This window comes from Chelonia mydas, chromosome 25 (assembly GCF_015237465.2).
Source record: "Chelonia mydas isolate rCheMyd1 chromosome 25, rCheMyd1.pri.v2, whole genome shotgun sequence".
Lineage (NCBI taxonomy): Eukaryota > Metazoa > Chordata > Testudines > Cheloniidae > Chelonia > Chelonia mydas.
Window position 1 is genome coordinate 14,951,203 of NC_057858.1, and position 121,260 is coordinate 15,072,462.

The following is a 121,260-nucleotide window of genomic DNA, read 5'->3' on the forward strand; positions in this document are numbered from 1 at the left end:
CACACAGCTTCCACCTTCCTGGGTCTGACCTCGGAGCATTCAGCATCCTCTGTCCCTCCGTGCGCTTTCCACAGCAAGTCCGCCCAGGCGGGGTCCTGGGGAAGCCAGAGGGTCCTGCCCCCAACTCCGCAGTCAGACGTGACTCTCAGCCAGCCAGTAAAACAGAGGTTTATTAGACGACAGGAACATGGTCTAAACCAGAGCTTGCAGGTGCAGAGAACGGGACCCCTCAGCTCGGTCCATTTTGGGGGGCAGCGAGCCAGACAACCACGTCTGCATTTCACTCCATGTCCCCAACCAGCCCCAAACTGAAACTCCCTCCAGCCCCTCCTCCTTTGGGCTTTGTCCCTTTCCGGGGCCAAGAGGTACCTGATTCCTTTGTTCTCCAACCCTTTAGCTCTCACCTTGCAGGGGGGAAGGGCCCAGGCCATCAGTTGCCAGGAAACAGGGTGTCGGCCATTCTCTGAGTCCAGACCCCTGCACATACCTGCCCTCTAGGGCTCTGCAATGATCATACACCCTTACCCCACCACCTAGATACTTAAGAACTGCATAGGGGAAACTGAGGCACTCCCACACTATTCAGAGGAAACATTAAGAACAGTCCTACTTCGTCACACTGGGGTTCCCAGGAGCTGCCTCGCGCTGTTCTCATGGCCCGGGATAATTGCAAATCTACTGCAGATGCCTCAGGCGGGGGAGCCCTGGGAACTGCCCCACCCCCAGATCCAGCGATGGGGCAAGGGGGGGTTCCCTGACACGGGCTGAGGGTCACTTTCCAAGCCCAGTTCCTGGGCATAGTGCTGGTCTCTGGCCCCTGATCTGAGCCCCTGGCCCAGGGCAAAACAGGCACCTGGTGGCATCTATCCAGGCAGGATTCCACTGGGGTTGGACAGGACACACAGGCTGAGAGACAGCCCCAAGGCTGCGGGGCCCAGCAAGTTCGTAGCTGGGATTGACGACAGCTTCAGGGGGCAGAAAGGAGGGGCAGCTGCCCCCTTTGTGCAGGCCATGCTGGCCAGAGAGCGCCGAGGCCTTCGGGTCTGGGTCGAGCCCAGCGTGTTGTGCTGGGAGTGCAGCTGGGCAGGAGACTTTTGCATCAGGCTCCCTCCCAGAGACTCCCGGCTCGGCATTTCCCTCCAGCTGGGGCCCGGGCTCTGCCCCTGCCCCTTGTTTCTGGACCAGTGTCCCAGGGCGGCTGGCCAGGCAGCCATGGGCCTCCTGAATAGCAGAGGGTGAGAACTAGGAATTAGCGCTGAGAACGAAGCCTCTGGCTCCAGACCTGTTTCCTTGTCTAATGCGTCAGCTGGCTGGGGCTCCATCTTCGTCCCAGGCGCCAGGACCCCGAGCCCCCATCGGTGGGTACAGGAGGCTCGGGGGGCCTCACAAGGCCCAGCAGTGGTGCACTGCAGCTGTGGCCATGTCCTCAGGCGTGTGACCCCCCACGGCAGCATGGCTGTTCCCAGCCCTCGGCTCCGAGGCTGGGAACTGCAGGGGAGGAGGGGGGCTGGAGCCCAGCCCAGCCTGGGGGCAGTGGGCTGTTTTAATGAAGTGCGGTGACCAGGGCAGGAACATGCCTGGCTGTTCACAGCTGGATTTGGGCAGTAAATCAAACCAGGAGAAAATTAAATTTCCCCCAAGAAAATAGTTTGTGCTGGAACTTGGCTTTCATCTGGCCACGCACGTGGGGGAGCCCGGAGCAGAGGCAGCTAGGAGGACAGCCAATTTCCTGGACCAGGGTCAGGCAGGGCTCTGCGGCCTTATCTCTGGTTGACATCGAGCTGGGAATAGTGTGGCAGGAGCCCAGCTGCCCCCACGCCCACCCCTCCCCCTGGCATGGGCAGGGTGCTGCACAGAGGGGCACAGAGACCTGCCTGAGGATGGTCACAATCCGTCTGCTCACTGCTGGTTAACAACTGCGTAACCCTCTCCTGTTCCCGGTGCCTCGGCTTTACTGCCCCTGGTCCTTGCTGCTGCTGGGCTGGGCACAGTGCCGTGTTACCGCCGGGCTGCCACAGTGGCCTGGTCCTACAGGAATCTCTCCGCCGGGGATTTTCGTTCCTCTGGCTCGTGGGGCAGTGCTGGCTCCCGGCATTTCACTGCGGCGCTGAACTCCACGTCTCCGTGAACAATGGCTCCAGGGAGCAGTGCTGGGGCCCAGTAGGGGGCGCTCTCCCTGCTTAGCTGTCACAAGTCCACACCCCAGCTCTGGGGGGCTCTGGGGTTTTGCGCAGCTCGAGGCGCCAGTTCCCAGCCCGTAATGCAGGTGTGTCACGCCGCAGGGCACCTAAAAGGCTGCCCTTTGTTTCTGGCTACTCCAAAGCAGCCGTCAGCCCCTGCTGGGGCCTGGGATGGGTCAGCCCCTCTGACCAACAGGAGCAAGGCTGGGTGAGCACTTTATGCTTGTGCATTGCTGGGAGGGGGCTGTCACCCAGGGCAGTTTCTGCCCCATGCCCAGATGCACTTCCTGCCCTGGGCGGTGTTGTTGGGTGCTGTTAAACAGCTGCCAAATCCCAGCCCAGAGGGGCTGCATGTCACTACTGGGGGAGGTGGGCCCTGGCTGTAGGAAAGCCCTTCAGGGATTTAAAGGTGCTGTGGAAAGGGAGGGAGCGAATGTCCCAGTGCTTTGACAGGGGCTTCTGAGCTGGGTGCTCCCATCCCCCTTGTGGGGTTAAAACCCTTGGGCCTGGTACCCTGCAGCCCTGGCCCCAGCTGCACTGCTGTATTCCCGAGTGACACAAAGCAGCCGGGGCAGCAGAGCTGTGCTTCACCTCACATGCCCTGAGAAAGCATCGCTGGTGGTCAGCTTCAGCCAGCCCCATGTGACGTTCCAGCTGCTGAGCAGGGTCCTGGCTGTGTCACACCAGCGGGGAGTGCTGGGGAGCGGAGAGACGCTCACGCAGAGCACCCAGGTGTCTCCAGCACCCTGTGTCGTGCTGCAATTGCAAAGTGCTCCTGGCCAGGTGCCTGCTGGTTATTTATCTCAAACGAGCCACCCTGGGGAAGGTGACACAGAGTCACGCTGCGCTGAGCTGGGCGGCTCTGCTCACTTGTGTGTGATACCGGTGCGAATCCCACGCTCACTGGTGTAATGAGTCTTCAGGGCGACATTTCCTCCCGTGCAGACGCTCCCTTCCCTGGGCGAGGCCTCTGCCAGGACCAGCAGTTCCCTCCTCCTGCAGGGACACCGCCTCGTTCTGCTCCAGCCCCTGGGCCCGCGGGATGTTAGCGCCAGGTGAGAGCGAGTGCCGCAGCTCTCCAGCCAGCTGGCATGGCTGCCTTGGTGCCAGGCCTGGGAGGGGTGGCTCTGGGAACGTACCAACCTGCGTATGGATTGTGCTTTGGCCTGGTTCCCACCAAGTATTTATTTCCCCATTTGCAAGTTAACTGCCCTGGAGGGCTGAAGGTCCTCAGTCTGGTGACTCTTGTTTCGGGCTGCAGGCTCCCAGCCAATAGGGAGCCAGCCCCTCCCAAGGGGCCAGGTAGCTTCCCCCCCGCTGGAAAATCCCCAAGGAAACCACGTTGAGGTTGAGCTGCTTGGAGTCAATGGGCTTTGTTAGTTCCAACCAGCCGTGGTAAAATAAACCCCAAGAGCTAAGGCCCGTGCGGGACCACAGCGGCCTGGGCATGACACCGGCTGCACGGAGCCTGGTGGCTTGCCCGGGACAGGGGCTGTTGTGCAGCGTGTGGCCACAAGCAGGCCCTTGCTCCAGTCTGGCTGGATGGCAGCGCCCACTCCTAGTGAACTCGAGGGGTAAGGCCAGGTGTCAGCTGGTTTCAGTCCAGCCCAAGGTGCAGCGTGATGGGGTGCGTAAAGACTTGTGTGAGGATCCCTAGACACTAGCCTTGTCCGCACACACCCTGCACTGCATGATCCGAACATGGTTTCGAACCAGTTTAGTCAAAGCAGCCATGTGGACGCCCTTGCTGGCCTGAGCTATTCCGTCCAGTGGGAGGTGGCTGCACACAAGCTGCACCGGTTTAACTGAGCCAGGCTCAGACCCGCCGTTAGTGGATGCAGGTCAGGCCTGGGTGCAACACCCCTGATGTGATGCCAGCTCATCCCTGGAGTGGAGTCTGCCCCCGTGCCCTCCCCCTCGTGTCTCTGCTGAGCTCGGCACATGGCCGTGCAGGCGACCCCTCTCGCCAGGTCAGTGCTGCGGACGGGCGGGAGGGCTCCGACCACGCTCTGGGGGAGCCGGCAGAGCTCGGTTCTCTGGCCAGTGAGGCTCCAGAGGAGACCCCGGGGGCAGCGGGAGGGGAAGCTGCCGGGCGCCTGCTCCATGGGGGTGAGACGCCCCAATCCAGGGACAGCTTAAAGGCAAAGGACGTGTTGCTGGGGCTGCTCTGTGCTGGCCCTGGGTGAGGGGCCATGGGGGCTCCGGCAGCCGGGCTTTCGCAGAGATGGTGGCTGCAGGGAACCGCTCTCTGCACAAGGGGCAGCTGGCCTGGCAAGTCTCGGTGTAAAAAGCGACTCCAGGGGCCAAAGGCTGAGCAGGGGCGTTGGGTTTCACTCGCTCAGCCCCCTGCAGTCACTCCTCCCGAACGGGTGCCCCTGGGGCGATGTGCACTCATCCCTTGGCTTTGCAGTATAACCAGTAGAGCGCCTGGCCCCTCCCTGGGCAGAGGAAACTTTGCCAGGTCTCTCGGGACACACGTAAATCAAAGTGGGTAGCAAACATGCAAACGCACAGAAAGCAAATGCCTTCCTCCGGCTGCCGGAGGGCGGACTGGCACACGTGAGGGTCTGTGTTACCGCAGCTCTGGGCCGTCTGCAGGGTCTCTGCTCTGAGTGGGAAGCATTGTCATCTAGGCAGCGAAGAGTTAAGGGACCGCAGAAAAGTGCAGAGAAAGCTGCATGTTAATATTGCTTGCTCCAGACCGTGCAATTGCCCGCTGGATCACATGCAGACGGTTTGCTAAATACTTCCCCTCGGCTTGCTCCGGCGGCCCACGGACAGACTCGGCGTCCCTGCCCTGCTGGCAGCCACTCAGCGTAAGTCTCTGCGGGCGTGGGGCTAGCGCAGGCAGGTGGGAACGTGGCTTTTGTTCAAAACTCAAATAACAGCGGGCAAAGCTTGTGCGTCGTAGAGTCTTGGGGGCAGGGATCCCTGAGATTCTGCTAGCAGTGAGTGGCGGGGCACGCAGCCAGGCCTTGTGCGAGGGACCCTGGCTGGTTCGAGGTGTACTTGGTGGCAGTGGGTTTGCGTGTTAAGTGCCCGGGGTGTGGAGTAGTGCCCGGGGCAGTCGTTTGCAGCTCTGACTTGCCTGGAATTTCTGGGCTCCCTCGCTCCTCTGCGACCTTGGCTGGCAGCGTTGCCGGCATGTGCCATGCAGCTGGGCTGCGGCGCATGGGGTGTGTGGACAGGAGGGCGGCTGCCCCTCTGGTGGGTGTTCTGGATTAGCGCCAGGCTCTCAGGTCGTGCTACCAGCCAGGGCAGGGGCCTGTCAGGAGGCTGCAGGTCAAACCTTCTCGCCCCTGCCAAGGCCAGAAGGTCCCACTGTGATCAGGGGACTGCCCCCCTGGTGATTCCCAGAGCCCAGCCCTCCGGTGGGATCCAACGTCCCTGGAGAGCTGGGCAGAGGCGGGTCTGTGCTCTGAGGCAGAGCAGCTGGAGCTCCCAGGCCACAAGCAGAGATCCCTCTGTCACCTTCTGTCACGGGGTCCCCGGGCGATGCTCTGGAGCTGCTCCCCATGAAGCCAGGCAGGACTCTGGGGGAGTCTCCTCTCTGGGAGCAGCCTGTCTTCAGGACACACAGCTCACCCGGCTTCCATGTTCCTGGGTCTGAGCTCGGAGCATTCAGCCTCCTCTGCCCCTCAGTGCGCTTCCCACAGCGAGTCCGCCCAGGCGGGGTCCTGGGGAAGCCAGAGGGTCCTGCCCCCCAACTCCGCAGACAGACATGACTCTCAGCCAGCCAGTAAAACAGAAGGTTTATTAGACGACAGGAACATGGTCTAAACCAGAGCGTGTAGGTGCAGAGAACAGGACCCCTCAGCCGGGTCCATTTTGGGGGGCAGTGAGCCAGACAATCACATCTGCACTTCACTCCATGTCCCCAACCAGACCCAAACTGCAACTCCCTCCAGCCCCTCCTCCTCTGGGCTTTGTCCCTTTCCCAGGCCAGGAGGGCACCTGATCTCTTTGTCTTCAACCCTTTAGCTCTCACCTTGCAGGGGGGAAGGGCCAGGCCATCAGTTGCCAGGAAACAGGGTGTTGGCCATTCTCTGTGTCCAGACCCCTGCACACACCTGCCCTCTAGGGCTCTGCAACGATCATACACCCTTATCCCACCCCTAGATACTTAAGAACTGCATAGGGGAAACTGAGGCACCCCCACACTATTCAGAGGAAACATTAAGAACAGTCCCACTTTGTCACACCTTCCCGTCTAGCTGGCTTCTTCGCTCTGGGGGCTGCAGGGCCAGGTGGGCGTCTGCCACTCCTGGCCTATGGGCTCGGGATGGAGGGGCTGCAGGCAGGAAGTCTGGCGGGGCTTTCCCTGCCCACCCTATTGGGACGGGGTCCCACAGCGCAGAGGGTGCCTCTGTCACCCCCATAGGGGAGGCAGGACTGGAATAATGGGGGGCTGCCGTTGGAGTTGAGGGGCATCAGCAGAGCTGTGAGGCGGGCAGTCTGCACCATTCCTGGCTCCAGACCCCACTGGTTTAGACCGGAGAGAACAAGCTTTTCCCCTAAGGCCCCCCGCTGCAGGCCAGCTCCCCCACCCAGCCCTGGCTAAAGGCCGTCAGGCTCTGCTACAGCCTGAAGCTGCACCTCAAAGACAGCCCGATGCCGGGAGGAGCAGCCGCAGACGTGCCCCAGTCTGACAGCAGCTCCTGTAGGGACTTGCAGGGCCAGCCCCTGGGAGCTGGTTCTCAGCAGCCATAGAGGTGGCAGCCCGTGCCCTGCTGCCTTGCGCTGAGCCTGGGGGTTCCCTGGGATCCCCCCTCGCCCCTGCTAGCAGCAGCAGTTGGGAGTCACATGCGGCTCCCAGCCTGTCAGGCCCCTCCCAGCCCTGCGTGTCCCCAATATTCCCCAGCCAGGGTTCAATGGTCTGAAGTCGTCGGGGCGTTCACAGCAAGGGTCCTCCTGGGGGGCCTGGGCTGAGCTGTGAACACCTGCAGGGTGCAGTGACCTGGCCCTCCGTACCCCCCCGGTGCCGTCCCGCCTGCCTGACTCTGCCGCAGGGAAGCTCTGGGATCTCTCCCCGGAGAGCCCGATGCACCCCTCCCCACTCCCCGTTTGGCACCTCGCAGTCTGCTTCTGGGCTGGGCAGGACTGTCCTTCACCCCTGGCAAGGCCAGGGATGCCCTGGAGCCCAGAGCTCGTGGGCCATGTGCTCCTGGGGCCGGTTGTTCCTGCTTCTCTAGACCAGCTGGCCGGTGTGGGCTGCGCCCTGGGCTGGGTTGTATGCTGCAGCACAGGCCCGGGGAGCAGGTCGCCTTGAGTGGCTGCCTCCCAGATGCCGCAGGAAGCTGGACTCACTCTCCCCTCTCCCCTGGCCACTGGGGCTGTGCTGGGGGAGGGGGACCCAGCGCTGCCTGGTAGAGTTCCCACCTGAGCACCTCCTCCAGTGGGGCACTGCTGGCCCCAGCCTGGCTGGACGCCTCTAGGCTCCGTGGCCGACCTGCAGGGAGCTGGCCCTGAGATGCACAGAGCTGGGCGTGGGGAAGGGGCTTCCACTGCTTTGCAAATGCTTAAGTGGGGCTTAGCCAGGTGCACATTCCTGGGGGAGGAACACTGCCTCCTTCCACCGCTGGAGCCCCAGGGAGCTGGAAGAACCTCCCCCCTGCCAGGGCCCCGTAGGAGGAGGGCGCAGTAGAAGGAAGCTGGTGCCATTCCCTCTCCCGCCAGGTCAAGGTTGGTTATCAATGCCCCAGAGAGGGAATGAAATAGCAGCCAAGTTCTGGGCCGGATGGCTTGGCCTGCTGCCAAGTGCGGCCCGTTCCCGGGGCAGGCTGGGGCCCAGAGCTGGCTGAGGATTGCTCGGCATCGCGGCCCTTTGCCCTCATTCTCCCAGGCCCGGAATTTAATCATCCCCTGGTGTGGGGGGGAGATTTATACAGCCCTGGGGCCGTGAGAGAGACTCCGGCTCAGCCTTCGCTGTGCTGCAGGGGAGCGTTTGACTGGTGAAGGACAGATGCCCCCTCCAAGCTGCTGGGGGCCGGGGCTGACCAGGCTGGGGGATGATGCCAGCTGCCACAGGGCCCTCAGCTGCAATCGACACTCTCACAGGAGCGAGTCTTTATCGGCTTGTTCAGGGGTGGGCAAACTGTTTGGCCCGAGGGCCACATCGGGGTTGCAAAACAGTATGGAGGGCCGGGTAGGGAAGGCTGTGCCTCCCCAAACAGCCTGGCCCCCGCCCCCATCCGCCTCCTCCCACTTCCCATCCCCTGACTGCCCCCCTCAGAATGCCCCACCCATCCAACCCCCCTGCTCCTTGTCCCCTGACCGCCCCCTCCCCAGACCCCCTGCCCTAACTGCACCCCCAAGGACCCCACCCCCGATCTAATCCCCCCTGCTCCCTGTCCCCCCCTTCCAGGACCCCCTGACTCCTGGGACCCCCCCCCATCCAACCCCCCCTCCTCCCTGTCCCCCCCCCTTCCAGGACCTCCTGACTCCCAGGACCCCACCCCCTATCCAACCGCCCCTGCTCCCTGTCTCCCCCCCTTCCAGGACCCCCTGACTCCCAGGACCCCACCCCCTATCCAACCCCCCCTGCTCCCTGTCTCCTGACCACCTCTGCCCCATCGCCCCCTGTCTCCTTACTGCCCCCTGGGATCTCCTGCCCCTTATCCAATCCCCCACCCCACCCCCACCCCTCTGCCCTGTCCACTCTGCTGTGCCAGGCGTCCAGACCCTGCGGTGCTGGGGACAAGGCCCCAGCCTCCAATGGGGCAAGGATGAGCTGGCGCCGTCCCGCCAGACGCAGCCTCCCCCCGCCCACTCTTTCTGTTTGATCCCCACAAATGAACATACAAGAAATGTCTCCAAAAGAGCAGGAGGTGACACCTCCCCCCTTGGCACTGCCTGACCCCAGGCATGTGGGGCTCACCGGGGCTCCATCCCCTCCTGCTCCAGGTCTCTGACGATCAGAGTTTTGCAGGTGGACGTGAGCAAAACCTTGCCCTCCGCCCCGGGCACAGGCTGAAGCCAAAGGCCCAGGGTTGGTGTAGCTGGGGCAGCCGTGACTCTGGCCGCGTTGGGAGGTCTCCTTTCAGCAGCTCCCAGGTCCCAGAGAGGCCCACCGAGCCCTGGGTGATGGTTTGCCACCTGGGTGGCGCTGGCCCTGAGTGGGGCGGTCACCTGGTTTCGCTGTGCTGAGAGGCCGGGAGCTGCCCTGACTGGAGGCGCTTTGCCCCCACCCCGGGGTGCTGGCTGGGAGGGCTCTATCGATGAGGAGGGTTCAAATTAGGGGGCCAGTGGCTGGAGTCTTGCTATCAGCTCAGTTGGGGCCCGACAGGGCAGGTATCCTGCAGCGGGGGGTGATCTACCCCCTCCCCCTCAGCACCCTTCAGAGCCGCCCCATCGCTCCGGGCTCGAGCACCTGCAGGTCTGGCTTCCACTTCTCAGCCGTCCCCTGCCAGCCGCCCCAGATCCAGTGCGGGGCGGGCGAGACCCTGCGCTAGAGCTGAGGGCAGGACCCGCCGAAGGCAGAAGCCGCGAGAAGCCCTGACCCTCTCCTCCTCCTTTGGTTGCAGGGAAGGACCGGGGCCAGCTGGAGCAGGGGCCAGGATGAGGCGGAGTCGGACAGCCCTGTCCTTCCTGAGCATGGAGGTGAGCGCGGCTGGAGGCCGGCGGGGGTAGGGCACGCCACTGGGAACCCAGCTGGCCAAGCGGAGTGGATCCCGGTCACGCTGTGCCTCCCAGGCGGCATCTGGGGCTGGGGCCGGCAGCGCTGCTTGGGACTATAGCCCGGATGCTGCAGGAACCAGCCAGACCGGACCCCAGTGCGGGGAGGGGAAAAGGGTCAATGCTGCTAACAAAAGGAGCGGGGGGTGGGGGGGCTGACGTTGGGGAGGGGACAAGCAGCACAGACCCCGGGTGGGAGACGGTTGTGGGGCCTGTAATCTCTAACCAGGGGGCGAGGGGGCTGGTGCAAGTGTCAGCGTCGTACCCACCCCAGGCTGGGGGGAAGTGGCCTCTGGTTCATTTGGCTGCTGTGTCCCTGTGGTGCACCTCGCATGTTGCTGGCCCAGCTGAGACCGGGGCTGGTCCCCCTCCCCAGCCCAGCTCCCCTGGTCTGGATGAGCTTTTCTGCGTGTGCTGGGGCGGAGAGCGAGGCTGAGAGCCTCCTTGGAGCAGCTGTGCCCCCAGCTGTGCCTAGTCTCTGCCTCAGGAAGGAAGGAAGGAAACTTTCCCCATCTCACGGCCTTTGCTAGCGAGCCACCAAGCAAGCGTTCGTCCCCAGCCCTGAGCGCCCATCCCAGCGTTAGAAATCCTGAGGTTAAAAAAGGTTAAAAACCCTGGGTGTGTCCAGTCTGGAGAAAAGCAGTCCGAGGCAGGACCTGGTACCCGTCTGCAAATCCGTGAAGGGCTGATTGTGGCTGATTGTTTTGTGAGGCAGCCAAAGGTAGGATGTGGAGTAACAGGCTCAGTCTGCAGCCCTGGAGATGTAGCTTAGAAATGAGGAAACACTTTCTAACGGAGGGAGATGAGCCCTGAAACAGGCTCCCCAGAGAGGTGGTGGAATCCCCGTCTTCGGAGGGGTTTAAGACCAGGCTGGACAAGCCCCTGTCAGGGCTGGTCTGGGTTTACTTGGTCTCAGCTCAGCGACCTCTCGAGTCCCTCCCAGCCCGACACTTCTGTGATTCTGTGTGATGAGCAAATCCTGGGGCCCAGGAACTGGGGCGTGGAGAGTGCCACGGTGGTGTCTGTGGCTTGGGGTAACAGCTTCCTCCCCGCCCTGCTAATGGGCCTCTGCCCTCACGCCCCATGCACTAGTGACCTATGGGCGTCTGAGCATGTCCTGGGGGCTGGCTCTGGCCGGCATGTGGCATCTGGCTTGCTCTGCAGTCCCATGCTGCTAGCTAGGGGTTGAGGTTCCTGCGCTACGCAGAGCCTGGCAGGGGCCAGCCCAGCGCTGCGGTTGGGTTTGGCCAGGGTGGGGTGAGGTTCCCGAGTGCCTGCTCTCACACGGCTGCACTCAGCTCGGCTTAGCGCCTGCTGGGGGCTCCACCAGCTACAACTGACCACAGGTGCCCGCCTGGTTACAGATTTAGCGCCAGCTCCTGCTGCTTCATTAACCTGAGAGGCCTCCTAATGCGAGAGCTGCCGACCCGCAGCCCCGTGCTGCAGCAAACAAGCCCCAGCATGCTCCGGCTGCGCCTCCGTCTCCGCTCCAGCGGCTTTCGGCTGGGGGCATTAGAGCACCTGGACTAAAAGCCACTTTGCTTGTTTGGATCCGGCGGTTCCCTGGTTACGGCTCAAGGAGCCAACACACAGCAGGTGGGCGCCGCTAGCCAGCTCCCTGCCCACTCGCAGTCTGTCAAGTGGCAGGAAATTTCCCCTGCCTTGGTGTGAGCCCAGCCCTGCAGCACCCCCGGGCCCCTCGCACACCACTCCCTGCTGGGACCCTGGGTTCTCCCCTCTCCCTCGCCAGGCGTGCGAGGGGGCGCTGGAGGAAAGGCAGCAGCATCCCCGGCACTGGGAGTCGGCTATCGAGCTCCCTTGAAGTGAACATGACCGTGAGCATGAGAGGCACATTCTCCCCACCTTCCCAAGCCGGCCCACCTGCTGCCGCTCCAGGGCACTAATAACCGAGATTAGAGCACTTGGTGGGAGTTAATTATGCCCCTAATGGGCAGTTAATTATTATTATTCCTGGGATAATTGTACATTCGGCCCCTAGAGGATTTTCCACTGCGCTGGCCACCTCCGAGGCTGGTGCCTTGTGACCCCTGACCCAGCTCTCACCAAACGGCCACTGCTTTGCACCTGGCATGGGGGGCAGGCTGGGGGGTGAGGAGAGGCTCTCTGAGGCCTGCCAGTGGATCAGCCCTGGTAGTGTGTGGGATGCACCATGCTGGCCCCAAAACATTCAATTTAAAATCTAAAAAACTTCAACCCCTCAGCCTCCCCCAAGCCGAGATTTTACCCTGAAAAGGGAGATGTGCCAGGGCCTCCCTAGAGTCCACAGACTGCGCTATTCCCATTGATTTTCTATGGAAGGTGCCCAGATACCCTGGTGATGGGTGACGGGATAAACCTCTTAGCTGGAGTGAGAGAGCCCAACCCACTTGCTTCGGGAACGAGACACCCTCCCACTGCAAATGCAGCTTCACCATGGGGGGCTCCCCTCCCAACCCGCACAGCAGCTGTGTGCCCCACTGCACCCAGGGCCTGCGCGCGCCAGTCTGCTCCCCAGCTCCCCCTGCTCCGGCCCTGCCTGACTCCAGGAAGCTCTTTCCTTAGGTGCCAGGGCGCTGCCCCCCTTTATTCCTCCCTGTGCCCAGACCGGGCTCCTTACTCACCATAGCTCAGCGCGGCTCTGCCGGGAGCCAGCCGCACCCTGCCCTAACCCTAACCCGAGCCCCCTCTGGCCATTAACCTCCTTGGTGCAGCGGCTCCTGGCCAGAGCTCGTGGCACAGGGAAAGGACCACTCCTGCCACAGCCCGTCTCCTCGGAGCTAAAGGGAGGGGCACGATCCAGTGAGCTGTTGCTGAGTGAGACCGCCCTGGGCCCGGGAAAGCAGCCCCTGCACGCAGGCTGTGGCCCCAGGACGGGGGCGGGCAGGGGACGCGTCGCTACCCACCCCGGTGAGCAGCCGGCTGTGGCCATGCTGCAGCATGTAGCTACAGGGCTCAGTGGAAGGCGGCAGTGAAAGGCGGGGAGGCCATGGGGCGAGTGGGCGAGCCGGGGGGTTCAGCTTGGCCGAGCGGAGAGCCCGGTAGGGTCAGTACTCGGGTATGTGTCTTTACTCCCCGTCTCCACTGCTATTTCTAGCTTGCTGGGGGGGTCGCAGGTTTGGACCCTGCCCGCCTTAAACAGCGTGCAGACATAGCTTAGAGGTGCACGCTTAGAGCGTCAGGTGCACGCTCACCATTGCCCTCTGCTGCCTGGTCTCAATCCTCCCTCTTCGTGGCTCAGACACTCCCCTGCGCTGAGGAGCTGCTCCTAGGGCCCCGAGCGGAGGGCCTGGGCTTTGGGCCAAAGCCAGCTGATTCTGTAGCCCCGTCTATGCACAGCGGGCTGCGGGGGCTCTGCCCCCAGCTGACCTCTCTCTCTCTCTGGAGCTGCCCCTCCCTTTGCTAGCGGGGCCTTCGCTTGCTCCCTGGTTATGTCGCTGGTTCCCATTACACTGACCCCTGCCTTGTTCCCTGGGTGCCCCCCAGTGTGGGGAGGTGGGAGGCTGCGGGCTGGTTCGGCCCTTTGCACACGCAGCACCCTCAGGAAATGAGCCTTTCCTTATCGTTCACATTCTTCAGCCAAAAAAGGGAAGAGGCTGAAATGTCCTGTCTGCTGGCATTTCACGGTGGGGTTAACAGCAGGGCCCTTCTCCAGGGCCAGAACAGAGCGTCTCACCCGGCAGCAATGAGTCGCTAACGGGGCAAACCCAGCAGCGCTAGGCCCCACTGGCCCAGCCCCTGCCTCTCTCATGAATTATGGCCTTCCATTGCCACTGGAACAATGGAGCAGATGTGACCTGTGCCGGCACCTCCCTGCAGCCCCCAGCTCTGTGCTGTCTGACAGGGGCTCGTTCCCCCAAAGCTCCTACGAATTCCTATCTCAGGGGCAACGACAGGCCGCAGCCCAGACAGGGGCCCCACTGTGCTCAGCACTGCACCATCTTTGCTGGAAGGGCTGCTAACCAGCCAGGGGAACAGCACAGAGAAGGGACCCGCAAGGTTACTGAGAGAACTAGGAACCGAACCCAGGTCTCCTGGCTCCCCACCAGCCCCTAGACCAGGCCCTGGGCTCTTGGGGCAGCCCTGGAGCACCCTGTCACATACCCAGCGCTCCAGACTGAGCCCCTGGCTTAGCCCCGGCACAGGAGGATGAAAGGTTTGACCCTCTGAGTGCTGGAGGGGTTTCCTGGCCGGGGAAGGACAGTCTGAGGTGAGACAGTCACTGGAGCTCCCAGGCCTGCCCCCGCGCTGGGGAGACGCAGCCTGACCTCAGCTGCCTGCACTGAGCTCTGTGTCAGGCCGCCAGCTGCCGTGCCTGTCTCCAGCCCTGCTCCTGCAGCGAGGAAGGAGCCTGAGCGCTGGCCCAGGAGAGTCCTAGGAGCTGGCGAGCTGGCTGGCCGCGGCTGAGGAGAGCCCTGCCGAGCGGCGAAGTAACAGGCTAAGTGTTCTGAGGCCCCCCGACAGTGCAGCGCCGAGGCCCTCGATTAGCAGCGGGTGCTGGGCAGCCCCTCGGCTCTGACAGGCCCTGGCACATCAGGTAATTCAGATCTTCAGCACCAGGCCATGAATGCAGCTGAGAGCGTCATTAGTGCCGAGTGGCTGCAGCTGCTCCCAGGGGGCCAGGAGCTGTGACTTCTGAGCCGGGGGCCTCATCAGGACAGCTTGCGCTTGCCAGATCCTGCAGTCCACGTGGGCCCCCCTCCCTCTGCAGTGCGGGGCAAGGGGGTTGGGCTGCTCTCTGCGCCGAGCCCCTGCCTGCAGACACCTTCTAGTGCGATCTGCGGGCCCGGCTGCTTGTTTCAGGCACTGGGCACCGGCACAATAGACAGCTGTGCCTGGCACTCTTGGAATTTCTGAGCTGCTTGGGTGTGGGGCATGCACAGGCCAGTCTCCCTGGAGAGTCTCTGGCTCACCAGCCCCCTGGGTCCCTGGCCAAGCCACGGGTGAGCTCCCCGCAGCCCCTGGCAGACAGAGTTTTGTGTGGACTCTTCAGTCCATTTGCTGCCGAGGACTGAACGGGCTGGGGCTGCTCTGAAAGAGACAGTGCTTATGACCCCACCGCAGCCCCTCCCCCCCCGCTGTGTGTGCGCACGGCAACCAGGGAGGGAGATCTGTGCACTGGTCCCAGCCCTGAGCACAAGCAGGGCATGTGGTGTGATGAAGCGGGACTGTTCTTAATGTTTCCTCTGAATAGTGTGGGGGTGCCTCAGTTTCCCCTAGGCAGTTCTTAAGTATCTAGGTGGTGGGGTAAGGGTGTATGATCATTGCAGAGCCCTAGAGGGCAGGTGTGTGCAGGGGTCTGGACACAGAGAATGGCCAACACCCAGTTTCCTGGCAACTGATGGCCTGGCCCTTCCCCCCTGCAAGATGAGAGCTAAAGGGTTGGAGAACAAAGGAATCCAGTGACCTCCTGGCCCCGGAAAGGAACAAAGCCCAGGGGAGGAGGGGCAGGAGAGAGTTTCAGTTTGGGGCTGGCTGGGACATGGAGTGAAGGGCAGACGTGGCTGTCTGGCTCACTGCCCCCCAGAATGGACCCAGATGAGGGGTCCTGTTCTCTGCACCTACAAGCTCTGTGTTAGACCATGTTCCTGTCGTCTAATAAACCTTCTGTTTTACTGGCTGGCTGAGAGTCCCATCTGACTGCGGAGTTGAGGGGCAGGACCCTCTGGCTTCCCCAAGACCCCGCCTGGGCTGACTGGCTGTGGGAAGCGCACGGAGGGGCAGAGGAGGCTGAATGCTCAGAGGTCAGACCCAGGAAGGTGGAAGCTGTGTGAGCTGTGTGTCCTGCAGACAGGCTGCTCACAGAAAGGAGACTTCCCCAGAGTCCTGACTGGCTTTGTAGGGAGCAGTTCCAGAGCATCGCCCGGGGACTCCGTGACATGTGGCTACTAGGCGTGGGGATGAGGGAGCAGCCTGACTCCTTGCCCCTCTGCTAGTGTGTGTGGGGGCTTCATTCTGGGCCCAGCGAAACAGTCAGTCCTGCCCTTCCCTTTGTGGGAGCCCTGCTCTGCGCAGGGGCTAGGATCTGGGAAGCGGGACCCTGGCAGCAGCGGTCAGTCAGGCTGGGCGCTCATGCCATGATGGGAGAAGCAAGAACAGTGGTTTGGAGCCCAAGTTTCCTCTGGCCTGGATGTAAATGGAACCAGCTCTGGGGTGAGTTAACCCATCCCCAGGTGGACCACCAGGGCGAATGGCTGGTGTCTGTTTGGAGCCTGGGTGTGTTTGACTGAAAGGAAATGCAGGAATATTTTAAAAACTTGCTTTTAATCAAGAGAGAAACAGGGAAGTTTTACACGAAGGCACAGAATTGCTCTAAAGCTGCTGCATGAAACGCCTGCCTGATCATTTGCAAACGATTTCGTTGTTGCTGCTTTCATGACACCTGACAGACAGCTGGAGAAATAGCAGGAATTGCACCCGGGCTCTGGGCTCCAGCTCCATGCTCCAGCTGCTGGAGGGGAGACAAAGCAGCCGTGAAGGCAGCGTCTCTTGTCACCCAGGAGCACACACCCTGTCACTCATCTGCTTCTCTGTCCCTGCCTGTCAGGCTGGATTAGGGAGCCCGGGGGGTGCTGATGGGACAGGCGAGGCAGGGACGCTGGCTCGGCACCCTGGGACTGAGTTGCGGGTAGCGACTCTGGGCAGAGTTGCGGGTAGCGGTGCCCCTGGCCGCCGTGGCTAGGCCTGGGTTTCCACACCCCGGTGCTGTAGACCTCGGCCGCGCGTGGGGCTGTTTGCCCCGCACTGACTCCGCAGATCCTGGAATCCTGCGACGGGTTCCAGGAGTGTGAGCCGCTGGGAGCCGAGCTGGTGTGGGGGCTGGGAGCAGGGCTGATGGTGGGGGGTTGCTGTGGGGAGTTCGGGGGCAGAGCTGATGTGGGGCTGGGGGGACGACAATGAATCGCTGAGGTGGGGGATGAGCACAGTGGGGTTCCTGTGACCCTTTCCGGCTCCGTCTTGTGGCGGGTGCGAGGCCCTGCCCCGGGGCTGTTTTTCTTGCTGAGGCAGGCTGGGATCATGGACTAGATGTGAGCACCATTGCCTCTCTACCCCAGCCCCCCCCATACCCCCCCGCTCTGGTTTTCCGTGCCTGCTTCGCTTTTCGTGCTCCGGTGGCGGCCTGGGGCGTGTCAGGGCAGGTGCCGCGAGCTCTAGCCGGAGGCCGGGACCTGGGGAAAGGGCCACGGTGCTGCTCCGGTACCACAGCGGGGCACTGGAGCCGGGCGCGGCAGGGCGAACTTGTCCCTCGGGAAGCGGCTGGTACAGGCTCTGCCCAGTGCAGCCCCCGTCACGGCGGCTGGGACCCGCTGCAGCCCCCCCACTTGCCTGTCGCTCGCCGGAGCGCAGGGAAGGAGCCGGCTGGCCGCCATCGCGCCGCAGGGCTCGTGCTGGCGGTGGCAGCTTCTCAGGCCTGCAGGATGAAAACCATCTGCTCAGGGCTGGGGCCGAGCAGGGAGCGGGAGGGGGGCTGTTCGCCTTTTTAGCCAGCACACAACATAAATAAACCATCGGCCTCCTCGCACGCTCACCCCCAACCCCTTCCCTCCCACACACTCCTCACAGTCACACCCCCTCCCACCCCCAACCCTTCCCTCGCACCCCTCTCCCTGCACCCCACTCACCTGCACCCCTCGCATCCCCACCCCTCCCTCACACACACCTCACCCTTGCCTCGCACACACCCCTCACAACCACATCCCCTCACCCTTCCCTCACACACACCCCTCACACACACCCCACCCTTGCCTCGCACACACCCCTCACAACCACATCCCTTCACCCCTCCCTCACACACACCCCACCCTTGCCTCGCACACACCCCTCACAACAACATCCCTTCACCCCTCCCTCACACACACCCCACCCTTGCCTCGCACACACCCTCACAACCACATCCCCTCACCCTTCCCTCACACACACACCTCCCCCCTTCCCTCGCACCCCTCTCCCTGCACCCTGCTCACCTTCATCTCTTGCACACACGCCCTCACATCTCACCCCCCCACACACACACACCTACCCTTCCCTCGCACCTCACACAAGCTGTGGGGGGCGGCTGCTGCCCACCCCTCCTCCTCCCGCCATTGCCTTCCTCTCTCAGTGGGGCTGTTCAGACCAGCACTAGGTCTGTTCCTCTGCTAGGGCTGGAACGAGTCTTCCTGGGCAATCGACCAGAGACCGAGCTGCTCACCCAGCTTTTGCAAAGGGCCTTTTCCCTCCAGCAGCCGCTGCTCTGGCTGGGTCTGGGAAGCGTCATTTTCCTGGGGCTCTGCTGAATCGAAACACCTCCATTTTTTGCTGCCTGGTTGGGTGCTTGGAGGCTGGTTACTCAGTGGCAGTGCTGGTTGGTTGGACGGCCGCCTGGCTGAGCAGGGCCGCAGGGCAGGTGACAGCCCTGGGTGGGCTGGGAGCAAAGGGTTTCCTTCAGCAGCTGGTCCTGGGCCATCCGTCCCCCTAGGGAGACTAGCTCCATCAGGGCGGGTGCTCTCCGGCCAGAGGGCCTTGCTGCGTCAGTTGGGGATTGCGAATTAATGGCTTTATTTCTCCTAATTATGTTTAAAGGCTTCCCAAGCCCACTAATCATGGTAGGGCAGGGTGAGGCCTGCAGCTGGGAACCCTGTCTCTGCTTTTCAGGCTGTCACTCTAATTGCAGCTGTCCAGAACAAACGCTTCCAGGATTTGCCCAGCCCTGTGAATGCGAGGGTGAGGGCAGGTCGTGTTCCAGCCTGTTATTTATAGCCAGGGCCGGGCCAGGCCGGGCCGTGGGGTAGCACAGTGGGAGCAGGAGCTGGGACTGGCTGGAGAGCGGGGGCAGTCCCGATGCTGGTGTGCAGCACAGAAAGGGGAATGATACAGAATGGCCAGTCTGAGCCAGCCCTTGCCCCAGCGCAGGGCTGGGCACCCTCCGCTTCTGCCAGCTTCCCTGGCTGCGCAGGACAGTCTGCACCCTGCAGGATTAGGCCCGAGATCGGTACCAGAATCGCAGGCACCTCTGGGCTGTGGTGTGGGGAGGACACGGGCACAGCCCCTGCGCATGAGACAAAGGCATTGCAGGCCTTAACACCGCCCTGCCAGGCATCCGGCCAAGGGTCGGCCTGGGCGTGACTCCCCTACGCACTGGGGGCCGCAGCGGGAAGGGAATTTGGACCCTGGCTTTTCATGGCCTTGCCTTAACGACTCGCCCACGGTCACCGGACGTAGCCAGGGCTGGGCTGCCCCTGCTGGGGTGGCAGTGAGTGGCTCAAGCCTGCTGCTTGGCCTCCCATGCAGATTAGCATGCGCTGCCCTTGCTGCCAGGGGCTGCCTGGGGTCAGGGCTGGAAAGACCGCGTGGCACATGCCCAAACGTTGGTGATGGGATTGCTGGAACCATCGGCCTGAGGGTCGAAGTGGGCTAGTGAGCCTGGAAGCGGCCCGTGGCCCAGGGAGGGGAGGTGCTGCTGCGCCTTGCTCCAGCGGCCCGTGGCATGTCCGGTAGCGTCAAGGCCTGAGCAGAGCCGCAGCTACGCAGCCAGCCGCACCCGTCCACTGGCACTGCAACTGCAAATGAAATGTGAACCCAGCTCTCCCCGTGGAGCAGCGCCCGTGCAGTGTCCGCTCGGTGCGGGACGCCCCAAGAGCAACTCGGTGCACAGGCCCTGAGCCCGCCATGGGAGAGCCGCAGGCGGGGCTGTCCTCCGGGGCACAGGGCAGGGCCACCTTGCGGCTTTGTCTGGGTATTCCCCACGCGCGGGAGGGGCTGACCTGCCTTTGCCCAGCTCCTCCTCTGTCCATTTGGCCCAGGGCAAAGTGACTGTCAAACGCCTCCTGAGCAAAGTGCCACCCCAGACCCACCCGTCAAGCAGGGACCATATCGCTGGGCTCTCCCTGGGGCAAGGGTCCATGCAGGCAGAGATAAGGGGGTGCAGCTGTGCCGCATGGGAAGTGTCCCCAGAACTCCCATGGGGGAGGGAAGGCCCCACGGCTCTAAAACCCAGGCCTGTAGAGCCACCCAGCAGCAGTTGTAACCACCTGGCGCCCCACTTCCCAGGATCCGCTGTGGATGCAGACAGGGAAGTTCCGCCTCCAGGGTTTGACAGGCAGCAGCCCCAGGGGCCTGATTGGCTCCCTGCCCTATATAAGCCCAAGGTGCCTTCTAGGAAGCATCTAGGTAATAGTGTGGATCTTCTGTAGCTGCCATGACTGTTCCATCCCCTTGAATTCCTGGCTTGATTTGAACTCACTCCCCGACTCCATCTCCCACCCTTGGCGTTGCCCCTGACCAGGACCTGACTATGAACTCGTCAGCTTCAGCCAGCCTCAGGTTTACCCCTGCTCTGACCCGTGACCCTGACGGTCTTGGGTGGGATCCTGGCAGTGGAAGGGCAGGAGGAGCCCAGGGCAGCGCTAAAAGCCTGCAGCCTGAATGCCACACGAAGGAAGGTTTGCGTGTGGTTTGCCCCTGGTGTCGGCGAAGGGCCGTGGAAGGGGCTCCCTCTGTTCTCTGCTCAGGGCTGGCTGCCCTGCTTGGCTGGCAGCTGCTCAAGGCCTGAGTGGCCTTGGTTCCCTGGCTCAAGAGCAGAGAAGCAGCCTCTGAACTTCATGCTCTAGAAACTGCTCCCTTCCAGCCATCAGCCTGTCTGTGCCCCGCACCTGCTCGCGGCCCTGCAGGAAGCTGTCTCCTGCCGTGGTGCGTGCTTTCTGCCTTGCTGCATCTATCAGTGCCAGGCTGCCTGCAGCTTAATTAGCCACTGAGTTTGTTCTTATACTTCTTTTTGTAGTTAAAGGAATAGTCCCCCAGACATCCATCCACCTGGCAGCAGATGCAGCTTGCTGCAGGTTTGTTAAACAGAGTGATTTACTGGCACCAGCACAGTGTCATTGCAATTAGCATTGTAAATAAGAGCTAATTAATGTCAACCTCTTACAAGAGTCCTTTGCAACCGGCAATGTGTGCAAGGCTAGTCCTCCTTCCCAGTGACCATCCATCGCAGCTGGGACCCATGCACAAGATGAGATATTCCTCCCTCCCTCCTCCTCAGCCCTGTGCCCAGCAGGACAGGAGGACTTTGCTCTAGCCTTTCTCCCAAGTACTGGGGAGCTCCCAGCAGTCCTCGCTACCGCCAGCCTGGGGACTCTTCACCCACCGGGGACTGCACTCGAAGGAGCATTCTGTGTTCAGCCTCATCGGGACAGACAAATTGGAACTGATCACAGAACTTGGCATTAATAGCAACTTAGGACAAGTGATCATGGCTGGATCACATCTATGATACGCAAACACAATAAAGACCAGACCAGTGATACTCAGACTTGGTGATTTAAAAAGGCCAATTTCACAAAGCTGAAAGCAACTATGAGCCAGGTCAGCTGGGAGGAAGAATTTAACCGGAAGAATGTGAATGATAATTGGGACTTGTTTGAGATACAATACTACAATTGGGAAATAAGACATACTGGTTAAAAAAACAACCTGGTTTAGAGGGGAAACAAAGTCAGTTAAGGGGAAATTGATAGTAATGAATATAAATCAAAAGCTAGGAAGTGAAGAAAATTGATAAGGGAAGCAAAGGGACATAAGGAGATAACTCTGCTGGCCATAGACAAGGACAATAAGAAGGAGCTTAAGTTTATTAGGAAAAAAAACTCTTGATGATGGTACTGGTCCATTACTAAGTGGAAATGGTAGAATTACCAATAATAATGCACAAAAGGCAAGAAGTGTTTGTCACGGCGTCCCTGGGCGATGCTCTGGAATTGCTCCCTACAAAGCCAGTCAGGACTCGGGTGAAGTCTCTCTGTGAGCAGCCTGTCTGCCGGGCAAACAGCTCACACGGCTTCCACCTTCCTGGGTCTGACCTCGGAGCGTTCAGCATCCTCTGCCCCTCCATGCGCTTCCCACAGCGAGTCCGCCCAGGTGGGGTCCTGGGGAAGCCAGAGGGTCCTGCCCCCCAACTCCGCAGCCAGACATGACTCTCAGCCAGTCAGTAAAACAGAAGGTTTATTAGATAACAGGAACATGGTCTAAACCAGAGCTTGTAGGTACAGAGAACAGGACCCCTCAGCCAGGTTCATTTTGGGGGGCAGTAAGCCAGACAACCCCGTCTGCACTTCACTCCATGTCCCCAGCCAGTCCCAAACTGAAACTCTCTCCAGCCCCTCCTCCCCTGGGCTTTGTCCCTTTCCCGGGCCAGGAGGTCACCTGATCTCTTTGTCTTCAACCCTTTAGCTCTCTCCTTGCAGGGAGGAAGGGCCAGGCCATCAGTTGCCAGGAAACAGGGTGTTGGCCATTCTCTGTATCCAGACCCCTGCATACACCTGCCCTCTAGGGCTCTGCAATGATCATACACCCTTACCCCACCCCCTAGACATTTAAGAACTGCATAGGGGAAACTGAGGCACCCTCACAATATTCAGAGGAAACATTAAGAACAGTCCCACTTCGTCACCGTGTTCAATAAATATTTCTGTATTTGGAAGAAAAACCAGCTGATGTAGTCATATCCTATGATAACACGCTTTCCATTCCACTAGCATTTCAGGAGGATGTTAAACAGCAGCTACCAGACTTTTTAAAATCAGCAGGTCCAGGTGACTTCCATTCATGAGTTTTAAAAGAGCTGGCTGAGGAGTTCTCTGGACCGTTAATAGTGATTTTCAATCAGTCTTGGTACACTGGGGACGTTCCCGAAGACTGAAAGAAAGCTAATGTTTTGCCAATATTTTAAAAGGGTGACCAGGATGACCAAGGTAATTATAGGCCTGTCAGTCTGACATCGATCCTGGGCAAGATAATGGAGCAGCTGATATGGGACTCAGTAAAGAATTAGAGAAGAAGTAATCTAATTAATGCAAATCCACATGGGTATATGTCAAATGGGTCTGTCACGGAGTATGGGGTAGTCTGGGCCCTGCACCCCTCTTCCTGGGAATCACCGTGACTCTCAGCCAGCCAGTAAAACAGAAGGTTTATTGGACAACAGGAACACAGTTCAGTTGTGGGTACAACAAGGACCCCTCAGTCAAGTCCTTCTGGGGGAGCAGGAGCTTAGACCCCAGCCCTGGGGTTCACTGCGTTCCACCACCCAGCCCAAAACTGAAACCAACCCCCCCCCAGCAGGATCCCTCCTGCAGCCTTTGTCCAGTTTCCCGGGCAGAGGTGTTACCTCCCTCCCCCCCCCAGCTCAGGGTACAGGCTCTCAGGTCTCCCATCCCCAATGAAACTCCCCTGCCACATCCCCAGGTCAACACTCCCCCCCCTCCCTACTGTGTCACAGGGTCCTGTCAAGCTAACTTGCTATCCTTTTGTTTTTTTATGAGATTACAAGTTTGGTTGATAAAGATAAGAGTGTTGTGATAGACTTCTGGAAGGTGTTTGACTTGGTATCACAGGACATTTTGATTTAAAAAACTGGGATGATATAAAATTACCATGGCACATGTTAAATGGATTTAAAACTGGCAAACTACTAGGTCTCAAAAAGAAAAGGCGTACTTGTGGCACCTTAGCGACTAACAAATTTATTTGAGCATAAGCTTTTGTGAGTTACAGCTTATGCTCAAATAAATTTGTTAGTCTCTAAAGTGCCATAAGTCCTCCTTTTCTTTTGCGAATACAGACTAACACGGCTGCTACTCTGGTACTAGGTCTCAAAATGTAATTGTAAATAAGCAATCATTGTCCATCAGGTGTGTCCATGGGAATTGGTTCTTGGCCCTGTGCTGTTTGATACTTTTATTCATGACCTGGAAGAAAACATAAAATAATCACTGATAAGTTTAGCAGATGGCCCAAAAATTGGAGACGCGGGTGACTGATTCAGAGTGATCTGGATCACTTGGTAAAGTGGATGCAAACAAACAATGTGCATTTTAATATGGCTAAATGGAAATGTGTACATCTAGGAACAACGAGTGTCAGCCATACCTACAGGACAGGAGCCTCTATCCTGGAAAGCAGTGAGCGGGGTGACAGATTTGGGGGCTGTTGTAGAAAGACATCTGACTATGAGCTCCCCATGTGACACTTTGGCCCGAAGGGTTAATGCGACCCTGGGAGGCACAAACAGACTCTCGAGTAGGAGCAGAGAGTCTGTACTTGGTACTGCTGTGACTGCTGCTGGAATCTGCCCACAGTTCACAACGGATGCTGGTACATTGGAGAGGCTCAGAGAAGAGCCACGAGAAGGATTAAAGGGTTAGAAAACCTGCCTTAGAGTGATGGACTCAGAGAGCTCAAGCTACTTAGCTTAACAGAGAGAAGGTTATGGGGCGACTGGATCCGAATCTATCAGTCTCACCCAGGGAATGACTGTTTAGTGCTGGGCTCTCCACACTAGCGGAGCCAGGCCTAACACGAACCACTGGCTGCAAGTGGAAGCGACACCAGTTCAGAGTGGAAATAAGGGGTGAATTGTTACCAGTGCAGTAATTAAGCACCGGAACAATGTACCGCACTTGACAGCGGATTCTCACTCCAGCACTGACAGTCACGCTGGGCTGTTTCTCCCAGACCTGCCCTAGGAATCGCTGGGGCCCGTCTCTGGCCTGGGAATCTGAACCTGCATCAGGAACCCAGGGCACCCTGCAGAGGTGGAGGCCCAGGGGACCCGCAAGCTGGCAGAGAACCACTGTGGCCAGCAGGTGTCACCAGTGCCCTGCACTGCCCGCACCCAGGGCCTCAGCTCGGGCACTAGGGTGTGGGTGCGATTCCGAGTCTGGCTGAGTCGAAGCTGGGGTGGGGGGAGGTTAAACTCCACCCCATACCCAGGAGAGGGCTCCCCCTGCTGCTGCTCCCTCAGGCTGGGGGGTTAAGCCAGCAGAACCCCCCCCCCCATGGCCCTTTCCTGCTCCCTGGGGCCCGCTCTCCCACTCCAAAGGCAGCACTGAGCATACCCCCCACCCCGAGAGCTCCACGTGGGGCAGCAGCTGCCTGGCCGTGTGTCGCTTTCCCCAGCACCTGCTGCTCAGGGAGAGCAATGCCACGCCCGGGGCAAGCAGCTCTGCTGCCAGGCTGGAAAACGCTGCTTGCCCCCTCCCCAGCATGCCCCCCCCACGTATGGCTGAGCCCTGGCTGCCAGGCCAGCCGGGCCCCCTTCTCCTGAAATGCCTTCACTGCCCCTTGGTTTGATCTGGGGCCATGTGCATCGGCCCAGGAGTGAGAACAGGCTCTGGTGAGAGCCACCCCCACTTTCCCCGCCCCCGTCTCTGCCCCACTCCCCTCCATGGGCTCACGCCAGAGCTAACCCGTGCACCCTAGATCCAGTCGCTGGGCCCCGCTGGTGTGGGCTGACAGCCTGCGATCAATCCACGGAGCCTTGTCTGCATTCATTGGAAATGCAATTTATTCTGAGAGGGCTTTTTAATTAGTCGAAGTGATGGGAGAATCTCAAAGAAAGATAATTAATTATCAGCTGTCCAGACCAATCAGCCGGCATCAATTCGCCTGCGGAGAAGCTGCATCAAGTGCATCTGAGCAGCTGCTTCTCCCCTGCGAGCCAGTGAGCCCCCCTCTCGTGGGGCTGGAAGCAGGCCAGCTCCAGCACCGCATCGGCCCATGGAGCCAAAGGTGCTGCTCTGAGCTGCGTGCGCTGAGCTTCGCTGGGGCACGTCCCCTGCTGCCCCCGGAGACCGCGCAGCCAGGCCACGGGGGGACCCCCGGCGAGCACCTGCCCAGCGCTGGGTCTCTCTTGCACCCGCTCGTGTGCAAAGGGCCGGTTGCCTGCCAGGGCCAGTGCTGTTGTGGTACCATGGAGAGCTCCTAGCTGCCAATGCCCTGCCCACGGGCATGAGACTGGTGGCACTAGCCCGAGGCCTCTGGGCTCCCTGGCAGCAGTAGCAGCCTGCCCTTGAAGCCAAGGTCTTGGGGCTGAGACCCTCCTCCTGGGCGCAAGGGGACACCCCATCGCAGCTCGCCCCTGTGCTGGGGCACGTCGGAGGTGGGGACCTGGGGGGAGAACGTTTCCAGGACTGAATCCCAGCCAGGCTCCTGCTGCTGCCCCCGGCGTGTGCCGTGTGCTGGGGAGGATCCTCAGACAAGAGCCAGGCTGTGGTCGCCCTGCCGGGGAAGGGGGTTGGGGCAGGAAGACACAGTCTCTGCTTCCCAGCTCCAGCAGGCTGGGCTCAGGCTACGTGCGACGTTCCTCCCGCAGGCTCTCCCCAGTCTGCCACTCCAGCCCTTCCCCCTGCAGCGAAGCCCCAGGCTGAATGTTGTCAACCCCCCATCCCCGGCCCGGTCTGTCTGTAGCACCCACCGCTGTGCGGTGCACGGGCTGGATTGCACAGACCCATCTCAGTTCAGTCTAGGCCCGGCCTGTCCCCAGCATGCAGCTCTCTAGGTCTGGGCAGCTGGCCAAGCAAGCCCCCTGCGCGGGCCCGTTAGCCCTGGGCAGGAAGGCTGGGGGCTGGCACACTGCACCTCTTGGCTGGCTGGAGGTGCCCGGATTTCACTCCTGCGCTTGCCCCCTTTCCTCCCAAGGCTCGCAGGGTGTCAGCTGTGGGGTGGGTTGGCGGGGGGCGGGGGAAGAGCCTCTTGGGCTGTCCCAGGGCTCCGGAGTTTCTCGCCCCATGCCCAAAGCGGTGACATGCAGAACGCTGCTGGCTGTGGGTGTCACTCGTGCTCATCTGACTCCAGCAAAGTGGCTGTCATGGGGCGGCATTATCCTGCCCCGCTGAGGTGTGTGTTTGCCGCTCTTCTTTGGGCTGAGCTGCTCCATGCTGGAACGCAGGAATAACCCGCAGCCTGGGGCTCTGGCCAGGCAAAGGGGCCCTAGTGCAAAGAGGAGCCGGGAGCCCTTTCCGGAGTTATTCCAGGGAGCGGCGGGCCTGGAGGGAGGGGCTCGCTGGGTTGCCTGGAATCCACCCGATGGCCCGTGCACCCTGGGCCCCACGGCTCCTGGGCATGGTTATGCTCCAGGGCACTGCAGGGGTGGGGGAGGGGAAGCACAGAAGTACAAAGGGGGGGCCGCGCAGTGAACTCCCCAGGCCCCCAGCACCGCAGTCCAGCTTTGGGTGCCCCCAGCAGGCTACACAGCCCGTAGTGTCCGTCACTCCAATCCTTGGAGAGACCAGCCAGAGCCGGGGTGAATTCCCCAAGCTTGGCAGCCAGCTGAGGGAGAGAGGGGTCCTCAGGCAGGGGCAGGGACTGCTCTGAGTTGCCCTGGGGCTCTGGTAAAGGCGATGCTGGGTTATTCCTTATATTGCTCCTCTGTGCAGGTGCTGCAGCCCGGGCTCCGGGCCTGTGGCTGTCTGGCTCCGAGCCCGCTGTCAGCAGGGTGCCGGGGCCTCATTGCCAAGAGTGACCAAGTCTGGGTGCCCAGCGTGGCCCTTGAGGGGCTCCTCAGCCCTTGCTGAAATCCAGCCCCTTCGAAGTCCTGTGCAGGGCTTGGGGCGAGCATGGGAATCCAGCCCAGCAGCGGGTTGGGGAATCCGGCCTGGGAGCTGAGGTGCCTTGTGCCATCGGGGCTTGGTCCTGAGGCCGGGGCGCAGACCGGGAGCTCCCGTCACTCCCTGCAAAGCTGATGAGTCTCATTCTCCCCACAGCGATCCAGAGACTCCCCGGACCTCGGCAACTGCAGCACAGCGCCCCATGTGAATGCCATCAAGCGGCGTTTCTCGGGGACCCCACTGCTGCCACCGCTGGCTTGTCGCCATGTGGCGCTCAGCGAGGCCAGCAGGCCCCCAGAGCCAGAGGGCCCCAGGGTCGTGTTCACCATTGAGGAGAGCAGGCCGAGCAGCAGCCAGGAGCCTGGCTTCCTACGGTAAGGCGGGCGGTTGGTGGGCCCCGCGCTCCCTGAGGTCTCCGGGCCGGGCTGGGGAGAGCCTGGCCTCCCCTCCTGATGGGAGGAGCCGGGGAGCTCTCTGCACTGACTGGGGGGGCTCCCACACTGCCGGCCTTACCTGCTGAAAGGCCCAGAGAGGTGGAGAGAGGCCCATCAGGGCTCCGGCTCCCCCATTGCCGTCTGCTTCGTGGGGGGCTTGGGGAGCCCTATGCGGGGGCCAGAGAGCCAGCAGGATTTAGGCCTGGACCCCCCAGTTCCCAGCACGGTTAGTGACGCTGCTTCAGGGAACAGGTGAATATACCTGGAGCTCTGCAGACCCACGAGATGGACGGTGCCTGGCGGAGGGGTGGTGGAGCAGGGGGGTGTCAGCTTATGGGGAGGCCGGGGGTGTGCGGCGCGGGGGTGTGTGTGCGGCAGGGACCATTATTGACGGGTTTCTGTTGGAGAGAGGCACAGGGAGGGGAAATGGCTGCAAAGCGGAGGGACCTCGATGCCTCCTGCAGTTTGTGTGGGCATCTCCAGCGGGCTGGGCTGGTTCCCATGGCTCGCGTTCAGTCCCATTGCTCAGGAAACAGGGCTCTGGTGGCCCAGCTGCTTCGCTCTGTCTCAGGAACGCAGAGCTCCTGACAGCACCTGAAGTGAGCCCAGAGCCGCCGTGTGGATTTTACAGCACGTTAAACCAGAAATCTTGGTCTTGAGGCAAAACTTCCCCAAGGCGCCCCTGCAGGACGCTAGGAACTCACCCGCTGGACGCACTCTGCAAACTGCCAGGCCAGAGCTGCCACTCCCAGAGCAGCTCGGGGTGATGCTTGCAGCCTGCCCCCTGGCCGCCCACTTACGGTGACACCACCAAGCCTGGGGGCCCTTTTGCTTCAACAGAGGCCTGCTCCTTCCCTCGGGCCAGCGGCCCCTCCATCTTCTGCTGCTCACTAGCAGCCTGGCACCCATCCCAGGCAGTGCTCCCGGCTCCAGTGACTGGCTAACCTACTTGATATTCATCCCCCACAGATGCGTTCCCGAACATCTATTGCCTTGCTTTGAGTCCGCTCTCGCAGAGAGCCCGGCACATATTTCATGCTCAGTTTTCAAACTTGGCCGGGAGAGGGAGCAGATGCCCCGGAGGGGGGGCGGGGAAGGGGTACTGCTTTTGGAGCACTCTTCCCCTCCTGCCTGTGGCCCCACTGGCCCAGCCCCCCGCCCCACACCGCCTTCCCCCAGCTCCACATTCTTAACTTCCTCGCCGGCAACATCGATTGTGACGGTTCCGCAGCAGCAGATTGTCTCTGGCTGCTTCTCTGCGCTGGAGCCCGGCACCTCCCTGCCTCACGCACGTTTCGGGGCGGGGGGGGGGTAATTTCTTCTTGTGGCAAGAAAAACAAGCGGCAGCAGCCCCGCATCGCCTCCCTGCCCCGCAGCGCGGCCTTGGTGCCGAGATTGGATCCGTGCGGCTTTTCACTGGGCCAATGGGAAATGACCGGCCCCCCAGGGATGCTTTTCACAGAGCCGAGCTGGGGGCATGTTACGCTACTGGTGACCTGCTCTCCCCAGACGGGGACCCGGCTAGAAAAAAGGGTGTTTGGGGAGGTTCTGCCCTCTCGGTTGAGGCTGCTTTGTTTGTGGTTTTTGGCTTCACTTCCCCATTTTGCACCAAGGCGTGATGGCACCATCCCCTGCCCCTCTGCTGGCAAGCCGCGAGTCCCACTTGGCAGGGCCAGAGAGACAAGTGTGGGATGAAATCCTGGCTCCACTGAAGTTGGTGACAAACCCCCCATCAACTTGAGGGAGGCCGGGCTCCCACCCCGGCAGTGGGAGTGAGGTTTCAGTTCCCACCCTCGCTGCATAAAGCAAATGCTCTCAATGCCCATGCGGCCGCTGCCGGAGGACCAGGTGTCTGCTTTGTTTCAGACAGAGCAGGTGCCTGTCCTGCCCACGTATGCCTTCCCCATGCGTGATCTAGTCCCTCTTGGCAGGGGGCTTCACCTCCTGGTCCAGACAGCGGTTGCTGTCATATGAAAGTCCAATGTGAGGGGAGGTGGATTCTTGGCACTGCGCGTTCCTCCCTCTGTTCTCTGCATGGCCCCGCTGTGCTATGCCCCTCTGCCAGGCCTGCTCGGGGGCATAGGACAGACAATGAGCAATAACCACAGCCCCTGCACATTTGTCTCGGAGAGCCTGGTGCTGACTGTAGGACCAGACGCCTCTGCCTTTGCTGGCTGGCAGCGAACTGGGTCTGGCCATGTTGCTTGTGTTTTAATCAGAGCCCAGAGCTCTAGGCTGTGTCCAGCGTCTCCGCGTTTGGCCTTGCAGCAGCCCATGCATGGCTCCCAACAGGGCCAGCGACAAGCTGCTTTGGGGGAACATGCAAGAATCTGGTGGTGGCCCGTCAGACACATGTGGCTCTTCAGGTGCGGTGCGGGAATTCCTGTAGGGCCCAGTTCCGAAGTCTGCCCATTGGCCACACTGGGCTTTGGCTCGGGGTCCTGCCCTTCTTCCACATGCTCCTCCGGTAGAGAGGAGCAGAGAAATCCCAGAGCCCAGCATGGGCTCAGCCTGCTCCTCGGGGAGCACAGCGCCGCACCTTGGTCGGGGTGGAACAATGGTCAAGACCCAGTGTGACGAAGTGGGACTGTTCTTAATGTTTCCTCTGAATAGTGTGGGGGTGCCTCAGTTTCCCCTATGCAGTTCTTCAGTATCTAGGGGGTGGGATAAGGGTGTATGATCATTGCAGAGCCCTAGAGGGCAGGTGTGTGCAGGGGTCTGGACACAGAAAATGGCCGACACCCTGTTTCCTGGCCACTGATGGCCTGGGCCCTTCCCCCCTGCAAGGTGAGAGCTAAAGGGCTGGAAAACAAAGGAATCAGGTGACCTCCTGGCCTGGGAAAGGGACAAAGCCCAGAGGAGGAGGGGCTGGGGAGAGTTTCAGTTTGGGGCTGGCTGGGACATGGAGTGAAGTGCAGACGGGGTTGTCTGGCTCACTGCCCCCCAAAATGGACCCGGCTGAGGGGTCCTGTTCTCTGCACCTACAAGCTCTGTTTTAGACCATGTTCCTGTCATCTAATAAACGTTCTGTGTTACTGGCTGCCTGAGAGTCACGTCTGACTGCGGAGTTGGGGGGCAGGACCCTCTGGCTTCCCCAGGAGCCCGCCTGGGCGGACTCGCTGTGGGAAGCGCACGGAGGGGCAGAGGAGGCTGAATGCTCCAAGGTCAGACCCAGGAAGGTGGAAGCCGGGTGAGCTGTGTGTCCTGCAGACAGGCTGCTCCCAGAGAGGAGACTTCCCCAGAGTCCTGCCTGGCTTCGCAGGGAGCAGCTCCAGAGCATTGCCTGGGGATGCCGTGACATGGGCCCCGATGGGGAAAGGTTTGCACCCGCTCGTCTTCTGACCCAGACTTCACAGAAGTTTCACATTACCGGACCTGGCATCTGCCAGTCTGCGGGACACTTGCAGAGTTGGTGGGTGTTGTGGAGGCCGGAGCAGCAGGGCCCGGGCGCTGGCCGAGGGACAGCTAAGGGCTGGCGTTGCCTGAGCCTGGCTCTCCAGGGAATGTCCCAACCCTTCGCAGGGGCCGAGGGTCTCCTGAATTGAAGCCAGGCCCAGCATGGCTGACAGAGCAGGGGCAGGAGCAGGGCAGCCTGGCCCTGCCCGGGGGGCCCAACTGGGCATGGGTTACAGCAGCATGATCTACTCCTGAGGCCCCTCTGCCCCACCCTGACCTCTCGCCATGGAAGTTACAGACCCCAGTGCACTCTGACCCACCAGCCCCCCGATGCAGTGGGTGTGAGAGCAACTGGGCTGCTGCCCCCACCCCAGCCTGCTGGGCCCTGCATCTCCCCTCCCCCATACCAGCCAGTGGGCCCCACATCTCTCCTTCCCCCCCATCCCTGCTGGGCCCCGCATCTCCCCCACTCCCCCATCCCTGCTAGAGCACCGACCAGCAGTGTCTGTCCAGCTCCTGGCAGTGCCCCGGCTACCAGGCCCAGTGCTGGGGTCTCTGGCAGAGGGGTCCCAGCTGGGGGGGGGGGGGGTTGGCCCACTGAAAAGTGTCACTGTCCCTTCATGGCGGGCGGTGCCTGGCAGAGATGGTGGGGGCCCAGCCTGACCCGGGAGCAGCCCCCGCCCCTTCCCCACAGGCCCCTCCAGGGTGGCCGGCGGGGCCCCCGGGCCATGGCCCATGGGAAAGCAGCAGCCCCTGACCCGGCCGCCCGGCGCTGGTGGGTGGAGGCAGGACCAGCGGCTCCTGCCCCACGGAGCTCCCAGTCCGGCCCGCCAAGGCGCTGCCGGCCCGAGGCCCCGGGGATGGCCGCGCCCGGCTGTGGGCGGGGCGGGGTTAGCGCTTCCCCCCAGCGCACCTGCGCCGAGCTCCGCTATATAACCGGCCTCTCGGAGCGCGCTGCAGCCGCTGCGGAGCCCGGCGGCGGGGGAGCCGGGCGGAGGGGCCGGGGTCGGGGCTGGCCGGCGGGGCGCAGCCGGGAAAGTTTCCGGCCGGGGCCGCGCGTCCTCCCGCAGCTGCCAGGAACTTGCCGGTTCCGTGGGCGGCTCCCGGCGCGCTCGGAGCCGCTTCAGCACCCGGGGGGCGAACAGCGCCCCGGGGCCGCAGCCATGGAGCTGAGCCGGGACGGGGCCGGCACCGCCAAGCCCCCCAAGCACCTGTGGCGCCAGCCCCGCACCCACATCCGCATCCAGCAGCGCTTCCACTCCGATACCGAGCGGTACCTGCACCCCCGCGCCCCGGACGGCGCGCCCCGGCCCGGCCTCCGGCAGCCCAGGATGTCCTGGCCCTGCTCCCTGCAGCGCCGGTAAGAGCCGCGCCCCGGGCTGGGGGGGTCAGGCGCCCCGGTTACTAAGGGGTTAAGAGTCTCTGTGTCCCGGAGTCCGCCTCGCCGGGTTCGGCCGCCTTCCCCGCTCTGGTACCGAGCCCAGGGACTGAGGGGCGGGGGCAGCCGGCCCGGTCTAAGGCGCGTGTAGCGCCCGAGCCGGGCTGGGGTCTCGGCTCTCGCTGGCTGCTGGGCGTTACGGGGCAGCTGGGCGTGAGCCAAGCCCCATCTAGCCCGCGCGAGGGGCTCTGAGTGGGGCTACGCCCGGACAAAGATCTGAATAAGTGGGGGTGGAAGGAATTGTACCCGGAGCCTGGGAGGGCCGGCCCCGGAGAGCCCCTGCCCAGATCAGAGACCCAAAGCCCTGGGCGGAAATCAAGCCCAAGAAAAACCAGAGCCAGCCGCTCTTTTCTTTCCCCCGCTGCGGGCGGCCCGGGACAATGTGTCACCCCGCAGCCGGGAACTGCCCGTGACAGTCCAGAGCCAGCTGCGAGGTCCGGGTCATTAGGAATTGTCTCCCCGTTCCCACTGGGGTGAGTCAGGACAGAGCGAGCTCGAGGGAACCTGTGTCCGACTGAGCAAACGAGGGCCCCTGTAGAAATTAATTCCTCGGCGGCCGCGTTAGAATATTTCGTTTGTTTCTGCTGCGTGAGGAAGATTGATGGTGGCTCAGCTGGGCTGGAGTCAAACCCTTCAACTCCGGGGCTGCAAGGCTGGTAAAATCCTAATTGCGCCCCAAGCTCCTGCGTGGAAAGCTGGCGCTGGAGCCGGCCCTGTAAACAGCAGCCGCCGGTTTGGGTTTGTTTGTTCTGTTTTACAATCTGTGTATCCAGCAACACAAACACGGAGTCTTGTGGTAAATCAGCTAATCAGGCTGATCAGTCTCCTGGGAAGGAGCAAAGGGTGTCATTATTTTTGTCTGTTAGCAACCTTCCCCCCCACGCCCTCCATCTGCACATTGCACGGGCATCTGCCAGGAAATCCTCTTCCAAAGAGGCTGGTTTCAGGCTGCTGGAGGCTTGGCTAAAGTTCTCTCTTCCTTAGCTGCCATGCCGGTCCTGGGCCGAGTCTGTGTCTGTTCGGCAGGTCGGTGGGCTGCATGGGTGAGGTCCTGGCCACGCTGCGGTCAATGAGAGTTTTGCTGTGATGGCTGCGTAGCTAGGCATCACCCAGCATGCATACGCTTGGCATTGCTAGCTAGGCATTTGCCGTGTTTATACCCTCTTTTCTGAGAACCAGCTTCAGGGGGCTGGATTTCACCCACACGTCGCTCCAGAAAAGTGGCAGGGCTTCAGCGTGGGGATTAAATTGGCCGCAGACATGCAGACTGGATGCTGGGGCATTTCCTGGTCTGAGATCTGAGCCTGGCACCTCGGTGCACGGGGACCTTTCTCCCTCAGGCCAGGGGTGTGATGGCCTTGCCCCTGCTCCGCAGGGGGGCTCCATGTTTACAAAGGAGGGACAGTCCTAGAGGAAGCAGCCCAGGGTGAGCAGAGGCCCTTCTCCTGTGCTCCACTGGGTGCCGAGCCCAGCAGATGGCTGGAGAAGCACAGCCCTGCTCGACAGAGCTGGAAGGACAAGCAGCGCCAGGATAGAGCTGACTGAGCAGGGCTTTTTCTGGAACAGCCACAGTCCTGCCGTCTGACCCAGCCATCCTGGGCGATCCCTGCTTGGATCTGGCCAGCGCAGAGGGGGGTGGTTCTCCAGGGACCGGGGGTTGTGGGGGGAAGCAGTGGCCACGGTGAAGCATGAGCTGGGGTTTAGCACAGGCCTGGGAGTTTTGTTTTCCAGCTGCACTCGAACCAGAGGTTGGCTTCCATTTCCTGGGGATTGATTGGCCAGTCTTGGGATAGACAGGCCAAGGAACTTTGCCCCCGGGGGATTGTGAGATAGTGTTGGTGGACTCAGGGCACGAGTCTGGGGACCTGGCCTGAGCTGCATCCACCCTGCAAAATGATGAAGTTTGGACCCAAGTCCCCATGGGACTCTGGCTTGGACCCACCCCCTCTGCCAGGTCCTGAGGGGTTCCTAGCCCACATCAGACAGCCTGGTGTGTGGATGGAAGAGAGGCTGGGGCTCAAGACGGAGTCTGAGCATGGGCTCACATTGCAGCGTAGACGCACAGGCCGTGAGGTGAAATGGGGTGGAAGTGACTAGCCCGGAAGAGCTCCAGGCTGTGGGATGGTCTCCAAAGCCAGGGCAGCTCTGTCACTTGGGACTTTACAATGTAACTGGATCAAGCAGGATCTAGCCTGAGCTGGCTGTGTGTTGGCAGGGTGGGAGTGAGGCGCGTGATCCTCTCACTCTCCTTTCTGGGCCAGGGGTTTCTGGTTTTATTGGTCTCTGCAAGCCCAGCTGATCTTTCCTGGCCTGCTGGCAACCTCTGCGCACAATCTGCCCCAACGTTCCTTTGCCTTTTGACAGGGATTCACTCGGCCTGCGCTTCTGGCCGGTCGCACGCACATGGGAGTGGAGCAGGTGTCATGGCAGGAATGGTGACTCTAAAGTGGCCACTGAAAAATAAGTGGGATTTGTGTTTGCCCTCTTGAGAGTTGCCCTGGAAGTTAGATTCTCCAAGTGCTGCTTGGACAGTCAGGAAGGAGCGGGATGAAGCCACTGAGGGTCCAATCACACCTGGTCCCAGCTCAGACCCCAGACACGCAGTAACTGCACCCAGCTGCTCAGATACCCAGAACTAGCTGAATAGATTGTTCTCCGCTGAATTTCAAATAACAAGTCTGTGAAAAATGTCACCTGTCAGCCTTTGATCCTTCGCTGCAGCTGCTCAGCATGTGCTGCCTTGAGATCACAGCGGGTTCCCTATTCTGGCGAACGGCCTTGGTTCCCAGAGGCCTGGAGCCCACGGCGTGGGGGGAGCTGGTGCTCTGGGGGTTCATGTTCAAACTTGGATTCAGCCTCAATTTTTTAAAACTGAAATGTCATTTCCCATGTGGGGTGATGGCGACCAGCGCTCCTCTGTCTCCCTGGGCTCTGCTAGTGGCATGGGGAGGCCAGACTGGGTCAGAGCAAAGGTCCATCTAGCCCAGTGTCCTGTCTGCCGACAGTGGCCAATGCCAGGTGCCCCCGAGGGAATGAACAGACCAGGGAATCATCCAGTGATCCATCCCCAGCTTCTGTCAGAGGCTAGGGACACCATCCCTGCCCAGCCTGGCTAATAGCCATTGATGGACCTAGCCTCCATGAACTTATCTAGTTCTTTTTTGAACCCCGGTATAGTCTTGGCCTTCACACCGTCCTCTGGCAAAGAGTTCCACAGGGTGACCGCACGTTGGGTGAAGACATACTTCCTTGTGTTTGTTTTAACCCTGCTGCCTGGTCATTTCATTGGGTGACCCCTGGTTCCTGTGTTACGAGGAGTAAATAGCTCTTCCTTACATAGGCGCCGAGTTTCTAATCTGCCAGGGGTGCTCCCCCCTGCTCCGCCCAGGCCCCACCCCCACTCCACCTCTTCCCCCAAGGCCCCGCTCCTGCCCTGCCTCTTCCCCGCCCAGATCTGCCCCTCCCCCAAGCACGCTGAGCCCTCGCTCCTCCCCCACCCAGCACCTCCTGACGACAGGAAACAGCTGATCCGCGGGGGCAGTAGGCGCTGGGAGGGAGGAGCAGGCGCTGATCTGTGGGGTCCCGCGGCAGGCAGGAGGCACTGAGGGGAGGTTCTGCCAGGGGGTTTTCCCCCATGGGTGCTCCCCCAGCCCCGTAGCACCCATGGAGTTGGTGCCTATGCATCCTTATTTACTTCCTCCTCACCAGTCATCATTTTCTAGACCTCTAGCATATCCCCCATTCGTCGTCTCTTCCAAGCTGAAGAGTTCTTCTCTTATTAATCTCTCCTTACGTGGAACCTGATCCATCCCCTCGTCATTTCTGTTGTCCTTTTCTGGACCTTTTCCAATTCCAGTATAGATTTGCAACAGCTAAACTTCCTGTCTGGGGCTGTCCCAGAGGGATTCTTCCTTCCAGAGCAAAACCTGCTAAATCGCGGGGGGCTGATGACAAAGGGGAAGAGTCCTTTGGGGACCCTGCTTGAGAGCTTGGCATCTTTTTAGTCATTACAAGAATATGGGTTTTCCTCGGAGCTAGTTTCCCATATTTGGCTGGCTGTGACTCAGACAGGTAACTCCTCTGACAGACACAGCTCAGTGACTCAGCTGCGAGGGGAAGAGGTTTGGCTCATGTAGAAACGGCCTTGAGTTAAAATTGCTCAGAAGTTAACGGGGCCGCGTTTCTTTTCCAGCTCCCTGACTCACTGGTGTGTAAACGCAAAGTTCGCTGTATTTAAATAGCTTCTGTGTGTTGCATGGAAAGGGGGAGGGGAGAGTTCTTCTTTCGTGTTCTCTTCTGTTCCATAAACAACGGAAGTGAAAAGCCTTGAGGTGGCCCGGGCACACGCTCAGACTGCACCTGCAACCTTAGCTCTGCCCCATGTGTCTCTGCAGCATTCCCGCCCAGTCCAGCTCCATGTGCCCGGGAATATCGGGAGCCTACGGGGTAGCAGCAATCTCCCATGGCTTTGGGGGCTCAGCGGTGAGTGCCCGACAGAACCTGAGAAGGGGACCCTGGCTCCCACGGCTCCGCTTTGCACTGACTGAGCCAGGGCTCCCACCCCCTCGCGCCTTGTCCAGAGGGCAGGCTGGCGCCGCAGCAGGGCTCCCATACGGGTGTGCACAGTGCAGCCTCCTCCCCAAAGGTCCTGCACAGCCCCAGGCTCAGCTATGTGGGGAGGGACCTGCCCAGTCTCCCGGTGCAGCCCCGGTTAGCACTGGGGCTCTCAGTGAAGGCTGCCCTCCTGCTAATGTGCCCCCATCCCAGGAGCTGCACGATCAGGGGCACCCCCAGCAACGTATTATCTCCAGGGGTTCTCTGAAGGGCTGGATGGGGGGCTCCCCCTCCCCCAGATGTGCAAAGCACAGTCCAAGGGCTTAGGGGGTACCATGTAGATGGCTGGGGGCTCCGTCATGCGCCAGTGTGGGGGTCTGCTGGCAGAGAGTCCCCTGCCCTGCATAGATATGCGTGGATGCAGGCCAGGGAGAGGGACTTCCATTCCCCCAGCCCCTGGTGCACCAGGCAGTGTTTTGCAGCTGTTATTCATAGCCTGGGCATATTGGCGTGCGCAGATGGTGGGTGTGAATCACAGCCCGAGACCTGCCAGGGCGGGGGCAGACTGTAGAGTGGACAGGACCCAGTAGTCCGTGCACGAGCGATACCGACAGCCGGTGATTGCAGGCACTGAGTAGGACACTGGACCGGCTGCAGGGAGGTGGTTCGCTATAAATATGACTGATCCCCCCCCCCCCCCCCGCCACACACACACACAGACTGTGACCCCCTCCCTCCCCTTCCCCCCAGCCTCTACTTCCCGCAGCGGGGGGGAATGTGTTCCAGTATCCCAGGGTGACGAACCTTCCTTCCCATGGGATGCCCCCCAAGGGCAATTTCCCTTCCGCACCAGGTTACTGGGTACAGGTTTCCTTTCCGTGCTGCTCACTGAGCAACAAGCCAGAGTCTCTGGTGCAGAGAGCAGGTGCGAGCGCCTCTTTCCTGGACACGGCAGCAAGACCAAAGCCCGTGGCTCCGTGCCAGGTGGAGCTTCCAAGTTCCTGCCGTGGTGGGCGGTTAATGCAGTGCCGCTGGCTCAAACAGCTCCCCTCCCACCGGCCGAGGCCTCCGCTGGCCGGCCGTGAAATCATGGACGCTAGAGGCGGGCAAAGCCGCTTAGACCACTCCGTCTGTTTCCTGGCGGTGCCGACCACCCACCGTGTGTGTGTTCGCGGGAGCGCTCAGCGTCCCAAGCCCCGGGGCTCCCACCCCTTCTGGGGCGAGGGATCATTCCCAGCGCCCTGCGTCTCTTGGGAGGCTTTCCTCATGTTCTACTTGATTCCTCCCCTCTCAATTTGATCCCGTTCCCCAACTGCCCCCTCAGTCCTTCCTGGAGGTTCAAGCCCTTCCCCTGTTTCTAAACTGTCCGGGTCGCCCTTCCTTCGCCTTGGCGTAGCCCCTTCTAACTAGCCCTGTCTGCCCCAGCCTTGAGAGCCCTGGGTCGGGCTGGCCGCTCTTCTCGCAACCGCCTCCAATTCCTCCGCTGTGGCACTGAGGTGCTGGGGGGGTGCACTGGGGGGGCTGGCCCCTCCCTGCGCCGTGGCCTGGTGCCATGCGTGCTGCTCCTGCAGGGGCATTGCAGGAGCTAAAGGGAGCGTCCCTGCCCCAGAGAACTACCTGGGATTGGGTGTCTCTTCCCGAAAGCCGCACTCTTGCTTAGACAGAAGTTCGGGCTGGCGACGGCTCGTTGGGGGATTCTCTGGCCTGTGTGATACAGGGGTGCAGCCTGGAGGCCCCTTCTGTGGAGCCGTTACTCTAACTGAGGAGTGGGGTGGGGGAGCCGGGGTATGGACAGGCGTCCCACGGGAGGGAGTGAGCACGCCAGTGGTTCCAAGGCTCACACTTGTTTAATGCCATTGGTTTATTTACTCATTAAGTTGATTAAAACAAGGGCAGGCACTGATTTCAGCGTTGCTGGCACTAGCAAAGCCGCTCCCGGGAGCTATTTCGACACTCTCTTCTGCGCGCTGTTTAATCAGCATCACATTTCCTTGTGAAAACGCACAGACCCAAACCGAGGGGAACCTGCACAAGCAGCGTCTGTTCCCAGGCCTTCGCCCTCAGCCAGCCAGGCTCTGCAGCACCAGCCCCTGCTTTCCTGCCTCCGCCACAGAGATGGCGGACAGAAGCCCAGGGTGTGCGTGTGCGTGTGCGCGTGCAGGGCGGGGGGCTCTAGTGCAATGGATATGGCTCCTGTAGCTCCATTTAGATGCGTGAAGTTTGCACTAATGCCCTGCTCCATGATGAGTAATCAAAGACTTTATAGAAACGCCCACAGAATCCCCTGCTGGAGTGGGACGCTGCCTGGCTTCACAATCTCTCAACCGGTCTCTGCACCATCTGATGCAAATGCCACCAGCGCTCGGCATTGTCAGCACGTTCCGGTTGAAAGCCGGGAATCTGGGCTCAGCCGTGGCCCAGGGCAGGTACAATCTAGCACCCACCCATGCAGCGGCCAGGGCATCCTAGGAAGCACTGGGGTGAGCGTCCCTGAGCCAGTCGCTGGGACAGCCAAGTTGTTTCTCAACAGAAAATGAATTTTGTGCAGTAAGAGTTTCTCTGCCTGAGTCTGGAAGAAAATGATCCTTAAGCACCTGTCTTAGGAGGGGATAAATTATGGTGAAATTAGAGACACTTCCTGGGAAGGGCTGTTGTGCGTGAACCCGTCAGGCTGTTATTCAATAGCAGGGGACGCAGAGAACCTAGGAAGGCTGTCATCCCCCCGCCCCCCATGTTTTGTTTAAATCGAGGGAGTGGCTGGTGCAGATGCAGCTGCATGGAAATTGCTCTTTAAATGAAAAGACACAATCCCAGCCCCTTTCCCCTGCCAAGTCCTCTTAATTCCCACTTGTGAGGCTCTGACGCGGGCTCGCTGGGCCTTGGTGATTACAGCCCCCAGAGGAGGATGCGGAACGAGACCTTTGCCCCCAGCTCCGCGTAGGAGCCGCTTGTGGAAAAAGCCATAATGGTGCCTCCCGCAGGGCCCCGGGGAAATGGCCGGCGGGGCACCGTGCTGAGTGCTGGCTCCCAGATGGTCTGCCAAGAATGATCCATGCTGCCCCCCCAGCAGGACAGAGCTGATGCCTGGAAGGGATCTTGTGTCACCTGTGGGTTAGAAAATAAAAGGGTTGCTAACTGCAGCTCCTGGTGCAGGCCCGGAGAGCCACGGGGGAATGGGTCTTGAGCCTGATCTCTGCAAGGCGTCTGCTCCCATTCCCAGCCGCGCCCTTGGTACCAGCCGGGTTTCAAGCACTGCAGCAGCGGTTTTGTCGGTCTGCAGGAGGGGCAAAGCTCTGCCTTGGGGTTCAGGGGCTGACCAGCAGCCTCCTGTGGGTGCCTGAGCAGGGGGACAGATGGCCGAGCCTGGCTTCCAAGGGGGGCCTCTGGGGAGCCCAAGTCTTCAGCTGCCCCTGGTTCCACACCTGTCCCCAGCCCTGCAGCAGGGACACAGCCAGGAGGTAACAGAGGTTGCCCTTTGGACTGTGGCGGCTCTGGCCTGAATCCTCTCCCAGCACCGTTCCTCTAGGGATCGTGGAGGGCCCGCAGCCCTCCCGTCACCAGGATTAACCCCACAAAAGGACATGGGTGGCTGAGCAGTGATAGAACCCAGGAGTCCTGAACTGCAGCCCCTCCCCCAACCGCTGGGTGAGACCATCGCCCTGCTCTGCCCTGCAAGTTGGAGGCCTGAAAGAAAACTAACCCAGAGCGACTCCATGTTCCGGCTGGGGCACCGAGAGCACAGGGGCCTCTGCGGAATGGGAACCAGCCTCTGGCCCACAAGGCGATGGACCCCTCTCCCTCCCAGGGCCGGGGGAGGGCTTCTCGGGGCTCCTGCAGCCAGTGCAGCTCCTCAGACCTCAGCCCGCCAGAGCGTCGCTGTCCCATGGCTGGGGAGCTGCAGTCTGAGGCCTGGCTGCCCCCCACCACTCTGCTCTCGCCAGCAGAGCCCGTGCCCTGTGTAACTGAATGATTGATGGGGGCCGGTCCCATGCCATGCTGCAGGAGCACAGAAGGAGACACTGCCCTGGCCCAGGAGCCTCTGCGCGTCGGGCAGGGTGAGCAGCATGAGAAGCCCAGGGATGGACGAGCCATTTCCTGGTGAAATAGACACAGAGGGGTCGGTCTGGTCCACAGTCCAGTGCCTTGGCTTTGGTGCCCATCTCTGGGGCTGCAGGGTGCCCTGAAAAGGCTTCTCGCCAGGAGGTCTGCGTGGAGCAGGCTGGCTTGCCCTGCTCCCAGCTGTCACAGACACTCACGGGCCACACGCTGAGCTGCTGCTTCCGTTCGGTTCCCCACGATCCAGTGGGCGAGGGAGACACCCCAGTGTGGCTGCAGGCCACGTGATGCCGGTCGGAACCTGCCTGGCCAGAGCGTGCTCTGGGGGGAAGAGCTGTCGGGCCTGGGGAAGCCCCCGGGGCTGGTGTGTTCAGTAATTAGGAGGAAGCAGGACATGGGTGGGAGCCTTGACAGGGTGTTAATGCTGGGGGCCGAGCTGGCCGGAGGCGGGCGCGGAGCCAGGCCACAGAGCTGCAGCTGTTTTTTAAAAAAGGTGGGAAAACGAAATGTGGCCCAAACCGCAGAGAGGCCTGGAAGGTGACCTGGAGCTCTCGCACGAAGGCCCTGCTCCATCTGGGCAACCAGACTTGCTGGACCTCCTCCACCCCGCTCTGCTGGGGCCCCCAGGCTGCGGAGAAAGGGGAGAAGAGGCCAGGAGCCCTCTGTGTCAGAGGGGACTCGCCCCCATGCTGCCCAGCCCCGCTCTGTAAGTGCATGCTGCTGCCGGGGGGAAGGGAGGGGGCACGTGTCTGGCCGTGGCTCCATGGCTGGGGTTCGGCGGTTTGGGATCTGACCCAGGGTCTCCCAGGCTCCCATCCCAAGTGAGGGAAATGATAGGGGACAACACAGCAGCTAAACAGTTTCTGCCTCCTTGTCCTGGCGTCCCCGCGCCATGCTCTGGAGCTGCTCCCTACGAAGCCGGGCTCTGGGGAAGTCTCCTCTCTGGGAGCAGCCTGTCTGCAGGACACACAGCTCATCCGGCTTCCACCTTCCTGGGTCTGACCTCGTAGCCTTCAGCATCCTCTGCCCCTCCGTGCGCTTCCCACAGCGAGTCCGCCCAGGCGGGGTCCTGGGGAAGCCAGAGGGTCCTGCCCCCCAACTCCACAGTCAGATGTGACTCTCAGCCAGCCAGTAAAACGGAAGGTTTATTAGCCGACAGGAACATGGTCTAAAACAGAGCTTGTAGGTGCAAACAACAGGACCCCTCAGCTGGGTCCATTTTGGGGGGCAGTGAGCAAGACAACCACGTCTGCACTTCACTCCAGGTCCCCAGCCAGCCCCAGACTGAAACTCCCTCCAGCCCCTCCCCCTCTGGGCTTTGTTCCTTTCCCCCGCCAGGAGGTCACCTAATCTTTTTTGTCTTCAACCTTTTAGCTCTCACCTTCCGGGGGGGAAGGGCCCAGGCCATCAGGTGCCAGGAAACAGGGTGTCGGCCATTCTCAGTGTCCAGACTCCTGCACATACCTGCCCTCTAGGGCTCTGCAACGATCATACACCCTTATCCCACCACCTAGAAACTTAAGAACTGCATAGGGGAAACTGAGGCACCCCCACAATATTCAGAGAAAACATTAAGAACAGTCCCGCTTCGTCACGCTCCAGTCACTGGAGGAAGCTAGGCCTTTCTCAGAATGGCCAGCAGCCAAAGAAGGGCCCCACAAAGCAGCCAGCAATTGGGGGGTGCTAACGAGCGGCACTAGGAGAGCTGGCAGCTAACTGCTGCACCTGGCATAGCGACTTGGCTCTGCTCTGCCCGTCCTGGCCCCGCCGTTCCCCAGAGACCAGGCCGGCAGCCACCTCCTGGGAACGAGCCGAGGGAGTTCAGTGCTAGTGGAACATGCCTGACGCAAAGCCCAGGGCTCGGGGGATGCTCAGAGCAGGTGCAGAGCGTCCCCTGCACTCCCCTCTGCTCTGCAGGACTCCAGGACGAGAGAGCTCAGTCCCGTGGTGTGTCCCGGCCCGCTGCTTGTTCCGAACAGACCGTCCATTCCTCTGCCAGTGCCAGCCCCATGAAATAGCTCTGAGTCCCGGCCCGCTGCCCCGGGCTGCTGCACCAAGCCCCTGACAGCAGCTAGCCCTGAGGGGTGGGGCGGGGCAGCCGGGTGATTTCCCCCTCCCCGCCTGCTCGCTTTGCCCCCACCCCTGCAGGCCGAGCATTTAGTCACGATGTCACTGCCCGCGAGTGCCCCATGAGATGACAGGTGCCATCCAGTGGGCCCCTTTCCAGCTGCCCTGTCTTCTCAGGCGTGTGGCACAGGGGCCTGACCCCCCAGGCCATGCCAGAGGCACTGATGGCTCCGCACCCCAGCACAGGCCTAGGGGCCTGAGTCCCCCGACTCTGCTCAGCACCCCGGCACGGTGGATCCTGGGAGCCCATCGCTCCACGGTGCCAAATACAGACCCCTCCCCCACAAACGCAGGTCCTTCTTTCCGTGCCCACCCCGTTGGGACCCTCTGACACCCATGGCTGTGACTTGTCCCGGGATTGCAAGCCCTGGGCAGGGACCTTCTTGTAGCTGGCGGCAAAGCGCCAAGTGCCCTGGTGGCCCCTTCCAGGCAAAAATCCTGAGCCAGCCCCAGCCTCTCCGGGAGCAGGGCCCAGTGTCCGGGCATGGAGTGGGGGGCTGGGGAGGCTGGATGGGGGAGGCCTCTCCTTGTGTGTTGTGATTTGCTGCAGTTGGACCCAGCTGGGTCTGGCCCCGCAGGCAGGGCTGGGCCCAGCTCCCCTCTCCCAGGAAGGGAGCCGTTCCCTGGCCTTAGGGAAAGTCATAAATCGCTGGGCTCCCTGGGCAGAGCTCACACTGTGACCCAGGAGACCTCGAACCCAGAGGCTTGAGTCTAGGCTGTGGTCGGGCTGTGGGGCCTACCCTGAAGGAAAAGTGGGACCCCCTTGGGGGTCTGGCACACCGAAGGGGTTCCTCCAAGAGACTGCTCCAGAGCTGGCTGTAGCTCAGATCCTGCGGGGCCGTGACAGAGTCCGTGTGGAGTAGCATGGCCGGGGTGTGCAGTAGATGGGTCTGGACTCCTGGCGTTCTCCCTGCCCATATCGCTTGCCTTCGAGGGTGACTCCCCGGAGCAGCCTGGGGCAGGGACCTTCCTCCAGAAATCCACGTCCTTTTCTGCTCTTTCCCACTGATCCTGCAGCAGTTTCAGGGCGGGAGATGCACAGACTTAGCTTGGACGCTGGCCCGGCAGCTGTGACCCGCATGTGTTCTGGGGAGATAGACCTGAGCTCAGGCCTGGGGCTTCTGCCTCAGACAGAAGAGGACACTGTGCCCTCTAGCACCAGGCTGGGAATCGCTGCTGAGCCTTTGGCTGGCTCGCGCAGCTGAGGCTCAATTGCCCTGCTCTTGCGCCCAAGCGGGGCCATGGCAGCTGGCTCTCTGGCGGCTCTCCCAGGGCTCCATGTGCTCTTAGCCTCCTGATCTTGTTTTCGTGCCTTCCCAGCCAGGCTGAGCAGCCAGAAATAACTCCGTGACTCAGGCCAAGTAAACACAGTCTCCGAGCAGGTGTTTTCCCAAGGGGCTGCTCTCTCCGTGCGGGAAAGTGACCTGCCCTGTCCGCTGGCCCAGGCTCTCGGCCTCGCTCCCTCCAGGCACCCTTCTGGGGAGAGAACCCAGCACAGAACCATCCATTCAAGGGGAACGGGAAGCCCCTTTCTCACAGCAGAACTCAAGGCCCTTCTGAAAGCCTTGCAGGGAGCGGTGTGATCCCACCCGCTGGCCGGCAGGGGTTACCGGCCCAAACCTCCCACAGCAAGGGGGCGAGGCCTGGCAGTCCCACAAACATCCTCGCTGTGCTGCGGGGTGACTGCGACCCTGTGCCAGGCCCTGCTCCCCCCACACACCCACATCCACAGCTTCTTATGGGCTCTCTGGGGCAGGGGCTGGCTCTCGCTGGGTCTGGGCCGGGCCTGGCACCATCATGTCCCGAGCTGGGTGGGTCCTGCTTGGGGAGGTTCTGCTCCCCATGGCCCTGTGCAGGAGGGAGGTGATGACCCCCCTCCAGGCAGGGACGGGGGCCCGGAGAGGAGAGGGCGCTTGCCCAGGCTCAGAGAGCTGGGATTAGAGCCGGCGGTAGAACCCAGATCCCCTGAGCTGTGGAGAACGGGCTCCCCTCGCCCCAGGAATGGGGGTGAATCCTGCGCTGTCACTGCTGTTGTGTTCTGGGGTTCGGGCTCCGGGGCTGCCGTCGCTGCGCCCGGCTGCTGTGACAATGGGACAGTGAGAACAGCTCCGCTGTGCTCGGGCCATTGGGACCCCCATTGCACTGGGGCCGTGCCCGGCAGTTCAGACCCCAGCGCTCTGCTTGGTAGGGCCCCCGGATGCCAGTGCCAGACGCGGCAGAGTGAGGGTCTCAGAGCCCCTGCCCAAGGGGAGTGTAACGCCCAGAGAAGGGGATGGGCAACACCGTGCTCAGCTGGTGCTGCAGATTGTGTTGGGGGGGGGACCGTGCTCTCTGCTCTGAGTTAATCCCAGGGGGATGGTGCCTGCCCCCTGCCCACCCCTTCTCGCTGCCCTCTCACGCTGTGGCTGTTGGGATTCTTTGTGGTCCCTGGCTCCAGCCCACCCCATGCCCTGCCCTGCCCCAAACTCTCCTGGCTGCCGCATCGTCCAAGGCTCGGCTGATCAGGGAGAGTTTCGATGCCAGGGCTGCAGGAAATGAGCTGAACTGAGCCCAGGCCCCCGGGCCGTGCTCCGTTCCATCACTGGACCATGACGCTGACCCAGGGTAATGCCCAGCCTCCCACGCTCCGCCCATTCTAGCGCAGTTCTGAACACGTTCTGGGGGCTGGCTCCTGTTGCAGCGCTGGGCCAAGGCATGCACTGGGGGGAGGGATGACGTTTCACATGGAAATTTACCAGCCTCCCACAGTCCTTGGTGCTGCAAATATCCCAGACGTGGGGTTTTGTGCCAGCAAAGGGACAGGCTGCTGCAGCTCCCCTTACTGGGGGCTCCTGGTCTCCCTGCCATAAGGCTCATCCCTCACTGGCCCTGTGTGGGAGGCTGGAGAGAGGGGTCCCAGCCTGATCTTGGACCAGAAGGCAACTCTAACATAGCAGACCCTGCTGCCAGTAGGTTGGCTAATAAACTCGCCCCCTTGACCAGGCGTTCGCCTGCCCTGCGGTGTGTTCTCCAGCGAGGAAAGCAATAGCTGCGTGCAGGGCTGGAGGATGCAGACAGCCTTGCAGTCTGCTCTAGGGCTGAGGCTGGGCAGAGAGGGATGTGCGCCTGTAAACGCTCACTGTAATTGCACCTAGAGATTGATGAGAGGCCCCCCCGCCATAAACCGAACAGAAATGAAGTCTGGAGACTAACTTGCTGAGGAGCGATAGCTGCTCGCGTGGGCGTCTGGTGCTTTCTCTGCCTTAAGAGCTTTTCGGGGGCGAGAACACGTCTGTGACTCTCCTAGCCACGCACAGGCACGTGCAACCAGGCGACTCTCAGGCAAAATGGTCGGTGTTTCCATCTGGGTCCCGAGCAGGCAGAGGTGCTGGGGGGAGACTCCCCAGTGGATGGGTCAATACAGGGGACTGACACACCAGCTGGGGGTCTGCTGGGTAAATGGAAGCCTTGTAACCTCTGCTCTGCAGGGCATTGTGGGGGAGCAATAGCAGCATGGAGTAAGGACATACAAATGGCCACTTTGGGTCAGCCCCATGGTCCATCTAGCCCCATGCCTGTCGCTGACAGTGGCCAGTGTCAGGTGTGTCAGACGGAGTGAACAGAGCAGGGCAGTTATCGAGAGATGCCTCTCCTGTTGTCCAGTCCCAGAGTCTGGCAGTCAGAGGTTCAGGGACACCCGGAGCATGGGGTTGCGTCCCTGACCGTCTAGGCTAACAGCCATTGAGGGCCCTGTCCTCCAGGAATGTATCTAGTTCTTCTTTGAACTCAAAGCTCATGCTCAAATAAATTGGTTAGTCTCTAAGGTGCCACAAGTACTCCTTTTCTTCTTTGAACTGTTACACTTTTGGCCTTCACAACATCCCCGACCAATGAGTTCCCCAGGGTAACAGTGCGTTGTGTGAAGAAGTACTTCCCTTCATTTGTTTTAAACCTGCTGCCTGCTCATTTCATTGGGTGACCCTGGTGTCACGGAGTCCCCGGGTGATGCTCTGGAGCTGCTCCCCATGAAGCCAGGCAGGACTCTGGGGAAGTCTCCTCTCTGGGAGCAGCCTGTCTGCAGGACACACAGCTCACCCGGCTTCCACTTTCCTGGGTCTGACCTCGGAGCATTCAGCCTCCTCTGCCCCTCCGTGCGCTTCCCACAGCGAGTCCGCTCAGGTGGGGTCTTGGGGAAGCCAGAGGGTCCTGCCCCCCAACTCCGCAGTCAGACGTGACTCTCAGCCAGCCAGTAAAACAGAGGTTTATTAGACGACAGGAACATGGTGTAAAACAGAGCCTGCAGGCGCAGAGAACAGGACCCCTCAGCTGGGTCCATTCTGGGGGGCAGTGAGCCAGACAGCCACGTCTGCACTTCACTCCATGTCCCCAGCCAGCCCCAAACTGAAACTCTCCCCAGCCCCTCCTTCTCTGGGCTTTGTCCCTTTCCCGGGCCAGGAGAGCACCTGATTCCTTTGTTCTCCAACCCTTTAGCTCTCACCTTGCAGGGGGGAAGGGCCCAGGCCATCAGTTGCCAGGAAACAGGGTGTCGGCCATTCTCTGTGTCCAGACCCCTGCACACACCTGCCCTCTAGGGCTCTGCAATGATCATACACCCTTATCCCACCACCTAGATACTTAAGAACTGCATAGGGGAAACTGAGGCACCCCCACACTATTCAAAGGAAACATTAAGAACAGTCCCACTTCATTACATCTCTCCCCCCTTCAAGATCGAACTGAGTGGGGTCACTTTAGCCAGTGACCTGGGGAAGTTCGAAGCCACCAACGTTCCCATGGATGCCCCAGCATCTCTCCCATTCCTTGGTAGGAGTTACACCAGGCCCTTCCAGTTTCACACCCTCCCTTAGGTCGGGGGTGGTCGATAGCACTCGCAGGCCGCATGTGGGAAGGTTTATGCTGCCCGTGCCCTTTGGCCACCCCAAAACCCCAGGGTGTCAAACTGGGATTGGGTCTTCTCCCCAACAAGCTGGCCAAACACAGCCACTTGGTTATAGGACTGTTTAACTTTCTTAACAGCTTTCACTTCATCTGAGACCTTCTCAAAGCTCTCCACACTGGATCTTTCAACAGGAAAGTCAATGGATCCATTCACAACAGAAAATTTCTGGCTGTTAGGAACTGAAACTTTCTTGATTAAATCACTTTCACACCTTTCAGTTGCAGTAAACTGCTTGCAAAGACTCCTTTCCCTAGGGCTTTTCTATACAACAATTCACCCCTCACAGAAATTCTGCTCTTACCCTCTTTACCTAGGCCTTGCTCTAGAGGAACACTTTCCTGAGCAACAACAGACTCTTTCTGGGTCTCCCTTACATCCAGAATTACCTCTGACCCATCCGGCGGATTCCTACACCCTAACCCTTTCAGGCAAACTGACAGACTTCCTAGATAAAAGGTCAGAAGCATTCTCCTTCCCTTTGCCACACACAAGTTCAGGAATCTTTTCCTTCTTGCTACAGGTTTCCACACCCTCAGCAGGTAACACGATCACATCACCTTCCTGCTCTCCTTGTGCCCTGGCTAGGATCTCATCCTGATCAGGCAGAGTTGCTCCACCCTTTCCCAACAACACACTAGCAACAGGCAAAATACAAACACCAGAATTGTCTGGTCTCTGGGATTTTACATAGACACTAACTGGATGCGACCTGGTTACAGGGCCATTCTCCCGAGCAGACACAAACTTAGGACCCTTCCCTTCCTGGGCTTTAGCTGAATCCAGAACCAACTCTGAGACAACTGCACTACCCTCAACCATCACACGCTGAAAGGCCCCTTCTGTCTGCTCCACAGACAAAGAAGAGCCGGACACACTTTCTCCTTCCCCAGACACACAGTTTGGGATCTCATTCCCCTGGTCCCAGCACACAAGGCTGGTCACAGACAACTGCTTGGAGATCAGGGTAGCTCCCTCCACAGGCAAGTCAATACCCCTGACAGACACAGGCACGTTTCCTTCACTGTCACAATTCTCCACCCAGCTAACAGGTAAGGTCCAGGGACACTCATCTTCCACTCTCCTCGCCTTCCCACCCTGCTGACTAGACACAGCCATCGGCTCACAAGGTTGCCTAGGCTCATCCAGACTTTCCTTACCAAGCACCTTTTCCCCAACAAATCATGGTCATCTGTGTGTCTGATCATTCTGTTCTTTACTATAGTTTCAAAAAATCAGCCAGGTACTGAAGTTAACCTTATCGCCTCTGGAGCCTTTTTTAAAATAGACTTTGCATGAGCTTCCCTCCAGTCAGCTGGTCCAGAGACTGGTTTAAACAATATTTTACAGACCATAGTTACTAGTTCTGAAATATCTGAGCTTCTTCAGAACTCTTGGGTGAATGCCATCTGGTCCTGGTGACTTATTGTTTAATTTATCAGTTTGTTCCCCACTCCCCTCTATTGACACCTCAATCTGGGACAGTTCCTAAGATTTGTCACCTAAAAAGAATGGCTCGGGTGTGAGAATCTCCCTCACGTCCTGTGCAGTGAAGACAGATGCAAAGAATTCATTTAGCTTCTACACAATGGCTTTGTCTTCATTGAGTGCTCCTTTAGCACCTTGATCCTCCAGTGACCTCCATGATTGTTAGGCAGGTTTCCTGCTTGATGTACTTTAAAAAAATTGGCCTTCCTAGTTATGCAGTCATGGTTGGCTTGCCAGAGTTTATGCTCCTTTCTATTTTCCTCAGTAGGATTTGACTTCCAATTTTTAAAGGCTGCCTGTTTGCCTCTTGTCACCTCTCTTACTCTGCTGTTTAGCCATGGTGGCATTTTTTCAGATGTCTTACTGTGGTTTTTTTTTTTTTTTTTTTTTTAATTTTGGGGTATATGTTTAGTTTTGAGCCTCTATTATGGTGTTTTTTAAAAGTTTCCATGCAGTTTACAGGCATTTCACTCTTGTGACTCTTACTTTTAACTTCCATTTAACTAGCTTCCTCATTTTGTGTAGTTCCCCTTTTTGAAGTTAAATACTGCCATGGTGGGTTTCTTTGGTATTTCCTGACTACAAGGATGTTAAATTTAATTACATTATGGTCACTGTTAGCAAGTGGTTTAGCTACATCCACCTCTTTGACTAGATCCGATGTAATACTTCATACTAAATCAAGAATTGTCTCTCCCCTTGCAGGTCCCTGGACTAGCTGCTCCAAGAAGCAGTCATTAGTGGTTTTTATTTTACCTCTGCATCCTCCCTGAGGTGACATGTTCCCAGTAAATATGGGGATAGCTGAAATCCCCCATTATTATCGGGTTTTCTGGTTTTTTAGCCTTTCTAATCCTCTGACTGGAGGGAAGCTCATGCAAAGTCTATTTTAAAAAAGGCTCCAGAGGTGATAAGGTTAACTTCAGTACCTGGCTGATTTTTTGAAACTATAGTAAAGAACAGAACGATCAGACACACAGATGACCATGATTTGTTAGGGAAAAGTCAACCCAGTTTTTGTAAAGGGAAATCCTGCCTCACCAATCTACTCGAATTCTTCGAGGGTGTCAACAAACCTGTGGACAAGGGTGATCCAGTGGGTGTAGTGTATGGACTTTCAAAAAACCTTTGACCAGGTCCCTCACCAAAGGCTCTTAAGCAAAGAAAGCTGTCATGGGGTAAGAGGGAAGGTCCTCTCATGGATCAGTAACTGGTTAAAAGATAGGAAACAAAGCATAGAAATAGTCTGTTTTCACAATGCAAATTGCGGCGTCCCGGTATTGGCACTGGTGTTGTTCAACATATTCATAAATAATCTGGAAACGGGAGTGAACAGTGAGAATTTCACACTCATGGTCACCATCCTGGTCAGGGGGTTGTGGCATATTCCTACTGCTATCCTCTTATTAGTCAAGCCTGGAATTTCTATCCAGAGAGATTCTACGATACGGTTGGAATCATTTAAGATTTTTACCATATTCATTTACATGTAGTGCACCTCTCCCTCCCCCCACGCCCCCAGCGTGACCGACTGTCATTCCTATATATATTCCGGACCCTGGTGTTACCATGTCCCATTGATTGTCAACGCTCCCCAAGTGTCGTTGGTGCCTATTAGATCAATATCCCCATTTAATGCCAGGCACTCACATTCACCCAGCTTATTATTTAGACTTCTAGCATCTGTACTAAGCAAAACAGCTAATTGGTGCACACGTTTACATGCACGTACACACGCACATACCCCTCCATGCCTGTGCTGTGACACAGACCCACTGTCACACCCTGCAGACCCGAAGCACCCCACATCACTGTCCACTGACACAGGTTACAGGGGCTGGCCGTTCCCCCTGGGGCTGCCCAGTAGGGTCCTGCGTCCCTAGAACAGCAGAGGGTGTCTCTCTCTCCAGGGCACACCGTGCATTGGGCAGAGTCCATCTCGGGCAGCCCCGGGGTCCAGTACCAGCAGCAAAGCTGCAGCCAGAGAGGTAGCGGGCAGGTGGGGCAGGGGACAGCAGCACTCGCGGACTGGCCTGAAAGACCCTGACCGTGGACTGAGGAGAGTTCAATGTTAAACCCTTTCCGTGTGCGTTCGGGGCTATCCCACTGAAAGGGGGGGCAGGGCAGAGCCAGTTCTTGAAGAACCCAGGAGCTCGGGCTCCCAGCTTCCTCCTGTCACCTCTAGAAACCACTTCTGCCCCCCCAGAGCTGCTCACCGTTCCACCCAGGCCTTGCCCATAGCTCAGCAGGTGGCTGGCCGGTGGGGCTAAGAAGGGGCCAGGCTGTGGGCCATTCTGCTCTGCATGTGCCCCATGTGCCCCCCTCCCGCTCAGGGAACGGGCCGGGGCAGCCACCTGAAGAGCCAGGAGGCGTTTCCTGTGTAGCTTGCAGCGCGTGGCACCTCGAGGCCCAGGTGGCTGCCCAGAGTGCCCGGGGGCAGCAGGGGGCTCGGCGGGTTATTGCTCATCCATCAGGAGCGAATGAAGAGACATGAGGCCAGGGCTTTTACTGGCAAGCGGCCCCGGGGGGTCCCGCAGCCAGAGGATAATTTGGTTGCACTCTCCCACTGCCCCTGCAATGGCTGAGCTGCCAGCCAGGGACAGCGCCCATATATAACCAGCCCTTAGGAAGGGGCCGCGGTGCTTGCTGCTCCCTGCAAAATGGCCTCACTCAGGCTGGCGTGCAAATTAAACAAATCTGTCACTGTCCCCGCACCTCCCCCACTACCTGGCGCAGCCCCTGCTCACACCCCCAGGGCAGGGGGCTCCCACAGCTGCCAGCCTCCCAGCATCCATTAGCCTCCCTTTGTCGCTGTCCTGTCCCCCCCATGTCAGAGAGCCTGATGCCAGCCTGTGCCAGCTCTCTCCCTGCTGCATGGCGCAGCCTTTCCTGCCCGCTGCAAGCTGGAGAGACGGGACTCAGGCAGGCTGAAACCCTGGCCCGCTTCTGTCCTTCTCTCTGCACAGTTTCCGCAGTGTCACAGACCCAGGACTGGGATATCCCTGGGCCAGCACGCCTGCCCTTCATCCACAGCCCCCAGCCCTGGCCACTGGTGTTGCCCACATTATGGCCAGAGCTGTGGTGCCAAGTGTGACGAAGCAGGACTGTTCTTAATGTTTCCTCTGAATAGTGTGGGGGTGCCTCAGTTTCCCCTATGCAGTTCTTAAGTATCTAGGGGTGGGGTAAGGGTGTATGATCATTGCAGAGCCCTAGAGGGCAGGTGTGTGCAGGGGTCTGGACACAGAGAATGGCTGACACCCTCTTTCCTGGCAACTAATGGCCTGGCCCTTCCCCCCTGCAAGGTGAGAGCTAAAGGGTTGGAGAACAAAGGAATCAGGTGACCTCCTGGCCCGGGAAAGGGACAAAGCGGGGGGCGGGGGGGCTGGAGAGAGTTTCAGTTTGGGGCTGGCTGGGGATGGGGAGTGAAGTGCTGATGTGGTTGTCTGGCTCACTGCCCCCCAAAATGGACCCAGCTGAGGGGTCCTGTTCTCTGCACCTACAAGCTCTGTGTTAGACCATGTTCATGTTGTCTAATAAACCTCTGTTTTCCTGGCTGGCTGAGAGTCACGTCTGACTGCGAAGTTGGGGTGCAGGACCCTCTGGCTTCCCCAGGAGCCTGCCTGGGCGGACTCACTGTGGGAAGCTGTGACGAAGTGGGACTGTTCTTAATGTTTCCTCTGAATATTGTGGGGGTGCCTCAGTTTCCCCTATGCAGTTCTTAAGTATCTAGGTGGTGGGGTAAGGGTGTATAATCATTGCAGAGTCCTAGAGGGCAGGTGTGTGCAGGGGTCTGGACACAGACAATGGCCGACACCCTGTTTCCAGGCAACTGATGGCCTGGGCCCTTCCCCCCTGCAAGGTGAGAGCTAAAGGGTTGGAGAACAAAGGAATCCGGTGACCTCCTGGCCCGGGAAAGGAACAAAGCCCAGAGGAGGAGGGGCTGGAGGGGGTTTCAGTTTGGGGCTGGGCTGGGGATGAGGAGTGAAGGGCAGACGTGGTTGTCTGGCTCACTGTCCCCCAAAATGGACCCAGCTGAGGGGTCCTGTTCTCTGCACCTACAAGCTCTGTGTTAGACCATGTTCCTGTCGTCTAATAAACCTCTGTTTTCCTGGCTGGCTGAGAGTCCCGTCTGACTGCGGAGTTGGGGGGCAGGACCCTCTGGCTTCCCCAGGACCCCGCCTGGGCGGACTCGCTGTGGGAAGCGCACGGAGGGGCAGAGGATGCTGAATGCTCCGAGGTCAGACCCAGGAAGGTGGAAGCCGGGGGAGCTGTGTGTCCTGAAGACAGGCTGCTCCCAGAGAGGAGACTTCCCCAGAGTCCTGCCTGGCTTCATGGGGAGCAGTTCCAGAGCATTGTCCGGGGACTCCGTGACAACTGGTGGCAGCAGTGGGATGTACTGCACCCCATGGATGGCACTTCCTGCAGTAAGTGACGGGCGAGCAGTAAAACGAAGGGGGATTGACGAGGACCAGGCGTGCTGAAGGCTCAGAGAGGAGCGGTTTCGGGGGGCAGTTAACCCCCTGGGAGTGTGTGACCAGCAAGAAGGACTGTGCAGTAATGGGGTCCCCTTGGGGACTGCGGTGAGCAGTCTCAGGGGCAGAGGATCCTGTGGCTTGGCCCTGGGAGAGAGAAGGACTTTTGCATTAACAGGGTTCCCCTGGGGATTGCAGCGAGCAGTCCAAGGAGCGGAGGAGTCTGCCGCTCGACCCTGGCAAAGAGGTGGTGACCTCAAGAAAGGCTGGCACACTAGGGGTTCTTCCTGGAAACCATGGGGAGCTGAGAGCACACAGGCCTGTGAGTTCACAACAACTTGGGAAGAGCGGAGTGATGTCCTGTCACCATCTCCTTAAGGAGGACATTGTAACCCTGTGCAGAAAGAGAGGGTTGAGCATTGGGAAGTTCACCGAAGCACAGTTAATCGTGCAGCTGGAGGAGGATGACTAACAGATTCCTGACCACAAATGGGGCTATAGCAGGATCTGGGAGCAGCTGGAGTGGTAGCCAGGCATCCCCAAGACTCCTGTCCCCGACCAGATGAGGGTCTTCACGATCGGGTTCCCCACTGGGGGATCAGAGACGGACGGGATTGGAGCTGAGTCCGAGAGAGCAAGAGGACTGTGAGAGACAGCGAGAGCCCGAGAAAGAGCTGCAGAAGCAGCAGCAGCATGAACTGGCGGTGGGGGAGCGGAGAGGCCTAGGGGACCTCCCCAGGGTGAGTGGGGATAGACCCCGGAGTGCCAGTTCCACAGGGAACCTCGAGATTAAATTGCTGCCCCTGGTGAAGGAGGGGGGGATGTGGATGCCCACCACACTGCCTTTGAGCAGGCTGGCGATTTGAACCAGGGGGACCCTGCAGAAAAGCCCCGGTGTCTAGCTCCCTTGCTGGGTCCCAAGACCATAGACTCCGTCAGCCAGATGGGTGGGGAGGTGGACAGGCTCCCACTCCTGGTCCCAACCTATATGTCTGTGTGGAGTTTCTTGGGGTGAAGTCCCTCCCCAGAGGGAGTGGAAGGTGATGGTCAATGGGGAGACATTCCTGGGGTGGCGAGATCCTGGGACAGAGAGATGCTCCCCGCCCCCCTGCACACCGGAGAGAGAGCTCACGCTGGCTCTGATGCAGTGAGGAAAGCAGCGAGCTCGCTGCCTACCCCCACTGGGACAGCAAGGGCAGCGCTGAGCAAGGAGGGAGCTGAGACCCCAGCTGAGTGGGGGGAGACACAGGCAGGGCAGGGGATCTGTTGGGAGTGGCAAGGTGCTTGGTAAGGAAAGTCTGGAGGAGCCTAGGCAGCCTTGTGAGCTGATGGCTGTGTCTAGTCAGCAGGGTGGGAAGGCGAGGAGAGTGGAAGATGAGTGTCCCTGGACCTTACCTGTTAGCTGGGTGGAGAATTGTGACAGTGAAGGAAACGTGCCTGTGTCTGTCAGGGGTATTGACTTGCCTGTGGAGGGAGCTACCCTGATCTCCAAGCAGTTGTCTGTGACCAGCCTTGTGTGCTGGGACAAGGGGAATGAGATCCCAAACTGTGTGTCTGGGGAAGGAGAAAGTGTGTCCGGCTCTTCTTTGTCTGTGGAGCAGACAGAAGGGGCCTTTCAGCGTGTGATGGTTGAGGGTAGTGCAGTTGTCTCAGAGTTGGTTCTGGATTCAGCTAAAGCCCAGGAAGGGAAGGGTCCTAAGTTTGTGTCTGCTCGGGAGAATGGCCCTGTAACCAGGTCGCATCCAGTTAGTGTCTATGTAAAATCCCAGAGACCAGACAATTCTGGTGTTTGTATTTTGCCTGTTGCTAGTGTGTTGTTGGGAAAGGGTGGAGCAACTCTGTCTAATCAGGGTGAGATCCTAGCCAGGGCACAAGGAGAGCATGAAGGTGATGTGGTTGTGTTACCTGCTGAGGGTGTGGAAACCTGTAGCAAGAAGGAAAAGATTCCTGAACTTGTGTGTGGCAAAGGGAAGGAGAATGCTTCTGACCTTTTGTCTAGGAAGTCTGTCAGTTTGCCTGAAAGGGTTAGGGTGTAGGAATCCGCCTGATGGGTCAGAGGTAATTCTGGATGTAAGTGAGACCCAGAAAGAGTCTGTTGTTGCTCAGGAAAGTGTTCCTCTAGAGCAAGGCCTAGGTAAAGAGGGTAAGAGCAGAATTTCTGTGAGGGGTGAATTGTTGTATAGAAAAGCCCTAGGGAAAGGAATCCTCATGGAGACTTTGCAAGCAGTTTACTGCAACTGAAGGGTGTGAAAGTGATTTAATCAAGAAAGTTTCAAAGTTCCTAACAGCCAGAAATTTTCTGTTGTGAATGGATCCACTGACTTTCCTGTTGAAGGATCCAGTGTGGATAGCTTTGAGAAGTTTCAGAGTAGCAGCCGTGTTAGTCTGTATTCGCAAAAAGAAAAGGAGGACTTGTGGCACCTTAGAGACTAACCAATTTATTTGAGCATAAGCTTTCGTGAACTACAGCTCACTTCATCGGATGCATTCAGTGGAAAATACAGTGGGGAGATTTATATACACAGAGAACATGAAAAAATGGGTGTTACCATACACACTGTAAGGAGAGTGATCACTTAAGATGAGCTATTACCAGCAGAAGGGGAGGAGGCGGGGGGGGACACCTTTTGTAGTGTTAATCAAGGTGGGCCATTTCCAGCAGTTAACAGGAATGTTGTCCGATGAGCAATGGGGGGGGGGGGGGAATAAACATGGGGAAATAGTTTTACTTTGTGTAATGACTCATCCACTCCCAGTCTGAGAAGGTCTCAGATGGAGTGAAAGCTGTTAAGAAAGTTAAACAGTCCTATAACCAAGTGGCTGTTTGGCCAGCTTGTTGGGGAGACAAGGTTGCCGAGAAAGGCATGTCTCCATGCCAGTTCTGTAAGTGAACAGTATGTGGCCCAGGTCAAGTTGGGGGCTGTTAACCAAGAGAGCCCGAATTGCAGGCCTCCAGACTGGAGCGCTGGGAGAAGACCCGATCCCAGTTTGACCCCCTGGGGTTTTGGGGTGGCAAAAGGGCACGGGCAGCATAAACCTTCCCACATGCAGCCTGCGAGTGCTATCGACCACCCCCGACCTAAGGGAGGGTGTGAAACTGGAAGGGCCTGGTGTAACTCCCACCAAGGAATGGGAGAGATGCTGGGTCATCCATGGGAACGTTGGTGGCTTCGAACTTCCCCAGGTCACCGGCTAAAGTGACCCCGCTCAGTTCGATCTCGAAGGGGGGAGAGATGTAATGAAGTGGGACTGTTCTTAATGTTTCTGCCGAATAGTGTGGGGATGCCTCAGTTTCCCCTATGCAGTTCTTAAGTATCTAGGTGGTGGGATAAGGGTGTATGATCGTTGCAGAGCCCTAGAGGGCAGGTGTGTGCAGGGGTCTGGACACAGAGAATGGCCAACACCCTGTTTCCTGGCAACTGATGGGCCCTTCCCCCCTGCAAGGTGAGAGCTAAAGGGTTGGAGAACAAAGGAATCCGGTGACCTCCTGGCCCGGGAAAGGGACAAAGCCCAGAGGAGGAGGGGCTGGAGGGAGTTTCAGTTTGGGGCTGGCTGGGGACATGGAGTGAAGGGCAGACGTGGTTGTCTGGCTCACTGCCCCCCAAAATGGACCCAGCTGAGGGGTCCTGTTCTCTGCACCTACAAGCTCTGTGTTAGACCATGTTCCTGTCGTCTAATAAACCTTCTGTTTCACTGGCTGGCTGAGAGTCCCGTCTGACTGCGGAGTTGGGGGGCAGGACCCTCTGGCTTCCCCAAGACCCCACCTGGGCGGACTCGCTGTGGGAAGCGCACGGAGGGACAGAGGATGCTGAATGCTCCGAGGTCAGACCCAGGAAGGTGAAGCCGGGTGAGCTGTGTGTCCTGCAGACAGGCTGCTCCCAGAGAGGAGACTTCCCCAGAGTCCTGGCTGGCTTCATAGGGAGCAGCTCCAGAACATCGCCTGGGGACTCGGTGATACCAAGAACACAGGATTTCTGCTCCAGTCACTGGGCAAATGGCCTGTGCAGCGAGGGGAAGCTTCAGCCAGCGTGGTTCCGCCCCGAGGAAGCAGGAACGTTCTGGGTTCCCTGCCCGGCTCTGCCAGTCCCTCCTGCCCTGGCTGACCCGCTGTGTTGACATTTGGTCTGCCTTAATCCATGCTTGGCTGCTCCGGGGTGCGGAGAGTCCAGCCTCGGGGAGGGGCCGCTCCCAGCGCGCTCTGCTCCCTGGGCATTGAGATTGGTGCAGAATTATGCCCCCGATTTCGTCAGTGCCGCCAGGGAGCCATGCGCCTGCACAGCGTGGGCTGCTCTGCACTGCGGGGCCCAGCTCGCTGGCCCCTCGCGCCCCCAGTGCCGGGGGGTGGGCGAGGCTGCCAGGCGTGGCTGGCTGCCTGAGATGCTGAGCAGGGAGAGCCGGCACTGCTGTAGGTGTCAGACCCTGGTGGATGGGGCAGGGGGGGAATTCGGGGGCAGGGGCAGCAGGCGGGAGTGGGGTCCCGTGACATGGAGGCTGCTGCCACGGAGGGGCCGGCGCGTCAGCCCAGCAACCCCTGCCACCTGTGCGCAGGGCGGTGAGTTTGAGTCCCGGCGCCCTGGAGCTGGAACCAGGGTCGGGGCAGCAGGGGGAAGCGAGTTAGCTCTGTGCTGCCATCTAGTGGCATTCACTGGTGCATCAAAACCCTCAGCTCTTTCCATGGGCCACCCCTTGTTTATGGTTCGCTTTGGGTTAGGGCCTCCTAGGGCCCCAGTCACGGGCCCGGGTCCCTGGCGCTAGGCGCTGGGCAGACCCAGACACACAGCCGGTCCCTGGCTGCAGAGCTGGCAGTCGGAGTGGCTTTAGCGAATACAAACCCTTTGTGGCTGTTCTGCCTGGGGACCGTGGCAGGGGCCTACTGGGGACGAGGACGTGGAGGTAGAAATGACCATGTCCGAGGCAGATGTCAAACTCAAACAGCTTCATGGGAGCGAATCGGGGGGCTCAGAAAATCTCCCTCCAAGAATATTAACGGAATTGCAAGGCCAATAGCCAGGATTCCTAATGAATCGCTAAACTTGGGCTTGTGCCCTATGACTGAAGAATTGATTGAAGTTAAGGGCCGATGGTGGCACACAAACAAATGGATATAAACCGGCCGGGACACCAGACAAACGTTTCTGTCACATTGGAGGAGTGAAGCTCTGGAGCCGTGGGAGGAAAAACTGAACTGGCTTCGAGACTTAGCTTGATGAGTTTATGGAGAGGATTGTCTGAAGAGCGAGGCAACCATCCTCCAGGATCTTAGCTGCCCCCCAGGGCCTTGCCTGAGATGAGGGGGGAACGTGTCTGAGGCACAAGGGGTGGAGCAGGGGGTTACCAGACACGCTGGAGACCCCCTGGAGTCGGTCAGTGTCCTGGGGCTCTCATCGGTGTGAATCTCACCAGCCAAACCTCAGAGACTTTGCTTCCTGTGGCCTGGGCAAAGATCCCCACCTCCCCCTGCCTGGGGGGAGGGGCCCTGATGGGATCCCAGGGAGGAAGTGAGAGTGGAGGAGCTCAGCAGAGTTGGGCTGTCTCCGGCTGGGTGCATGTACAAAGCAGTGTGCAAGGGTGAGTCCCATGAGGGCACCAAGGTCCAGCTCCGAGCTCTGCTAGTGCAGGCAGCAGGGTTTGCAAACTCCTCAGGGCAGAGGCCGCCTGCAGTTCTTGCTCCCGCATGGCACGAGAGCAGTGCGTTGGGATGGTGATAGTGTCCCAGCGTCCCCGGGCGATGCTCTGGAGCTGCTCCCTACGAAGCCAGCCAGGACTCTGGGGGAGTCTCCTCTCTGGGAGCAGCCTGTCTGCAGGACACACAGCTCACCCGGCTCCACCTTCCTGGGTCTGACCTCGGAGCATTCAGCATCCTCTGCCCCTCCATGCGCTTCCCACAGTGAGTCCACCCAGGCGGGGTCCTGGGGGGGCCAGAGGGTCCTGCCCCCCAACTCCGCAGTCAGACGTGACTCTCAGCCAGCCAGTGAAACAGAGGTTTATTAGACGACAGGAACATGGTCTAAAACAGAGCTTGTAGGTGCAGAGAACAGGACCCCTCAGCCGGGTCCATTTTGGGGGGGCAGTGAGCCAGAGCCCCATCTGGCCCCCCCTCCATTTCCCCATGGGGGCAGTGAGCCAGAGCCCCATCTGGCCCTCCTTCCATTTCCCCAGCCAGCTCTCAACTCCAACTCTCTCCAGCCGTCTCTGGCAGCCTCCCCCCGGCTCCTCCTCCAGCCTTTGTCTCCCCGCCGCTCCCCCGCAGCTCACCCTCTGGCAGGGGGTGCTAGAGACCCACGTGGGACGCAGGGCCGCCCCGTCAGTACAGCAGCTGGCTGAGCTCTCCCTGGGTGGCAGGCGCCCCCTCGAGCACTTGCATCCAGCGCTGGGACTGCATCCCCTGCCGCTGCATCTGCCAGGCCTGGCCCGAGTCCCAGTAAATCATGCCAACCAGGTCTCCTCTACCAGCTGTTCAAAGAACCGTAGGAGGCTGGTGCAGCCCAGCTGCCCGGGGCCGGTGAGAGCCTGCCGTGCCGCCGTCCCCGGCTCAGCAAGGCAGCTCCTCTGCAAGCCAAGGCGCAGGGTGACGCAGCCCTCGCCCCCGGGGACGGCGTGAGCTGGATGTTACTATGACTCATGTTAGACATGGCGATCGCGTGCTTCTGATCGGCGGGGAGCTCAGTCCCCATGGCCCAGTCTGGCCCAGTCTCCCAGGGAGCCACATGGTGCCAGGTGTGAGGGCAGGTTCCAGTTCCCATTACACACTGGAGGACCCTCCTGTGATGGGTCTGCAGGGCGGGGGGGGGGGGGGGTGACAGCCAGCTGGGCCTTCTCCGCTTTCAGGGAGCTGGCAAGGGGTTAAGAATGTGTCATCTGAGCTGCAGTGAGACCTTCAGTGGAGACAGACAGGGCTTCCGAACATGCTTCCTGAAACTGGGGCCCCACGGCGCTGGATTGTGCTGGGGCCTGGGAAGGGCCATGAGGTGGGAACCCCCGTCCAGTTCCAAGGCTGAATGCCTGCAATGCTTCCCCCTGCCCCTTTCCCTGCAGGGCAGCCCGGCTCAGACGCTGGGGCGCTCTGTGTGTGTGTGTGTGTCGCTGGGGTGCTCTCTGTGTGTTGTGTTTGTGTGTGTGTGTGTGTGTGTGTCGCTGGGCGCTCTGTGTGTGTGTGTGTGTGTCGCTGGGGCGCTCTGTGTGTGTGTGTGTCGCTGGGGCGCTGTGTGTGTGTGTGTGTGACTGGGGAGCTCTGTGTGTGTGTGTGTGTGTGTGTCGCTGGGGCGCTGTGTGTGTGTGTGTGTGTGTGTCGCTGGGGCGCTGTGTGTGTGTGTGTGTGTGTGTGTGTGTGTGTGTGTCCGTCCCTTGGCACTGGGAGCAGCGGAGGCCCCGGTGTCTGTGCCAGGCAGCGGCTGTGCCGGCTTGGGGGCTTGGAGATCGCTCAGCCCAGCTCCTGGCTGTGCCACGGCGACTCTTCCCGCAGCCACATCGCGCAGCTCCCTGCGTGGGAGCGACACTGACCCACTGCTGCCTGCTCCCTCCCCAGGGACTCTCCACCCCGGAAACCCTGTCGCCTGGCCCCACTGCTCGGGGCTCCTCTCGCTGCCCTGGGGCCTGGAAGCCTCCAGTCCCTTTCCCGGGGCTGCACTGATGGTGGAGGCTGGAGCGGGGGGAACCCAGAGCTCCTGAAAGGGGCCTGGGACAGCAGCCTGGCCTGGAGGCTGTTGTGGGCCGGCTGCTCTGCTGGGGGAAAGGCTGGTGCCATGTGGGGAGGTTCGGAGCAGGGCTGGGGACTGTCCTGGGCTGTGGGGATCCCAGGAGCGACCCTGACACTCTGCTTAGTGGGGCTGCAGCTGGCAGGGCTGTTGGAGATGTCCCTTTTCTGGCGGGGCTGTGGGGGATGTTTAAGCCGTACGCGAAGCTTGCACGACCAGCAGCGTAGCGCTCCCAGCTGGGCTGTCCGTTGGCCGTGCTCCAGGGAGGGGCTCTGCCCCACTGCTCTCCTTCCCAGGCCTCTCTGGGGAACGGGAGGAGCCAAAGGGGAACCCGTCTGGGTCCCACGTGTGCTGGGTTTGTCACGCTCTCGGTTGGGAGAATGAGGGCGAGCAGGACAGGACACAGCAAGATAGCTCTCGGCTGAGCCCCCCCGGGCCGAGGAGGGTGCAAGCTGGTGCCGGGGGCGTTTCTCCCGCACTGGTGCTGCGCTGCACGGAAGCCAGTGAGCCAGCTCCCCGGAGGGCGTAAGCTGGCGTAGCTGCACTGAAGTCTTTGGAGTCAGCAGAACTACGCTGATTTACACCAGCTGAGGATCCAGCCCCTGTGGTTTACGATCCTGAGCAGGGAACGTCTCGCCGGTCCTGCCCCAGATTCCAGTGCAGTTTAACGTCTCTGCGCAATTGAGGCAGCCGGTGCTGTTGCTGGCAGGGAAAGGGCTGAGTGCCACGTGGGGGAGCAGCAAGGCTGGGGGGTGCTGCGCTGCTTCTCCCTTCCACGTAGAGCCCCAGCAAGCCCTGGCTCGTCCATGCAGCGGGCGAGGGAGCGAGCGTCCCTGTGCCAGACTGGCCTGGCCCAGCCCGAGCAACGAGGGGGGCTTGCTTCGTATTTCAGTCAGTATCTGCTGAGCCAGACAGTTGTTTAATTTCCCAGGCAGGGACGGGAGGGGAATGGAAAGTTTCCCTGGGAGCGAGAGTGCTGTGTTTGCAATGCGCTTCCTGCTTTGTACCAAACGGACAGTTTGTCTTCTCTGAATGGGACCCGGGGAGACGGACCTGCGAGACCCTCGGGAAACGGAGCCTCGTAGCAACGCCCCGCCGGCCCCCCGGGCACGCTCGTTCACCTTCAGCCAGAGCACAGCGTGGAGCCGGAGCGAGAGGGGGCAGGCAGCCTCCATGGAGCTTCTGCGCACAATCAAACTGATGGCCTGAAAGTGACTGCAGAGGACCCCGCGCCCCCTCTCTGCCAGCCTGGACCCCGCTGCGTGAACGGGACCCATCCCCTGCAGGTCCCCACTGTGGGCAGGGGAGCCCTCGAAGTGATTTTCCTGGGGGAGATTTTTGAACAGGGGGGGTGAAGGCCCAGCTGAGCCTCTTGTGCACGTGGGCTCCCCCCGACTAATTTGTGGCTCCAAAATGCTGAACCCGAAGCATGGCTCCCCGGGGGCCTCCCCCTGCAGCTCCCCCTGCAACTCGCCCATCCTCTTCAGGAAGCTCATGATGAATCAGAGCATCCGCATGCAGCGGCGTTTTACCGTGGCTCACCCCCTCTGGTAAGGGCTGGGGCTGCCCGCCGCTGGGCAGGGCAGGGCAGAGCCAGGCTGGGCAGGTAGGGGGGCTGCCCACCGCCAGACAGGGCAGGGCAGGATGGAGCCGGGCTGGGCAGGGCAGGACGGAGCTGGGCTGGGCAGGGCAGAGCTGGGCAGGGCAGGACAGAGCCGGGCAGGGCAGGACAGAGCCGGGCAGGGCAGAGGCTACCGCTGGCGGGCCGGTTCCAGGGTTGGCAGCTCACAGGGTGCTGAGACCTGAACTCACTGGGAGACTTTGAGAGGTGCCTGAAGATGAGCTGGGCAGTTAGGCCTGTCTGTGTGGCCTGGGGCACTTCCCTTCCCCACCTGGCTGGCCCCAGCCCAGCTCTGCAGGTTATGTGGGTGACACAAGGTACCAGCCATGGGTGGGCACTGACAAGCGCAGGGTGATGCCAGGAGCTGGTTCCCCAACCAAGCACTGTCTTTGGCGGGTGCTCGGTAGGTGCCTTCCAGCCAGGTGTGGTGTGGGGGTGCTCCCCTCTGCTGGTCCGTCTCCCTGGCCGCACCATGGGAGGCTCATGCAGAGCTGGCCCACGGGGTGTCCCTAGTGCCAGGAGCCATCAACCCTGCCTGGACCCTGCAGCCCTGAGCAAAGCAGCTCTGAGGCCAGCAACCCCAGCACCTCTTGCCTGGCGAAGGCCCTGGGGTGCTGCAGGGTTCCCCCTGCCCAGCCCCCAGCATGCAGCAGGCCAGGTGCATAGGGGATGTGGGGCTGGGCCGTGGAGCCGAGTGGGGAAAGCAGTCTCAGGCCAGGTCGGGCAGCTCCAGCTCTGGGGGATCGAGCCCTCCATCCGCTTCTGCAAACGGGTGAAGGTCCCAGTCCAGCCTCCCGCTGGCTGAAGGGCCTTTGTTTGCCTGGCCTGGCCAATTACTTCCTACCTCTTCCATACTCCACCTGGCAGAGGCCTGGGGCCAGGGCAGCCCCTCTCTGGCCAGTGGGCTGCCGGGCTATGAGGACGGAGGGTGCTGGGGATCCGGGAGGAGCCGGGCTGTCTGGGAGCTGGGCTGCAGCTGCACAACAGATGTGGGAATGTAAATAGAAAGGGCGTTTGTTATGACAGAGAGAGGAAAACAAGCAGCAGACTCATCCTGTGCCCCCCTTCCCCCCCGCCCCCCCAGCTGGGCAGGCCAGGTGGGCCACAGGGGTCGTGATGCTGGGTCCGGCGTGCCAGCTCGGCTGTGCTGCCAGCAGGAGCCAACCACGCACCTCCTCACGCACCTGCGGGGAGCCCTGGGTCTCTCCCCATTTCCCCGTCAACTCCCCTGCCCCCAGCACGCCCAGCCCCACCCCTGCTAACACACGCAGGAGCCAGCAGCCCTGGATGCAGCAAGGCTGGGGGCTCATTGATGCCCCAGCTCTGCGTCCCCTCAGCTCCCACCTGCACCTGCCAAGAGCCCCAGGCCGGAGCAGAGCTGTCCCACTCGGGCTGGAGGGAGCGAGCTGCAAATGCCCCAGCTTTGCACACTGGCCTTGGCACTGGGACGCCCTGCCCCGGGGCCTGGTGCTGCTGAGCGCGTGAGCAGGCTGCCCGCCAGCCGGGTCCTCCGCATGCTGCCTGTAGTCAGCACAGGGGACCTCTGGGCCTTTGACCCCGGCCACTCCCCTGCTTGGGCTGCCCGCTGGCATGTCCCACACAGAGGAGTCTGGGGAGGCAAGTGGCAAGCTCTCGGGGAGGGGCATTAGTGCATGATGGACGCCAGGCAGCAGCGGGCATTGTTCTCCCAAGGCCACTGCACCCGCCCGGCAGGGGCCCAGCTCTGGGGGGAGGGGCCGGCTGCATCTGCCCACTTGGGGCAGGGGTTGGCCGGGTGACTGGACATGAAACAACGAGCAGTGTGGCGGGCTGCACCCCTGGGCCACTGCTCCGCAGATGGTGCCTGGCGCCGGCCCGCAGTCCCGGTGACCTTTCCAGACAGGCTGCGTAAGGCGGCGTGTGATGCTGGCAGCTCCAGTCCATTCCTGGGATTTCTCTCCCCCCAGTCCCTGAGCTGGGGGGCAGGGTGCACGGCAGCGCCTCCTGCAGGAATGACAGCCCAGAGCTGGCCCGGCAGGTCTCCGTGCACAGGGTCGCGGGGCTGCCCTGCCTCCGGTGCAGGACGTGAGCAGCTGAGCCCTTTGCAATGGCAACAAGAGCTATTTATAGAGGAAACAAACCTCCCAGGCCGGCCTGCCCCAGGCCCAGACTGGCCGGTGAGCATCAAAGGAGACAGCGTGGGACAGAAAGTACGTTTGAATTCAGTTACTAGTCTCCTGGGAAGGGCGCGGTGCCAAGACCTGAGTGTGCTGGGCCCCGGCGGGCCCCTGGCACCTCCGCGGCACGGCCCTCGGGCACACCGGGCTCCCCGGGCCGTGCCAGTGTCTCCATGGGCCTGTCTGTGCTGACACCTAGTGGCTCCGGGCTGCACCACACTCTTTGGGGCTGCACCGGTTTCCAGCTAACCTTACTGTGGGTTTTTGAAATAATAACAGTGACTTGGCCCCTCTTGGCTCAGCCGTGGGTCAGCCCCCTTGCTCCCATTTTACTGGGGTCTGCCCCTCCTGCTGGCATGCAGCATGTCGGTAGCAGAATTGGGACTAGAACCCAGGAGTCCTGACAGACACCCAACCCAGTGCCCGGGCCATTGCACAGCCAGGCAGGCTCTTCAGCACACGGGCACCTCGCAGACGTGGGCACTGAACCCACCCTGACGTGAGGGCCTTGCTCGCTGGGGGGCCCTTGCTGCTTCGGGGGCTCGGGGCTCCTAGGGCAGCAGGGTGCATGGCAAAGCCCCCAGCACAACTTACAATGCTCCCCACAGCACCCTCCCCAGGAGCAAGGTCCCTGCCGGGGTCCCAACAGCAAGCCCTGAACAGGGTGACTCCCCAGTGGCACCTGGCCCTGCTTCCTGCTCAGCATGGCCTCCCTGCCAGGCAGCTGGGAAATGGCTGGCAGAGGCCTGAGTGCCACCGGACCAGCCCTGGCTAAACAGATGGCGGGCAACCCAGCCCACGTCACACGAGCCCCTTCCTCCCTCTGCTCTGCCAGTGGCTGCTCTCCGCCCACAGCAGGGTGTGACGAAGCGGGACTGTTCTTAATGTTTCCTCTGAATATTGTGGGGGTGCCTCAGTTTCCCCTATGCAGTTCTTTAGTGTCTAGGGGGTGGGATAAGGGTGTATGATCATTGCAGAGCCCTAGAGGGCAGGTGTGTGCAGGGGTCTGGACACAGAGAATGGCAGACACCCTGTTTCCTGGCCACTGATGGCCTGGGCCCTTCCCCCCTGCAAAGTGAGAGCTGAAGGATTGGAGAACAAAGGAATCCGGTGCCCTCCTGGCCCGGGAAAGGGACAAAGCCCAGAGGAGGAGGGGCTGGAGAGGGTTTCAGTTTGGGGCTGGCTGGGGACGAGGAGTGAAGTGCAGACGGGGTTGTCTGCCTCACTGCCCCCCAGAATGGACCCAGCTGAGGGGTCCTGTTCTCTGCACCTACAAGCTCTTTGTTAGACCATGTTCCTGTCGTCTAATACACCTGTTTTCCTGGCTGGCTGAGAGTCCCGTCTGACTGCGGAGTTGGGGGGCAGGACCCTCTGGCTTCCCCAGGAGCGCGCCTGGGCCGACTGGCTGTGGGACGCGCACAGAGGGGCAGAGGATGCTGAATGCTCCAAGGTCAGACCCAGGAAGGTGGAAGCCGGGTGAGCTGTGTGTCCTGCAGACAGGCTGCTCCCAGAGAGGAGACTTCCCCAGAGTCCTGCCTGGCTTCGTAGGGAGCAGTTCCAGAGCATCGCCCGGGGACTCTGTGACACTGGGGCCCTGGCTATTCACCGTGGAAATGGCTAGCAGTCCCCAGCTCTGGTGCCAGTGCTGACAGCTCCTGTGTGGCTACGGTGAGTGGAGGTCCCTGCTCTTTTAATGGCCTCTCCCCACTCAGGGCTCGGCCCACGCGAGGACATGGCAGGACTTGGCTCAGGCTGTTTGCAGATCTGGGCCCGGTGGCTTTTTTTCAGCCAAGATGCTCATGCAGCTGGCACGTGGTCTCTCTCGTTAGGCACTTCATTCGGAGAGGAGGGCCCAGGCCCTCAGCATTAATGGAGATTTGCTGATCTGGCGGGAATGCCGTTGCTGCACTGCTAGGAAGTGAAGCCAGCCAGAGACCCAGCAATGAAATCCGAGGAGCTCCCCTGTGCAGGTCCAGCCCTGCCCTGCGCTCGGTGCCAGAGGTCGCAGTGAAGCTGCAGCCTGCTCCCTGGGGCTGCCGGTCTGTGATGCATTCCTGCGCCCAAAGAGCCAGGGCTCTCGCCTGCACTGCTGGGCCGTGCGCAGTCCCAATGCAGCGCAGCTGTTCCTGCTGGGCACCGTGGGGGGCCTCAGCATCACTCACCTAGGGCCAAATCTTCCAAGAAATTCTTGCTCTCGCGGGAGAGGGGGCTTCTCCATGGCTCTGAGTGAGAGCTGCTGGATGCTGCCCCTTGGGCCTGATTCACCTGAGCCACCTGCAGCCCGTTGGCCTTCCCTGGGGGCAGTGGGAGCTCCGCCCCTGCAAACCAGGCTCTGCATGTGGAGAGCTGGGAACCCCAAGCCAGGGGGCACTTTACCAGCCTCTCAGATGGACAGACGGACGGACAAACTCCTGCTGAGAGAGGTGCAATAGGAGATCCCAAGCCCAACATCGCTCTGGACAGGAGGTGTCCAATGGTTCCTGGGCAGCTCCAGCCGTTGCATCCAGTGCCGTTCCCTGAACCAGCTCTGCCCTGGGTGGCTCCCAGCGCCCCAAACGCCTCGTGGGGCCCGGCTCAGGGCGGGGGCTCTTGGGCCGGGGAGGGGCCTTGCTGCTGGAGCTCGCAGGCCATGTGGATGGGCACCAGGACACGGAGCGAGAGCTCTGCTGGCAGCAACGCTGAGCTCCCTCCATGTTGCCACGGGAGGCGATAGGGGGCAGTGAGACCTTTGGCTTTTAAAGCACCCGCCCATCAGTAAGGCAAAGCCATGCCGAAATAGCACCAGGGCTGTGGCCAGCTCCAGCTGGAGGCCAGGGATGTGGAGTCCTGGCTGGGCACCCACAGCACAAATGGTGGCTGTGTCCATCCCTGCTCTGGAGAGCTCCGCAGAGCCTGAAACAGGCCCAGCAGGTGGGGAGGGCTGAGTCCCCCGGGATCAGGTCAGATCCGGGGGAGAGAGAATGGCGCAGACAAGGTAACAGTGCCACGTCCGCCTCTCCACTGTCTCTCCCGATTCCTTGTGGCTCTGCCGTGCTGGCTGGGACCCCATGGCGTGGCCTGGCAGCAGGAAGAGGGAATGGGCTCTGGACACTCCACCCCACAGATGAGTTTGAGCCAGGGCCAGAACTCCCGATGGGCTCAGCAGCCAGCCAAACACGCAAAGATCACGAGTCCGGCCCCAGAGCCGGGAGCACTGGACAGATCGTACCGGGGGGTCTGGGTCTTCACCTGTCTCTGAGTGTCGGCGTCACCCCCGGGCCACAACTTCAAACTTTGCTCTACAGCCAGGAGGAGGAGAAACCTCTTGTTCTTTCTTCAGCAAGAGCCACGCCCACTCCAATCCCCTGACTCCAGCAGCTGGGGCAGCCAGGGAGACACCAAATCACGTGGGACTGACGAGGAAATCTGAGCTCCCATTGGCAGACACAGGCAAGCTCTCCTTTCACTGGGGGCTGCTGCAAGTCTGGCTCTAGAAGGCTCTGGGGCCACCCTGCCAAGCCTGGGGCACTGCTGCAGGGCGTGTAGCAGCATTTGCTTCTGGCTGGAGAATAGCTTCGCCAGCTGGGAGCTTGCAGGCACAGTAGCCGTGGGCATGCAGTGACCTCCTTTGCCAGGGCCCTGGGCACAGCCCCAGCTGCCCACACTCACTGATCTCTCCCTGTGAAGCCTGGCCTGTTGGGTCAATCTTCTGTGTTGCTTTGGGCTCCAATGTGCTGTGAATCGCACGAGCTGTTTGCCTCCCCAGGGCCCGGACGCGCTTCTGTCCCGGCGTCCCTGGGCGATGCTCTGGAACCGCTCCCTTTGAAGCCAGGCAGGACTCTGGGGAAGTCTCCTCTCTGGGAGCAGCCTGTCTGCAGGACACACAGCTCACCCGGCTTCCACCTTCCTGGGTCTGAGCTCGGAGCATTCAGCCTCCTCTGCCCCTCCGTGCGCTTCCCACAGCGAGTCCACCCAGGCGGGGTCCTGGGAAGCCAGAGGGTCCTGCCCCCCAACTCCGCAGTCAGACGTGACTCTCAGCCAGCCAGTAAAACAGAGGTTTATTAGATGACAGGAACATGGTCTAACACAGAGCTTGTAGGTGCAGAGAACAGGACCCCTCAGGCGGGTCCATTTTGGGGGGCAGTGAGCCAGACAACCCCGTCTGCCCTTCACTCCATGTCTGCGTCCATGAGCCGGAATTAGGGGTGGGCAGTGGGGGGCATCGGAGGAGCATGTTCCTTGGGCTCTTCTGGCCTGGCCACAGCTCCTCTTGCCCATCCACAGCCTTTGCAGAGCTTTTTTCCCCTCAGTCTCTCTCCTCGCCGTCCGACCAACCGCTCGGCAGCTTGGTTGTATCGAGGACCGGCCCTGGAGGGGTTGTGAAGCCTGAGTCCCCCAGGAACCTGGGGATCCTGCTGGAGAGGACGCAGGGTCCATGGGCATCACCCCGACGCTGGGCCAGGGTGCTGAGGAGAGAATAGGGGAGAGGGCTGGGAAAGGGTGAGCTACAGCCTCTCTCCACAGGGGCAGGCCAGGGGCTGCCCAGTGCGGCCTGGCTCGGGTTTCCGTGCCCGGGGCTGTGAGGCAGCCTGGCAGACGCGGCCAGAGCTGCCCCTGCCGGATGGAGTGCAGTGGTGCCCGCCCTTGAGAGCCAGAATTTCCTATTTAGGAGCGAATGCAGCAGTTTCTCTTGGCCCGGGACCAGGCTGCAAATGATGAGGTGCTTCTTGATCTGCCGTTGTGGCGAGCGGCCGTGTTGGGAGGACGCGCAAAATAATGTTATGGAGCCATTTTATCCAGGGGCCTGGAACAAACCTGGGGCCACCCGCTGGCTGCTGCTGGGGCAAGGCAAGCCCCTACTCCCAGGGCTTCACAGGCACGTCGGAAAGGACCCCAGGACCCTCTCTCTTCCCTGCGTCGGGTTCGCTGTCCTGGGTCCCCCTGAGGGCGGATGGCTCATCTTTCGGGGCTTGGGGCCCCCTGGCTCAGGGGTGGCTGAAGTTACTGGAGCTGCTGACACCTGCAGGGCCCGGCTTGGACGGTATCAGGGGGATTCTGGTCTGGGGGCTGGGGATAGACCACAGATCTGTAGCTCACCGGGACGGTTTGTACTGGAAACAGGAGGCGCAATGGGGCTTCGTGTCTCTGGTACCATGGGAGAAATGAACCAGCAACGTGAAAACAAGCAATTGAAGACAATGAACATCGTGTTTCCCCACCGGTCGCACGGCTCCTGGAATCCCGGGCTGCTGCTGGTGGTTCGTACCTCGCGGGGGCTCATCACAGCCCTGTGGGTCAGGTGTCTCCCTGCCGCCAGACCCCCTGTTCAGGCGCATTCTGCTGAGTGAAAGTGAGTCTCCGAACTTGGAGTGGAGCAGTCAGTGGGGCCGCAGCGGGCATGGCAGAGGGGGTTTTGTTCCCCAGTCAGAGGGCCGGGGGAGATGCCAGGAGGTGAGGGTGGGAGCGTGGAGATGTGCGCTGCAGCTTGGTCCTGAGCTGGGCAGACTCTGGCTCCCGGGAGCATGCTGCCAGACAGCCCTTCCCCTGTCCAGAGGCACTCCTGCATGGGGTACATACGGAAGGGAAAGGGGGGTTAAGGTACGGTTCCCATGGGGTGGGGGAGAATGGGGGGTGATGTTTGGGGACCCTGTCCTCCTGGCCCATCTGCGTGTGGGAGGCCTGGGCACCTGGGACAGAGCCAAATCAGCTACTATGGAGCCACAGCTGCAGCATCTCCGGGGCTCTCTGCGACGCACTCTGGCTGGACCTGAGGGAGTCGTGGAAATCGGTCTCCTGCTAACACCCCCAGCACCTCTCTCCCGTGGCGTCACCGCACGCTGCAAAGGCAGGCAAATGGGCGAACAGACTCACAGCCCAGTGTGACCCTTCCCCCCAGGCTGCTCTAGCAAGCAGTCCGGACTCCTGGGTTCCCAGCTCTGCCGCAGATCTTAACCCCTCTGCCTCACTCAGGAGAGCTTCTGCCATTTGCAGAGAGATGCTGAATGAATGAAGCGCTGGGGACGCTGGGCTGCAGGCCTCCATCTGCATAAGTGCAAAGTATCCGTGTTCTGAAATCAGATGGTTCAATGGACCAGGAGACCGCGGGGGGTTGGTGGTTTGCTCCGACCCTCGTGTATTTAGGGGAGGAAACCCTTCCTGTGCTGCTCGGCCAGGCACCTGCTGGCCTCACGCTGCTGGGCCAGGACAGTCCCATCCCAGGCCAGCTCCAGGACAAATGGGACAGGCCTGGGGCGTAGGGCGAGGAACTGGAGTGACGAGTACCAAGGAGGACGCCCTGCCAGGAGGATGTATGAGCCCGGGGAATCGTCTCCCCAGAAAAGGGCTGGAAGCCCCCGTGCTGGAGACGTCTTGTAAGGATTCCTTTGGCCCCAGAGAGAGAGATGGGCACAATGGGACCCATGAGCCACCTCCATCGGGTACTGGCTGTGACTGCAGACAGCAGAGCATGTGCAGCTGCCTGCTAGGGGCCCATCCGCCAGGGAGAGCTCTCCCGCTCAGCCTGCTGCCCCCATGGGCTTCCTGCCTTCCTCCTGGGCCCTCGCTCTAATTGCCTTCAGAACAAGGCCAGTGGGAGTGGCATGGGGCGTCTTCAGCACCCGCCCCTGGCTGCGTGTCTGGGGATCGGGGCTGGCTCATGGAGGTCGCTGAAGGTCACATCTCGGCACAAACGGGTGGATCGATGCTTGGATCAATTGGGGAGCTGCTCCAGTGACGCACGTCCGCCCAGCACCAGGGCAGCTGGGATCCAGCCTGCAGCTGTGATGGGCAGTGCAGGGAGCCCGCATTACCCCCCTCTCTGTGAGGCTGGGCAGCACTGGAAGGGGATGTGGCTCTGGCAGTGAGAACGGGGCCAGGTCTGGCCTGGGGTGAGCTCCAGATGAGAAACCCCCTGCAGGGTAAGCTCGGCTCTGGGCCCAGGATGCTGCTGCAAGCCCAAGGGCTGCAGTCTCTGACCGTTGGCACCATGGTTCCCCATCAGCCTTGCGTCACAGGGGGGACATGGGCATGCAGGAAAGTGACTTGCCAGACTGGCCGTCCCAGGCCCAGCGTGTGGACCCACCATTGCCCCTGTGAGTGGGGCTGTCGCAAGGGATTTCACAGGCAGACTGACCAGGGCACACAGCTTGTTTTCACCTGTCCGGGTGGCTTTCCTCCTTACTCTGCTCCCTCGGCCGTGTCCCGGGGCCACGCACTTTCTCATGGCACCATGGAAACGGAAGCCGGGCCAGGATCCGGCAGCGAGAAGCTGGGAAAGTGGGAGCCGCAGGGGTGCTGTGCCAGGCCAGGAAACCTTCCTGACGTTTTCCCTGCACCCGGTTGTGAGCTGCACCGTTTCTGTCACAGCGGTGGTTTGGAAACCAGCTGGAGAAGGGGCAGGCGGGGAGAGGGGCCTGGCGGGACCTGTGCAGGTTTTGGTGGAGCACAGGCTGTGGGGATGGCTTCCCCGTCACACAAGGCCGGCAGCCTCGCTGGGTCCTTAGCTCGCCTTTCGTGCTGGTGGAAGGTGCTTGGCACAACTGTGGCCCTGAGTCTCTTCCCCTGCTGGAGAAAGGAGAACGAGCCCCTCCCTGCACCCCACCCTGCTGAGTGTGTTGCTCTGGGGCAGCCCTGGGGACTCACTGAGTGGTGGTGCAGTCAGGTGCCACAAGGAACAGCCCGGCTGGAGGGGCTCTAGCAGGGGGACAGTCTGCACATGTCCACACTGCCAGTAAAAGTCGTGTTCGTAACCCACGTGAGCTAGCTCAGGATAAGATAGCAGGGAAGAGGCTGCAATTCAGCGTGTCTCAGCCCCTGCAGTTGCTCCGATTCACACCCAAGTGGACAGCTGAGTGGCCGTGTTTTCCCTGCTCACGTGGGTTACGAACACACCTTTTATTTGCAGTGTGAATGTATCCTGTGAATCCAGACAGCCATCGGTCTATTTCTCAGAGGGCCTGCAGCTCCCTTTCCCGGGCAGGTGAGATGAGAGGGTGGGGAGACTGTCTGTGCACAGCGCATGTTGGTAAACATGCTGTTCCAGACAAACCCGTGCTGGTCCAGGGGCTCGTGCCAGCTCCATTCCTCGACGGAGGCACACGCCATCCTGCTTTGCCGGCACGGCATGTTTCTGCGGAGAGCATCAGGCACACAGGAGTCTGCCTGGCATTCCAGAGGCGTCTGGAGAAAGGCTGTCAGGGGGGGTCTGCCGGGACCTTGGTGCTGCTCCCAGAGTCCGGATGGGCACAGGACAGGGGATGCCCCCTCCTCCCTGCCAGACCATTCACGTTGGATGTAGAAATGGTACCAATGTGAAAGGCACCTGGGCAGAGATTAAGTACCCTCCGTGCTGAACTAGAGTGGGGATAGGCAGGCTGGGGAAGTTTTTGCACCTACACATGGTTTGGGAGGTTAGAAGCCTTCAGACCAAATACTGTCCCATCCCCCTGTCCCAGCACTGGCTTCTGGCCTGTGGGAGGCTCCCAGATGCTTGGAGCAAATATTACAGGGCTGGATTTTGCTCGGAGCCTAGACTCTGTCCTGGCATCTTGGCCAGAAACATCCCAGGCAGCGCCCATGCCAGGAGCTGTGTGTCTGTGTCGGGGGAGCAGAATGGGCCATGGGCAAAGGTGCAAGCTGTGAGCTGGAGAGGGGCTCTCAGGCCCCTCTGCTCTGGCGGTCCCTCAGGGTTTGCCTGCACCTTTCTGCGTACGGTTTTCCTCGTGCAGGAAAAGCTAAACGAACCCGTTAGCTGACAAGGCTGCAGCTCTGCTGGCTTGTGCCTGGCCCGATCAGAGCTCACCAGCTGAGCAGCGGCTAGCCAGGCCAAGGGGAGGAGACTTCTCCAGAGCACCCGGGTTCTGCAGAAAGTGGAGTTGGCGCGTCAGCTGGGGACACTGTTTCTTTTGACCCAGGGCCCAGCCTGCATGCACCCCAGAGTTGTGAAACTGACGCCCTGGCAGCACATGGCCATTAAAAACCCCAGGGCCGCATGCCAGTTCAGCTACTTAAATTCCACCCCATTTCGGTCGGACTGTTTGCACCCGCCGGAGTTACAGATCGCGCCGAGGGTGACTGGAAAGGGGAGTTAGTGGGAAGTCTTGCTTCTCTCTCCTGCCAGGCTGGGCAGAGCCCGGGTGGCTGTTCGGCTGGTGCTCCACAGCGTTGCCTCCGAGGGGAGCTCTCCCGCATGCGCTGCTCTCGCCCAGTAACACACCAGCGCAGCTGCCAGTCTCGCCCAGTTTGGAGCCTCTCCTGGCACTAGCACCTACTTCACCCCGCAGAGCCCTGCGGAGGGCAGTTCTGTCTGCAGAGCCCCTCCAGGGGTCCAGAGGAGGAGAGCCGGGGCCGCGAGGCAGTGCCCCTTTAAGGGCCGGCCAACCTTGCTCATTGATCCGACCCAGCTGGGAAAGGGCCAGGAGTTCTGTACAGGGCTGAGGATGCTCAGTCTCTCTGACCGTAGGGAGCTGGGTTCCTGCAGGAATGGACCCTACTGGGGAAGCCTGAGAGCCAAGCCCAGGGTGGGCAGAGGAGCTGCTTTGTTTGGGTGGTTTGGCCTGAAGAGTAGCTCTGAGCCCAGCAGCCCCGGCTCAGGGTCTGTGCGCCTGGCCAGACACTTGCCCTGGTGGAGGATGCGGACAGGTGATCAGCCCCAGGCACTGCGAGGAACCTGGGGCTAGGCTGGGTAGGTGCTAGCCTCATGGTCTTCACTGTGTTTACACTCCCAACCCCCTGGGAGGCAGGGCCAGGCTCTTACCCCCAGGCAGATGGGAACTGAAGCCTGTGGCAGAGCAGGGAGTTGGACCCAGCTAGGCTGGGGCCACCCACTCGTCCACCTGGAAGAACCCTTGGAAACATCAGCAGGAGCCAGACAAACCTGTGTGAAATGCCAGGGAAAGGCCTTGGGGTTTGGAAGCACCATTCTGCCCTGTGCCAATGGAGTCTCTGACCATGGCCCCCTGACCCGGCTCCATGTCAGACCCCCCAGCACAGCATCACCCCGTTGCCCCATGGGAACAGTCACCCCACGCTAAGCAGCGTTAGCTGCGTCCACACTGGGCTGCTTCTGCTGCCCTCACCTCTAAACGGATGTGGTGGGGGGAAGGCTGCAGAGCACGGTGCAGCGAGCCCAGCAGCCGTGGGGCGAGAGGCCGGCTGGCCCAGTGGGTAGGGCACTGCGTGGGACTCGGGAGAGTGGGAGCAGGTCCCTGCTCTGTGAGCATGGACCAGCTGCTGATTCTGTCTGTGCTTCACTTCCCCGTTTGCCTGCTGGGGTCACAGCCCTGCCTCAGGGAGTGGCGGGAAACGTGTCCCCCGCGGCGAGGGTCTCGGATGTGACGGTTGTGGGGGCTGTAGAGTGGGACAGAGCGTCACTAATAAATGACTTCCCATTCCTGGCTCAGCTGTGGCCCTGGGGAAGCAGGGGGAATTTGGGGCTTTGAGCGAAGGGGGTGAAATCCTGTCTGTAGTGCCCTTGAGCCCCACGTCTGGGTCCGGACACGAACCGTGGGCACCCGCCTGGGCGAGCTGGATTTGCCTCTCGTGGTCACTGTGGCAAAAAGGCTGCCGTGTCTGGAACCATGACGTCATTACCCTGCTGCCAGGTGGTATCCAGCCCCCGTGTCCCCAGCACGGCCCCGGCTACCCTGCTTCTCCAGGGGGCCACCCCAGGACTTGTGTTAACTCCTCGCCTGCTGGTTGCAAGAGTGGCTCTGCCCAGCCGACAGCTCTGCTGCCTGCATCCCCTGGCACACTGGTTCCTGGGGCACGAGGCAGCCTGTGCCAGCCGTGCCCCGGGGGCGCGCCAGGGAGAGGCCGTGGGCAGGAGCCAGCAGGCACATGCTGGGTGGGAAGGAGTTAAAGGGAAATATTTGCAGAGAGCTGAACGTGCCAGCTGGCCCCTCCCTCCTCCCCCCAGTGACATCACGGCGGAGCTGGCGAGCTGGGCTCGCAGAGGGTCCTGTGCCGGTTGCCGGCAGGGGGGAGCAACCCAGGGCTGGGAGCTGCGGCTGGCAGCAGGGCAGAGGGAAGGAACTTCTGGGGCAGAGCAAGGCAAAGCCAAGCCAGCCCCCGGGGGAGGGAGAAGGGGGGGGGTGCATCTGAGCCTGCAGCCGGCCTGGGGGAGCCGGCACCCTCGCTAGGAGCTGGGCAGCGTGGAGAGGGGACAGGCTGGGAGAGCCAGCCATGGCTGTGTGGAGCTGCCTCGTGGGAGCAGAGAGGCTGAGGGAAGCTGGGCGCGGCATGGCGAGGTGCCCGTGCCAAGCCCACCCTGGGCTGCAGCTCCACAGAGCCCCCTAGACCTAGGGGTGCAGCGGAAGGTGCCGTGGGGAGTTGGCCTTGGACGCAGTGATGGTGGTGCTGCAGGGCAGCCCACGGGAATCTCGGGCCAGGCCCCCGCGTTGAGCTCGCTAGAGGAGAAGACTCGCCCTCTCTGCAGCTGTGGAGGGGCCGGGGCCTGCTGGCGTGAGAGCTACTGGAGGGCACGGGACAGGATGAGCCTGCCCACAAACTGTGGCTCCGTGGCCCTGGCAGATTGCGCCCTTATGGTCTGCAACGGCCACCTGGCCGGCTCATCCCGCGCTGTCAACCGGCCCATCGACATCGTGCAGAAGCACAGACGGTAACTGCGCCGCTTGCCGCGTGGCCACTACTCTCCGGTGGAAGGGGTCAAATCCTGGGGCCAGCCCGGCTCAGGCCAGCTGGCTGCCGACACTGCCAGCCCACGGACCATAGTGCAGGCTCCAGTGATGGGCTGTGTGCGAAACAGCCAGCCTGGGGCCGGGGAACCCCATTGCTTGTTGGCTTTGGGGCTGGAGCCTGCTGCCTCGGCGTGGCCCGTAATGCCAGGGGGTCCAACCCGAGTGGCTCCTTCTGGCTCTGCTGCCTTTGGAGGTGCTTGGGGGCCACCTGGGGAGAATCCCTCGCTCCCTCCCCTCCTGGGACTGATGGGGCAAGGAAGCAGAGTGGGGGCTGGCTGCCCTTTCGCGGGCTCTGGGCACATTCAGAGGGGAGAAGGCAGAGCGGGTAACGTGTGTCGAGGGCTCTGCACCCAGCTCCCCCAGCCAGGAGTGACCTGGAGTGTGGTGGGTGGTGCAGGGAGGAGGAAGTTTCCTCTCTGGGGGGTGGAGGGGCAGGGCAGCGGTTGCTGGGTGGGGAGAGACCACGGCGTCTGGGCATGTTTACAGACCTGGAAAGCAACCGACAGGCACGGGCAGGACACGGCCCCCCTGGCCCTTCCCACCTGAGCTGCAGCAAAGCCCATCCCCGGACCCTGCTTGCTCAGCCCCACATCCTGCGGCCGGTCCCCATGACTGGTGGCTGGGATGTGCAGGCTGCCTTTCCGCGGGCCCCTGGCTAGCGCCGTGGGAACGCTGCAGGCTGAAGGGAGCCGGGGCGGGGCGGGGAGCAGGGCTGGGTGGAGGCCCTGTTAGTAGCAGAGGGTCCCGGGGTGATCAGCGTGCTGGTCAGGGGCACACTGGGTCTGTGCCATGGAGTCCTGCACTGCACACCTCTGAGGAGGCAGGGGCTGAAGGTCCAGCTGGTGTCTCTGAGCCCACGGGAAGCCAGGGAGCTGGGGAGGGCAGCTCCCACCAGCTCTGATTTCAGGTGGGGTTACGCCTTCACTGAGGGGAGAGCTCTCGTCAGGTGAAAGTCTCCACGGGCGACGTGTGGGGCCAGAGCCCAGGTTTCTCCCTGTGCTATCTATAGGACTGGAATAAAGTGAGATGGGGCCTCCAGCCCCACCCCGCCCAGGTCAGCGCCAGGCAGGGCAGGCCATGTGGTGCTTTTATCCTGCCAGTGGCTGCCTGACACCCCCTGGCACCTGTGGGGCTTGTCACCCGAGCAGAACGCAGGGTGTCACCCGAGGGATGTGTGCACTCCGGGAGGGGAATCTCATTAGAGCTACCGTCACTTCTGTATGTGCTGCGAGGGGCAGGAGCCCCCCACATACACACGCCCAGCTCCCCCCCCCCCGCCCCCGGACAGCACAGTGCAGCTGGGCTGGAAGGGCTGAGTGTGGGGCGCCGGCTGGGGCAGTGAGTCCTGCACCTGTCCTTTCGTAGCATCATAGCAACCTTGGGCTGGGAGTGACTCGAGAGGTCACCGAGCCCAGCCCCCTGCGCTGAGCCTGGACCAAGGAAACCCAGACCAGCCCTGACGGTCTTGTTCAACCTGGTCTTAAACCCCTCCGAAGACGGGGATTCCACCACCGCCCTGGGGAGCCTGTTCCAGGGCTCATCTCCCCCCATCTCCCTGGCTGCAGACAGCCCCCACCTGAGAGAACACACAGAGCAATTGGCCACATCCTCTCGCTAGAACGGCTCTTCATGGATTTGCAGCCTGTTACCAGGTCCCCCTCAGTCGTCTTTGCTCCCGACCAAACATGCCCAGTTTTGTAACCTTTCCTCACCGGTCAGGTTTTCTGAACTGTAGCAGGTTTGTTGCTCTCCTCTGGCCTCTCTCCAGTTTGTCCACATCTTTCCTAAAGCGCGGGGCCCAGAACTGGACACAAGACTCAGGTGAGGCCTTACCAGAGCCCAGCACAGCGGGACAATGGCCTCCCGTCTCTTACACACGACACTCCTGTTAATACACCCCAGAATAGCAGCCTTCTTTGCAGCTGCATCAAATTGTTGACTCTCATTCATTTGTGGTCTGCTATAACTCCTGGATCCTTTTCAGCAGCGCCCCCACCTAGCCAGGTATTCCCCAGCTTGTAGCTGTGCATTTCATTGGTCCTTCCTAAGTGAAGTACTTGGCTCTTGTCTTTATTGAATTTCATCTTGTTGAATTCAGACCAAGTCTTCAGTTTCTCCAAGTCGTTTTGAATTGTAACCCTGTCCTCCCAAGTGCTTGAAACCCCTCCCAGCTGGGGCTCAGCGGCAGATTTGGTCAGCATACTCCCCTATCCGCTATTGCTTTGTGGAAGCGATGGAGTCGAGGGCTTTTTCCATTGACAAATCGGTAAATTCTGTATCGCCAGCAGAGCAGCAGCTGGACTGTCTCTCTGCGCTGCTACCTGACACTCCCGCTGCTCCTCAGCAATTCTCAGCCCATCCTGGGGCCCCCTCCAGCTCCCAAACTAGCTGACGCAAGCTGCTGGGCCTTTTCCACTTCCCAGCATCCACTTGGAGGGGGCAGGCGTCCTGTGAGGAGGACAAGCAGCTCAGGCCAAAGCAAATAATTCCGTTGTCAGTGTCCAGGAAATGGCAGGGCTGCTGAAAAGCAGCCCCGGGCCTTGACATTGCACCGTCGAGGGGGTGGGGATGGTTCTCAGCTCAGCTCCGCAGCGGGGGCTGCGTTTCCATATGCAGCTCGAGCCATAAACAAGGGTGGGTTCCACCCGACCATGAGAACTGGAGCAGGGCTTGTCTGGGGAGTAACGGGGTGACGGTAAGGAAGGGACGATACCGGCTGAAGGTGGGGACACGCTTCTCAGCCGTGAGATGTTCGTGAGTGGGACTGAGTGAGAGCTCAGGGACTTGGCACGTCTGAAAACACCTGCCTAATGCCAGAAACTGCAGCAGGCCATCTCTCTCACAGCTCTTGGTCTCAGGGAGCAGTAGCGGGAAAGAGGCCCAGCTGGACGGTTTGGCACCCTCTGTCACCAAGCTCCATGGAGGGGCCATGCTGTGCAGGGGGTGGGTGCCAGGAAAGCTGCCAGCCTGTTTCAGTATCTCTCTGTAGTTCTACGAAGGTGTGCTAGGTGCTGTAGAGTGCTGGTCTGGGGAGCGAGCCAGGCCAGGGATGGTTGTTAATATTTATGGGAGCGTTGAAGGGCTGTTTTCACTGCCGGGCGAATCTGAGCTGGGCAGGCTGCAAGCAGGGACGCTTCAGACAGGCTAGAGCCCAGTGCCCTGGCCTTGGGGCTGAGCCAAACCAAACCCAGCCGGAACTCGCCAGCTCCTTGGAGAGTTTGTCCCACGTTACCGGCCTTCTGGCTGAGCCTCAGGCCAGGCTGCTGCCCAGCTCCCTGCCACTCCTTGGGACAGCCAGTGTGGGGCATGCAACAGACACACAGGTTCCTACAAATCCCCGTGAACCAGCCCTCTGGATGGTACATGGCTCGGCCAAGCCCATTGTTCCCTTCCCCGCCCCGGCTGTGACCTTCCTGCAGGGAAGGAGACAAGTGCGCTGATTAGCTGAGCTGGGCCAGTCGATGGGAACGGGGGCTCCTGATTCCATCCCAAAGTGGGGGCAACAGCTGCTGCTGGAAAATCCTATTGAGCAGCTGTTAGAGCAGCATTCGGCTGCGCTGACCTCTTCTTCCCAAGGTCGGCTCTGCTGCTGTGGGTTGCTCCAGCCCTGGGGGATGTGCTGGTGGCTTGGGCAGCGCTACCAGGACCATTGCCTTTGATCGGGCGGGGCAGAGCCGGGGCTAGCAGCACTGAGCCCCTAATTCATGTTGACCTGTGGGTTGGGTCCCTGCACCGTCCACAGAGCCTGGCTCTTTACAGCTGTCCCTAGCAGGGATCGTGAGGGCCTGGTGCACAGCCTGCAGGACTGCCAGGAGTGTCTCCCTGGAGCAGGCTTTGGACCGGGCCCTTGGAGAGCTGCCTTCTGCAGGGGGCTTAGAGCACATCCCAGAAGTTCATAAGTGGCGGGTGAATATCACGCCCTCTGTTACACAAACAGGGAAACTGAGGCAGAAGGCAGCCTAGTGAGTCAGTGGTAAAGCTCACAGTAGGACTCAGGCACTAGACAAATAGTATTTGGCAGGAGTCTCTGGCTGCCCAGAGCCCGCCCTGGCCTCCCCACCAGCCTGAGCTGCCCTGGCACGGCTCATAGCCCTGCGCTAGGGGGTGGCAGCTGGCTGAGTGCAGGAATCCAGGTAGATGAGGCTCAGGCTGGTAGAGCAGCACGTAGTATGCCCGGGGGCCAGGCCTGGTCCCCGTTTGTAGCTTGATAAGAACCTGCCCATTCAGCAAGGCATAGGGCTGGGCACCGTTCCCCAGCGCCACTTCATGCTCCAGATCTGCACCCACCCACTGCTGCTCCCAGAGCCAGGACCCCGCTCCCCTCGGATTAAAACAATCTGCCAGAGGGGAGCCCACCGTGTGAGACGGGCAGGATGCCTGCCCTGCCCCAGGGGGCCCAGAGATGGGCCAGTGGCAGTAGGGCTGGGGGGATGCAGCACTATGGGGAGTGCGGGGGTAAATGGGGCACTGCAGGGGGCTGGGCCTGGAGCTTTTAGCCCCAGGTGCCTGGGCCTTGGGGGTGCTCAGGGTGCTGGGGGGCTGGCATGGGGCTGGGCATGCTGGGGTGGAGCAGGGGTGCTGCAGAGCACCCCGGTTTGTAATTGTAGGGTTATACTCGAGAGCTAGGGTGGCCAGAGCACCTCATTGCCATGGGGGTCGCCTGCCATGGGGGTCTCGCCCACAGAGCCAGCAGCAAGTGGGGGTTGTGACAGTCACCCCAGTGTGCCTGGCTGCCTGTGGGGCAAGGCTGGGTCTGCCCCACAGCCCTGTGCCCTGATTGCAGTTTGACGGAGGAGTCTGGGTGTTAGAGAGCTTATTCCTTCACTCTCCCACTTCCCTGGTCCTTCTCGCATGAACAGAGAGCAACAATACCCGAAGTCCGAAGGTGCAAACAATTCGATGTTTATTGGGGTGAACTTCCAGCAAGCTTAAATACAAGTTCCTTTTTCCTTATTTTCGAATCCCAACTTACTTCCTGTTTGCCCCTAATTTATATAGTAATATTCTTAGCTATACCTTAACCAATCATTCTACTGAAATTTAACTAACCAATCCTAACATATTGTAACATGATTAGCTAACCAATTATATCCCACCACCTTAATTAGATTACACCCAGCAAAATTAATTATACAGCAGACAGGAACAATCACAGAACCAGACAGAGATTATACAGACAAACAATAGCAAAGTGGGAAAACAATACAGAAGTGAGGATTTCACATCCCAGCTATTGATAAGTGAGTTCTTGCCAGACAGGATGCTATCAAACTAAGTTTCCTTTTACATTTTCTAGGCACTTCCCTTTCTTTGGAGGTGATAGGAATTATCAGGACAGGATTGTATTCAGGACAGGATTGTATTCCTAACAGCCCAATAGCACCTTCTTTCAATGTGGCTAGTTTGGAATGTGAGGATGTGACTGTTCGCTTCCTGGCTTATGGCTGCCTCTGCTGCTTAGCCAAAGGCCTTAGCCTAAGAACAGGGCCTCAAACTGTCACAGTAAGAGAAGGCCCTTACACCAGCAGACAGTGATTTTGATTCTTTTATACCTCTAACTAGCCAAGTAATAAGAATACCCCTAAATTCTTAAAGTACAGGCCTTTACAGACAGGCCTGAATATCTATATCCTAACACTGGGCTGTAGCTGTTCAGAAACCCCTTTCCCTGCCCCTTATCGGGCCTTTCATCGGTCTGTGCCTGTGTTCCCTCCCCTTCCTCAGGCTCCCTGGGCTCCTGGCCTGGCCCCGTGTGCATTGAGTGGGGTTCAGAGCTGTGAGAAATTAGCCAGGAGCGTCCCAGAGCAGCCCGTGCTGGGCAAGGCGGTGTGGGCCCATGGCAGGTCTTGGCTCGCTGTCTTCCCTCTTCTGAGTCTTTCCTCCTTCCCTCTCTCTGCAGCTTTGACATTGAAAATGGCCTTTCGTCGGGGAGGAGCCCGCTGGACCCCCAAGCCAGCCCCGGCTCCGGGCTGGTCCTGCATGGGAACGTCCCTCACAGCCAGCGGCGGGAGTCCTTCCTCTACCGCTCCGACAGCGACTATGACCTGTCTCCCAAGGCCATGTCCCGGAACTCCTCCATCGCCAGCGACCTGTAAGCACCAGCCCTGCCTCGGCCCCGTGCAGCCCCTCTGGGATGCCCCCTCCCCGGGGGGAATGCGCCCTGGGCTGGCAGGCCATCATAGGCCAAGACACCCAGCCTAGGGCCAAAGCGGGACTGGAGCAGGGCCTAGCCCTTGTGTGGGCCCTTTCCCACAGGGAGTCAGTCTGTCTGTCTTTAGTCCAGCCAGACAAAGCTGAAGTCAGTGTGCGGAAGGGAGAAGAGGCCCGGGGCACCGGGCTATAGCTCTGGAACAGGGCTAGGGAACAGCGGGAGCCTGGTGCCAAGCTGCTGGGGCTGGAATTGCATTGCTTGGGGGCATCGTGCCAAGGGGCAGCTAGTGTAACGCAGGGGCCAGACACCACAGCTTGGGCCCGCTCAGCAGCCAGGCCAGCCCCAGCTGGGCTCCCCAGCCTCACAGCTCGCGTGTCTTGGCCTTCCTTGATTAGGCTGGAACCCGTCCTGGGCAGAGGGTGGTTCCATGCCAGCATATCACTCACCCCCTAATTTGTGGTGCCCAGACCCTGGGGCAGCCCTGTGCATGGGGTTCCCGCCCCCCAGCCCCTCCCTCACTGCCCACTCAGGGCCTCATGTGCCGTTTTTCCCGTACAGGCATGGAGAAGACATGATCGTCACGCCCTTCGCGCAGGTAAGAGTCTCTTCCTCCCTGGCTCGCCCGGCCCGGCCCAAAGCTGGGGCAGTTGGGAATTGCTCTGGAGTTGGATCTAAGCCATGCTCCCCACAGACAAGCACATCTCCATCCAGCACCCACCACGTCTGACCACCACTGCACTGGCCCCCTACGCTCCCATAGACGTGTGCCTGGAGGCCCAGCAGCTTGGGGCACCATTGTGCCAGGCACTGCACAAACACGCAGCAAACGGCCGTCCCTGCCCCGAACTGCTCCCAAGAACCCTGAGCCCAGGGTATTGAATGTCTCCTTGGCTTTTCTACCAGGAGGGAAAACTCTGCCTCTTGCATAATAGGTCCCAGCCGCTGAGTCAGGCAGTCTGGGAAGGGAGTGTCCAGACAGACAGGACAGAATGACGGGCCTGGCAGAGAGCCCTGGACTTCACCTGCCCCATCCAAACACCAGCTGCTCCCCCACCCCCCAAATACTTAGGCACCATCCTGGCACATGCTTCCAGGGCTCAGAAAGGCCTTTGGGACATCCCCTCTCCTCTCCACCTCCACCCACCTCCCAGGCCTGGGGCAGATCCTGCCTGTGAGCTCTGGCCATGCACCCCACACTCTCCCCGTATGGGGCTGCTGCTCCTGCCATCTTTGTGGGGCGGATTGTGGCGTGAATTCCAGGCTGAGCTCTGACGTTCCAGGCTCCCAGCCACGGGGCTCTCAGGCGTAGCTCCCCAGGAGCCTGCTGAGCTGTCCGGCTCCAGGCCCGCGCCCAGGGTCCTTCTTCGCTGCTTGCCCTCAGCAGCTGCCTTCCTCTCCCACAGGTCCTGGCCAGCCTGCGCACTGTCAGGAGCAACTTTGCCATGCTGACACAGCTGCAGGACCGCATGGCTAGCAAGTGAGTGGGGAGCAGCCAGCAGCAGAGGGGTTCGAACATGCATACTGGGGGGCCCATCCCAGGGGGCGAGGTCCCAAGGGCAAGTGGGGAGCATCCCCCAGATCCAAGAGCACAGAGCAAATGATCCTGGGGACAATGGGCTGGGAAGGGGAGATGGGGGAGAATCTGATTCCCATGTACACAGCAGAAGCTGCTTCCCGGTGTATGGGGGGTGGGGAGGTGGCCTTGGGGAGGGGACTGTGTTTGACTCAGGTGCACCCCTGCAATGCCACGCTCAGCCGCTGCCTGTCCCACGTGTCTTGCAGGAGAACTTCTAGCAGCAACCCACCATCTGCGTGCAAGGCCAGCCTGTCGGGTAAGTTCCCTGCGGGCGCCAGGCTCACTGCAGCAACAGAACCAACCGCAGGGCTGTCCCGGGGCACAGGCGGCTCGCATGGAGGCAGCCGGCAGCAGCTGGTTAGAGCTGACAGGGGAGGGTGAGACCCTCCCTAGGATTCTCTCTCCCGACTGGCCTCCCCCCAGGATCCCTCTCTCCCAGCCCCATCAGAGCCGAGGCCCAGGGTTCCCCAGCAAGAAGGACGTGAATCTCCGGCCTCAGCCATCACTCACCTGCCCTGCAGAGCCCAGGGCCGGGAAGTCAGAGCAGCTGCCTGCTGTCCAGTGCCAGGGCTGCAGCTCGCCTTGGTGCTGGGACGTCAGTCTGGTGAGAACGGTGGACGTGGGCACATCATCCGCTCAGGCGCCTGTCCCTGCATCCCTGGTCGATGCTCTGGAGCTGCTCCCTACGAAGCCAGGCAGGACTCTGGCGAAGTCTCCTCTCTGGGAGCAGCCTGTCTGCAGGGCAAGAAGCTCACACGGTTTCCACCTTCCTGGGTCTGAGCTTGGAGCATTCAGCATCCTCTGCCCCTCCATGCGCTTCCCACAGCCAGTCGGCCCAGGCGGGGTCCTGGGGGGGCCAGAGGGTCCTGCCCCCCAACTCCACAGTCAAACGTGACTCTCAGCCAGCCAGTAACACAGAAGGTTTATTAGACGACAGCAACATGGTCTAACACAGAGCTTGTAGGTGCAGAGAACAGGACCCCTCAGCTGGGTCCATTTTGGGGGGCAGTGAGCCAGACAACCCCGTCTGCCCTTCACTCCTTGTCCCCGGCCAGCCCAAAACTGAAACTCCCTCCAGACCCTCCTCCTCTGGGCTTTGTCCCTTTCCAGGCCAGGTCACCTGATTCCTTTGTTCTCCAACCCTTTAGCTCTCACCTTGCAGGGGGGAAGGGCCCAGGCCATCAATTGCCAGGAGACAGAGTGTCAGCCATTTATGTACCCTGGTCCTTTGCTCTGCAACAATTACACCCCCTTATCCCACCACCTAGAGACTTAAGAAATGCATAGGGGAAACTGAGGCACCCCTACAGTATTCATAGGAAACATTAAGAACAGTCCCACTTCGTCACAGGCACCACCCCTGGCCATGGGCACCGTCATGCCTGGCCCCTCTTATGGTGTCACTGGCACCATCCCCATCATGATCCCCGGGAGCCATGTCCCATGAGGTGCTGCAATGGCAGCTTCCTGGAGATGGGGCCTCCTGTGGCCAGGCCTGTGGGAATGAAGCTCCCCTCACCCTCCCCAGCCCAGTCCCCCAAGGGGTGAGTGTGCCGTGGCTCTGGCACGGCCCCTCCTGATCCATGTCGGGTTTTCGCCTGCTCCCTCCTGGCTGGCTCCTCTTCATGCCGCAGCAAGGATGGAAAAGTCTCCTATTGACGTCAGACGTTCCATTAATAAAACTCTCTGCTCCTGTCTCCAGGCCTGAGTTCCAGCCCCGGCGGGAGGCCTGCTGCCTGCAGCTGGGCTGCTGGGTGGGCCCTGCCCCGGCTTCCTCTGACCCCGGCCAACCCGCAGCACACACACAAACCCGAGTGCAGCTGGCTTCAGCCTGGGGCGTGAGCGTGGGGGCTGCTGATGCCATGTGGGGGCCAGAGGGGCACCCCTCAGCCAGCCAGTGGGGAACCGGGGCACCTTTGGGTGGAAGCAGGGCATAAACCCCCTCATCCCAGAGGCTGGCAGCCCTGCAGAAGTCTGTGCCCCGTTGAAGGGCCAAGTACTTCTCGAGGCTGGCCTGACCTTACTGGGTAGAGCAGGGGGCGTGGGCATCTCCCTTCCTGGGTGGCTGGATGGGAGGGTGTCCCAGGACATCTCTGCTATAATACAGGGCTGCTGTCTGGGGCAGGGTCATAAGGCCCAGTGTAGGGCCCAATCCTGGCAGGGGGGCCTGCCTGGACTTGGGGCCTCGCCCCCTGCACCTTGGGCATCAATGCCAGGGCAGCTGTGCACCTGATCTGGCTTGGGGACTATGATGACACAAGTCTGTCAAGATCCAACGGCAGAAGTTGAAGCTAGCCCAGTTCAGACTGGGAATAAGATGCAATGAGTGGAATTAGCCATGGGCTGTGCTGGGGTCTCCCTCACGAGGGATGGTTTTCCTGAAAGCTATACCCTGGCTCAAACCGGCATTAATTCAGGGCAGGTCACTGGCTGTGCCCGGCAGGAGGTCCGACAATCACATCCCCTCTGCCCTCAGAACCTAGCTAGCAGGGCAGCAGGGCCTCGGGCCAGGGACATTCACCCCATGGGCTGCTGCCCAGAGGAAACGGCAGCTTGGCCAAGCCCCACTGTGTGTACTGGGCTCAGCTCCCATCGCCCCGACTCTGGGGGGTGCAGTGTGGCCTGTTATTGGGGAAAGCAGCCGCTTGGGCCCAGAAATCCCTGTTGTTTCATGGCAGAAAGTCACGCAGCAATTCCCCCAGCCAGGCTGGGGTTCGGCTCCCCCTCGGCTCTGCGCCGTGGTTGTGCCTTGGTCAGCGTCTCGGACAGGCTCCCGGCAACGTCCGGGGCCTGGCACCGCACCGCTGGGGGCAGGCCCAGCTCCAGGGCAGCTCTGAGGGACGATGCCGCTCACAAGCTCCAGTGCTGGAGTCCGTGTGATTGCCTGGGCCCCGGGCAGGACTCGCCTGGTAGCTGGTGCCTGCAGCAGCCGGGGGAGCAGAGCTCCCTTCTCGAGCTCCTTACGGAGGTCGTTATCCTGTTGGACCCCAAATCCCCCCAGAGCCCCGGCCCTGCCCCTTCCCTTGGCACCGAACACGGCAGGCCCAACCCCCTGCTGTCACCATGGCAACACAACCAATGGCTGCAACTTCCACCCGATATTTGCAATTTGTGCTTTATGTAAGGAGCCGGCCCCGCGAGCACCCCTGGCTCGGCTCCCCCCGCAGCACGTGCGGCCGGCAGGCAGGCCGAGCGCAGCACAGCCCCGGCGGGAGGGGGCAGAGCAGGCCAGGCAGCGGGAGAGAGAAGTTCAGGGCTAGAGGCTGCTGCGCTGCCCGGGCGCCGATCTGTGAAGCAAGGGCACGTCTGGGCCCAGGCGTTCAACGCTGGGAACAGAGCGGCTGCTGTGCATGGCCCAGGGGGCACGGGCGTGATGCTGAGAGCCTGGGGCATGCTGGCATGGCCTCCGGCCAGCTGGCCAGCGAGCACCCTCCCCCATGCCACCTGCTTCTCTGTCCGCAGAGGATGCCTGTCAGAAGCTGGCGATCGAGACCCTGGGAGAACTGGACTGGTGCTTGGACCAGCTGGAGACCCTGCAGACCAGGCATTCTGTCAGCGAGATGGCCTCCAACAAGGTGAGAGACGCAGCAGCTCCTCGCGGGAGCCCACGATCCCTGACCGACCCTGCTCCTGCCTAAAAACCCCCACCCCAGCCGTCCTGTGGGCCACAGCTGTGCAGAGAGAGCTGGTGGCGAGCCCCACGCCCCGTCCTGCAGAGCCTGGACGCAGGGGGTCGCACTCCCCTGCCCCCTTCCCCCACAGGAATGCAGCCTGCTCTGGGCTGGAGTGCGGCAGCTGTTTGACACACAGCGATGGCACGCAGCAGATCAGGACAGGAAGTGGAGAACACTCTAGCCAGCTGACATGGGAAGTTTTGGAAAATGGTCCCCAGACCAGAGCCATGGGGCTAGCACCTTCTGCTGGGCGCTTGGCAGATTATGGCCAGCACTGTCGACAGAAGCTGCTGGGTTAGGTGCCTCTGCGTTTGGTAGCGGTAGCTCCAGCTGAATCCAAGGCAGCTACGGGTGAGTAGCCCTCTGGCAACCTGGCTCCATGCAACTCCCGCGGGGCCCGACTCAGCATAGGTCTGCTGCTGCTCTGTGTGTCACCGTCGAGCCCAGGTGCCCCAGTCACTGGCCAGGACCCATTGCGCTGGGCGCTGCACAACCACAGACCGGAGAGACACTGCCTCACACCACAGTGACACTACCAGGCGTACCCCATGTGACGATGTGAAGCAGCAGGGAGGGGGGAGTGTTGACCTGGGAATGGGAGACCTGAGAGCCTGTCACCTGAGCCAGGAGGGGGCAGGGGAGGTAACACCTCTGCCCGGGAATGTGAAGACAGGCTGCAGAAGGGAGCCTGCTGGGGGGGTTTAGTTTTTTGTCCACCAACCACAGCCTGAGGTCGGAAGGGCACTGTTCATACAGTTGCTCCAGTACGATTAGGTCCAGCAGGTCCTCTTTAGCTTGGGCCCCAGCTGTCCACTTGCCGGCATATCCCTGCATCCGTTGACCAGTTGTAGGTAGGTGACCTCAGGCGCTTTACGCTGACTCCGGAACCTTCTCGGGGGTCAGCCCAAACTCACGGAGCAGGGCCTGTTTGAACAGTTCATAGTCCCCTGCCTCCGCCCCTGTCATTCAGCTGTACACCTCCACGGCTTTGGGGTCCAGTAAGGGGGTGAGAAACTGGAGCCTGTCTGCAGGGTCACCCCTGTGCATCTCTCAGGCATTCTCAAAGACCGTCAGGAAGCTATCTATGTCCTCCCCCTCCTTACACTGGACCAGGAAGCACTTATCAAAGCTCCTTGCAGTCTTGGGTCCCCCCTCACTCACCGCAGCCGGGGCCCCACTGCTCCTCAATCTGGCCAGCTCCAGTTCATGCTGTCTTTGTTTCTCCTTCTCCTGACGTTCCCTCTCCTTCTCCTCCTGCTCATGATGACGTTGTTTTTCATGATCCTCCAGCTCCCTCATTTTCATCTCCTTCTCCCATTCCATCCACTCCAGGGACGGGGAGCTCCGCCGGGAGGATCCCCTGCTGGCTGCCGGGGTTAGGGTGCCCTCGGTATTCGCTGGGCTTCCCCCAACCCCCTCCCCCAGGCCTAGGTAGGAAGGGTCTCTCGGCAGCAGTCTGACCCCTCCCAGCCCGGTCAGGCCCCAGGGCCCACGCTGCGTCCGCCGGGCGGCTTCCCTCCGGGACAGGGATCGGGTCATCCAAGCGATCCCTCTCCTCCAACTGGGCAATCAGCTGTTCCTTGGTGGACTTCCCAATGCGCAGCCCCCTCTGCCTGCACAGCTCCACCAGGTCGCTCTTCAGGCGTTTAGCGTACATCTCCCGGCTGGCCACTCGCAGGCCGGGCAGCTTTCTACGGTTTCCAGGAAAAACCCCTCGTGTGCCAGTCCTTCTTGAGGTCACCACCTCTTTGCCAGGGTCGAGCTGCAGACTCCTCCGCCCCTGGGACCGCTCGCTGCAATCCCCCGGGGGACCCTGTTACTGCAAAAGTCCTTCTCTCTGGTCACACACTCCCAGGGGTTAACCGCCCCCTGAAACCGTCTCTCTCTGAATCTTCAGCACGCCTGGTCCCCGTCAATCCCCCTTCGTTTTATTGTTCCCCAGTCACTTACTGCAGGAAGCGCCATTCACGGGGTGCAGTACATCCCACCGCTACCACCAGTTGTCACGGAGTGTGGGGGAGTCCAGGCCCTGCACCCCTCTTCCTGGGATTCACTGAGACTCTCAGCCAGCCAGTAAAACAGAAGGTTTATTGGACAACAGGAACACAGTTCAGTTGTGGGTACAAACAGGACCCCTCAGTCAAGTCCTTCTGGGGGAGCAGGGAGCTTAGACCCCAGCCCTGGGGTTCCCTGCGTTCCTCCACCCAGCACCAGACTGAAAACTAAACCCCCGCAGCAGGCTCCCTCCTGCAGCCTGTCTTCACATTCCCGGGCAGAGGTGTTACCTCCCCCTCCCCCTCCTGGCTCAGGTGACAGGCTCTCAGGTCTCCCATCCCCAGGGCACATTCCCAGGTCAACACTCCCCCCTCCCTGCTGCGTCACATCGTCACACCCCAGCGCCAGACTCGGCCTCATTGCCCCCTGTGCGTTGGCTCCCACTGTACGGATGGGGGGCACGTGGGTAAAATCTCCACCAGACACGGTGTGTGGCCGGGGTGCGCTCCCTCTGGGGTGGCGCAGGGGGCTCCTGGCAAGAGGGTGTCTGCTGCTTCAGAGCCCTTGACCAGGGTAGCAAGAAGCAGGCTCAGCAATGTGCCCAGCTCTGGGATTCCCCACGCACCATGAGCTCAGGAATTACGTTCCTGCTTCAGGGCTCTTCTCTGACTGAGTTCTGCACTGACACGTTCTTCGCTCCCAGATCAGATTTACCTTTGGGGTGCAATGGCTAATGGGGTCCTTCGGTGACAGTGTGCCCCGCTCGGAGGGCTGGACGTTGCTGCTCCGCTCGCTGACGGCAGGCCCAGGTGGGTGGAGGGAGGCGTTAGTATGTAGTCATATTTATGGTTAGTTCTTTGACTGTGTGGGCTCTGGTGCCTTTCTCATGGGGTTCAACGCACAAGGGGTGTGCATACACACAGCCCCGGCCCAACCCGCTCACGCTGCAGCAGCCAGAGAGAATCCGGGCTGTGCAGTGGGCCTGAAAGGTTAAACCCTGGCTCTGGCAAACCGAACGGGGGGTGAGTGCCAAACCCGAGTGAATGCCCTGCCCACAGCTCCTGGCCCTTTCTAGCGAGGGGTCTCAGCTGTAGGCCTCGCTGGTCTGAGCCGTGGTGTCCTGGCACAGGGAAGGTGTGTCTCAGGGAACCGGGTCCCAAGCCATCAAGCGAGGGCTCAGAGCTTAAAGCCAACACATTGGGAGCCAGCCCAGCCTCTAAAGTGCTGGTCTAATGCCTCTCCGCCTCCAGGCAGATCGCAGCCTTCGGCACTCGCTTAAGCCTGCGACCTCAGGCCTTCACACTCAGCCGCCAGGGTGTGCCGAGCAACCCAGGAAGAGCCAAAGGACTTCCCCCTGCTTCGTGGAGAGAGGGGAGCACCAGGGTGGTGCTGGTGTGTAGTCACTGGGGCCTTGTCGGCACTGGCAAGAACTGCACCGTAATTCACCAGGGCGGCAACAGAGGAAGGGTGGCCGTGTGGCTACGGCCTGGCTGTGGGAGTCGGGGGAGCGAGGCTCAGTTCCCAGCTATTGCTCTGACCCCCTGGGTGACTTAGGGCAACTTACTGGATCTTTCCATGCCTCAGTTCACCACCTATGTAAATGGGAACAATGATGCTTCCCTGCCTCCAGGGAGGCCATGAAGATAGGTCCATAGACACTTAGGATGTGCTCAGATTCTTCTGCCATGCGTATCCAGGCTCAGGGGCTCTGAAAGCTGCCAAGTCCTGCCCGGAGAGGGTTGGATGTTGTCTCCACTGCCGTCCTGGAACTTGTCAGTGCTGACGAAATGTGAGGCAGAAAATCCCGCTCTCCTCCGGAGGGACCTGCCTGGCCAATTGCTCTAGCAGAAGCCAAGCCCACGAGCGATTAGGTTCCTGGTCCTTCCGCTCTGACGAATGTTTGGAGCGGGCTAGAAGGCAGCGGAGACGCTCGTGTGTGTTCAGCGCCAAGTTCTCGGCTTACGTCGCCCGCTCCTTCCTTCCTGGTGTTACGCAGACGTGGCTGCAGCAGCATGCGCTGCGCCGCTCGATCTGCACCTCGGCTCCTTCTCCGGCTCATTTCGGTTTCAGGAGCTTGCATTGCCAAGTGGCTCAGGACTGCGGGCTGGGCCTTCCTTAGAACTGGTCTGATCTGCGGGGTGGGGGAGAGCCCCGATACACACACGCACCGCGCAGAAGCGGAACCGGGAGCTCAGGCTTCAGCGGGGTGCCAGGGGTGTAACCGGGAGCAGAGGCTACCCCAGGCTGCGTTGTACACACGCGCTGTCTCTCTCGCCAAGAGCCGAGGGTCTGGTAAAAGGCATTCCTTCGCCAGCTCTCGCTCCAGCACCCGCAGCCCGGCAGCCCAGCCCTCGGCCCGGGGTGCTGAGATCCATTGACCCAGCTGTAAACCCTGCATATAATAGAAACCATTTCAAGCCACGGGGTGCACCCCCAGCCCCGCTGTGCCCCTGGCCCCACCTTGCCGTCCTGAGCTGCACCCACCTCGAGGACTGGGCCCCATTTCCTGAACCAGGGGGACAGAGGCGAGAGCTGTCGCCGTGACAGCCCAGGACCCCCGCTCCGCAGTCCTCCCCACGCCTGTCCTGGCAGCTGCACCGAGCCAGGCTCCGTCCCCTGGCCAATCTTTGAGATGGAGGCTGGCCTGCAGCACACGAAGGGTTAAAGCGGGCTCCCTCGGGGGGCTCAGGCAGCCAATGGGAGCACGGTGCTGGGTCCTGCCCCTGCTGCGGAGCTCTCTCATTGGGCAGCACGCGCTGGGGGGGCTCCCTGCCACGGGCGGAGCAGCCCTGGGGTGCCTGGGACAGGCGCAAGGTGCTGGGCGTGGGTCCGGACGCCCGCAGCCCACCGCGATGCAGCCGGGAGCCGAGCCGCCAGGCCCCCACGGCCTGCGCTGCATCCTGCGCTCAGCATCCTGCTCCGATTCATGGGGCATCAGGTTTTCGGCTGATCCTCCCCGGCCCCCCCAGCTCCCGGCCCCCCCAAGGGGGGACGAATCCCCGTTTCCCAAGGAGCATCCCTGGCTCCGCCGAAGGCTCCCGGCTGCATGGTGCCAGGCTTGCGGGCGGGAAGCTGAGATGCCTGATGCAAGGCCTTGGATCTCCGTAGCCTGGGGCTTTATCAAGGTAAGTGGGTGAGCTGGCCCCAGGCCCAGGGGCTTGTCACCCCAGCAAACGGCGCGGCAGCCTGGTCCGGTCCTGCCCTCTGGCTCTCACACCCCAAGCAGGGTGCAGCCTGCTTGTGCTGGGGCCAGGCTGCCCCCCTGGGCACCCTTGTGCTGGAGAGCCCAGGTCTAGCGTGTCACCCATGGCAGCTGTTCAGGGGATGGCAGGTTGGCCCCCAGTCCTCACAGTGCCAGCTCCCCTGCAGCGGGGAGGGGGGCCGGCTTTTCCAGCCACAGAGTCCCAAAATGCAGCCCTGGTGCCCCTGGCTGTGCACTGAGGCATAGGTGCCCACCTGGGGAGGCAGGGCCAGCCGTATTTCCCATTGGGTGTCCTATTCTGCCTCGAGCAACTGCCTCCAGCCCTGGCCCTTGATGATGGCTTTAGCTGCCCCAGTCATGTTTTGTCTCCTGCCCCAGAACCAACGTCACCCCCTGGAAATTCTCCCGGTGAGCTCAGCCAGTGCCCTTCGCAGGGTCCCTGCCAGGCACCTTCTCCAGGGTGGCATTGAGCCTGTGCCCATGGCAGTAGCTCCCACGCTCTGTGTGCTCCCTGCTCCTTTCACACGCACGTGGGGCTGTGCAGTGGGACCGATCCAGAGTGAATTCCCTCCCTCGCCCAGCACTGCAGCAGCCCTGTGGGGCCATGCTCCACAAGGGCGAGGGGCATGCCAGGGACAGATACGCATGTTCGCTGACGCCTGCCACTCCTGGGCTGGAAGAGTTAACCCAATCCCTGGGGCTCCGTGCTCTGCTGGGAGAAGTGGGCCAGCAGTGGGCCATGCACGCTGCGTACATCCCGGAGAGGGTTGAGCCGCTGCTGTCACCCGGCCACACAGGCCGTACGGCTCGTCTCCTGCCCAAAGGGGCGTGATTGGGAGCGAAGGGCCAAAGCTAGATCCCAAAGCACAGGGTTCAGGGAGCAAGACCTGCTGCCAAGCTCCTGGCTGAGCAGAGGCGCGACCCTGTGTTGACCTGTCCAGAGGCGAACTTGGCAAACGTCTGAGGAGCAATTTCTACCGGGGCCTCTGGGCCTCCCATGATAGAGACCACCCCTAATAACAGCAGCGATAAAAGCCTTCAGGTGGCAGGCCATTCACTGAGCAGATTGTCTTCAAAGCCAGCTTCCTGAATGGGTGCTCAAATTACCGCCCTGCCAGTCCTGAGCTCTGGGCTTCCCTCCCAGGCCCAGCCAGTCCCTTCGCCTCCCAGCTGATCAGGGGCCAGGCTGCCAACGTGTTGTGATTGTGCCACGTGCAACGTGTGTCAGACATGATGGTGTGAACGCAGGGTCCAGCCCACTCCCAGGGAAGAAAATCGGTCTGAAAGCAGCCTGTGATCAGAACAATTTGCTTCAGCTGCACCTGCTGGGATATTCCCCAAGAATGAGCATGAAATGGGACAACAGCCCTATCATGGAGTGTGGGGGAGTCAGGGCCCTACACCCCTCTTCTTGGGATTCACCATGACTCTCAGCCAGCCAGTAAAACGGAAGGTTTATTGGACAACAGGAACACAGTCTAAAACAGAGCTTGTGGGTACAACCAGGACCCCTCAGTCAAGTCCTTCTGGGGGGCAGGGAGCTTAGACCCCAGCCTTGGGGTTCCTCTGCTTTCCACCACCCAGCACCAAACTGAAACCAAAACCCCTCCAGCAGGCTCTCTCCTCTAGCCTTTGTCCAGTTTCCCAGGCAAAGGTGTCACCTGGCCCCACCGCCTTCCTGGCTCAGGTTACAGGCTCATCCCCTGCTTTCCCATCCCCAGGGCACAGTCCCAGTAGAACTAGACGACATTCCTCGGTCAGTCCACCCCGCTCCCTCCTGCATCACAGGCCCAGATGCAGCGAGTTCATGTAACAGCCCGTGGTCACGTCCGTGCAGCTCGCACCTGTGCGGGCTACGGCTCTGTGTTTACCTGCTGGTGCCGTTCCGCGGTGCAAGGTCTGGTGTCGTACGCCTTGGAAGGCCCAGGTCATTATGAGCACATTACAATAAAACACGTGAGAACCTCCCAGGGCAGAGTGCTGCAACGCTCAGGGAAATGAATTCCTGTTGCCATCCCCAGAGCCCGCTTGGTGCTTCCACTCCACCCGTTTCCCATTCCCCTGGGCAGGGCCATGGAGGCTGGGGCGGGTCCCCCTGCTCAGGTCCCCTGGCCGTGTTCCTAATGGGCACCATTTCTTGTCTTTGCAGTTTAAAAGGATGCTGAATAGGGAACTGTCGCACCTCTCCGAAACCAGCCGCTCTGGCAACCAGGTGTCTGAGTACATCTCCAGCACCTTCCTGGGTGAGTAGCAGAGCCGGGGATGCCGCGCTTGCCCCGTCCATATGCCAGGTGTGCCCCGTCCATACACGGTGGCACTTTCCTTTAGAGAATGTGATGTCTGGAGTTGAAAGACCAGTGAGAAGCCAGGGATGGCGGCTGGAGCCAGAGATTTTCTCTTGTGCTTCACTGTCCTCATCACCTCCCCACTGAGTGCTAAGCAAAGAGACGAGCCCTGGCCACGTGCGGAAGCCCCATTGTCTCTAGGCTTTCCTAGACTGGGCCAAACCCAGGCAGAAAACATTGAGGGGTATTGGTGCACGGGGTGGAAGAGCCTTGCCTCTTGCATTTTGTTTCTGATTCAATTCTGTGTAATCTCTTTGGGGCAGGGTGTGTTTGCAAAGCACCAGCACAAAGGGGCTGGGGCGAGCCAGGGGTGGCTGTAATCACAGGGCTAATGATTGTTGTGACGGTAGCTAGGGGAAGATGCTGTACCCGGCAATGCTGTGTCAGCCAGCTAGGGAAGTTGTGTGACACACCACTAAAGAGACAGGGCATGCCACAGTCTCCTGGTCCTGCATCATGCCCTGGCTAAGCACATCAGCCACTTCTTCCCAATGACAGGCCGTGGGAATGGCTGCCCACGAGGCCTCCCCTTTATCTCCTTCGGCAGAGAAAGGAGAAGTGGCCTTATCTGCCCTCCTGACCTCTTGCCGGGTTACTGTGGGAACGTGGTCTCTGCTGGATGTGACGGGGCTGATTAAAGTGGCAAAAGCAAGGTTGTCGGAGAGAGCTGGGGCTGCGGCTCTCTCCTGGGCCCCCTCCACCCCCGGTCAGGATTGAGGGGCAGGCAGGAGGGATTTCTCTGCGTCTCGGCTCGCTGTACTCTCTACGTGTCAGTGTGGTTGGGGTGGGGTCCAGCAGCCTTGCAGTGGTCAAGGTGTGTCCAGCGTTTAGGAAGGGCCTGGTTTAACACGTCCCCAGCTGCAATTCAGCCTGTTGCCCCAGGGCACTCTGCCGGCTTTCCAGCTGGAGATAAAGAGCCGGCCACATTTCTAGTGCCACAAAATAGTGACACAGAGGCCAGAAGATACATTCCTCAGCATGCGCTGATGTCACTGCCGCCAGCCCCCGCGTCCAAGAGGAGGGTTTGCCCTGTAACGGAGGGTCCGTCTGCAGAGCGCTCGGGAGTGGGACTGCAGCATGCATCGGCACGCCCGAGCCTCCAAGAACAAGAGCACCATAGCCGTGGTAGCTGGGGGCGCCATCCCCCTGAGGATGACCCAGCGTCCTGGGGGATGGGGGGGCTCCTCCATCTTCACTGCTGCTGTTACTGGAGGTAGCCAGATCAAAGTGAGCTTTGTACGCACACCTGCTGCAGACCGGAGAGAAGTGCGGACCGACCACGGAGAGACGGTGACACCAGTGACTATATGAACGCTGCCCGGTGCCAGCCAGAGGCTGCTGGCCTCTCACCATGCGCCTCCAGCCATGTCCGGCACAGGGCACCACAGCTGTTCCAGGGCTCTGTCCCCTGTGTCCCTTTGTAACTGCAATCCAGACCTGACCTGGAGGCGAGATGCTTTCCCTGTGTCTCTTCCTTTCCCAGCAGAGCAGAGGGTGGAGCCGGAGCTCAGCCAGAGCCCTCCTGCTGGAGTCAGCTGGCAGTGGGAGGGCAGGGGGCTCATCTCCGGGCGCCTGGCTCTTGAATTGCAGTGCCGTGTCCAGGCAGAGCTGGGCAGCATGCGCTGGGTGCAGCTGGCAGCCGATTCCTTTGGGTTTCTCTTGCACAGCCCAGCTCTGCATGGGGCCGTGCACAGACCCTGCATTCCTGGGGCTGAGGGCTCAAAGCAGCCCGGTAAGCCAGCGCTTGTCCCTCTGGATCAGCCCTGTCCCAGACTTGGCTTTGCTTTCAGTTTCCTCGCCCCCCTTCAGCAGCTGCCTGTTTGAGGAATGCAAACGCCTTGGGGCGCCCTGCAAAGTCTCAGGCCCTTTGCTGAGATAGTGGGGCTTTAACAAAGGGAGCATTCCTTTGGGTACCTACCTGGCTGCAGGAACAGGAGAGGCCTCCACAGATAAAACCTGCACCACTCCTGCCCCCTGGGGCACTTTACCAGTCAGAATGAATGCAGCTTCCCAGCCCTGCCTCTGGGCTGCGTCAGCAGCTCCATTTTACAGATGGGGAAACTGAGGCACAGAGCAGGTCAGCGGCTCTCCTGGGAGCCTCTGGCAGATCTCGGAACAGCACCCTAAGGGCAATGGAGCAGAGTTGTCTGGAAATGAAATGTGTCTCTATGAAGAACCCCGGCTTGCCACGGTTCCCGGTGCTGGTGTGTGTCGGGGAGAGGGCGGGGGGTGGTTTACACAGGCGATCCGTGCACGTGCATGTGCACCAGGGGAGAGGGGAGGAATTGGTCTTTGAAACATCAGTTTAGCTGGGAAGCTCCAACATTCCTCAGCACATTGTCTCCCGTTGCCATGGCAGAGATAATATTATTCGACTCTGCTTACGTCAATTCTGGGTCTGAGTCGTATGGCGGGTGGGTCAGGCCTGAGCAGCGTGAAGCCGTGGGGCTCGGGCGGAAAACGCACGGGGGTTGCTCCAGGATTTTAACTCTCTCGGAAACTGACAGCAGTAAGCCCGGTCACAGGCCGGGGCACTGAGCCGGCTGCCCTCAGGCGCTGAGTGCGGGCGCTGGGCCGCAGTGCGGGACTTTGACAGGCGCTTGGCAAGGGTCACGCAGTGTTCGCAGGGGGAGGGGGGAGCTTCCGGTTTGAACTCCCCACTGCCCCTGCTGCCCGTCACCCGCTGCCTGGGGCACAGGCTCAGGGGCTTTCCCCCGGCCTGGCAGTGGTGTCCCGATCCTGGGCACCCCCGCTGGAAATCTGCCAGTGTCATGCTGCTCATGGACCTCACCCAGCTGTGCTGCCAAGGGGCTCCGAGGTGGGGGGCGTTCAGTGGGCTCTGACCAGCCCGGGGCCCGCTGGCTCTCAGAGCAGCCTCGGCTCACCAGCTGCTCAAGGAAGCAGGACAGAGGCAGGGTCTGGAATGGTCACAAGGTCCGGACCCGGGCAGCATCCCCAACTCCCAGAGGGCGATGGCCTGCCGGGGGGGCCGTCCCCGACGCGCTGACCGTTCCCTGCATTTTCTCTCCCCCAGACAAGCAGCATGAGGTGGAAATTCCCTCCCCGACGCCTAAGGAGAAGGTCGCGGAGAAGTCGACGTGCCACATGGCGCAGATCAGCGGCCTGAAGAAACTGACACACAGCTCCAGCTTCATCAGCTCCGGCATCCCTCGCTTCGGGGTCAAGACAGACCAGGAAGGGCTCCTGGCCAAGGTAAGCAGGGGGAGGAATGCTTCGCCCCAGGGCCCCTCGGCCCCATGTCCCCCTGGCTGCACCTCCCATCCCACCGCTACGTGTGTGCCAGCCACACCCCCCCACCCCGTCCCACCGCTACGTGTGTGCTAGCCGCACCCTCCCACCCCGTCCCATCGCCACGCGTGTGCCAGCCGTGCCCCGCACCCCGTCCCATCGCCACGCGTGTGCCAGCCGTGCCCCCCCACCGCGTCCCATCGCCACGCGTGTGCCAGCCGTGCCCCCCCACCCCGTCCCATCGCCACGCATGTGCCTGCCGTGCCCCCCCACCCCGTCCCATCGCCACGCGTGTGCCAGCCGTGCCCCCCATCCCGTCCCATCGCCACGCGTGTGCCTGGCGTGCCCCGCACCCCGTCCCATCGCCACACATGTGCCTGGCGTGCCCCGCACCCCGTCCCCTCACCACGCGTGTGCCAGCCGTGCCCCCCCACCCCGTCCCATCGCCACGTGTGTGCCAGCCATGCCCCCCATCCCGTCCCATCGCCACGCGTGTGCCTGCCGTGCCCCGCACCCCGTCCCATCGCCACACATGTGCCTGCCATGCCCCGCACCCCGTCCCATCGCCACGCGTGTGCCTGCCGTGCCCCGCACCCCGTCCCATCGCCACACATGTGCCTGCCATGCCCCGCACCCCGTCCCATCGCCATGCGTGTGTGCCTGCTGACTCACTGGCACGTGTCTCTCCCAGGAACTAGAAGATACAAACAAATGGGGTCTTGACATGTTTAAAATCACAGAGTATTCTGGCAACCGCCCACTCACGGTCATCATGTACAGCATCTTCCAGGTGAGTGAGCCCCAGGGTGGCTCCCAGTGGGGGCAGGGCATGGGCAGCGTGGAGCCGGAGGTAGCAGGGGGCAGGGTGGGGGTGGGGGCTAGGACGGGGGGCAGGATAGGGGTGGGGGGCAAGGGATGGGGGCAGCACGGGGGCAGGGGTGGGGACAGAGCATGGGGGCAGGGCAGGGGCAGCATGGGGGCAGGGCAGGGGTAGGGATGGGAGCAAGGCAGGGGGCAGAGCAGGGGGCAGGGCAGGGGTAGGGGGCAGAGCATGGGAGCAGGGTGGGGATGGGGGCAGGGCAGGGCTGGGGGGGTAGGCGGGGGCGGGGGGGAACCGCACGGTGCCTCTTGCTCTAACCTGACCTCCCAGCACAGTCGCTGGCCTCACCGCTCCCAAGCTCCTCCTTGTCCGAACGACCCTACAGGGCAGCGGTTTGGGGAGGTGCCAGGTCAGCCACGGGTCGGAGAAACTCCCTGGAGCCTTGAATTAAAAACCCTTTGTCCAGCCAGCGGGCGGGTGGGGGGGTGCCCCGGAGTCCCCGGGCGATGCTCTGGAGCTGCTCCCTACGAAGCCAGGCAGGACTCTGGGGGAGTCTCCTCTCTGGGAGCAGCCTGTCTGCAGGACACACAGCTCACCCGGCTCCACCTTCCTGGGTCTGACCTCGGAGCATTCAGCCTCCTCTGCCCCTCCGTGCGCTTCCCACAGCGAGTCCGCTCAGGCGGGGTCCTGGGGAAGCCAGAGGGTCCTGCCCCCCAACTCCGCAGTCAGACGAGACTCTCAGCCAGCCAGGAAAACAGAGCTTTATTAGATGACAGGAACATGGTCTAACACAGAGCTTGTAGGTGCAGAGAACAGGACCCCTCAGCTGGGTCCATTCTGGGGGGCAGTGAGCCAGACAGCCACGTCTGCCCTTCACTCCATGTCCCCAGCCAGCCTCAAACTGAAACTCTCTCCTGCCCCTCCTCCTCTGGGCTTTGTCCCTTTCCCGGGCCAGGAGGTCACCGGATTCCTTTGTTCTCCAACCCTTTAGCTCTCACCTTGCAGGGGGGAAGGGCCAGGCCATCAGTTGCCAGGAGACAGAGTGTTGTCCATTTATTTACCCTGGCCCTTTGCTCTGCAACAATTACACCCCCTTATCCCACCCCCTAGAGACTTAAGAAATGCATAGGGGAAACTGAGGCACCCCTACAGTATTCAGAGGAAACATTAAGAACAGTCCCGCTTCGTCACAGGGTGTCCCTGCCGCTCACGGAGCTGTGCCCCCGCCCTGATCCTGCTAATGCCCCCCCGCCCCCCCCCCCCCATTCCCTCCCTGAGCTCAGCAAGGCCCTGGCTGTGGCAGTGCAGTGGGGAGGCATGGGCGGAAGCCCCTGGCCAGGGGAGGGGATGGGGAGGATTTGCAGAAGCAGCCGGGCAGCGGGCACAGTGCTGCTCCCACCATTCCTACCCCACCCTTTCCTGGGCAGGCAGGGGCTGGGCATGGCTGGCGCAGCACGTTGGCCCTGGGGTACCTGGGGCTCTCTCTCCGCTGGACTGACCCTGGCTCGTACTGAAGCTGCAATGGTAGTGGGGAGGTCAACACCCTGCACTGAGCCCATCCCGCCCTCTCTGCTGCCCGGCAGGAGCGGGACCTGATGAAGACCTTCCGCATCCCAGCCGACACCTTCATCACCTTCCTGATGACCCTGGAGGACCATTACCACGCCGATGTGGCCTATCACAACAACATCCACGCCGCAGACGTGGTCCAGTCCACGCACGTGCTGCTATCCACGCCGGCTCTGGAGGTGAGGGGGTGGGGACAGCTCTCGGAGTCGCTCCCCCACCCAGGCTCCAGACTGGGCGGCTGGCGGGGCTGCACAATGGTGTGACTCCATGGAGGGAAGGAAAACGGCACATCAGGTCTTCCCCTGGGCGCCAGAGCTCAGCGCCCCCCAGAGCACGTCTCTCTGCAACCTGGGCTAGGTCTGCACCCCGTCACAAGCCATCCATCCCCAGGGAGGTTTGTCCATCCTTTAATTAAGGAGCCATCTTTGCACAGGAATCATAGACTCGTAGGACTGGAAGGGATCTCGAGAGGTCTCTAGTCCAGTCCCCTGCACTCAGTGCAGGACTAAGGATTAGCTAGACCATCCCTGACAGGTGTTTGTCAAGCCTGCTCTCAAAAATCTCCAATGATGGAGATTCCACAACCTCCCTGGGCAATTTATTCCAGTGCTTAACCACCCGACAGGTAGGAAGTTTTTCCTAATGTCCAACCTAAACCTCCCTTGCTGCAATTTAGGCCCATTGCTTCTTGTCTTGTCCTCAGAGGTTATTGAGAACAATTTACCTCCCGCCTCCTTGTAACAACGTTTGACGTACTTGAAAATTGTTATCATGTCTCCTCTCAGTCCCCTCGTGCAACCCAGTTCCCTGGAGTTTTGGGTGGTCCCTGAAGGCAGGTCACCCTGTCTGGGTGGGACACATGGCTGCAGGGGGGAGGGGTAGGAGTTACATTTGCTCCTCCCCGATGTTGTCCAGCAGATGCTGGGTCTCCCCACAGTCCCATCCTGGACCTGTTCATACCAGGATCCAAGCTGGGGGACACTTTCTGCCTGGAGTGTATGGGAAATACTGCGACTTTCCCTCACCCCGGCTCGCTGCCCCAGAATGCAGGCAGCCCGGGGTGCAGGCACCTCCAGCCACAATTAACCAGAGCCAAGAGGCTTGCTCCCAATGGGCTGCGGTGACGTGCACCTCGGGCTCGCCCAGCGTGCAAACCCACATGTTCGGTGTGTGGGCCCATCACGTCCGTCGTCCTGCAGAGCGGCTTTCTTTCCGTTCTGACTCCCTTCCCCCGTCCCTCGTTCCAGGCTGTGTTCACGGACCTGGAGGTCATGGCTGCCATCTTCGCCAGCGCCATCCATGATGTTGACCACCCAGGCGTGTCAAACCAGTTCCTGATCAATACCAGTGAGTTCAGATCTCCCAGGAACCCGCCGGTCCCAGGCTGGTCCCTGGAGACGCGTGTGTCATATGGCTGGCTGCCCCAGGTCACTGTGATGAGACACTGGCCAGGTGAAGCAGCCCTTGCAAAGGCCTGGCACTCACAGGGTTAATTCCACTGCCAGCCTCCCCTGACCGAATCCAGGGCTCCTACTGCAGAGCAGAGCCATGGTACGGGTACGGGGGCCCTGTGCCATGTGGCCCAGCTCCGTGAGGTCCCTGTGCTGGGCGTGGTGGGTCTGAACCCCGGGTGTAGCCGTGGGCATTGGGAGCTTACATGCAGTTCTTCTGCAAACAGTCACAGTGCAAACATGCTCACCTACTGCAAGGGCAGGCCCTGCCCCCCGAATGGCTTCTGCACTTGGTATTGACGTGGCCCCGGGTATCCCATGAGGTGCCCCAGACCTGGCTGGTGCCAGCCATTTTTCAGCGCAGGCCCCTTTGCAGCAGGGGTCCCACCCAGAGCTGCCAGCAGCTGGCGGCCGGGCGCCCGCGTCGGCCTCTTGTGCTAACCCCGCCTGTCTCTGCAGACTCGGAGCTGGCTCTGATGTACAACGACGTCTCTGTCCTGGAGAATCACCACTTGGCTGTGGGCTTCAGGCTCCTCCAGGAGGAAAACTGCGACATCTTCCAGCACCTCAGCAAGAAGCAGCGGCAGTCGCTCCGCAAGATGGCCATCGACATGGTGAGGGGGCCAGGGCCTGCTCAGCGCTTATGAGACGCAGGATCTGACCCCAACTCCAGGGGGTCAGGCCTAGGTACTCCCTACAGACGCCCCACGTGCAGCTGGTGCCAGAGCCACCCTGAGCACCAGGGCGGGGCAGCGTGGTGCCATCATAAAGCAGGTAACCCAAGGTCAGCCCCCAACGTCTGCACGGAATGACAGCCTGACAGTAATGGGCCCCCTTTGACTGACCTGACTCCTGTCAGCTCCGTGGGGCCCTTGGTGCAGTGGTATTGCAGAGCAACGGCCCCAGTGCAGCTGGTTCTGGTGGCTCTCAAGCTCCCAGCAGGGCTTGACAGAGTCAGGGTCAATAATCCGCAGACTCAGTGGTGGCCCGGAGGGAGCTGGACATGCTGTTCCCTTCACTCCCAACAGGACCTGGCTGCTCTGGGCACAGCTGATCTCGGTCTCCATCCTGTTCTGTGACATCCCTGGAATAGGAGAGTCGCAGCCTGCGAGGTCCCCTCTAGCTGCCCCCTCCCCAGCCAGTCTGGGATTGTTCCCCACCCCAGACCCCAGCGATCGGACTGGCCTAGGAGGCACAAGAGACCTGCATTCAGTTCCGTGGAGGTGGCTGCTGGAGCCGGGGTACTGGGGGAATGGAGGGACAGGCTGCCTGGTTTGCTGACCGTGGGGCTGGGCCGCTCGGCTTGGCACAGGCTAATGGGTGCGCTCTCCTCTATGCAGGTGCTCGCAACGGACATGTCCAAACACATGAACCTGCTGGCAGATCTGAAGACAATGGTGGAGACCAAGAAGGTGACCAGTCTGGGAGTCCTGCTGCTGGATAACTACTCAGACCGAATCCAGGTGAGGTCCAGGGATTCTGGGACCCCGACCCCATGGAATGGGGCAGCTCAGCACTGCGTGGCTGCAAGCCAGGGCAAGCCCCAGCCCTTCCTCCTTATTGCTTTCCCCATCGGCCTGAACGGCTCACGTAGGTTGGTCTCCGGCCTGTGATGCGACAGTGACACTCCTTGGTGGCGACGTTCCTCCCTGCTGCCCCCTCTGCCCTTCTGAACCCGAGACAGACCCCAACCACCCACCTTCTCTGGCCCCACCCCAGCACTCAGAGCTCCAGCCCCAGGCCCTGCCACAGCCAGGTCTGGCTCCAGGCTGGGCTGCTCTGGCGCTGTCCAGGGGGATAACAAGCAAATGTCCAGCCAGGGCCCTGCCCCCTCAGCTTTGGGCATCTCGTGCAGACATTGCAAGGTCCCAGCTCAGCGCTGCCCACAAGGGACGGGCCCTGGGAGTGGGGCCGGCCAGGGCAGCCCAGCATCGGGGAGGAGGACGGGCTCTTTGCAAAGCTGTGACTGTCCTTCCCCCTAGGTCCTGCAGAACATGGTTCACTGTGCTGACCTCAGCAACCCCACCAAGCCCCTGGAGCTGTACCGCCAGTGGACTGACCGGATCATGGTGGAGTTCTTCCGCCAGGGGGACCGGGAGCGGGAGAAGGGCATGGAGATCAGCCCCATGTGCGACAAGCTCAGCGCCTCCGTGGAGAAGTCCCAGGTGGGGCCGGGGCTGGAGCCGGGGCTGTGCTGGGCTGGCGGGGCTGCCCCGTCAGGGCTCAATGCTGGGCAGGACAATGCAGTGTGGGGTGGAGGGGCCAGCGAGGCACCATGGAGCCCAGCAGGAGGGAGGGATGTGGCCCAGGGAGGAGTCATCTCTGCGGGATCTCTGCGTCCACTAGCCTGGGGAACCAAGCAGAGGATAGGGGCTCTTGGGCCAACCCCTCTGCTTCCACCCCACTGCACTCGCCAGTGGGGAGGATCCTGCCACGGCCCCATCCACCCGGCACGTTCGCTCCAAGGCAGCATCCGGGCTCTTGTGGAAGGATCCGGGTGGGGAGAGGCAGCCTGGGCACGACTCCCTGGGGGCGTGTCACGGAGTCCCCGGGCAATACTCAGAAACTGCTACCTACGAAGCCGGGCAGGACTCTGGGGAAGTCTCCTCTCTGGGAGCAGCCTGTCTGCAGGACACACAGCTCACCCGGCTTCCACCTTCCTGGGTCTGACCTCGGAGCATTCAGCATCCTCTGCCCCTCCATGCGCTTCCCACAGCGAGTCCTCTCCGGCGGGGCTCCTGGGGAAGCCAGAGGGTCCTGCCCCCCAACTCCGCAGTCAGACGGGACTCTCAGCCAGCCAGTAAAACAGAAGGTTTATTAGACGACAGGAACATGGTCTAACACAGAGCTTGTAGGTGCAGAGAACAGGACCCCTCAGGTGGGTCCATTCTGGGGGGCAGTGAGCCAGACAACCACGTCTGCACTTTACTCCCTGTCCCCAGCCAGCCCCAACTGACTCCCCCTCCAGCTTTGGGCTTTGTCCCTTTCCCGGGCCAGAAGGGCACTGGATTCCTTTGTTCTCCAACCCTTTAGCTCTCACCTTGCAGGGGGGAAGGGCCCAGGCCATCAGTTGCCAGGAGACAGAGTATCGGCCATTTATTTACCCTGGCCCTTTGCTCTGCAACAATTACACCCCCTTATCCCACCACCTAGAGACTTAAGAAATGCCTAGGGGAAACTGAGGCACCACTACAGTACTCAGAGGAGACATTAAGAACAGTCCCACTTCGTCACAGGGCAATAGCAGGTGGTGAAGCAGGGAGGAGCTGGCACCACTCCAGGTCCTTTAGAGTCGCCCATGGGCCCTCCCATCAGCAGCCTGTGGAAATCAGCAGAGCCCTGTCCCAGGGGCAGGTCCCCGCGTGGTCCAAGTTGGATGGCGGGAGCTGATTTAGATGCTGGGCCTGACTGCGGGAATCCCCGGGGGCAGGGATGTTGCCCCTCTGGGGACGTACCTGGACCTGCCCGTAACCCCCAGCTCTGCCTTTGCTCACAGGTGGGCTTCATCGACTACATTGCTCACCCGCTGTGGGAGACGTGGGCCGACCTGGTGCACCCCGACGCCCAGGAGATCCTGGACACGCTGGAGGACAACCGGGAGTGGTACCAGAGCATGATCCCGCACAGCCCCTCGCTGCCTGAGGAGCAGGACCCCGAGAAGGGCGGCGGGGGGGAGAAGTTCCAGTTCCAGCTGACCCTGGAGGAGGAGGGCGAGTCAGACACGGAGCCGGAGGAGGCCGAGAGCCCGCTGGAGGAGGACAACAGTGGCAGTGACTCCAAGACGCTGGCCACGGACGACTCGGAGTCGGCAGAGTTCGAGCGCTTGTCCCCCGGCTCAGCTGGCAGGGACTCTCCGCCCCCCGCGCACGGCGGCCCGCTCAGGAACATGCTGGTCAAGCAGAAGGAGGCCTTGCACTTTGACAACAGGAGGGCTCTGGAGAGGACGCTCTCGCAGCCCGACGGCGGCACCTCATTGGGGTGCCCGGAGCTGGGCCGCAGCGGGAGCCTGGTGGACGGGGAGCTGGGCCTGGACACAGAGGGGAAACTCACGTTTCTGCCGCTGGGGACGTAACGGGCGGGGCCCGCTGTGCCCGTTGCTTGGGTCTGGGAGCCACCCGGAGACTGGGCGCCGCAGGGTCGTTAATAAAGAGAGCGAGAGCGGGGCCGTGTCCTGGCTCCCCTCCCAGCGGCCTGGCGTGGAGCACACGAGCTCTGTGGGCCCCCACCCTCCCATAGCACCTGCTGGGGACTGAGATCGGGACCCTCCGGAGGGAGCAGGCAGCAGCAGGCCAGGCAGGCCCGGACTGGAATTGTCAAGCTGCCGTGTGCCCTCGAGTGGCGACCGGGCAGCTCCCACGCGGCGTGGGAATGGCTCTGTACCTGACCAGGCCCCCAGCCGCCCTGGGCGGGTCTGTGTGCTGTCGCTGGGCTCGGACGGGGCTGCGGCCACAGCATTGTCATGTGTGTCTTGCCTCACTCTCCTCGGTCTCACCCTGTGCCCTGCGTCCCCGCGCCTGCCAGCCAGGGCCCTCCTTGGCCGGGCAGAAGGGCTGGGAGCGGAGGGGAGGGCAGACGGGCCATGCAGACCCATGAGCATCCCTGCTGCTCACAGCTAAGCACTGTGTCCCCTTCAGGCTGCTGCTCTGGGCACATGCCCTTTGGCTCCCGAGTGGGGAGCGTGTTCCCTGGTACCCCTGGGCCGGTCCCCCTTGGAGCCTGGCCCCCTCCCCCTCCCCGTGCCGGGATGCTGACTCTCCTCCCAGGAAGGCCAGGCCTTGGAGCCACATGCACATCGGACCTGTGCCAGCCCGGGGGCCCAGCTAAGCCTTCAGCAGCATCCCTGCCTTGCTGGCCTGGCTCCCCACCTCGAGCTCCTGCGCAGCCAGTCTGCAGCCTCTTGCCTGTTAGCGGCTCGTTGGCCCCCACGGGCCGGCCCAGCGCTCCCTCTGCGAAGCCTCAGCCCCGCCTCCTCGTGCGTTTCGCCCGCTGTGCAGCGTGTTCCCTGCCGCGGCAGTCCCCAGAGACCAGCCAGCCCCTCGCCACTTCCCTCCCGTCCAGACACTCTGCTCCCCGGGCAGTTCCCCAGCCAGCCACCCCCTCCTGTGGAAGGGGATGTGGGGCGGGGACCCCCTTCCAGGAGGTGGGGCTTTGCCCCCACGTTCCAGCTCCAAGCACTGCGTCCCGTGGCTGGAGCGCTGGGTGCATGCAGGCCGCAGCTGGGATTTCCTCACAGGGTGCCTGTCCCATCATCTCCCCAGGAGCTCTGGGGCCGGGCACTCAGCTCCTGTGACCTGGCGCAGCTCCTTGGTACCCAGCAGAGCTGCCGGCCTCGGGCCCTGTGAGGAACAGAGCCGGGAGACAGGAAGGAACCCTGTCCATGTCACCGGGCGCAGGCCTCTCTCCCCCAGGCCTCCCCGCAGGCTGCGTCCAGGGAGGTGACTCCCTGTCGAAGGGTTTGGATTCTACCCGCGTAGCGGCTGGGCCCAGAGTCCAGGCCCAGCTGTTCCCACAGGGGAAGGAGAAGCTGTCTGGGTCTCGGGCACCTTTATCCGGGCTCTCGGTGCCACACCAGAGCTGTGCTGCTCAAGCTGTGGGTAGCCCCTTCCCCGCCCCGCCCGGCCCAGCTGTGTGGGGCCCAGTGAAGCCAGCAGGAGGCACCACTGGGAAAGGGCGTTTCAGAGCAGGGCGGTGGGTCTCTGTATTTACAGGAGCTGTCGCGGAAAAGCGTCTAGTCTGCCCGCCAGGGAGACCCCGTTCTCACGCCTTGTCCTGCGCTGGGTACACGGGACCTCGGCCGCGCAAGTACTGTAGGCTTTGGTGTGCTGCTGTGAATCTCCATTGCCTCTAATTTATGCAACTAAACTAACGGGCTGGCCTCCCTCGGCAGGGGGCCACTGACCTGCCCCTGCTTCCCTGATGCCAAACGGCCCTTTGCAGGCAGACACTGCAAAATATGAACCGAAAGGGGAGATGCATAAAACACCGCTTTAAAAGTTCCCCATCGCAAAGCAGCAATGGCTCCCCAATGCAACAGCACCCTGGCTGGGGGGGGGAGGAAGGGGGCTGAGCGGGCCGGGCAGTGGGTGCTGGGAGATCCTGGAGTGCTGCGGGGGCGGGGCGGGCTGGCTGGGGAGACCAGGGAGAGCTGCAGGGGAGGGGGCTGGGGAGACCAGGGAGCGCTGTGGGGGGGAGGGGGCTGGCTGGGGAGCGCTGCAAGGGAGGGGGCTGGGGAAACCAGAGAGCGTTGGTGGGGGGTTGGCTGGCTGGGGGGGCTGGACTGGGGAGACCAGGGAGCGCTGGGGGGGGAGGGGCTGGCTGGGGGGGCTGGGGAGACCAGAGAGCGCTTGGGGGGGCTGGACCGGGGAGACCAGAGAGCGCTTGGGGGGCTGGCTGGGGAGCACTGCAAGGGAGGGGGCTGGGGAAACCAGGGAGCGCTGCAGAGCGGGGCTGGCTGCGGGGCCTGGGGAGACCACTGTGCACTAGGCAGCGTGTTTAATTTATTGTGGGGCACGTTCACTTTTTAAAGCCTTTTGTAGCTCACTTTTTAATTCCCACTCACATCCTCACTCCCGCGTCCCTTCCTTACACACTGGTTTTACTGTGATCGGCACTCGAAATGCTGCATTTATACCTGGCACTTTGGCAGCCCAGCCGAGTGCCGGGCCCTGTTCCTCCTTAGCCATGGGTCTGAGCTAGGGGAGAGACTCTTCTCCTCGGCGGGTATTAAACCTGTCCCGTCTCTTTCATTTTTTCAGTGTGATCCATGTAAACGTGTTTTTATCATGAGATAAAGTCCCGAGATTCTATGAGATGTGGATTTGGTGGCTCCCTGGAGACTGGGAACAAGACACGTGCTCTGCCGCCCTGCCGTGTGGGGGGTGTGGGCTTTAAGGGGAGCCGCACCCCAGGCAGGACTCAGCCGGTTCTTTCTCCAGTGGGGCTGGTCCGCACTGCACACGCCGTGTGGCCGGCGAGGCTTTCAGGGGCCGATCCGTGGGGGGCTGGGTCTGTCTGAAGCTTGTGGGAACAAGAGGTTTGCTCCAGGAGTTTCCACCATCGCGGAGAGGACTCCCGACCACCCGGGTTCTCCTGCACTGGCCGCTTGGCTGGGGCGCGGCGCCCCGCACAGTGCCCCAGCCTTCAGCAGGCAGGCTGGTCCGCATCCCCTCCCCAGGCCACGGTGACGGGCACAGGGCGGGCTCCAGACTGAGCCCTGTCAGAGCTGAGAAGAGGCACCCAGGACCATTGACAGGAGGGAGGGCAGAGCACATGCAGTCCTGCCCACTCCCCGGCAGCAGCCAGGCCAGGGTTCACGCTGCCCCGGGGGGGGAGTTCTCCTGGCTCCAGGGGCTTCGCTTCGTGCTGCCCCGCGGCTGACACGGCTGTGCCAGTGGAGGCCTGCTGCTGGGGGGCACTGTTAACATTAAGCATCACTCTGCTGGGGGGCAGCTAAGGACCCCCGGCCGCCAGGGACCAGTGCCCCATGGTGCTGCCCAGCCAAAGTGCACGGGGCCCTTCCTGCGGAGAGCCAGACAAGGACCAGCCAGGTGTGTGGGGGGGTTACAGCTCAGAGCCCCTAGCAGCCCCCCCCATGAGCCAAAATACCCTCAGCGGGACCCTCCCTCCAGCTCCGGAGCAGCTTGGAGAGGGAAAGCGAAGCGTCGGTAGCAGGGGCTGGGGCCGCTTGCCAGTCTGCGAGGAAACCCCATTCTGAGGCGCGTTCTCCCAGCGGGGCTGGGGGATCTCAGCCCGGTCCACTCCACTAGCAAAAAGGCAGGAAACCCCGCCCTGAGCATGGCTCCTCAGAGGCTCCAGCACCGGCCCCCCGAGCCCAAATCCCGCATGGCCGCAGAGACAAGGCGGTGTCTGCCCGGGTCTCACTGCGGCGCCAGGAGCTGCAGGGAGTGGGGAGTGCTGACCTGGGGATGTGGCAGGGGGGTTTCATTGGGGATGGGAGACCTGAGAGCCTGTACCCTGAGCCGGGGGGAAGGTAACACCTCTGCCCGGGAAACTGGACAAAGGCTGCAGGAGGGAGCCTGCTGGGGGGGTTTTGGTTTCAGTTTGGTGCTGGGTGGAGGAACGCAGGGAACCCCAGGGCTGGGGTCTAAGCTCCCTGCTCCCCAGAAGGACTCGACTGAGGGGTCCAGGTTGTACCCACAAGCTCTGTTTGAGACTGTGTTCCTATTGTCCAATAAACCTTCTGTTTTACTGGCTGGCTGAGAGTCATGGTGAATCCCAGGAAGAGGGGGGTGTCACGGAGTCCCTGGGCGATGCTCTGGAACTGCTCCCCATGAAGTCAGGCAGGACTCTGGGGCAGTCGCCTTCCTATGAGCAGCCTGTCTGCAGCTCACAGCTCACACAGCTCACCCTGCTTCCACCTTCCTGGGTCTGACCTCGGAGCATTCAGCCTCCTCTGCCCCTCCGTGCCCTTCCCACAGCGAGTCCCCCAGGCTGGGTCCTGGGAAGCCAGAGGGTCCTGCCCCCCAACTCCACAGTCAGACATGACTCTCAGCCAGCCAGTAAAACAGAAAATTTATTAGACGACAGGAACATGGTCTAACACAGAGCTTGTAGGTGCAGAGAACAGGACCCTTCAGCTGGGTCCATTTTAGAGGGGGAGTGAGCCAGACAACCACGTCTGCACTTCATTCCATGTCCCCAGCCAGCCCCAAACTGAAAGTCCCTCCAGCCCCTCCTCCTCTGGGCTTTGTCCCTTTCCCAGACCAGGAGGTCACCGGATTCCTTTGTTCTCCAACCCTTTAGCTCTCACCTCGCAGGGGGGAAGGGCCAGGCCATCAGTGGCCAGGAAACAGGGTGTCGGCCATTCTCTGTGTCCAGACCCCTGCACATACCTGCCCTCTAGGGCTCTGCAATGATCATACACCCTTACCCCACCCCCTAGATACTTAAGAACTGCCTAGGGGAAACTGAGGCACCCCCACACTATTCAGAGGAAACATTAAGAACAGTCCCACCTTGTCACAGGGGGCAGGGCCCGGACTCCCCCAGACTCTGTGACAGCCGGGCCCCCAGGCTCAGGCTGACAGAATCGCAGATCCCAAGTTGGCAGGCGACCTGGCCTGGCCCAGGGCCTGGAGCAGCAGCAGCAAGAAGGTAGCGATTTAGAGCCGTAGGTGCTGATGGAAGCCAGCAGCAGGGCGGGCAGGGGGTGCTGTATCCACCGCCTGCTCTGGGCTGCCCAACAGACGTGCAGGACCGGTCAGGTGCTGAGTGGATGTCGCTCACAGAGCTTGGCAGGCGCCAGGGGGACAGACACCCCCATAGCACAAGCCTGGGAGGGGACAGGGTGGCCACAGCGGGTGAGGAAGGGAATGAATCTCCCACTCCCCTCAGTCGGGTGGGGGCTGTGACCCACGATCCAGCATGCTGCCTATGGACCCCACGGATGCAATGTGGGGCTTCACCTTCCAGGTGGGGCCTGGGCCACCCAGCGACACCCTGTAACGATGCTGGTTCTGGCGGCACCCAACTGAGAGTGCCAATTCAGGACAAATTGTTTCAAGCAGGGCAGTTACAGCCCAAGGCTGGGGTTTTCCACCGCTAGGACAAACCAAACCAGCAAAACAAAGCAGACTTTGGTCTCACCCCACTGGCTAACCACAAGTCACACATGCAATTCCCTTAGACACTCCAGTTTCCCAGTATCTCCACCAATGCCACTGTGACGAAGCGGGACTGTTCTTAATGTTTCCTCTGAATAGTGTGGGGGTGCCTCAGTTTCTCCTATGCAGTTCTTAAGTATCTAGGTGGTGGGGTAAGGGTGTATGATCCTTGCAGAGCCCTAGAGGGCAGGTGTGTGCAGGGGTCTGGATACAGACAATGGCCGACACCCTGGTTCCTGGCAACTGATGGCCTGGGCCCTTCCCCCCTGCAAGGTGAGAGCTAAAGGATTGGAGAACAAAGGAATCCGGTGCCCTCCTGGCCCGGGAAAGGGGAAAGCCCAGAGGAGGAGGGGCTGGAGGGAGTTTCAGTTTGGGGCTGGCTGGGGACATGGAGTGAAGTGCAGACATGGTTGTCTGTCTCACTGCCCCCCAAAATGGACCCAGCTGAGGGGTCCTGTTCTCTGCACCTACAAGCTCTGTGTTAGACCATATTCCTGTCGTCTAATAAACCTCTGTTTTACTGGCTGGCTGAGAGTCACGTCTGACTGCAGAGTTGGGGTGCAGGACCCTCTGGCTTCCCAGGACCCCGCCTGGGCGGACTCACTGTGGGAAGCGCAGGGAGGGGCAGAGGATGCTGAATGCTCCGAGGTCAGACCCAGGAAGGTGGAAGCCGGGTGAGCTGTGTGTCCTGAAGACAGGCTGCTCCCAGAGAGGAGACTCCCCAGAGTCCTGACTGGCTTCATAGGGAGCAGTTCCAGAGCATTGCCCGGGGACTCCGTGACAACTGGTGGCAGAGGTGGGATGTACTGCACCCCATGGATGGCACTTCCTGCCGTAAGTGACGGGGAGCAGTAAAACAAAGGGGGAATGACGAGGACCAGGCGTGCTGAAGGCTCAGAGAGGAGCGGTTTTGGGGGGAGCAGTTCCAGAGCGTCGCCCGGGGTCTCCGTGACAGTCATTCATTAAGGGGATGAATGAAAACTAATACCCCAGTAAAAGAAAAAAGATTCTCTCAATCCCAAAGGACCAAGTCCCAGACCCAGACCAATATACAAATCAGATCTTACCCTCAAATCATGCTGTTGCCAATCCTTTAGAATCTGAAACCTAAAGGTTTATTCATAAAAGGAAAAAGCTAGAGTCGAGAGCTAGAATTGTGAAATGGAATCGATTCCATACAGTAATGGCGAAGTTCTTGGTTCAGGCTCGTAGCAGCGATGGAATAAACTGCAGGTGCAAATCAAGTCTCTGGAGAACATCCCCAGCTGGGATGGGTCTTTCAGTCCTTGGTTCAAAGCTTCAGGGTAGCAAAGTCCCTCCAGAGGTCAGAAGCAGGATTGAAGATAGAGGAGCTGCAGCAGCTTTATGTGCTCTGTCTTTCTTTGTCCCAAGGACAAGCTGTCCATCACACGGCCTGGAAAACCCTCAGAGTTCGGTCCATGGGCAGGTCCCTGCACGCCTTGCTGAGTCCCAAGGCGTGTCTGCCTTCTCTCAGTGGGTCAGTTGTGTAGCTGATGGTCCTTAATGGGCCATCCAGCAGACTAGGCAGAGCTGTCACCAGCTTGTCTGAGGTGTCCCCCAGAAGAAAAGCATAAGTTTGAAATACAGACAGTATAGAGCCAATATTCATAACTTCAACTACAAAAATGATACACACATATAGACAGCACAATCATAACCAGCAAACCATAACCTTGTGTGAGACACCTTATTTGATGCCACTACAGGACCTTGATTGCAACCATGTTCTATATGGTCCCAGTTCAAGTCAATAACGTGACACCCCCCCACCCGCTCTCACATGTCTGGGTTTTGTCCCTTAGAATAAAGCCCCCCTGCCCCCAGCATCCAGAGGTGAGATGCGTCCTCAGGGGTTAAATAGCAGCAGCCGCGGGCACAGAGCCGGTCTGGGGGATGCTGCTCCTGCAGTGAGAGGCAGATCCCGCACGGCCAGCTGCAGCAGGGACTGGTCTCTTCCTGCCAGCAACACCCTCATTTCCCTGATTTTCCGCCCTGTCTTATTGCCTTACGTAGGTCGGGCCCACTGGTCTAGAGGGTGGGCTTGCAGAACTACCAGGCAGCTTGCACTCCACTGCCCATGACCCACTGTGGACACACACAGACTATGGGAAGTCCCAGCCCAAGGGGCCTTGCAGTCAGTGTCCGCGCAGCAGCGTGGCTCTCCTGTAGCTGCCACTCGTAGCCCTGCTCCCAAACGCCTGGGTTCGGCCTCCCCTCGGTTTGGACCTCACCTCCTGACCCAGCCCCCGAAACCCAACTCACACTCGGCCCCCGGATATCGACACTGGCCGGAACCTGCCTACAAAACTCCTCTGCTCCTCCCAGCCTCAGGCTTGGCCCTGCTCTGACCCTTGGTCCCAGCTGCCCCGTCAGGATCCTGACACCTGCTTCCTCCGATCAGTCAGTGCTCATGCCATCCGCCCACTGCAGGACTCAGCCAGTCCGTTTGGGCGTGGGCCATGGAAGAGAGCCGGTATTTCCCAGAGTCCCTCATTGCCATGCCCCCAGCAGTGCCCTGGAGCAGCTCCTCTCTCCTGGGCCCAAGCCGCCTGTGGGAGAAGGAGCCCTGGGATGGTTAGACCCGAGGCCGCTGATGGCAGTTGCCAGGCACATGGCAGCGGGGATTCATGCTGTCAGCTCAGCTCGCTTTCCGCAGAAAAGCTCCGTTCCTTTGAGCAGGGCCGGGTTCTCCCCAGGAAACATGAATTTGTCTCTGATGCTCCCGACCCAGCTAAAGTAAATACTTGAGCCTGGCCCCGGCGCAGTGCAGCACAATCCCTGCTCCCCTCCTGCAGCCTCGCCTGTCTCCTCCTTGGCGCTCGCCTGCGTGATTTATCCCTGAGCGCAGGCTTCCGCCGGGCTCCGGCCTCGCCGCTCATCTCTCGTCGACTCCAAATTCCACCCCAGCATCGCCTGCCACCCACAGCCCAGATCCCCCCAGCCTGGGCCCTGCCGCCCCTGCCAGCCCAGCCCCAGACACTGCGAGGAAGCTGACACCCTGGGGCAAGCCAGGCTGCTGGACACGAATGTGCGCCCACCCCATGCAAGGACTGCGGGCACCGGGCTGAGCCAGTCCTGCTGGGCTGTGTCACCGCTGACCTTTCCCTAGTCTCGGCGTAAGTTTCCAGCTGGTTGCTTTTAGTCCCGTCCCTGGGCCGCTGCTCCCTTGTCACAGTATAACCCCCCCCATGCCCGGGCACATTCCTCACCTAGTGCTATTCATAATGCTGCTGCCCGAGAGGCGCCAGCCCGGGGCCCCACTGTGCTACAGTACTGGCCCTTGGCAAACGCACTCAGTGACAGCCCCTGCCCAACACGGCCTAGCCTCCTCCCCCCTCTCCTCTTACTCAAAAGCGGGACTTACTTATTTACCAGACGTCAGCCCTCTGCTCCTCCCGCCTCTGCATCATTCTAGCTGTGCGCCTCCGAATCCCCCTCAGATTTCCCAGCCACTGTGCGGCCGAGGAGCCCAGAACCGAATGCAGGGGTCAAGGTCTGGGCATCCCTGGACCTGCCTAGAGAGGGCACCGGACGCCCTCCGGATCTGGGTATGGAGCATCTCTGCAGACAGAATTCACAAACACGTGGTTCTGTATTCTTATGTATGGCGATAGCACCTGGGGGCCCCCATCCAGCCCCCGAGGGCTGTGCTAGGCGAGGCACAGACCCAGGCCGGGGGCCGGGTGCAGTACCGTCACACATTGACTGAGGCCCTGCCTGAGAGAACTCGCAAGCGGGGATTGTGACAAGGTGCAAATGGGAGGGTGGGAGGAGGCTGCGGCCGGCTCTGCTCCACACCTGCCTGGTCGCTCTCAGACGGTTTATGCATGTTACTCTGTACAGCCCTGCTCCAGCGGTTTGGATCTGGGCAGGGTCTGATGGAGGGCAATTGGGTGGCATCTGGGGCTGGACAGTGAGTTTTCCCCACAGTGGTTGGCTGCCACTGAGAGCTGAGCTGTCCCTGGAGTATTTGGCTGTCATGTCACAACCCAGGGAGAGGGCCCCATGTCCTGAATGCAGGGTGCAGAGCTGGGCTCCCCCTGGGGACTTGACAAATTTAACTGAAAGAAGCAGCCAGCTATAAACTCAGCTCCTAAAACTAATCTCTGCCCCAGAGCGACATTAGCCAGCGCTGCCGACTAGCCAAGGGAGCCTGGGGCATCCAGAGTAGCTGTGTCCTTTCCCAGGGGTGACATGGCCAGCCCGGGCCCTGGGAGAATGACAACCACTGGCTTCAAAGGCTCCTCTCACCCGTTGTCCAGCCAGGTGGCTGAGGAGCCAGGGGGTGCATTGGCAGGGCCGGGAGAGGAAAGGAACCGGCAGCTCGGGGCCCCCCGAACTCCATGGCTTGGCTGGGAGGGAGCAGCGCAGAATGTGCCTGCCGAGTGTATTTTTAGAGGGCTCTGGAGTGCATCATCCCTGACATCTGGGGGGCTGTTCATCCTCTCCCCGGGCCTCCGGTGACCGGGGAAGGCCTGTGCTCTGTGCGGATTGATGGGAAACAGGCCCAGGCTGAGGAAGTGCGTTGCATTCCCCAGGGGAGCCTCACAGGGAGAGAGCCGAGCGCCCAGCCCAGTTGGGCACACATGCTCCATCATGCAGCTTCACCATTGGCGCTGTCCATCCACCCCTAGCCATCGCCGGCTCCCCGTAGCCACACCCAGGCGGCTCCCTGCACCGCACCTTGGCTTGAGTTAGTGCAGACCCAGGGCAGGGCGTGGGGGGCAGGCTGTAGCTTTTGCTCGCTGCTGTGAGCTGCAGAGATTCGTCCTAGCCACTGCTGCTAGGTGGGTATTTCCTCCCTCGCAGGCTCCCTGCCTGCGACGCCCCCAGTGCTATGGCGGGGCGAGCGGCCTAGGCCAGACTGGCTCTCCCCTCCCCGTGGGGGTCCGGGCGGTGCTGTGTCAGCAGGGTAAAGGACGCAGGCAATTTGCAAGCTGGGCGCAGCCCCCGACCCGCCCAGGAATGGCACCTGCAGCTCTCCCTGGCCCTCTGGGGTCCCCTGAGCGGGTAGGGCACTGGAGAGGTCCCCAACTCCCTGTAGCACTGAGCCGGGCAGCAGCAGCCACCACCTCCCATTGCAGGGCAGTGGATGGAGCTGGGGCCAGGGGGTGGAGCAGGGCTGAAGTGGGGGGCCGTGGAGTCCAGGGCAGGAGGCAGATTGGGAGCCCCTGGTGCCCTCCCGCCTGCGTGTGGCTGCCGGGTGTGAGACTCCCTGGGAGGCGCCTGCTCAGCCCCCAGTGCCTCGCTGGGGCTGCCGGGCTCTGACTCTCATGCTGGTCGTGCCCGCAGGGCATCCGGCCAGTCACCACGAGGGTCCCTTCTGGCCTTAAGGGCCCGGAACCAGATCGCACAGGGTGGGGCCGGCTACCCCCGGGGGCTGAGCACCCAGAGCAGGAGAAGCCACCTGTCCTTGCCCCCCACCTCCACGATGCTCCCAATAACGGTTCAATGGCACCACCCAGTGGCCAGACGAGTTAGCCAGAGGGACCCTGCAAGGGCTGTGGAGAGGTTTGCTGCCCTGCCTTTGCTGCCAGCTGGCTGGGGGACGGGATGGGGGCTCTCCCAGCTATGCCCGGTAGGTCAGTCACGTCGCCTCCATCACTGCCTCTGCCCAGGGCACGACGGGGCTTGAGGCCCAGGGTCCAGCTCCTCCCTGGGGGCTGGGAAGGGGCAAAACATGTCACATCCACAGTGCTCACCAGCTTGTGACTCCGCCCAGCCCCTCACTCGGGCAGTGACCTGTTTCCATCCCACTCGCCCTCCCTGCCCGCTCCCTACGCTCACTTGCCACAGCGTGGGCTCTGCCACGAAGCCGCAGGACCTGCGCTACACCCCCTTGGGGAACGCCGTCAGCGTGCCAGACCCCTCACCGCCAACACTGCTGCTCTGAGCCACATTTCGCCATCAACGGCAGCGATTAGAGACCGGAAAGGCCCCACCAGGTCTGGGGCAGCCCACGCCTTTGGGGTCTGTGCAGCGCTGTTCCCTACAACCTGCTTTCTGGGCATATTGCTGAGGGCTGCCCAGCCCGTGTTCTTTGGGGATTGTTCTTAGCTCCGGCTGATGCTTCAGCAACTGATGAAATTAGTCTTGGATAGATTTGGTAGCTCAGGGCCGCCTTTCTGGTGGGTCGCTGTGACCGGCTGTTGGGCAGGTGAAGTGAGACGGGTTGTGACCTCAGGGCTGCATGCAGGGGCTTTAACGCCTGAAGCCACTTGGCTGAAAACAACAGCGCGTGTGCGACTGTGACATATGGTGCTTCCACCTAATCCCCCAAGCCAGTCGCCTGAGCCCTTTGGGACAGGGCGCTGGCCGGCCTCAGGGACGGAGCGACGCCAGAGCTAGTTCCAGGCACTGCTGCCTTTTGGAGTGGGGGTCTCAGTGCTGCTGGGACGTCAGCGTGCAGCCTTCGCGCGAACAATGGCTCAGCGCCTCCCTTGGGCTCAGGTTCGTATAAATGGAAGTGACTAGGGTTAGGGGCCATAGACCTCCCCAGGCTAGAGAGAGGGTTGGGGGTAGGGCTCCCTGGCTATGGGCAGGGTGGGGATTTGTGGGGCCCCCATGGGTAGGATTAGGTTGCAGTCAGTGGAGCTCCCCGGGTTAGGGCTGGACCCCATAGAGCTCCCTGGGTTCAAGTTAGGGTTGGGGCTGGTAGAGCTCCCCAAGCTTGGGTGAGAGTTGGGGTGTCTCCCCAAGCCAGGTGTCAGGGCACAGGTGAGGCTTCCGGAGCTAAAGTTAGGGTTGAGGTTAGTAGAGCACCTGGGCCTGCACTTAGGATCGGGACTGCTGAGACACCCAGGACTAGGGTGTGGGCTGAGTCTGGGAGGCTGCCAGGGCCAGGGTTAGGTGTGGGTCCCATAGGGCTGCCCAGGTTCAGGATAGCGCTGTAGGACTGCACAAGCTGGGGTGCAGGACAGGGCTGGGGAGGTTCCTTAGCTAGGGCAAGGATATGGGCCTGTCGGGCTCCCAGGCTAGCAGTAGGGTCATGGCCCATAGGCCTCCCTGGGGTAGGGCTGAGATTGGGGCTGGTGACTCTGGTTGGGCTGGATTTAGGCTTGGGGCGCTGGGGCTCCCCAGGCTGGGGTTAGGGTTCATCCCTAGCGATCGCTGGGATAATATGGATCAAGGCATCTTGGGCTCGCTGGGCTAGAATTTAATTTTGGGCTTCTAGGGCTTGGCAGCTGGGGTAGGGTTGCCAACTTTCTAATCGCACAAAACCTTCGTTTCAAGACAAAAACCCTCCCTGAGGCCCTGCCCCTGCAACAAGGCCCCGCCCCTTCTCCAAGGCCCCTTCCCTGCTCACGCCATCCCTCCTCCCTCCATCACTCACTCTCCGCCACCCTCACTCACTTTCACTGGGCTGGGGCAGGGGATTGGTATGTGGGAGGGGGTGAGAGCTCCGGCTGGGGGTGTGGGCTCTAGGGTGGATCCAGGGATAAGGGGTTTGGAGAACAGGAGAGGGCTCCGAGCAGGGACAGAGGGTTGGGGTGTGGGGAGGGGGGGTATGGGCTCTGGGCTGGGGGTGTGGGCTATGGGTAGGGCCAGAAATGAGGAGTTCAGGGTGCAGGAGTGGGCTCTGGGCTAGGGCAGGGGGTTGGGGGGCAGGACAGACTCCAGCTGGGGGTGTGGGCTCTGGAGTGGGGCTGGGGATGAAGGGTTTGGGGTGCAGGACGGGGCTGGGGCAAGAGGTTGGGGGGGCTGTGGGCTCCGGGAGGAAGTTTGGGTGTGGGAGGGGGCTCCGGGCTGGGGCTGGGAGTTGGGGTGCAGAAGGGGGTTTGGAGTGCGGGGTCCCAGCGGTGTTTACCACGGCTCCTGGGAAGCAGTGGCTCCCTCACACCTGTAGGCGCCGCCCCCGCAGCTCCCATTGGTTGTGGTTCCTGGCCAATGGGAGCTGTGGAGCCGGCCCTCAGGGCGGGGGCAATGCGCGGAGCCCCCGGCTGCCCATATGCCTAGGGGCCGCAGGGACCTGGCGGCTGCTTCCCGGGAGCCACACAGAGCCAGGGGCCTGCCTTAGCCCTGGGCCCCCACTGCGCCACCCACCAGACCTTTAACGGCCCGATCGGCGGCGTCAACCAGAGACGCCAGGCTCCCTTTTCGACTGGGCGCGGCCCCCGAAAACCGGTCACCGACATGGGGCCAGGGCGGCTCGTACCACCGACCCATGGGGGGTGACATGTTGGGGCAGGGGAGCGGGCTGGGGCGGCTCGTACCACCGACCCATGGGGGGTGACATGTGGGGCAGGGGAGCGGGCCGGGGCGGCTCATACCACCGACCCATGGGGGGTGACATGTGGGGCAGGGAACTAGCATGCGGCAGCTC

The 121,260-nt window shown here is 61.0% G+C and overlaps 1 protein-coding gene across 5 annotated transcripts; it reads left to right on the forward strand.

Annotated features, from left to right (window-relative positions):
* The first annotated feature begins 4,020 nt into the window (after positions 1–4,020).
* On the forward strand, positions 4,021–109,150 carry PDE4C (phosphodiesterase 4C). Of its 5 annotated transcripts, none has more exons than XM_037885882.2 (17): positions 4,021–4,150; positions 9,704–9,779; positions 27,371–27,588; positions 83,161–83,352; positions 83,971–84,007; positions 84,816–84,889; positions 85,195–85,244; positions 88,451–88,563; positions 96,009–96,102; positions 99,239–99,417; positions 100,145–100,243; positions 101,857–102,021; positions 103,090–103,189; positions 103,753–103,907; positions 104,634–104,756; positions 105,276–105,458; positions 106,790–109,150. In XM_037885882.2, exons 1-17 carry the CDS (start codon positions 4,122–4,124, stop codon positions 107,363–107,365), a joined length of 2,463 nt encoding a protein of 820 aa, XP_037741810.1. In that variant the 5' UTR covers positions 4,021–4,121; the 3' UTR covers positions 107,366–109,150. The 5 variants fall into 5 exon arrangements, with proteins under 5 accessions (XP_037741810.1, XP_037741811.1, XP_037741812.1 ...); XM_037885883.2 differs by lacking the exon at positions 4,021–4,150 and adding an exon at positions 4,737–4,996; XM_037885884.1 differs by lacking the exons at positions 4,021–4,150; positions 9,704–9,779; positions 27,371–27,588 and adding an exon at positions 32,020–32,404.
* The last annotated feature ends 12,110 nt before the right edge of the window (positions 109,151–121,260 follow it).

Bases quoted from the DNA above. Each gene is read 5' to 3' on its own strand.
- PDE4C (XM_037885882.2), top strand. From the start codon at position 4,122: ATGGCCGTGCAGGCGACCCCTCTCGCCAG. The intron at 84,008-84,815 runs GTAAGAGTCTCT...CCTCTCCCACAG, and splicing joins TCGTCACGCCCTTCGCGCAG to GTCCTGGCCAGCCTGCGCAC. The intron at 104,757-105,275 runs GTGAGGTCCAGG...CCTTCCCCCTAG, and splicing joins ACTACTCAGACCGAATCCAG to GTCCTGCAGAACATGGTTCA.